The sequence below is a fragment of the Dipodomys spectabilis genome, unplaced genomic scaffold (genome assembly GCF_019054845.1).
Source record: "Dipodomys spectabilis isolate Male_0828 unplaced genomic scaffold, ASM1905484v1 ptg000181l, whole genome shotgun sequence".
Lineage (NCBI taxonomy): Eukaryota > Metazoa > Chordata > Mammalia > Rodentia > Heteromyidae > Dipodomys > Dipodomys spectabilis.
Genome location: NW_024870858.1, coordinates 735,927 through 880,105, shown reverse-complemented (window position 1 = coordinate 880,105; position 144,179 = coordinate 735,927).

Genomic DNA, 144,179 nt, shown 5'->3' with positions numbered 1-144,179 from the left:
ACTTTTGCACCTAAAAGAACCGAAGCTGTGTAGGAAAATTTGGTAGACTTTGAAAGAAAGCTTATTGTACAGAAAAAGAGAAAGTAGGAGTGTTGTTTGTAGTGTTAGTTGCAAACACAAAAAGGGGAAAATATGTGATTATTTAGGTAAATGCCAAAAGGTGGGATTGCTGAATCATAGTGGAGCTCTATGTGAAGTAGGTAAGGAACCTCCATACAGCTCTCCAAAGTGGTTGAGCAAGTTTTTATTGCCACCAACAAAGCAATAGGATTCCCTTCTGGCCCCATCCACTCTAACAACTGTTGTTATTAGATCTCTTGATTACAGCCACCCTCGCCATTTTAGCTGCAGTCTCAATGTTGTTTTCATTTGAATCTCTTTCATGGCTAGAGGGGTTGAACATCTCTTCATGTATCGATTGAGCATTCTTATTTCCTCTTCAGAGAAGTTTCTCTTTATGTCTTTAGCCCACTTATCAGACAGTTGTTCCTTTGAGGATTTGTTCTTGGAGGATTTTATCTTTTGAGTTCCATGTATGTTTGGAATATCTTCTCCCAATCCATGACCTTTCTATTGATCTTCCTTTTATGTCTTTGCCATGCAGAAGCTCTGCTGCTCATACTATCAGATTTGTCCAACCTTTCTTTGATTTGTTGTATTTCTTGATCTGTATTGAGAAACTTTCAGCCTGTCCCTAGTAAAACTAGGATTTCTCCTATCCTTACTAGAGCTACCAGCACAACTATGTTTATTGCAGAATTATTTACCACAGCTAAGATACAGATCCAATCTAGATGACAGGATCAAGAAAATATGGTATATATATATATATTATATGGATAATGGAATAATATATAATTAAATAAAAATATATATTATGTTATGTATAATTTTCTATAATATATGTAATATATATATGTGTATATATATATATGTGTGTGTATATATATATATATACATATATATATATATATATAATGGAATTCTATGCCTCCATCAGAAAGAATAGCATTGCCACATTTGTTAGAAAATGGAAAAACATGGAATAATTATATTAAGTGAATTAAGCCAGGCCCAAAGTAACATAGATCCTATTGTCTTCATTTATATATATGCAATAAAAAATATATGTCTGGGACAAGAAGAAAAGATTTAAAGCTATTTACGTATTACCATAGAAATGATGTTAAGCTAAAAGAACCAAATTATAGGGACACAAGTGAGTTTTTTGCTTTCTTGCTATTGTTCCTAAACTATTTGTAAAGTACCATGTTATTTTTTTTTGTTTTTTGTATGTTCCTCCCACATGATATAACCCCTGTTTTCATGGTATTTGATATCAATGCCCTATATTTTGTACATACACTTCTCTAATTTGGGAGAGGAAGGAAACAACAAAATGCTTAAATGGGAATACAAGTTAACCCATTGTGACAATGAGATGTGCAAGACACTGTGCTGAAAAACAAACTTTACAAATTAGGCTGAGAGGGGGGAGTTGTGGAGGTTTGTGGGAAGGGAGCATATGATAAAAACAAAGGAGGAGATAATAATGTTTGATAGGAAATATGCTTATGGCTTTGCTCACATTACTGTAACCCCTCTGTACCAGTATTTTTAGAATAAAAATGTAATTAAAAATGGGTTAAGTATGTTAAGTTTTGAAAATTTGTATGGGTGATTTAGACCTTATTAAAAGAGAAACTTAAAGAGCATAGAAATCAAGTCATACAATATCTTTATTGGTGAAGTTAACAAAAGTTGGCCATAGTGTGGATAAAAGGAACTCTTACACTTTCGGTAGGAATGTGAGTGGGTTTACAGAGCCACAGTGGAAAATAGTCTGATTATCTTAAAGAAATCAATGTAAGAACTACCCTCAGCATAACATATGCATTGGAATAAAAATGTTAATAGAGCATGCAAGTGGCTCACACCTTTAATCCTAGCTTCTCTGGATGCTGATATCTGAGGATTTGGTTTGAAATAGGCTCAGGCAAGAAAGTCCATGACACTCCCATCTGCAATAAACTATAAAGAAAAACCTAGAAGTGGATCCTTGACTCAAGTAATAGAGTCATTGTCATGAGCACAGACTCAAAGACATTACCCTGAATTCAAGCCTCAGGACAGCCAAAAAGAATATTAGAGGCATACTGGAATAAACACAAAATATCCACTTAAATTAGCATTTCAGATAAACAACTTATAATTTTTAGTAAATGTGTGTTCATCTGAAATGCAAATTCATCCTTGTATTCCATATTTCATCAGACAATTCATTCCTTGTGCATAATTCATTAACACAATCTATCACTTTCCAAAATCTCTTGTGATTTGTCTACTGAAAAATGAACAAGTTATAAGGAACCCAGTTAAAGATGATCGTTATTGGAACAACAGAGATTAGAAGAAGAGACAGATAAGACAAGCTAAGCAAACACCAAGTTAGAACCTGGGTGATCCACTGAAAGAAAATGAAGGATGGGAAGACAATTGGTAGTCTGCACATAGAATTATTATATACAGTTACTAATATGAATAATTTGGAAAATTAATAATTGAGTTCAGCAAGGATGATTTTAAAGCAATGTTAGTAAACAAGAAATTTTACAATTAAATAGATTGCCTGTAGATTTTTATCAGTAAATACTGTCCATTATATATATGGTCGGAGAACACTGGAACATGTGAAAGCAACCAGAACAACTATATTTATGACCACATTAATATTACAAATGTGGCCTGAATAAAATATGATATGGTTATGTTGTGACACAGGTGCAATATGAGGATTTACCCAAACAACCAAACAATTTAATAAGTGGTCATTTCTCCAAAGGAGTACAAATGGTTGACAAATATATAAAGAAATATTTGATCAATAATGCTGCAATAACATAGTTCTGCTGGTAGTTTTAGTGTGGTCTTGTTTGTAAACATTTGGGTAAATGCCCAAAAGTGGGATTGCTGGGTCATAAGGGAGCTCTATTTGAAGTCTTTTGAGGAACCTCCATACTGCTTTCCAAAGTGGTTGAACAAATTTACATTCCCACCATCAATGAAGTAAGGTTCCCTTCTGTCCACATCCCGTCCAGCAGCTGTTGTTGTTAGAGTTCTTGATTTTTGCCATTCTAACTGGAGTGAGGTGGTATCTCAATGTTTATTACAGCATTATTTACCATAGCTAAGATATGGAACCAACCCAGACACCCCTCGGTAGATGAATGGATCAAGAAAATGTGGTATATATACACAATGGAATTATATGCCTTTATCAGAAAGAATGACATTGCCTCATTTGTTAGGAAATAGAAAAACTTGGAAAAAATCATATTAAGTGAAGTAAGCCAGGCCCAAAGAAACATAGGTCCCATGGTTTCCCTTACTTGCAATATCTAGTATATGTATGAGTAAAGCGGAAAAGGTCAGATAATGTGATGTTAGGAAAATGAACCCTTAGATATTTATTTTAATGTTTTTTTTTCTTTCATACATTTTTGTCTAACGCATTTATAAGATTATTTCTTTATTGCTTGTATGTCCCTCCCCCACAGTATAACCCCAGCTTTCACTATATTTGATGTCAGTATAACTTGTGGAGGAGATGGGGAAAAACAAGTCTTTTAAGTATACAGGTGGACCTGTTGCAACAATGAGAAGACAAGTTGTCATGTCTAAAACGAGCTTTACAACGTTGGTGCCAGGGGGGAGGGGAGGGAGGAAGGGAGGCTTGGGTGGGGGTATGGGGGAGGGAGGCTGGGAAGGAATATGAAGGGTAAACAAAGGAGGAGGCTGCAATGCTTGATAGGAAATGTACGCATTATCCTGCCCATGTAATTGTAACCCCTCTGTACAGTATGTTCACAAAAAAATAAATAAATAAAATAAAAAAAGAACTATTTGACATCCTTTCCTATAGAGAAAAATGCAAATCAAAAGACACTGAAATTCTGTGTCTTTGTCTTCAGAATAACTATCCTCGAAGCAATTAAACAAAACAAACAAAATCTCCAAACATGTGATATTGAAGATGTTGGGAAAATAGTAAGCTCTATGCTATTTATAGCAATGTAAATTAGTAAATCCACTATGGAAATCAAAATGGAAGTTTCTTATTAAAATAAACATAGAACATATGATCTATTAAAGCGAAATTTACACAATCAATGCAACCAAAATATGTGATCCATTCAAACAATGAAATAATCAAAAAATTGACTGTGTATTTACACAGTCAATTATTATTATTCATATATCAAGAATTATGTCATTTGCAGGAAAATGGAGAACATTGAAAGTCACCGTGTCAAGTGTTCTATATTTAGCAGAAAGATTGATATAACCACATAGATTTTATATGTGCGTCTGGAACCTTAAAAATTAACATACATTAAATACAGAGTATTTTGCAGTGAAGATTACAGAGAAGGAGTGAGCAAATGGAGTATATTGAATAGGGATCATAATATTCTATACAGTTTTATGGAAACGTAATGATGTAACCCAAGATGTTTTCATCAAAAAATATTATATAAATGCAGGTAAATACTACAATGAAATTTCTTTATATTAATATTGGTTAATATAAAAGATTCACCAAAAATCAATATAACTAAGATACATTTCAGTTTTTTGTTAGATATAAGTAGAGGAATTGATTCATTCTAACTAAAACAGTATATGAATGAAAAAACACAGAATATGAATATAACAAGAAATCCAATGGAAAAATATGTTAAAATGAACTATATAACTGGGACGTGGAGAGGAGTCAGGTGGGGAAGACTGAGGAAGGGGATGATACCTATCTGTAAACACTTTGTATATCATTTTTACAATAAAATTTCAAAAAAGGAATTGCTAATAATAACCAGAAATTTTGAAAATGTATTCTGGAATGTTAAGTCATCTTAAAATATGAACCGAAACAAAGACCAAAAATGTAAAAGGTATTTCGATATGATTACTGGGAAAGAATCAAAAGAAAGAAAGTGAGAATTTTTTCCTTAATTTTGGTGGTACGACTATTATAACTCAGGACTCCCTACTCTCTCTGCTTGCTTTATTGGCTAATGCTTTGTTAAGTGAACATCTCTCCAGCCCTGGTTTTGTTGTTAAATTGGATATAGAGTCTATCAGACTCTTCCCACTGAGCTAGCTTGGAAATGAAACCCTAAGCTTTCCACACTCCGGAATAACTAGAAATATTCGTGTAATTTTTATTTAAATAACTTTTTTAATTTTGTAACTACTGTACAGAGGGGTAACAGTTACAAGAGCAAGGTAATGAGTACGTTTCTTATCAGGCATTGTTATCTCCTCCTTTGTTTTTCCCCTACCATCCCTTCCATCCCATCTCCACAACTACATTCCCCCCAAAGTCCCCAGCCTAAATTGTCAAATCCGTTTTTCAACATAGTGTCTTCTACATCTCATTGTTGTCAGAGGTCAACCTGTACGCAATTTTGTTTTTCCCTTCCCTTCCCCCAAATATATCATCATTTAATACAGTGAAAACGGATTATACCATGGGGGAGGGAAATACAAACAAATAAAAAAAAACACATGCTACATAATAAATATTTTAATGACATTAATAACCAAAAAATTGTTTCAATTCACTTGTAAGAAATGGTCTATGCTCACCTTACTCAACAGTTTGGAGTAGGCGATGATTTCACCATTGGCCCAGGAAAGAGGCTTCTAAACCATTTCCCCGAAATATTTGTAAGTATTCTACAGGACTTGGGTGATTTATTATTCTTGTATTTAGATGCAATAAAAACTAGAGAATTACGAATTGAACAGTGGCATATACAGCTTCCTAAAATATGAGTCATTTTAAAAAAACTAATAAGAATAAAAGTATATGAGAGCAACTGCCATCTGCAAGAATTAGTTCAAGAAAAAATGAGTTTATCATGATCCCCTTAAGATGAAGCTAGGTTAATCAAGTTGGAGTTATTTTTGGTACTCCGAAGACTACAGAAAGAGATGCAAACGGTAAATCACAAGAGAAACCACCACCCGACTTAAAGAAAGGATGTATAGGAAATCTAAAATATGAGTGGACGTCTTTGAAAATAATAAATCAGAGAATAATATTTAACTGTAAATATGGTAAAGGAAGAGATGAATGGTTTGTAACAGCATCACAACAGAATCAGTCCAAGAATATATTTTTTTACCTCTGTGCTCACAACCAAGGAACGGTCTGGTTGTGCATGTATAGGTAGACAGAGGAGTTAATATGTGGAGAAAAAGGACAAGCCTTCTGAGCTCTACACTTAGTCCCTAGTATTCCAAAGTTCTGTTGTGGTAAATAGGAGAGAGTTGGGTAATATTGTCAATGTCAATGAGATTTTGAGAATAGAGACAGTTGATATTTTGCAGTACACAGGCTTTCTATTTTAATTTCTAAATTTATGGTGTTTACGAAGGTCCTGGAGTTCTCCAAAGATTTCACCTACTGCAAAAGGTGCACCTAGCTATTTAGATTAAGAGCATAAACCAAAGCCTTGTTTTCAAATTCTATCTGAAGACTCACCTGAACTGATGTAACAGTTATATTAGCTCTAAGGTAAAATGAGAGGAAATGTCTGTTTATATATCATGTATGGAAGACTTCCTACACTTTTAAAATAGCAAAATATTTAATGGCAAAAAATGGAGACATTATTTACAAAGCTGTTGGGATTATAATGTAAAGCAAGAGAAAAAAATTAAATCACAATCAATCAAGAAATTTTCATTCAGTGATTAGATATATATATATGTATATACATATATATATAGAGAGAGAGAGAGATACAGAGACAGAGACAGACAGAGAGAGACAGAGACAGTGAAACAGAGAGAGATAGAGACAGACATTGTCTCTAATAAAAAAAACTGAAGCCATTTGTTACAAATGAACATGCTGTGCTGATAATGTTGAATCTTCTTTATAAAGAGGGAAATGGGAGAGATCCAAAATATATTTTTTACACTCAAAAAAAGTTAATTTCAGGTGTTTTCCATATATCAAAATAAAGTATTCTCCTTCTGTTAGTTATAGATTATTGATACAATGTTATTTAAAGTAATAATAGCAAAAGAGAATAAAATGATTAGAGGTCATGATTCAGGGAAATGAATGACAGCAATTTTGTTAGGGAAATGAGAGAATAACTGGGAATATTCTCTTATGAATTAGAGACAGCAACTTTGAATAGTATCCTGTTATTTTTAGAGGAATTTAGGTTAAGTTACTCTACTTTGAATATTAGAGCAACCAGGAAAATACCATAATTTGGAGCTCGGAAGGTGGCTTAGTGGAAGAGTGCTTTTCTTGCATGCATGAGGTACTGGGTTCAATTCCTCAGCAGCATATAAGCAGAAAAAAAAGCGGGAAAGGGCTCAAATGGGAAAACAATAACCTTGAACTGAAAAGTTGAGAGACAGCACCCAGGCCCAGAGTTCAGACCCATGACTGACATAAAAAATAATAATAAAATAGCACAAATCATATTCTAAGAAATTAGAATCAGACAAAATCTTAGACTAAAGCTAACAGAAACTACTGGAATTCAAGAACACAGTAAAGAATAGAAAATACAAAAGACACTAAAATAAAATGCTTAGAAAAAAGAGTTTCTACTGAAACTCTTTATATGAATTCTCATAGTATGAATACTTATAATAGTTAATAAGTGGAAAATATACACCAAAAGAAAAATGACAAACGATATGCTATTTTCATAAATTAGATTAGTACATAGTAAAATAATTAAACTGCTAAATGATGCATTGGCAAGGATGAAAATAAATTATTGACAGCAAATAATTACTTTTATTCTGTATCAGACATTTATATGAAATTTGAATTTAGACAAAGTAATATATAGTACAAAAATGCAAGTTTTGTCTTTGTGAATGATTGTTGAGAAAGTGCTAATTGAATAAAATAATCTTATTATTGTGGAGTATGCAGTTACTAAAATGGATGTAATAATACGAAATGTTCTAATCTATGCTTATATGAAGAGAGAAAGCAATAGGGAATACCTGTTAATTTTAGTTACAATTTTCTAATACTTCAGAGATGTGATATGGCATTGAGGGTTCCTTCTGTATGGAAATGTCTGATATAATATCAGAAATAATCTTTTCATTTTCAAAACTGGGGCAATATTATTCTTTCTAATCAAGGCATAGACTTCCATTGTGTCTATGTACAATATTTTCTTGATCCATTCATCTACTGAGGGGCATGTTGTCTGGTTACCTATCTTAGCTATGGTAATAATGCTGCTATAAATATAGTTGTGCTGCTATCTTTAGTATAGACTTGTTTGTGATCATTGGGTAAATGCCCAAATGTGGGATTGTTTGGTCATAGGGGATCTCGATGTGGATCTTTTGAGGAAGTGCCATACTACTTTCCAAAGTGATTGAACAAATTTACACTCCCATCAACAGTGCAGTAGGGTTTGCTTCTGTCCACATCTTTTCCAGTATCTGTTGTTATTAGAGTTCTTGATTATACCCATTTTAACTCTGGTGAGGTGGAATCTCAATGTTGTTTTGATTTGCATGTCTTTTATGGCATGAGAAGTTGAGCATTTCTTCCTGTGTCTATTGGCCATTCTCATTTCCTGTTCAGAGAAGTTTCTCCGTAACTCTTTAGCACACTTATTATTCGGAAGTTGTTTCTTTGAGGATTTGTTTTTGGGAATTTAATATTTTGAGTTCCAGGTATACTGTATGTATGAGACCCGTGTTCATTGTATGGCTAGTAAAGTTCTTCTCCCAATCCATGGGCTTTTTATTAATCTTGCGAACTATGTCCTTTGCCATGAAGAAGCTCTGCAATTTCATGCAGTCCCATTTTTCCAACCTTTCTTTGATTTGTTGTGTCTCTGGGTTTCTATTAATAAATGTTCTACTTGGAAAAATTTATATTAAGTGAAATAAGCCAGGCCCAAATAAACATAGTTCCCATAGTTTCGCTTATTTGCACTAACGTATATGTCAGAGACAAGCAGAAAAGATCAGATAAGATGATATTAATTAAAATAAAGCCCAAATTAAGGACACAAGTGTTTTTTTTTTCTTTCTTGCTACTTTTTTTCTATTTATAAGGTCCTCGTAATCTTTTTATTTCTTTATATATCCCTCCCCCAGTGTGTAACCTTTGTTTGCACTGTATTTGTATTAATATAATTTGGGGAGGGGAAGGGAGTAAACAAACTGTTTAAATAGGATGCTGGTGGACCTTTTGCAACAATGAGATGTACAAGACGATATGTCCAAAAACGATTTTTATAACTTTGGCAAGGGGAGAGGAAGGAGGGGAGAGATGGATTGGATGGGCGGGGATGGGGGCAGGGTAAAAGGGAAGGGACTGGATTGGGAAACAAAGGACGAGGCAATAATTCTTGAAAAGAAATATACTCATTAATTCATTCATGTAATTGTAACCCTTCTCTACAGCAGTTTTATAATAAAAATTGTTTAAACAACACAAATAGTAACAAAAAGCAAATTTTTCTCCAATACCCCGGTTGTGAATATCATTTTCATGTTTCATGATGTGGCTACTGGTAATAATAAACTATATTTTCTTTTTAAATGAAAATAAATGCCCTTCTCCCCACGGTATATCTAGTATTTTCACTGTATTTGATGTTGGTATAATTTGGGGAGGGAAAGGGAAAAAACAATTTGTTTAAATAGGGATACAGTTAGACCCATTGCAACAATAAGATGTACAAGATGTTATGTCGAAAAACGAACTTTACCACTTTACAACTTTGGAAGATACAAAGTGGGGGCAGGGTTGTAGGGGGTGGGAGGTGGAGATGGGAAGGGAAGGGAAGGGAAAACAAAGGAAGAGGAAACAGTGCTTGTTAAGAAATATACTAATTTATTTGCTCATGTAATTGTAAATCTTCTGTACGGTATTTGGACAATTTAAAACTAAAACGTAAATAAATAAATTCACCTTGCTTGAGACTTTTTTGATGTTATCATATCAGAAGAAAAACTGAACCACTTTCAGGATGAAACTTAGAAAGCATCGTCTCTATTTAAGTTCCAATGAATATTCATGCATGTATCATGAGCCCTTCTATGTTTGACTTAACCTTAGGCCAAGGACATTGGCCACACACAAAAAAAATAAGCAAAAATAAGAAAGCTTCTGAAAATCTATAGCCCAACATCAAAAGGAAGGAATGCTATTATTGAAAGCCATAAGTGAATTATTTTTAATGTTTACATCCGAATATTGGCTTTTAAATTTTAGCAAGTTTAGAATGTTAAATTGCATATGAGTTATAACTAAGATCTAATTACAAATTCACATAACATTGTGATACAACTAAATAATAAATATTAGTCTTTTTATTAAAAACTTACTAAGCTGGTAGATATCAAATATGGAACTATGATGTTTTCTTAATTGCTCAATATGTTGGCCATGGGTGAATAATATGAGGATTATCAGATCAGGTCAGATTAATTTTCCTTTTTCCAAAGGAGGTACAATAAAATCCTTAGATTAATTGGAAAGATTAAGCAAAATCAGAGATAAAATGATAAAAATGTATACTTCTGAGTCATTTTCATGGTGACATGAGACAGATGTGAAATCTTGCCACAATTATATTGTCAATTCCTTTCTGTAAATTCAGATTACATAAATATAAACCAACTTTCCTATAATAAAATCTAAGTTCAATCAATTTCATTCATCTTACTATTTGCCATAATTCTCCTTATTATTATAAATATATCTTTGCAATTTTTCATAAGGAACTGATGGGAGAGTCTTGAAATTATTTCATTTTCAACACTATGCTGGGAAAGAAGAATTTGAAATGGCAAATGCTACTGAGGACTTCTTGTGAAAGATTCTATGGCATTTTGGAGTACCATAGAACCTGTACATAAAATGATGAGACACAGTATTAGACTTAAAAAGTGGAAGTAGAAGAAAAGTGATTGTAAAGCTTATTGGCCAGCTGTACAATAATTTTACAATAAAAATACAAAAAAAGCTAATAAATGAGATTGTTTCTAACGTATTTATCAGCTTTTTTCATTGTTTTTTTATTGTAAAAATACTGTACAGAGGGGTTTCTGTTATATGAGCAACGTAATGAGTGCATTTCCTATCAAGCATTGTTACCTTCTTCTTTGTTTTTCCTTTACAATCCCTTCCCACCCAACTCCACAACTTACCCCATTCACGAAATTTGTAAAGTTCATTTTCAACATAATATCAAATGACTATAAATTATTTGAAATTTTCTGTCAACCACTATTCTAATAAAAGTTGAATATAACTCAATATTCTGAAGGAAAAGAAGTGATGTCATTTAATCACTACATTCCATTTCATAGTACCTCAGTGGGGACATAAACAAATGGCGACAATCCTTCACAAAAGAGTTTTGTGTAATTAGTAAAGTACTATTTACAGATTCTGGTATCTATAGCAACCCCTGTGATTAACCTTGTTAGTTATTTCCTCATTACAGAATATGTGTTAAGTTTTTTTTCACAGAAACTAGATACATATTGTTTGTCCTATTCCTTTGGAAAAGATGCTCCAGTCCAAAAAGTACTCTTTGTTTTGAAACATTTCTCCTATGTAAAACTAAGTTTTAATATATAAATAGATGATGAGTAAGATCAGAAAAGTTTTATATTTCTTATCCAATAAATCTGAACAATTCTCTGAAAGGGCACACTTCTTGGTTTCAGGGAGTCAGACAATTGGTCTTCATAATTTCTTTAAGGGCAAAACGAAATTACCTCTCTGAAGAGGAAATGAGATTAGTCAATAGATACTTGAAGTAATGCTCAATTTCTCTAGCCATAAAGAAATTCTAAATCAAAACAATATTAATATTCCACCTTATCCCTGTTAGAATGGCTATAATAAATAATCTAATAATGACAGATGCTTGGGCTGGAAATGTGGCTCCAAAGGAACCCTACCGTACTGTTGGTGGGATGGTAAACTTGTTCAACTATTCTGAAAAGCAGTATAAGTTTCCTCAAAATATTATGCATAGAGCTCTCCTATGATTCAGCAATTTTACTTTTGGGCACTTAACTACTTGATCACTAACAAGGCCTTTGTAAAGCTACCAGCACAACTATATTTATTTCAGTATTATTACCAATATCTAAGAAATAACACCAACCCCAATGACCTTCAATAGATGAGTTAGATGAGTGGATCAAAAAATATGGCAAATATATATATTTGTATGTACATATGTATAGAGATAGCAATTCTATGTTTCCAACAGACAGGAGGACACTGTCCCTTTGGTTAAGAAATGGATATACTTGTTAAAATCATATTAAGTTCTGTAACCCAGTCCCAAAGAAATTTAGGTCCTATCTTTTTCCTTATTTTCAATAATAACATACATATAATAAATCTTATTAGATGAGCTGAAAAGGTCAAAACTGATGAACATATGATCATATAAAATAATGCTAAGTGACATGAACTCCAAAATATGAAGACAAAAGAACTGTCTTTATAGTTATTGTTTTAAATGTGCTCAGAGATTTTATTTTATTGTTGTCTCTTTTGTTTGATCTTTTCCCTATGGCATATCTCAGGTTGACTCTGTACTAAATTTTGGTACCATACATTCTGTATATATATTTGTCCGGTCTGGGGAAGGGAAGGGGTGTAATAAATGCCTTAATTAAGGAACAGCATGACATATTGCAACTAGAATAAACACAAGACAGTATATTAGGAATGAACTTTACTTCTTCAGAAGGGGTATGCAGAGGTGTGAAGAAGTTGAGGTAGGAAGGACTAGTGGGGACATCAACAAGTGAAACTGTAAAATTACTGTACTCATTACCTTAATCATGTAACTGGAATCCCTCTGTACAGAACCTTTAGAGTAAAACTTAAAAAAAAACACATATGCTGAATATTTTAAGATTGTGCTTTCTTAAAATCCCTCTTGTTCCTAGACGTGCATAAAACTATATCATCTGGTGAAATTCTGAAATCCCAAATTTTAGAAAATATTCCACAGCCTGTTTCAGATTTTGGAAACTTTCCTCATCTAACACGCATGCCCACCCCCTCAAAGAAATGTACAAAGCAAAATTGATGAAAACTTGTACTCGTAAATATGAATCTCTCTTTCAACTATATATCTCTAAGTTACTTGCTTTCATTTTCTTGTCCCTTGAATGAATTACACCAATATTAGTGTTGATAAACTCTCCCTTCTCTTGGATGGACATTGCAATGTGATAGAAGAAAAGAATCTAATTTTGATTTTGGTTATGGTTTGGGGCTTGTGTATATACTTTTTGCCTTAGGGTGCTTTCAATTTAACATCACCTTATTTGCTTCTTATTTCCTGACGTGTGTGTTCTCATTTCAAATCAGAATGCAGTTGACAACAGTTTCAGGAGGCAATGGAGGCATTTTGGGTATCAATAAATATGAAATCAACATTAAGATTTGATTAAAGTTCAATTGCTTTTCACTTTTCTGCCTAAATTAATCGAATTCCATACTTGAGAAAAGAAAAAAATGTTGATAGTTATTAAACATGCTGTGTTTGTTTTAGCATTGAAGAATTAGACAATCTAACTTCCAGAAGAATATAGTAAATATGGACTCTTACATCATGCTCACACTTTCAATATTTTTTCAGTAAACGGTATAAAGAACTTAAAGAGATCAAATAATTCATATCGCAAAATTGTTATATGTGATAAAGCTACCTCTACCACATACAGATTAATCAGATATTTTGAAGATCCAATCCGTTTTATGGTTATCATTCGTAAAGGACAAAACAAAGAAGTCTGAACACAGAAGACATGAAGAGGATTTTGAAATTTACTAAACTAGTCAAATTAACAACAGTTAAAACTACCGTGAGAAACACTTTCAGGTGATACTTCTAAGGCATAGTTACCTCTCCTAACATTAAAAACTTCACAAATACAACCATCATGTAATTTGGTCGAAGATTGCGAGATCATTCATCTAACATATTTTCAGGTATTTTGATATCATTTTTTTCTTGTATTTTGGGATGATTAAAACTTGAAGACCCGAACTTTTGTGTAAGTCTGTTTGGATCAAAATCAATTGACTAACAGAACCCAAATATTGTTTGATTGATTCATTTTAGTTTGAGATAATGAATGCGTCAATGTAATAACAGGCATGATTTCACACATAAACATCGATATTATAAATTCAAATACTATTCCCAATGTACTTCGCTATGCTTAATTTCCAGTGATAGTCATGAGGGTCATTATGTTGTGATTTCCACAAAGTATTTCTTTGAAGAAGGAATATTGCTTCTGTAATATTAACAATATATGCCAACAAACAAAAGGCATGAACTATTAAGAAGAGAGGAGTCAAGGAAAGCAGCTCTCTACCTTTCTGTCTTTTTCAGAGAGTGATGCACAACCTAAATTTACGATATCCTTTTGCTTAAAATCAATGTAATAATTATTTTTCACAGTTGGTCTTTTTGAGAATGTTGGAATAATTGTTTTGGTTATTTTTTCTACCTTGGGTCAAAGATAAACTACAATCTTCTAATATGTATTTAGGGGAAATGCTAAGAACTCTATTACCTGCATATTTTCAAAATATTGATTTGCCATAAGCAAATGCTCCCCAAATTTTATGATAGCATACATTTCCATAAAATATTTAGGAATAAATTTTACAACTGGGTTAATTAATTACTACTTGATTTTTCCATAAAGTCTTTCATTTTTCTTGAATCTGCTGTCATGTACATCTTTCTTTCTGAAATTACTTATTTTTTTATTGTGTTGCACTGAAAACTTCCTTTTGGGAATTGGACTGGTTCTTAATTATATTTTCTTTTTCTAAATCTTATTTTCTTGTAAAGATCCTGTACACAGGAATTACAGATATATGAGTAAAGCAATACTATATTATTAGTTAATCATTGTTACCTCTTCCTTTATGGTTGTCTGACATTCCCTCTCTTCTCCAACTCCTACACTCTTCCCACCCATAATTTCCTGCATTCGAAGAGGTCAAATTCTTCTCCAATATACTCTCCTGTGGTGCATTGTTGCAATAGGTCATCCTACATCCTTTTTTCAATGCTTTATTATTCCCCTTCTCCTTCCTAGATTAGACAAATGTATATGCTAGATACAGCTTACAAAAATCCTTTCAGGTGCCAAAGGAGGATATATCATAGGGTGAAAAACAAATAAGGGAAACAATAAAAGCACATAATAAATTAAAAAACAATAACAACACAGAACTGTTGATATCTTGGATTCATTTCACTAATCAACGTCTTATAAAGAAATATGCTCATAATCTTTGATCTTTTCAGCTCATCTCAAATGATTATCCTATATGGGTACTAATTACTGCAAATAAGGGAAACCATTGAACCTAAATTTATTTGGGACTACCTTACTTAACTTAATATGAATTTTTCCCCAGTTCCTTCAATTTCCTAATAAACGGGCATGTCCTTCTTTCTGTAGGAAGCATAGAATGCATGCATACATACAAAAATATATATGTATACACACACACAAACACACACCATATTTTCTTGATCCACTTGTCTACTGAAGGTATTATGTTTGCTATCATATCTTAGGCAGGGTGAATAGTACTGCAACAAATACAGATGTGCTGGTAGCTGTAATATGGCCTTTTGTTTTCAACTGGATAAATGTGCCTAAGTGGGCTTGCTGAATCATAGGGGATCTCTATGTGTAGTCTTTTGACAAATGTGCATATTGCTTTCCAGAGTGGTTGAAATAGTTTACACTGTCACCAATGATGGACACATACTCCTCCGCAACTGTTATTAATTTTCTTGTTCAAGACATTCTAATGTGGTGAGGTGGAATTTCAATATTATTTTGATTTGCCAGGTTTTTTTTTTTTGTTTATGCCAGCAAAGTTCAGTATTTCTTCCTGTATCTATTGGACATTCTTACTTCATGTTCAGAGTAGTTCCTTTATATTGTTTCTTTGAGGATTTGTTTTTGGAGGAATTAACCTTTTGAGTTCTAAGTATAATTTAGAAATGAGGCCATTGCTTGGTTTGTAGCTACTACTAAAGTAGTTCTCCTAATTTTTGGATTATCTCTTGATCTTGCTAGCTATGTCTTTGGCCATTCAGAAGCTCTAGAGTCATTAGTACAACTTCTCTTTTATTTGTTGTGTTTCTGGGTCTATATTAAGAATATTTTAGACTGTGCCAAGGAGCTGGTGTTTCTCTTGTTCTTTCCTGTAGTGTTTTCAAGGGTTCTGCTTTACCTTGGAGGTCATTTGTAGTTGATTCAGGTGCAAGGTGATAGATATGGATCTAATTTTAGTTTTCTACAATGTTTATACAATTTTCCATCAATATTTACTGAAGAGAATGTCTATCTTCCATTTGATGGTTTTGGCTCCCTTATCGAAGATTAGGTGTCTACAGTTCTGTGGTTTCCTTTCAGATTCTTCGGTTCCATTCCATCCGTCTTTAAATCTGTTCTTGTGGCAGCATTAAGCTCTTTTGTTTCTACAGACTGGTCATAGAGTTTGGAGCCTGGTATTATAATTCTTCCAGTGCTGTTTTGTCTGGTAAAGACTTGGGATCTTTTCTTCTTCTATATGCATTTTTGGATGGCTTCTATTCTATTGAAGAATGGGGTTGGAAAGAATAGGCACTAAATTTGTAGATAGTCTTTGGCATTATTGTCATTTTCACGATGTTAATCTTCCAAATCCAGGAGCATGGGAAGTGTTTCCTTTTCCTTAATTCTCCTTTAATTTCCTTTTTCAGGTTTTGAAACTTTTTCATAAGGATCCTTCATCTCTTTAATTCCTAGATATTTTACTATTTCTGTGGCTATTACAAGTAGAGTTGTTTCCTGAATTCAGCTCTGCTGTTTTCATTATTGACATTAAAGAAAGCCATTGATTTTTGAGGGAAAATTTGCTACTTTACTAAAGATTCTACTCAGCTAGAGTAACTTTGGAGTGGAGTCACTGGGTGCTTTAAATACAAGATCATTTCATCTGCAAAGCGGGAGAATTTTACTTCATCTTCCCTTTATATTTGCATCTTGTCAAATTGCTCTAGGAAGTCCTTCTAATGCGATATAGAAAAGGAATGGAGAATGTGGACATTCCTTTCTTCTTCCAGAGTTTAGAGGAAATGGCATTAACTTTACACCATTAAGTGTAATGCTTGTTTTAGGTTTGTTATAAACAACCTTTTTTTGAATTGAGAAATGTTCCCTGGATAGTTTCTCCATTGCTGTCTTCATAAAGGGGAGTTGGACATGCCAAATGCTATTTCTGCATCTTCAGAAGTAATCATGTCGTTCTTATCTTGTTCTTCTTTATGTGATGTATTACATTGATTGAGTTCCATATTGTGATCCAATTTTGCATCCTTTCCACTGTCACATAATATTCTGCACAGGATCAATTCAGAGCAAGGAAAGGATCCTTAAAGCCATGAAGGAGAAATGATCAATCACCTTTAATGGGTCAACAATCATAATACTAACTTCAGATTTCTCAACAGAGATCATTAAAGAAAGATGAGCCTGGAATGATATATGCCACCATAAAAACAAACAACTGTCCACCAAGTATACTGTACCTAGAAAACCTCTTTTTCTTAATGATGGGTCAAATAAAAACCTTCCCCAAGAAATAAAATTTAAACAATGTATCTCCACTAAACCATCTCTATAAAAGTTAATTATGTATGCATTATACACAGAAAACTACAATGGCACAATAAAGGGCAAGAAACATCCCACAGAAAATCCAAGAAGCATAGGAAGAACCCTGATGTTACTGTCCCAAGATGATGATTTTCATGACAGGAACAATCATTCTGAAAGTGAAAGGATGTTATAAAATCTACCAAGAAAATTGCCCACATAAACAGGATGAAGTTGAGATCCTAGTATCCAATAAAATGGATTTCAAATTAAAATTATCCAAAAGAGATAAAGAAAATCACTAAATATTAATTAAGGCATTTGTCCTTATGGAAGATATTACAATTCTAAGTATCAATTCACCAATACTGAGGACACAAATTGATTGAAGAAGCAGTGCTCTCATTTGGGGAGGGAAGAGAAATACAGAAACGCTGAAATAAGGATGTAGGAGGACCCAATGTAACAATGAGATGTACAAGATGCTAACCTGAAAATGAACTTAACAACTTTGTTGGGTGGGGGAAGAGGGAGAAATTGGAGGGGGATTGTAGGGGATAAACACGGAGTGTTAAAAATGCTTGATAGAAAATGGAATCATTTCCTTGCCATGTAAGTGTAACCCCTCCCCCTCTCTCTATATATGTATGTATATATATGCATATGTAAATATACATACATACATACATATGTATATATGTACATATATATCTTTGCAATAACAAATATATTGGTTCTTCTCTCATTTGATTGCAACTTAAACCAACTTTATAAATAAACCAGGATCATTTCTGAATCATAACCATCAAAATCAATATTTCCAGATTGTTCTTTGAATATCAAATGAATCCCCTAAAGTTGCCTTTTCAGTTGAAAGGTTAAGCTACATCATTGGGACTGGATTATATGTACTCTGATCCTTCTAGGGACTGTAACATGACACAACTTTAATGTAATATCCAATTTTAAGATTAATTGTAATGGAGATAGTTTGGGGGAAAAATCGATGAACTTGAAAATCTCAAATTATTTCTACTTCCTAATATAAAAAAGATAAAAGTTCATCATTAGAATCAGGAAATCTCATGTCAGTTTGTTTTTCAAATTTTCCAAACAGTGCATCAAAAATATACCCTATTCAGGTGTTAAATAAAGATACAAATATATCTTGATGTGTTATTTTTTTCTCTTTAGAAGCCACTACTTTGTCTTGAAGTAGTAATTCAAGTGTTGATAACAAAATGATACTATTGCTCCTGGCCTTATACAATAAGACAGAATCAAGTGCTGATTAGCCCAGTAAGGTTGATCACCAAAAAAAATAATACATCCAGTGTCTGCCACATCTTGTCTTGAACCTTCTATTTTTTTGTTGTTGTTGTTTAGCACTATTGGTAACAGACTGAGCTGAATCTGTAAAGAAGCACAGAATCTCAGTTTTCTTGATTTGTGATAATAGGAATAGGATTAGCAGGACAGCAGGGAAAGCAGAAAGACCTGTATTGGATGATTTCTCTTATATTTTATTTTTCCTGGAACTTACTTATTTGCAATGCCTTTGCCTGGGAAGGGCATCTTTCCCCAGGAGTAGAGTTAAGCCTCACATATAAGTTTCCTTTGAGCTTTACAATGGCTCCTATGTTCCTCCAGAATTATGTGCTAGCTCCTCTGGCCTGGTCTTTGATAATATCTACTCTAGTGATTGAGAAGGGCTACCTTCCCACCACTGTTCTATAAGGAGTTAGGATGTCTTGTGTGGTCTTTAAATATTATTAAGATTAATCTTGTGTTTTGTGTCCTACTCCCAATGTGGTACTCACACCTTTCCCTTGGTTTCTGGGCCCTCCACATTCTGCTATGGTCTGTGATCAGCAGGAAGAAGATTACAACTCCTTGTCAGTTCATGGTGGTGGTGAATAGAATTTGCTTGTCTGTTAATTTGGCAGCTCCATCTGTAAACACCTGAGTGTTATTGAATCTGTCTCATTCACCAAGCCTTCTGAGTTTTTTTTTTTCTCTGACTAAACTGTACTATGATGACACCACTAGGTCTACCCTTGGACCTTTCACTGGTTTCAACTCAGATGTTAGAGCTAGCTTCTCTTCCCTCATCTTCCTTTGAAATGTGTTGCTGCTTTTCTAAATGTACTATATGAAGCTATTTTTTCACTTGATTTATATATTAATTTCCTATGTTTTATCCAATGTTGTCACTGTATTTGAAAACCAATCCAACAACAAGCCTCAGAAAACAACATGTTCGAAGTAAACTTTATACCATGTGGGAGAGGATACATTGAAATACAAGTAAAGTTGGAGGAAAATGAAGAGTGCGTATGAACATATGAGCAGTAAAGTACTTACTGCCTCACGTAAGAAAGTCTAATCCCTCTGTACATCACCTTGACAATAAGATTGACTTTATTGATGAATTAATACATACACTCTTTTTAATTCTCATAAATGTACATTGGATACTAATGCCGATAAGTGTGCAGTCCATATACAGACACATGGACATAGTTCTTTTCTCTTTACAGACAAACATGAATAGAAATGACACAGTTTATGCTATTTCTCCAGATTTCAAGCCATCATTTACAAATTAATGTTGATTTTTTTTCAAATATGTCTGTATCAACCCAAAGAGTAATCTTGTTGCTCAAATATTCCCATAATGAGAAACCCTCATATTTTAACATCTATCAGAAATGTGAGCAATATCCTCACATGCCAAACTTCCTTTTTTGTAGTCAAATACTTCAACTCTACTGATTATATAAGAATTCTGTTCTCTAATAAATACTCTGGGAATATCTTCCTAAAATGTGCTTCAAAGGCTATTATATTTAGCAGTAGGAATTTTGTGTCCCTGGAATGAAAGTCAAATATAAAATGGTGGGAGGAGGCACCCTCAGATGTTGAAACAATACTGTAGAAATTTTACATCATTTCCAAAGATATTTGCATTAAAGAATTCCATCCAAATTTCATGTTGCTTCCTCCTGAAGAGGAAACCCAGATATCAATGATTCAGGAAAATGGAAATTTTCAGAGATAAAGAGCTAAAACGAATAACCATATTCATAAAATTTTTGAAGATAATGTGGGAAATTCTTCTTTTGAATTGAACTGGATACATTCACGGAAGTAAGATTATTTTAGAAGGCTGTGTTTTTCATTTGTCAACAATGCATTTCAAGAACAAATTTAACTGTAAAATTGTGCTGTCATTTATCTCTTTGTTATAAGGTTAGACAAATATTCTACAGTCAATTTTTTATTTAATGAAACACATTTCCCAATAGCATTCCTTTTTTGAAGAAAATTTTTTGGTAAGGAATTACCTTTACTCCAGGCTGGACAAAATTGCTATTTTATGACATTCAATATCCCTCACTATATCTACATTTATCCTTCTAATAATCCGTAAGAGACTCTGAAGTAATTTCTCTTAGGCCAGTGGAACGAGCATGCTAAGATTTTTTAAATGGCCGAATATGGGCTTGACATTCAAAATATGTGAAAATTTTAAGAACTCTGTGAACCAAAAATAAACAAACCATGTACAATGGTTATATAGCATACTATTCAAAATAAAATACTTCCTTCCTAACTACAAGCACTTTATTGGATTCAATTTGGACTCTGAAATTTAAGAAAAACAATATATATGGGGTGAGATTCATGATTTATCACCAGAAGATTTTAAACATAAAAAGTAGATCTAATATCCTTGGCATTCTTGTTTCAACAATTTCAATTTTTGAGAGGGTATAATGATATATTCCTTCATTTTAAAATCTACAACAGTTTAAAAATGTATTCATTCAATTTATGCTGAAGATGGAATGTGCATATATAAGCACGTGTAGATATACTTTGTGCATTTCTCTGCTCAATACTTTATTTTAATAAAATTACAGACATATGGTTCATATTATTTTTGGAAAAGGCATTTTATTCCATTGCATATATATGTATATATATACATGTATATGTATATTCATATATATACTTATGAATTCTTTGCCTAAATCACAAAGAATCATAAAGAATGGAACAATTTGGAAAAAAAATATATTAAGTGAGGAGCCGCAATGTTTGATAAGAACTGTACTCATTATCTTGCCCATGTAATTGTAACCCCTCTGTACAGTATGTTCACAAAAATTAAAAATTTAAATTAAAAAAATATTAAGTGAAGTAAGCCAGGTGCAAAAAATATATGTCGCATGATGTCCCTTATTTGCAAGAACTAGTATAAGTCAAGAACAAGCAGAGTAGATGAAAATCTATGCACATATAACCAGAAAAGTTGATGTTAACTGAAATGTACCCCAACATAGGGCCAAATGCTGTTTTCTTTCTTACTATTGTTTTCAACGTATCTAAAACACATTGCGTGAATTTTTTTTTTATTTCTCTTGTATGTTCTTTCCCCACGGTATAAACTCATTTCACTGTATTTGACGTTGGTGCCCTGCACCTTGTTTGGGGAGGGAAAGTGTTACAGCAAAATGCTGAAACAAGGGTACAGTTTGGCCCATTGTAACAATGAAGTATACAAGACACTGTTTTGAAAATAAACTTTAAAACTTGGTGAGGAGAAGGAAGAATAAGGGCGGTGGGGAAGGGAGGTTTGGCAGGGGAAACACAAAGGAGGTGGTAACAATACTCCAGTAAATGAACTTATACTTCACTAATTTAACTGCAACCCCTCTGTACACTATATTTCTGTAAAAATAAAAACAAAAAAAGTTGAAAATTAATTGGTGTGTATTTCACATTACATTATTCACTGTTTTTCGATACATATGTTAAAATAATTGCATTGAATGACAAAATATGCACGTGAACATGATCACCTTAAGGAAATATCGATTTTTCCAAGCCTTTCCATTATTTCTGAAGGAGGCATAGAATTCCATTGGGTATATATACTACATTTTCTTAATTCATTCATCTAGTATGCGTCATCTGGGTTGGTTCTATATCTTAACTATGATCAATAATGCTGTAATAAACGGAGTTGTGCTGGCAGCTTTAGTATGGTCTTGTTTGTGATCATTTGGGTAAATGCCCAAAAGCAATATTGCTGTGTCATAGGGGAGCTCTATGTGGAGCCTTTTGAGGAACTCCATACTACTTTCCAAACTTGTTGAACAAGTTTCCACTCCCACCAACAATGAAGTAGGGTTCCCTTATGTCTACATTCCCTGAAGCATCTTTTGTTATTATTCTTGATTATAGCCATTCTTACTGGAGTGAGATGGGATCTCAGTGTTGTTTTGATTTGTATTTTATGGCAAGAAGAGTTTGAGCATTTCTTCATGTGTCTATTGGCCATCTTTCTTGTCTCTTCAGATAAATTTCTATGTAAGTCCTTACCCACATATTTATTGGGCAGTTTTTTCTTTGAGGATTTGTCGTTGGGGGATTTCTATTAAGTGAAGTAAGTCAGGCCCAAGGAAATAGTGGTCACATAGTTTTCCTTATTTTCAATAACTAGTATATGTCTGTGACAAGCAGAAAAGGTCACATAAATTGATGGTTGTCGAAATCAACACCAAGACAAGGACTTAAATTGTTTTTCTTTCTTTCTGTAGTTTCTAACATATTTATAAGATCGCAGCAATGAAATATACAAGATTCTGTGTTGCAAAATGAACTTTATAACTTTGGTGGGGCGGGGGTGGGTGCTGATGGGAAGGCAGGTATGGTAAGGGGCAAAAAAGGAGGAGGTAACAATGCTTGATAAGGAATGTATTCATTATTTTGCTCATGTAATTGTAACCCCTTTGTACCGTAATTTCTCAACAAAAAACATGAATAATAATATAAAAAGAAATATACTATTTTCAGTTTTGTTATTAGTATACAGATTCTAAGTAGAACTATATCATAGAAACAATGTAACCCTTATGAGCATGTATCATATAGACAACCCCCTTGCAAATTGTTGGGAAAGTTATGATTATTCTTCATTTTCTTGCTTAGAAATTAGCAACTTTTCATCAATCTATGAGGACTTCAGAGCACATCATGACTTGAGGATATCATCAGTGCCATTTTCAATTTTCAGGTATCTTTCAGTCTTCCCATGAATATTGTTGCTAAACATTTCCAAACTAGACAAATGTATTTAAGATTATTTTACACATAAATGTAACTGGATTCATGTGATAATCCATTTGGGAATGTATTCATGATTTAAAAGTGTTTCTCATTGCCTGAATTGCAGTTGAAATGAATTAGAATGTGGTGAATGCAATCAGTGTATCTTTTCTTCATTTTCTTAATTACCTCTAGCCAATTTATTACCAATGTATATGAATTACCATGTAATTGTACAGATAACGATATATAATTACTTGTTGAAGTCACCAACACTTGCAGGTATTTGTGACTTTGTCAAAACCATCCATGTTAGGAATTTTCAAATCATTGAAATGTAAGCATACTTTGCTATATGGTAATTCCACTTCAGGGTTTTCATTTTTTGTCATAGTTTTGTCAATGAAAAGGATGCTTCATTTTGTGTGTATTGTGTATAGTATGAAATAACTAATTAGTATATTCAATAACTCATTGAAATTTTGAAAGGATGTATATGTCTCATGCCGAAAGATGCAACGTAGCAGTTGTATGGTAATTTTCAAACGAAAGTATTGTGTACATTATTATTCAAGTATACCAAAGTGTGAGCAAAGGCAAATGTTTGTAATCCTAATCTGCAATAACAAATTTCACTAATACATACTTTGAGAGAAAGCCACGACCTAAAATCAAGTACTTTCAAATGGAAAGTTGTAAATTTGGCATCAAAATACACTGGTTTTGGAATAAAATATTATTCTAAGGCTTCGAGTGAATTCCAATTATATGACATCTAAATTTTCCAGCATTTCAAATGGAATTAACATGTGTGGGTTTTTGTCTTATTTGTTCAATTTTCATCCACAATAACAGTGTTTTTTTCGAGTTGAATGAGTTTTAGGTAAATAATTCAAGGCAAAAGAAAATGTGAGTGAGTGAATAAAAACTCTTCAAAATGGGATTCTGTCCTGGTTAAGAAACTTGGTTTAGTGACAAGCCAGATCATCATTCATTCTTTAATGTTTATTTTTGGGGTGTTAACTCTGTGTGTGTGTGTGTGTGTGTGTGTGTGTGTGTGTGTGTGTGTGTGTATGACTAAAAAATTCCTTTTGTATGTTGAATAGAAGAATATTTATATATATATATATATATATATATATATATACATATATATATAACTGACTACACACACACACACACACACACACACACACACACACACACTTGGATGCTGTCCCTGTATTCTTCAGCTCAAGGAGAATCAAATGATTGATCTACAGTACTATCTGGTTTTTGAGTGGATTATTGGAGATAACAATCTGGCCTTCATCTGTGATTTTCAGATCTCAACCTCCTGAGTACCTAGGTTTACAAGCTTGAGAAACCAGCTCTCAGTAGGAATAGATTTTCTAAGTAGGAAAAAGATGAAAAACTACAGTATTAACAACTTTATCTATAGAATTCCATTTAATCTCCAAGAGTTTTATTCAAAATACAAGATGTGAACATTTTTTGATGTGGTTATAGGTAGTATGCCAAAATGAATTTATCCCACAGGGTATGGTAAATAATGATAAAATGATCATAGTCCTGATGGTATGTGAATTGTATCCTTAATTATAAACTTTTGGGTAAACGAAAGTGAATAAATTCAGATAAAGGAGGAGTTCTCTTTTTAATATTTGAAGAAATTTTAAAGAGCTTTCCAAGATGTTTGAACATTGTTTACATTCATACATCAGGCTACTATTATTCCCACCTTGTGATATGATTTCTTTTCTTAATATATCCCACTGAAACTAGAGTAAGTAGCAATCTCATTGGAGTTCTAATTTACATTACTTTTTGATGGAAATGGTTTGAAATTTGCAGACTAATTTGAGGTTTGTGCAAGGAATTTCATTTTTTTCCTTATTAACAATCTTGTAGGTTAAGCATGATGCATTTGCTACATGTCCAATCCAATATCTAACTCTGATTATTAGCTGAATTGAAATTTTTTCCATAGGATGAATATTTCATAGTCACATTCAAGGATAACAAAATGTATCAACAGAGAGCCTAATAGACCTTTAAAGAAACTATATCAATATCAATTATGTAAAATTGAAAAGATACATCAAATAGGAAAATGAATTTGTACTCACTAAAAAATCCACTGTGATAGTGGAATAACTATCACACATTACATGCAAAGAACTGCATTAGAATTTTGGTTTGAACAAATATCTTACAAAATTCAAAGAGAGTTATCGTGACAATTTAGATTTATCACTATACCAATTGTCTTTTAACCTTAATACAATCCCAAATTTCCTTGCTATTTCTTTTATTAATAAAAATTCATGCAGATGCTAGTAAGAAATCATTGATGTACACTGGAGTTTTTGACATTTCTCTTTGGCTATGTATCTTCATGCATGTATTGGCAATTCAATGCAAACATAAAGGGGATCCAAAAAGGAAAAGTGGAAGTAAAACTCTCCCTCTTTGCAAATGACATGATCATATATTTAAAGAATCCCATGGACTCCACTCCCAAATTACACGAGCTAATTTGGCAAAGTAGCAGGTGATAAAATAACCTTCAAAACACAGTCTGTATACCAACAATGAAAAGAGTAGAGTTGAAACCAGGAAAGCAACAATTTTGTAATAGCCCCACAAAAATTAAAATGTATAGGTGTTACCTTAACTAAAGAAGTGAAGGACCTCTATGATGAAAATTTTAAAAACCTGAAAAAGGAAATCAAAGCAATATTTAGGAAGTGGAAAAAACTGCCATGTTCCTGGATTGGAAAGATCAATGTTAAAATGGCAATACTTCCAATGCATTGTTCAAATCCAATGATATAACTCTCAATATTTCAACCTCATTCTTTAATGGTATAGAAGAAACAATCAAAAAATTCGTATGGAACAATAAGATACCCTGAATAGCATAAACGATCCTTATCAGAAAGTACAGTGCTAAAGGAATACCAATACTAAATTTCAAACTTCACTGCAAAGCCATAAAATCAAACACCATGGTAATGGCACAACAACAGGCTTAAATACCAATTGAATAGAACTGAAAACCCAAAAATGAACCCACAGACCTATGCCATCTAATCCTCAATAAGGGATCTAAAAATAGAGTGGAAGAAAGGCAGCCTCTTCAGTAAATGGTGCTGGCAAAATTGGTTAATGATCCACAGAAAAACTAGAGCTAAATACTTATTTATCACCTTGCACCAGAATCAACTCTAAATTGATCAAAGACCTTAGAGAGAAAGCAGACACACTGAAAACCTTACCAAAATAATAGGAGAATCCTTAGGTCTCTTTGGCATAAATTAAAATTTTATTAATACACACCCAGAAACTCAAAAAACAAATAATGTGATGACATGAATCTGTGGGGCTTCTCTATGGCAAAAGACATAGCTAGAAAGGTCAATATAAAGCCCGCAGATTCAGAGAAGACCTTTACTACCCATAAAACATATAAGGGTCTCATATCCAAATTATACTTGGAATGCAAAAAATTAAATCCCCCAACCAATCTTCAAAGAAAACACTGCCCAATAGATAAATGAGCTAAACACTTGAAGAGAAAAATCTATGATGAGGAAATAAGAATGGCCAATAGACACAAGAAGAAAAGCTCAACCTTTATAGCCATACAAGAAATGAAGATCCAAACAACATTGAGATTCAATCTCACTCAATTTACAATTGTTATAATCAATATCTCTAATAATAACAGATGATGGACGTGATGTGGCCAGAAGGTAACCCTACTGTATTGTTGGTGGGAGTGAAAAGTTGTTCAACCACTTTGGAAAGTAGTATGGAGTTTCCTGAAAAGACTCCACATAGAGCTCCCAAATGATCCACAATCCCACTTTTGGTCATTTCTTCAAATGATCACAAACAAGGCCATGTACAGATTAGCAGCACAACTGTTTATTGAAGCATTATTTACCATAGCTAAGATATTGAGGCAACACAGAGGTTCCTCAGTAGATGAATGGACGAGGAAAATTTGGTATATACATAAAAAATGGAATTCTATGCCTCCATAATAAAAAATGGCATTGCCTCATTTGTTATAGAATAGAGACTTGGAAAAATTTATTGTGAATAAGCCAGTCCCAAAAGAACGTAGGTCCCATGGTTTCCATTATTTGCAATAAGTAGTAAATGTGTAGGACAAGCAGAAAAGGTCAAAATCTTTGTACACACGATCATATAAGATGATGTTAAGTGAAATGAATCCCAAGATAGGGACAAAAATATCTTTTTTCTTTCTTTCTATTTATCTTAATGTATTTATAAAGTACCATGTAATTTCATTTGTATATTCCTTGCCAATGGTAGAACCCCTGTTCTCAATGTTTTTGATGTGGGTGTTGTGAATCTTGCATATAAACTACTATAATTCGGGGAGGGAAAGGAAAAAAAAAACAAAATGCTTAAATAAGGATACAAGTTGACCAATTGAAACAATGAAATATACAAAATATAATGTTGAAAACACATTTTACCACATTGCATGGGGGAAGGATGAGTTGGAGAGGTTGGGAGGAAAGGCATGATAGGAAAAATCAAGGAGGGTAAAAATGCTCGATAAGAAATGGAGTCATTATGTTGCTCATGTAGCTGTCACCTCTCTTTAGAGTATCTCTAAAACACAGAAACCACACCCATACTCTCTCACACATAGACACTCACACACATACTTAAGAAGTGAGGGTAATCAATTCACAGTATTTGAATACTGAGAGCATTTTTCTTCCACAGAATTATAATCCAACAATGCATATAAGAGAAAATGAGATGTTGCCTCCTGGTGTCACGCTGGAAGAGGCATTTCTATTTTCATATAGGATAATAGGGTTGAATTTCCTCAGTTTGTTAAAAAGATGTGAGGATTATTGGCTACATCACAGTAAATGTGACCCACCCAGAAAAGACTCTACACAGAAGTATGGATTGCTGTAGAAATCCGAAGAATGGGATGTCTTCCATTGTACGGAGGAATGGATACTGAACTAGTTTGGTGAATCCAGTTAACTTTAGAAGACAGGTAACAGTTCCTTGCTCTCAATTCCTTCTTCCATATCAATTTGGCTATTGGACGTCAATGCGGCATTTTCCTCTGAATGGCTTGTTTTCTTTCGACAAATGACATTCAATGTGTACTTACAAAAGTTTCTCCAAGTAGGTACTTTTGTTCAATGGATAGAAGAATCAAAATAATTTTCATCACCACACTTCAGAAAATAGCACTTAAAGGATCTCTCCTTCAGGAGGATATTACAATTCTAAATATCTATTCACCAAACAATGGAGCACCAAATTTATCAAAGAAACACTACTTTCCCTCAAATCCCACATAGATCCAAAGACATTAATTGTTGGGGATTCTAACACACCACTCTCCCCACTAGATAGATCAACTCGGCAAAAACTCAAGAGAGAACCTGCAGATCTAAACAGCTGCATAGATCAACTAGACTTAACAGACATCTACCGAACATTTGACCCAGCAGCATCAGAATACACGTTTTTCTCAGCAGCACATGGAACATTTTCTAAAATGACCACATTTTAGGCCACAAAGCAAGCTTGTCTAAATTCAGAACCATTGAAGTTATACCTTGCATTCTCTCGGACCACAAGGGAATAAAATTAGAACACAACTCCAAAAGCCACCAAAGAAAGTCCGGTATCACATGGAGGCTGAACAACACACTGCTGAATCATGAGTGGGTCATGGAAGAGATTAGAAAGGAAATTCAAATGTTCATGCTATTCAACAAAAATGAACACACAAATTACCAGCTCCTCTGGGACACAGCAAACGCAGTACTCAGAGGCAAGTTTATAGCTCTGAGCTCCTACATCAACAAATTGGAGAGATCTGAAACTAACAATTTAATGACATATCTAAACGTCCTTGAAAAAGAGCGGCAAGATAAATCCCAATCCAGTAGACGGAAAGAAATAATTAAAATTAAATCAGAATTAATGAATTACAATCCAAAAAAAACAGTAGAAAGAATCAACAAAACAAAGACTTGGTTCTTCGAAAAACTTAACAAAATTCACAGACCCTTAGCAAATCTTACCAGAAAAAGAAGAGAACACACATAAATTAATAAACTCAAAGATGAGAATGGAAACATCACCACGGAAACAACCAAGATTCAGAACATTATAAGGGAATACTTCTCAAAACTTTATGCTAATAAGTTTGAGAACTTGACAGAAATGGACCTCTTCCTAGCAAATATTGACATGCCAAAACTAAACCAAGATGAGTTAAACCATCTTAACAGGCCCATATCAAGCATTGAAATAAAAACAGCAATAAGAGACCTCCCAGCTAAGAAAAGTCCAGGACCAGATGGTTCTACAGCGGAATTTTACAAGGCCTTCATAGCAGAGCTCACACCAATACTCCTCCAACTCTTCAATGAATTTGAAAGAGAAAGTTCACTACCGAACACATTCTATGAAGCCATCATAACCCTCATCTCAAAACCAGGCAGGAACTCATCAAAGAAAGAGAATTATAGACCCATTTCTTTGATGAACATTGATGCAAAACTTCTCAACAAAATTTTGGCCAATGGACTTCAACAATTAATCCAAAAAATCATACACCACGATCAAACAGGATTCATTTCAGGGATGCAAAGCTGGTTCAATATACGCAAATCAAGTAATATTATTCATCACATCAACAGGAGCAAGAATAAGAACCATATGGTTATCTCAATAGATGCAGAAAAAGCATTTGACAACATCCAACACCCCTTCATGATGAAGGCTTTGGAAAAATTAGGAATCCACGGAACATTCCTCAATACAATAAAGGCTGTATATGACAAACCTACAGCCAGCATTATACTCAATGGTGAAAAAATAAAGCTATTTCCTCTTAACTCAGGAACAAGAGAAGGATGCCCACTCTCTCCACTTCTCTTCAATCTAGTACTAGAATGCCTAGCTACAGCAATAAGACAAGATGCAGACATAAAGGGGATCCAAATAGGGAAAGAAGAAATAAAACTCTCCGTCTTTGCAGATGACATGATCTTGTATTTAAAGAATCCCATAGACTCCACTCCCAAATTACTCAAGCTGATTCAAAACTTTGGCAAAATAGCAGGTTATAAAATTAACCCCCAAAAATCAATGGCTTTTCTGTATGCCAACAATGAGAAAAGTGTGGCTGCAATTAGAAAAGCAACTCCATTTGTAATAGCCCACAAAAAATAAAATACCTAGGAATTAACTTAACCAAAGAAGTGAAGGACCTCTATGATGAAAACTTTAAAATCTTGAAAAAGGAAATCAACACAGAACTTAAAAAATGGCAAAACCTCCCATGCTCCTGGATTGGAAAGATTAGCATCGTGAAAATGGCAATACTTCCCAAGGCTATCTACAAATTAAACACAATACCTATCAAAATTCCAACCTCATTCTTCAAGGAAATAGAAGAGGCAATCCAAAAATTCATATGGAACAACAAAAGACCCCGAATAGCAAAAACATTCCTCAACGGAAAGAACACTGCTGGAGGAATATCAATACCAAATTTCAAACTCTACTTTAAAGCCATAGTATTCAAAAGAGCTTGATATTGGCATAAGAACAGACCTCAGGACCAATAGAATAGAATTGAAAACCCAGAAATGAACCCACAGACCTATAGGCATCTAATCTTCGATAAGGGAGCTAAAACAATAGAATGGAAGACAGACAGCCTCTTCAGTAAATGGTGCTGGAAAAATTGGTTAACTACATGTAGAAAACTAAAGCTAGATCCTTATATATCACCCTGCACCAGAATCAACTCCACATGGATCAAAGACCTCGAAGTCAAAGCAGACACTCTGAAAACATTACAGGATGGAATAGGAGAAACACTAGGACTCCTTGGCTCAGGCAGAAATTTTCTGAATAGAGACCCAGAAACACAACAAATCAAAGAAAGGTTGGATAAATGGGATTGCATGAAGTTGCAGAGCTTCTGCATGGCAAACGACATAGCTACCAAGATCAATAGAAAGCCCACGGATTGGGAGAAGATCTTCACTAGCCATACAACGAACAAGGGTCTCATATCTAAAATATACTTGGAACTCAAAAAATTAAATCCCCCAACAACAAATCTTTAAAGAAACAACTGTGCAATAAATAAGTGGGCTAATGACTTAAAGAGAAACTTCTTTGAAGAAGAAAGAAGGATGGCCAATAGACACATGAAGAAATGCTCAACAACCCTCGCCATAAAAGAAATGCAAATCAAAGCAACATTGAGTTACCACCTCACTCCAGTTAGAATGGCAAAAATCAAGAACTCTAAAAACAACAGATGCTGGAGGGGATGTGGACAGAAGGGAACCTTACTTCATTGTTGGTGGGAGTGTAAACTTGTTCAACCACTTTGGAAAGCAGTATGGAGGTTCCTCAAAAGACTTCACATAGAGCTCCCCTATGACTCAGCAATCCCACTTGTGGTCATTTACCCAAATGTTTACAAACAAGACCACACTAAAGCTAACAGTACAACAATGTTTATTGTAGCATTATTTACCATAGCTAAGATATGGAACCAACTCATATGCCCTTCAGTAGATGAATGGATCAAGAAAATGTGGTATATATACACAATGGAATTCTATGCCTCCATCAGAAAGAATGGCATTGCCCCATTTGTTAGGAAATGGAAAAACTTGGAAAAATTATATTAAGTGAAGTAAGCCAGGCCCAAAGATACACTGGTCCCATGGTTTTCCTTATTTGCAATATCTAGTATATGTATGAGTGAAGTGGAAAAAGTCAGATAATGTGATGTTAAGAAAATGAACCCTTAGATAGGTATTTTAATGTTATTTTTCTTTCATGCATGTGTTTCTAACGCATTTATAAGATTATCTTTTTGTTGCTTTGTATCCCTCCCCCACAGTATAACCCCCGCTTTCAATATATTTGATGTCAGTATAACTTGATGAGGAGATGGGGAAAAACAAGTCGTTTAAGGATTCAGGTGGACCTGTTGCAACAATGAGAAGTACAAATTGTCATGTCACAAACGAGCTTTACAATGTCGGTGGCGGGGAGAGGAGGGAAAGGATTAGGTGGGGGGGAAGGGGGGAGGCTGGGAAGGGAGGTGAAGGGTAAACAAAGGAGGCTGCAATATTTGGTAAGAAATGTATGCATTATCCTGCCCATGTATTTGTAATCCCTCTGTACAGTATGTTCACAAATAAAATAAAATAAAATAAATAAAAATAAAAAAAGGAAAATAGCACTTTTCATTCCTCCAATCTTCAAATTTACTTCTATTCCAATGACATTTTTGTGAGTCCTGTGTGTAAATGTCTTCTGGCTCTCCTTCATGGTCAACTAGACACTGTTCTACTGTAATTTACTAATTATTGAATAACAGTCCCAATTTCAATCTTTGACTCTCATGATTCCTTTGCTTTGTGGTACATATTTTCTCTAAGAAACAGTTATCTGAATAATTCTCCCTACCGAGTATATAATCCTAGCAGGTATCAATATAGATATAGAAGAATGGCAAATCCTCTTTCAGATGAGTGTATATTTTTATAGGAGTTTGATATTTTAAAAGGGTGTATGGTATTGATTAATTCAGACATCTATAATTTAGGAAGGCTTTTCCAAATTCGCTTAAAAGTTGTCATGACATAATTTCCTTCACTGGTTGCCTATGATGCAGAAAACAAATACCTGAAAATCATGGATTGTGTTGCACTCAAAAATTATATATTTCTATTGCTCTCTGCAAGTGATCCTAATCTGTGAAATAGAGAAATCAATGTATTTCAGTGCATGTGTGTCTAGCTACAAAAATATTTAGAGATAAATATGTTCTACCTATTTGCTTTACATTTCACTAAAGAAGTAATTTCATATATGTCATCTGATTTTGAAATATTTAGTCATGATTTTTCTCTGTGTTTTTTTCTCCCACCGGACTTGCAGACAGTTACTTACCTCTCAATAGAAGAAAATACACATATTTTTAGAAATTATTTGCCTCGTTGAGTTCATCTTATTTTCTTCTTTTTTGAATCACAGAAGTTATATTCACAGAAGCAACAGAACAGGATAGACAACATTGCTCTTTATGGACTCTGAAATTTTAGACATGATGATAAATATAACTTTGATATTATGTATGCCAGATTGAGATGCAAGAAAACAAGTAAATTTGGGGCTTTTTTTCATTGAATTATAAAAATGCAGGTAAATCATGAACCCTGCATGTTGTATACTCTCAGAAGACAACACAGGGAAACAATGCCAGTTGACTCAAACATTAATTGTTTAACTGGAATGAATATTTTAATAAAGAAAAAAAATAAGAACTACCTATAGGGAAGTGAGATACATCAGAAGGTAATTTCCATAAAACTTCATCATATTTTAAATCTTCATTCTCCTAATAGGGATTCCTAAGTTATTGTACAGATCTTAAAGGAATAACGACAAAGATTTCTATTTTCCACTGTATATTTCTTTTCTCCAGTACATTTTTTTTCATTTTCAGAGGAATCTGGGGGTCCTGAGAGTTTATTGCAGTGTCCCAATGATAAAAATCAGAGTCTTAGATTGTGCAGATTCCCATACCATCTGGGGAAATGGAGAACGTTAAAGTTTCAGTAGAATATATTGGTACTACATAACGTTATCAGTTCATGAATACACTTCGGTATATCTTTTAAGGTAAATGTTGGAAAGTGTTATAAATGACATTAGAGATATGTGGGAAGTAATGTCATGTAGAGACTTTTCTATTTCTTCTGGAAACTGCAGAATTTTGTGGAAAATATGTCAGTTGAAGTTAAACTTGTGTGTTTCTAAAGCAGAGCATGGGAAAGATGTTTTTTGTTGGACAATACACTGTTTTTGCCAGATTTCAATAATATTGGAGGTGGTTTCCTTTCATTCACCATTGCTTAGTGGCAAACATGTAAATTCCTGACATTATGGAAGGTTAAATTTTAATATGTTAAGACATCCACTCTATTACCCTACAATCTGAATTCAGCTTCAATCCTTTAGATTTCATGCCGCGGTTATAAACTTATAACATAGCGAGATTCATTGTTTCTCTTTCGGTATCTAGGGTATTGATTGCAAAATTGCTCTTACTTTGATGAAAAACCTCACAATATTTGAAGGTTGACACAATTGTAGGTAGAAAATTAGATTTTTCCTAATTTAATAGTGCTACAGTAACTTCTAGAGATATAGGAGAAACAGTTTCTGCTCTTGTGTTTTGTTAACAAGTGACCTGTGATGACCCTCCATTTGGGATGTTTTCAATATCCTTTTCTATCACTCTTTGTAAACATTCATCGTTTATATGTGAGTAAACATTATTTGCATAAACAGAGGCAGAAATTTGGAGTATATTTATTTTTCCAAAGTTTAATAAAAAATTCATGGAGCATCGCATTGTTTCCTCATGTATGAAATCATATCAATTCAGCAGTTTGATATATGAATATCTTTTTTCACATAAGCCTGGACACCAGATTCATAGAGACTGTGATATGAACTATCAAGTGAGAAAAGAAGAATTGCTCTGGCAAATTAACGAACCTACCAAGTCACCCACCAACCCAACAATCAACCAAACAACCCACTGCAAGGATCAGTCAACCAACTATTCTTTTCTGAGTGAAGTAAGATCTGCACCAGAGGTCATCACAAACAGAAACTTTCCTGTGATGGGACCCAAAGCCGTGTTCCATTCTTGTGACTGCCAGGTATCTCTTCCCTCTCTACACCCACCTCCAGCTTTCTCCATCAGCTCTCAACCAGAGTATCCTAATCCTGGCGTAGGTCTTCCTGCTCTCACTTACTGTCTTCCTATGACAGAGTTGACTTACCCATGGCCTATGCCTTTCCGAGATGGTAATCCAGTGGGAGTCCATGGCCACCTTCGGGTTGATGAAGGTAAAGGTTTAGAAGGAACAGGAGGATGCAGAGGAGGGAGGCAGCTGCCCCCTGTCTCTTACCCCCCACAGATGCCCCCAATTCCTATCTGGAGCTCTGGGGATAAAGCAGAAGAAGCCCTGAAAACATTCTGAGGAAGATAAGTGAATAATGCTGATCACCCACAGCCTCTGTTTTCCCTTCCCTCTCCTCGTCATTTGTGTGAATTTATTCCCGCCCACCTTCTGGAACAGAAAGTTTGTGGGGCTGGATCAAGCATTGGCTGGTTGTGAACTGGCAAAGCAGAACAGCCTAGAATCGAACATGTGATCCTTAAGCACTTAAATTTCACCACGTATATAGGGCTGGATTACAGGCATTTCCCAGGCAAGGTGCTCTCAACCCTCTCCCTACCCCCCGGACACACACAAACACATCGTCAGATTTCAGTCACTGGACCTCCACATGGCCACGGAAACCCAGGAAGGAAACCAAGTAAGGTCAGGCAACCCAGGTGTGAACCAAAGAGCTTCCTCCACACTATGCCAAAATCACAATTCCTCCCTCCATCCTTAATTTCATTCTTCCTTACTTCCAGCTTACTCTTCTTTTTACCTTTTTCTCCCTTTCTTTCTTTATTCTTCCTTCCTCACTCTCTTTTTTCATTCCCTCCATCCTTCCCATTTCACTCCCTCCCTTGAAACTTTCTCTTTCTTTCCCTTCCTTCCTTCCTTCCTTCTTTCCTTCCTTCCTTCCTTCCTTCCTTGTTTCCTTCCTTTTTTCCTCCTTCCTTTCATTACCTTCTTCCTTCCTGACTTCCCTTCTCCCACCCTGCCTTCTTTGCGGCTTTCCTACCTTTTTTCCTTCCTCTCTCGCTTCATTCCCTCCTTCTTCCCTGTCTTTCTTCCCTTCCTTCCCTCCTTTGTTCTTTTATCCTTCACATCTTCCTTCTTTCCCACAGTATATACCCCATGATAGACAAACAAAAAAATATAAGAAAGAGAAATGCTTAAAACATTTTTGTGTAATATTGAAAGTTCTAGTCAATGTCAGAAGTACTGCAAATTCTTCCTCCCTCAAGATGAGGTGCCATTTTTCGATGGAATTATATAGAGAGCTTTCCCAAATTACAAAATTCAGAATCAATATTCAAAAATTCTCTTCAAAAATTCTCAAACACATATTACACATGTGTTTCTTATGATAGAGAAGGTGTGAGATTGAAAAACGAACTTTACAATATTGGAACGGGAGTGAGGGTGGGACAAGTTGAATGGGCAGGGGGAAGGGGAGGTTGAGGCATGGGAGATGGGAAGGGATGGTAAGGGGAAACAAAGGAGGAGGCAGCAATGCTTGGTAAGAAATATACTCATTACCTTGCCCATGTAATTGTAAAACCTCAGTATGGTATTTTCACAATAAAAAATAATCAATAAGTAGGTAAAAAAGAAATATTTGAACAAAATTTATTTCAGTATTAATTTGTAATTTTTCAATATTGGCTTGGAACCTGGTGACTTAGGGAATCCTATGTCTTTTCTATGTGTTTAGGAATGTAAAGAGAACAGAACCATTTCCACATGTCTGCACATGTACTACAAACCCATCAATATATGTGTCTATGTGGAAATTTAGGAGAATTGAGAATGTATGTACCAATACTCTTCTTTTTAACGGAAATCTTATTTTCAAGGTGATAGAGGGATTAGAATTATATTTGTATCACCCAGTGAGTACATTTCTGGTCATATGTTATTACCCAATGATCATTTCTCCCATACTTTTCTTCTGCCTCAAATCTCCATCCACTCCCACTAGTTATAAATTTATTTCCAACGTGTTGTTTTGTCATTGTTATTTTTTCTTGGTTTGCTCTTTGGCCTTTGACTCAGATTTTGATGCTCCTCTTCCCATTTCTGACTCTCATTAACTTAAATGTAATACACAGTGTACCAAAATCAAATACCATGACTACATGATAAGAAATGAACTTACCTTGCTCATGTAACTGTAATCCTTCTGAACAGTATTTTCACAATTAAAAAATGTATAAAAATGGGAAAATAAAGAAAAACACAAGTAAAAAGGAGTAGCTTCGCATAGTATATGTTTTAAAAAAGCAACAAAGTTAAGCTTAGGGTTTCTGTAGCTTGGAGTTCATTTTGCTTAGCCTAATCTTCTATAGTCATATGTATATTGCTATTAAGTTATTGAGATACTTTTCTGAGACTAAAGTGGACTTATACCAATTTTTGCAAATAAGAGAAACCATTGAGTCTATGTTTCTTTTGTTCTAGCCCCTTAAATTCATATGATTGTTTCCAAGTCTTTCCATGACCTTAACATTGGGATTATGTCATTCATTATTTTAGAAACATAGGAATAGATTGTGAATATAAACCATATTTTCTTGATTCATTAATCTATTCTCAGGCATCTGGGGTGGATCCTTGTTTTCCCTATGGTAAATAATGCTGCAATGAACATGACTTCCATTGTAAAGGGATGCGGTGAAATCTCAATGGTGACATGATTTGCATTGATTTTATTGCCAGAGCTGTTGAGAATTTCTACATATGTCTTTTGGGCATTCTCAATTTCTCATCAATGAAATCTCACTCTAAATATTTAGCCTTCTTATCATATGGTGGCTTTATAGTTTGGAAGTTTTTGGGGGAAATCAACTTTTTGAATTTTCATTATATTTCAGATAAGAAGGTTTTCTGTTCATAGCTAGTAAAGAACTACTTCCTATCTTTTTGCTTTCTATTTTCCTACTTAACTAGGCCCTTGTCCTGAAGAAGCCCTGCAGGTTCAAGCATTGCCATTTGTATAACCTTCTTTTACTTCATGCATTTAAGCATGTATATTAAGAATGTTTCAAAGTCTACTAAGGAGGCCTAGGATTTCTCATATTCCTTCCCATCAGAATATTTTCCTTTAACTTCAGATCTTTAATTCACTTGGAATTGATGATGACAGAAGGTGATATATAAGTATGTAACATTATTTTTATAGCTATTTAACCAATTTTACCAGAATTGGTTATAGAATATAGCTTATTCATTTTTCAGCATATTCCCTGCTTAAGTTTGAACTTACCAAATGAGGTTACCTTTTTTTGTTACTTGTGACACTTACATTCTAGGTACCAGGGTATATATCCTGGTTCAGTCTAATAGAAGATTGTAATGGTTTAACAGCTATGCACATATAAACATACAAGATTAGGTTAAGCAAAAGAAACTGCAAATTATGGAAACAAGAAGTCCTTCATATTTGGTATTTGTCTTAAAATACTGTAAAGAACTATCTCTCTTTTTCTTGGATTTTTACCTTTATTTAAGATAGAGTTTCTTCCTTGCTGCAGCTCTATTTGATTTTGGTAGCCTGTGGTTGTATGCACATTAATCTAAATAGGTCATGGAAGGGTAACAACAAAATCTTGAGATAGAGGTCACAGAATTAACCAATGCTACAATATTCCTCAGAGGCCAACATGTTGGAAGACACATTTACAATTAAGGAAAGGGAGATTTGAAGCAAAATAAGTGTAGGAAAAATGAGGGATATGGCAAAATATGACAAGAAAAGGCTTCATTGCCTTACATACATAATAATCACTTTATACATTACATTTTCAATAAGATTTAACTAAAAAAGAAGGGTGTTGTTACATATACTTCTCTTGATTTGCTTAAGTTTACTCATTGATTTTATATATATATATATATATATATATATATATATATATATATATATATATATATAGTATTCCTTATACAGACATGTGTTGATAGTTTGGGTCTCTTTACTTGCCTACTGAAGTAGAAAAGGCACAGGCTTCCCTGAGTATACAGGTTCCAATCTATCCTTCAGAAATTAATGCGGAATTCATTCTTACTCTCTATTTCTACAGAAAACCAATATATATATATTTCAAATTACACAATAGGTGAACAAATGTGACCATAATCAGAAATTCACCGATTTCAACACCAATAATTATAAGCCAAATTCTCAATTTTTAACTCCCTCATCTGTCCTCAAATAATTCAACTCCACTGATTTCATAGAAATCCCTCCAACAATTTTAGTCTAGGTGGATTTTCCTGAAATATACATCAAAGAGTACTCCATTTTACATAAGGAATTATGTGGACGACAGTGCTAAATTAACTACAAATATGTGGAGGCCATACATACATGTGGCAAGGTGACAATGAAGATAAAGTCATTGAATATGGTTTCATGAAAGTGCCTTGTGTTGTACTCAACAGTCACAGCCCACTTTTCTTGGGACATTGTAAATATATATTGTGAAATTACTAAAGATGCATGTCCTCTTGCCCTATAAATATCACATTCTATGAACAAACGTATCCTATCTTCACCAAATGCATGTTGTACACTTGTTTTTTCCTTTCCACAGGCTGTGGAAAATACTCACAGTGTCCTTCAGGTGAGATATCACATGGAAATCATTGAGATCGATGAGCATCTTGTATAGTAAAACGTACACTTCAGAATTTTGACTGAAAAATCCCGTCTAAATTTTCATGCCATTATATGGAATTGATGTAAGATTAATATAAGGGATATTGTGTCATTAAACTTTTGTTAAAGATTTATTGGGCTTTACAATTAATACAATCAATGAAATGGAAGTTGATATTCACATGAAAACTTGAGGAAAATGAAAAATTAAGTACGACTTGTTTTCTTTAGGGAAGCATGCACATTTGGACTTAATAATGGATGTTTCCATACTCCTACCTTACCAAATCTATGTGGAAACTGACATGGTGAGTTGCAATAAATATAAACACCTGGGTTTAATTCTGGGTTCAAGGAAAACAATATGTACTCTAATGAAATTTGAAATTTTGAATAGGTATTAGAAATCAAAACGAATTTATTTCATTGCTTGAGCTTCATAATGTATTTATAAATTTAAAATGTAGGTAAAGTATTGAGAAATGGTTTCAACTCATGTTTTGTGCACTGACTATTCCTGCAAAGTAGTAAGAGAAAGCAATATTATTTGTCTTTCTGTCAAAAAGACCCAAAGATATATTTCTGTATTCTGCCTATAAAGAACAAGGAAATTGAGTAGTGGTTGGAGAAAAACGCAAAAACTAATAACAGCAGTTCTTGTCAAAAGTTTCATGCTTCTTTTCACTTTTAGTTCCATTAAAACTTTGTCACTGTATACACAAATTCTCTAAATTACTCTTTGACACTGTTTCTCAACACATTCAAATTTTGTTGAACATTTGAACTGTGACAGTAGTCAATCTATTTCTTTAATTATTATCGTCCAGTTCTTCAAACCTTACACTAAATTTTTCATTCAGGCTCAGTTATTTATTGGCACAAGTTCTGAAATATGTCTCTTCACAACTATTTATGAATATGTTATGCATCCACGAAAATTAGAAGGAATCCTTCAATGGTTGTACTGGAAAGAAAATCTACAGTGGATATACTGTATAACTTTATTGCAATGAACACAAATCAACATGATAGTTTGATCTCCATTTCAATATTTGTGAAGGAATGCCTAAAAACAAAGCACACAGAGTGATTATTTCATGAGATGTATCCTACCAAATCTACATGCTTAAAGTTAGGCAAGCAAAATATAAAGGGATAGCATGCAAATACTTTCAGGTACAATTACAAGCAATGTGACATAACTCAAATAAATAAAATCTTTTTACATTCTCATATGCAGACAAAACAAATACCATTGTGAAGTGACAGTCACATTGTGAAGTGTTATCACGTAAATATCTTATCCAGGCAAAAGAATATGTAAATGTCACCTGTCAGTATGAACATGGAAATATTGGACTTTATGAACATGGAAACGATTGTCATTAACTTTCATTATCATTTCATTGTTAAGAATATTTTCTCAAATGTGTATGACTTTGAGAATTCTATGCCAGAGGCACACCACCACTTGGAGCCCTTGCCTGGGACTGAGCACAAGGTAAGAGGCTTGAAAGCCATGACCCAATCATGGATTAAATCCTCATTACCAAAGAAGCAATTCAAAAAACATATGGTACAACCTGTGATTAAAGTTTATCATGATTGAGTAAAATCAATATAGAAGGTGGGAAATTCTCCTGAGTTTCAAATTCCAAAAATCATAGTAATTTGCTTTGCTTCACCTTATGGGTGCTGAATAGCGTAGTGAAAAATTGTGACATCATTTCAGTTTGTACACATACACCCACACGCACAAACAGAAACAGACACATAGCATCTACAAATGGATAGGTAATAAACATATCTGATCATGAACAGAAATCTTTTCACAGGTGTATAATTACAAAGACAGAGTTGATTAAAACCTTAATTGACATCAGCCAGTAACCTGGTATCCTACATTGTCATAGATTCTCTTATCAATTCAAAGATTGCTAGTTTCATCTACCTTTAAAAGCCAAAATAATTATGCTTTTATAACTAAGACATATTAGATTAAGGGAACAGGATTAGTATTATGATGGAGTTACATTCAGTGTTCTAACAACCAAGGAACTTAGAGAAATATCACTGCCCCTCAAACATGACTGAGTTTCAAAGAGAAAATGCAAGATGGTCCAAATAGAGAGTGAATAAAAGTTAAATGACCCTTATTTCATTTAAATTAATTCAAAGATTCTGGAAATACTCATGAGTATGGGGCATTATTTATGCACATTGCACGCCATTTCTGTCTCTGGTTTTTGTTGGAGGTTTTCATTGGGCTTCAAATCTCAGGCCTGTTCTCATCAAGGGTAATGCTCTACCAATAAAGCAACAATTCCACTTCGAGTTCCCAGGTGATGAATTAGTAATGAGAGCCTCATAGAGGTTCCTGGTGGGTTACCATGAAACCGATGCCTCATATGTCAGCCTCCTACAGGTTTCTAATTTTCCTGTATCAGGTTTCTTTTCTATGTTATCCATACTGTATTGATGGCATTTTTTGTTCTATGTGTTATCATGATTTTTCTCAAGGATCATACTCTATAATATTCCATTTTGAGGGCTTCATTCCCTAAATGAAGCTGAGAAAAATTTTGACTTTATTGATTTGTAATGACAGCCTCATGTGTAAAACACTTGAGACACTTGAATTAATGCCATTGTCAACTGGCCTGGCTCAAGTGTGGTTTTCGACCACAAAAATCATTTCCCATGTCCTGTACATTTTCCTCTGCATGAAAAAGGATACTTATCGTGATAACCACAAGAATAAACATATTCTGTTGATCAAATACTGAATTGACCTGCATATTTTGAAAACAGTATGTGATTTAGAACTCTCTATAACCTTCATGAATAAGAAAATTGTCATTCTTTGTAAGGATGAATTTTTCCAATAGTGTTAGTCTCCTCAAGAAGCAGTTTCTTCGCTCTCTAAACTGCCAAGTCATCCTTCAGACAACATTGAAATATATTTGACATACAGCTGACAATCAAATACATTTTATTTAAAACACTTATTACCTTTTCAGGTATAGAATACTTGAGGCCCCGCCATTATGACCAACTTATATATTAACAATTTGATAGTAAGTTGAATAAGCGTGATTTATTTCAGTACTTACCACAAAGGAAGTACTTGAAAACATCAACGTATCTAGCATCTATTGTCTCACTTACAAAATGATGAGGGCCAATATTAGCAAGCAATACAAATCACATGATTCCAAATGGAATATGCTTATGAAGAGTACCTGGCAGGCCCAATTACTGTTCATTTTACCTGTATTTGCTCCATGCCATGTAAGTAAGAGAGAACTCTTATTTTAATAATCCATAAATTCGAAAACACAATCTATTCTGTGACTACATAAGGAAAAGTATATCCCACCAGTTACAATTATTTATCTCATAAATACTCTCACTCAGAGATACAATAACTTTTGTAGGTATACATTTATTTTGATTTTCCTATCTTCAAAATATTGAACATTTTCATATTTCATACATGAATGTGAAATAAGAAATCCATATATGTATAGGTGGTTTAACATTCACTCTAACTTCATTTATTTAATATAGAGCTACTTAATATAGAGGTACTCAATTTCAGAATGAAGACATAGTACGCACACACATGTGAATACATTGATTAATTACAAGTTAAACATACTCCCATTCACAATTTCAGAATTGATGAGATGAATGAATCCTGAAATGATGAGGGAATAAAAATATTTGTGTGACATATCACTGTCATCTACTCCTTCCCTGCTTGAAATTGATTATAATAGAAGGAGAAAAAATAAAGAAAAGAAAAAATATAACCACGGAACAAGAATGAAGCCAACATTCAGATACATTAATTCTGTTTTGAAGTAGTTTGGGTGATGACATTTTATATTGGTCCCTTTGAAATTACACTTCAAGTTTGTCACGAATCATAGGTTCAACAGGTCATAGAGAAATTCAAATCTTACATTATAGTGAGGAAAATTTATGGGTTTGGAGACCAGAAAGTTTATTCATTTATCCTATTCTTACCTTTCGATTTTGACACAATAGGGTGTCCTAGTAAAACCACCGGTGATTATAGAGCAGGCATGTGAATCTAGAGCACCTGGTGCCCCAGAAGGTTCACTGGTATGAACAGACACAAGGATTCCAAAATACACATTAACAGTACTGGGAGTCCTCACTATCAATGCCACATGTGCAGTAGCAGGACAGTACTGACAGACACAATGACCCGAGATAAAGCATTCACAGTGCCAAGTGCCCTTAGTACAGATGACGCATATACCTGAATAGAACCGAAGGTTCCAGAGTAAAATTCCCAGTTCTGTATTTCAAGTTAAGGCCCAAAGTTCAAGGACAGGCCCTGATTTCAATCCTCAGACCCAGATTTCAAGGACGTGGATTCCAGTTAACATGAACATGAGTTCATGTCCCAGGCTTTGAGTTGTAGGCCCAGGATGTGAGTTCATGCCCAGGTTTCAGTTTCAACACCCAGGTTGTGAGTTTAGGTCCCAGGCCCAGTTTTAGGCCCAGCTATGGGTTAAAGTCCCAGGTAAACAGTTCAATGTCCAACCATCCAGTTTGAGGCCTAGGTTTTCAGTTCAAAGTCCAAGACTTTAGTTCAAATCACAGGTCCCAACTTAGAGGTCCATGTGCTCAATTCAAATGCCACACTGAGAGTTCATGGCTCATTCTCTGAGTTTATTTCCCAGGTTTTAATTTCAATGTCCAGGCCAGAAGTTCAGTCTATGAGTTCAAGTAATAAGCTTTGAGTTAAATAGCCCAGCTAAGAGTTTATGGCCAGGACAATAGTTCAAATCCCAAGCCAATAGTTCAAGTTGCAGGCCAGGAATTCAAATCCCAGGCTGAGAATTCAAGTACCAGGCCATGAGTAAAAATGCCAGGCTGAGAATTCAAGTCACAGGTGCTGAGTCCAAGTCTCTGTCCTTGAGTTGAAGGTCCATGGCCACTGTTTAAATCACAGGTCATAAGTTCTGGGTCCAGGTCCTGAGTTTACTGCCCAGGACATAAACTCAAGTGCCAAGACTGGGTCAAGGCCCAGGCTGTGAATTTAAGTTCTAGGACCCATGTTGAAGTCCCAGGTTCCCTCTTCCTCTTATAGTTCAACATTGTGGGATCAAGACCCAAGCTGTGAGTTGAAGGCCAAGTCTTTGAGTTCAAAACCCAGACCCAGAGTTTCAGGCCCAGTCTATGAGTTCAAGTTCCAGATTCCAATTCAAGTTTGAGGTACCCAGTTTAAGGCCAAGATTTCAAATTAAATGCCAAAGCATTGAATTCAAGACCTAGGCACCGACATCAAATCCTAGGCTTTAGGTTTAAGTAGCAGACCAGGAGACTAAGGCCCAGACTATGAGTTGAAGGGCCAGACCCCAAACTGTAGCACCACTATCCCCTTCTTTCTGAGTTAAAGGTCCAGGACCCCAGTTCAAAAACCAGGATATAAAATCAAATCCCAGACTGTGAGTTAAAGGCATTGAATTCATGGCCCAGGTTGGATGTTCAAGGCCCAGACCTAGGATTACAGCACAGATTGTGAGAGAAAGTCCCAGACTGTCACTTCAAGACCCAGGTTGTGAGTTCAAAGCCCAGGCAGGATTTCAAATTCCAGGGTGCAAGTTCAAGGTCCATGCAGCATTTCTAGTACCACCCCCTGAGTTCAAGCCCCTGGCTGTATGTTCAAGTCCCAGGCACTGAAGTAAAGGATAGGCCATGACGCAAAGTTCCAGATCCTGATTTTACAACCCAGGTCATGTTCATGTCCCAGGCTTTGTTAACATCCCCTGCCTCATGTTCGGATTGCACACTGTGCATTCAAGGCCTGAACACTGAGTACAAACTCCAGGTAAGGTCTAATTCAAGTCCCAGGTTGTGAGTTCAAGGCCCAGCAAGGAATTTCCAGTCCCAAGCCTGAGTTCAACTACCAAGCTCCAAGTTCAAAGTTCAGGACCAATTCATTTCCTAGGCTGAGTTAACATCTTTGGCCTCATGTTCTAATTGCATACTGCAAGTTCAAGTCCCTGACACTGAGTACACTGTCAAGGTCCAAGTCCTATTTTGTGAGTTCAAGGCCCAATATCCAATTTCCAGTCTCAATCCTGAGTTCAATTCTTAAGGTCCAAGGTCAAATTCCAGGCCCCAAGTTCAATCCCTAGGACACAAGTTAAATGCCATGGATGTGACTTTAACTCTCATACCTTGATTGCAAGTTCCAAGCTGACAATTCAAGACCCATGGCCTGAGTTCATTGCTCATGGTTCAAACTCAAGTCCCAGGAACTGAGTTCAAGACTAAGTCCCTGAATTCCAGGACTAGGTCAGAATTTCAAGGCTCAGTCTGGGATTCCAGTCCCAGTTTCTGAATTCATGTCTCAGTCCCTGAGTTTAAGGACCAGGTCAAAAGCTGAAGGCTAAGGGTCAGAGTTCAAGGCTTAAGCTGGTTATTCAAGTCCTGGATGCCAAGTTCAAGGCTCTGGCCCTGAGATTAGATTCCATGCTGAAATTTCAAGTCCTTGGCCCAAATTCAAAGCCAGGCAGAAAGCTGAATACCTAGGTCCCAAATCCAAAGCCTAGGCTGTGAATTCAATTCCCAAGTTTTGAATTCAAGTCTTAGGCCCCAAGATCAAGACTTAGGCTAAAAGTTTAAGTCACAGGTCCTGAGTTTAAAGTTCTGGCCACAGTCCATGTCCCAGTTCCTGATATCAAGGATCAGACATGTGTTCAAGTTTCAAGCTGTGAGGTTACATCCCAGGTTCCCACTTCCACCAGAAGTTCAAGGTGCAGGGCCCCATTCAAATAACACATTTTGAGACGAAGGCTCAAGCTGTGAGCTAAAGGTTCAGTGTGTGAATTCAATGTGCAGGCCTATAGTTTCAGGTCCAAAAATAAGTTCAAATACCGGGGCCGAGTTCAAGGCCCAGGATCCCAGTTCAAATGGGTGTTTTGAATGCCAGACCATGGCCTTGAATTTAGTCCCAGGCCAAGGGTTCAAGTACAAGACCATGAGTAAAAATATCTGGTCCCACATTAAAATTGTAGGCTCAGAGTTCAAGGTCCAGGGGCCCAGTTCAACTTCCAGGCCCTGTGTTCAGTTCCAAAGCTGTAAGTTCAAGGCTGAGACCAAGTTTCAAGCCCAAATATGAATTCAAGTCCTAGGACCCCAGTTCAAGTCTTAGGCACCGTTTTCAAGGTCCAGTGCTTCCAGTTCAAGGCCCAAGCCAAGATTAAGTCTGCTGCAGTAATTTCAACTTCCAGGAGTTAAATTCGAGGCCCAGGCACTACTGTCAAGGCCTGTCCTGACTTCAAGGGCAAGCCATTGTTTCAAGACCCAGGCAGCAAGTTCTACTCCCAGGCCCTGAGTACAGGTCCCAAGACATGAGTTAAAGTCCCAGGACCGCAATTCAAAGAGCTGTCCACAAGTTAAATGTCCAGACCTCATATTCAAAACCTATTTGTTAGTTCTGCCTAGACAGCAATATACTTTCTGTAGTTCATAAGCCACAATAAATCAATCTTTAACTGTTACTATTTTCTTCCCTCCTTCATTTTTTTATTTTCTTACTGATAGCTAGGAACATCTTTAAAATTCTATCTTTAGTAAACAAACAGGCAGCATCATTTGAACATTAGGAAAATTCTCATGTTCATAAATGGTGCATGCTGAAAAATGATCATAATACATCACAAAAATAAATCTTACTGCTGCTAATTTACTAAAGTAAATTGTCTTGGGTTAAGTTTGAGTGCTGTTTATAAATAAAACGTTCATGTTCATTCTCTGACTCCATCATTACACAAAGTTATCCATATTGTTGTAAGGGTAGAGTTTGTCTCAGAATGACAGTGTTTATTTTTATATACAGGAATGCCAATTAGCAATATATTATTAAAAAGTAGTTTCATAAGATATTTTTAGAATACATTTGACTTATGGCAAAAATATTCATCCTCTTTACTTCATGTACTTCATCTTTCTGTATGTCTTTTTAATTCATACCTTAGATCCATATTCAAGTAAAGTACTAGTAAAATGGGCTAAGATTTCTCAAAGCAACTACTTGCAAATATAAAATAAACAGAGCAAGAAAAAGACCAGATCCCAGAATGGATACAAATATTAACGTTAGTATATAACACAAAAAACCAAAGCATTTACTCACTAAAGAAATATTACTGAATGTGTGGGTTTATGTACACACATATAGTTTTATGTATTTGTGTTCCACATAATAGGAAGAATTTGCATATTTCAAAAGAATATAACTTCTTTGTAGAATTTTCAATTAAAGCCTTTGTTGACAGATCTATCCAGAAAACATGAAATCAAATTGTGTATTATTAAAAATAGTATATTCAAAGATCTAAAAAATGAAATCAACATATGTAATGACATATAAAATGTGGTCCATTTTATTTGTCACTATTCTAGTATTAAGTAGATTCAATACCCATAGTTTTCATAAATACCAAGTAATTTTTTAAAAAACCTCCTACCCAATATTTTGTAGTCATATTCAGGGGACTTTGCGAGTAGAGAGACTGAAGCAAATTGCTACTATGCATTAATCAGTGGCACATTCCTTCATTAAATATTTAGTGTATCTGAACAATGTACTGCAAACATAAGTAGTTGTTATTAAAATATAAGGAAGGGATAATGTGGATTTTCAAATCTCCCTGTTTGGAATTGCTCTTTGGTGAACCTGAGGAACTGAAGAATTTCAATATTGCTATGTGTCAAACAATGGAACATGATTTGAGACAATTCTAACAAAACCGCAAAGAGAGAAAACTATTAAAAACCATTATTTGTGTTTATATGGAAGTCAGACCAAATCCCTGAACAAAAACAAAAACATGAACACTTAGGATCTGATTAAATATGGTATAGGAGTGCTTGATATCTGGTGAAGCAGGGCAGGAACCCTCTCTGAAGTAGATAGAAGCGATTCCCTTCAGAAAGCTTCTCAGGAGTAAATATGAGGTTTTGTGGCTATTGAGGATGTATTCATCATTCTTGTGCTAAGACAAATCAAGCTCATGTAAGAATCAGGATCTCTGGACTGACAATTAAGTCAAAGTCAAGGACAACATCCAACATCTTATATTCTTCAATGAAGTAGAATTCATTTCAACTGTATTAAAATTCAGTAATTTGATCAGTAGATGATTTCTCACTGTTATTGACCAGCCTGCAATTTTATCCTCACTGTAATTCCTTCTACCATTCAGTCCTGTTTTCACTATCTCTGTTGTATATGCTATTGCATTGTAAGCTACTGCATACAAGATACTTTGGTTAACATCAATTTCAATGGAAGTAATAGAGAAAAAATTAGGCTACATTTGAAATCACTAAGCACATTTTACAGATGGAGTAGGCTTCAACTGGTTTTCTTCATTAAAGGAGTCTACTGATAGCTACAATTACTAATAATTCATGCACATTGTATAGGTTGGGAATATATTTCATAGGACAGTTTCTCATGAAGAACCAAAAAGAATCACTGAAGTTGTATTCTAATGAATGGCATTCAGGGATTCATGAATATTTGCAATTTGTTCTAACAGTAATTGAGCAAAAGGTGCACACAGGATAAGTAACAAAGAAAACGATTCAATGAAAGCTTTGCTCATAGCACTATTGGAGTTGAAATGTCATGGACCAAACTGAAAAACTATTCAAAAATGATTTGTCACAAATAAGTCTTCAGAGTTAAACATCTATGAATTGTTTGATGACAGAGAAATCAGTCATGTTACTTCTGAAATTGATGAGTTTATCCAAGTTTCAATGACAATACTGGCTTTAATTACTTTGTCCAGGTGTTTTGAACCTACACAACAACCAAATACAGAATAAGAAAATGTGAATATTAAAAAATGCTTTGCTCACCACAAACAGGCTTTCATTTTCCTGACATGAACACTTATAGAAACGTGTAGAAATTTATAAAAATGGATGTCTTGACTTATGTTGGTCACTGTCTGGAAGGGAAGATATAGTCAATCTATGTATATATACTCACATTTTTCCATTTTAATATGCATTGTGAAACGTTTCTGCTTATGTTGATTCCTTGGTATTTCTATAGTCTCTACACAATCCAATAGGAATAGAAATTGCTTAGGATAACCCATAAACTCTCTTTTGCAGGATTCAAGTAAGTATTAGTTTTGAATCAAGCTCAACAATTGTACTCATGTTAAATTTTTCTGCAAAGATTGCAGCCAATATTTTATATTATTCAATAGGAAAAATACTGATGACTAAATATGCACATCACCAGAAACAACCTGTTTTCAAAACCAGCATATGTGATGATCATCATCCGTATTCACATATCTAACCTATACCCTAACTTCACAGTTCCTGTTTCTATCACAAGGTAGAAATTCATAAAAAAAGCTTTGAAGAACCAGTCTAATTAGCAACAGGAATAGTTTCACAGTATAATTTATTCATGGCAAATACTATTTGAAAACAATTTGTAATTGAGAATAAAAAATAATCATAACATCGGTTTGTATGAAAAATGAAATACATTTTGTGGGAAACAATTAGTAATTAGTGTTTCAACTCATGTGCAAAATTGTTAAAATTGACATGAACTTGGGTAGCATGTGCTTCTGGCTCATCAGTACTTTCAAAATGTGCAGATAATAGTGTTTTAGCGTTTATCCTAACTGTAATTTTTCATTGAAAAGTAAGAAAAAATATGATCAATAGCATTTTTTCTAAAATTCTCATGAAGCAACATTTTGAAAAACCAAGAATGCATTGATCTCAAGCAAATGATATATAATATTTATTTTCCCATTTGCTCTATGAAAGACATAGAAAGAATGTTTTCCTTGACTAAATTCCTTCTTCATATTTCATGCATTTTGTTTGTTGGCATATTTTGTTAATATTCAAAAAGGAAATTCCATTCCTTCTTTATGTATTTATTACTAGAGTACAGGAAATCGCTAAGTATTTGCCCTCATAACTATCTCCTGAAATTAATCAAACGAAGTGTATTTGAAATGACACATTGAAAGTTTAATATAGATCATTGGATTTCAATTCCTGCCAATAAATATATAGTCCACATTTCATATCAGAATACAATCCATTAAGCAAAGACTGTGTCCCTTTAGGTCTTGAACACCAAGTCCAGGTATCCAATTTTAATAATCTAAAAAGGACAGGAAAAATGTATAGCAAAATTAATGAAAATACAGTGAAACATATGATTTTGCAATCGTCAAAAATTTTTTAGTTGTAACTGGACAGGTAATAATTTTATCTCAATATACCTGAGCAATATCTAGTGAATATTTCTCAACACCAGTTTTATCTCTTATAGATGAAATTGGTATAGAAATTTATAGAATTCCATTTGAGTTTCTTGTGTTCATATTTATTAGGATTGTCCATTCCAAATGATCAACCCAAATCGATCATTTGCAATAATTGGCATACGTGTATGGTAGCAGATGAGCAGAAAGTGAATCAGATTGATAGATTCTAGGTTGATAGGTAGATAGAGAGAAATAGATAGACAGATAGATAGGTAGATAGATAGATAAGTAGATAGATAGATAGATAGATAGATAGATAGATAGATAGATAGATAGAGGTATATAGTTATTATAATACTATATAAAACTATGTTACATGAAATCAAAAAAGATATGGACAGAAGCTGTTTTCCTTTTTTTTCCTTGATTTTAATATATTACATGAATTTTGTTGTTGTTTCTACTGTATGTTCTTTCTCCTTTGGTATATTCTTGGCACTGCATTAGATTTTGGTACCTATTTTCTATATAAGTTGGTCTAATTTGAAAGGAGAAGGAGAAAATTAAAATCCTGAAACAAGAACAAAATATGACACATTCAAATAATGATATTCTCAGGACTCCCCTTTGGAAATGAACTTTACCACATTGTGATGAAAAAAGAACATTAGAGATGGAGGAGAGAAATGTTAGTGGAAAAAAAAAAAGGATCGGTAACAATGCTCCACAAAGAATATACCCATTAGTAACATAAATGTAGCTCTGCTCTATAGCATCTTTTCAGAACACTTTAAAAAAAGAACAAAAAATACCAACACAAAACAAAAATGAGCTATTTATGGCATCCAAATTCCCTATTACTCTATTTCGTAGAGGTAGCTTTATCACATATGACAATTTTTGCATTGTGAGATTGTTGTTCTTTTTGAGTTCTCAAAGGAAAATAGCCTTTCCTGAAAGGTACAGAAAATATGACCAAGATTTAAGAGAATACCCCAGATGATGTTAGACTGCATTATTCCCTAAGTGCTACATTGAACAAACTGTATTAAGGAATGATCATCTTTTTTTTTTTCTATTCTAAAGAATGGAATTCTATTGCTTTAGCAGAAAATTGAAAAGCAATTAAACAGAAGTGAAATATAACGTTTACCTCATGTTTATTGATATTCAGAATGACTACTCCCAAAAAATTCTTGTCAAATATATTCTGCTTTGAAATAGGAAGACAAGCATCATGAAATTAGAAGCATACAAATGAAAGCGTCCTAAAGAAAAAGAAGAAAAAGGAAACTAAACAAAAATAAAAACACACATTTTTATTATAGTGCAATGTCCAGCCAAAAGAAGGTATAGTTTATCAAATTAATTATAAGAAGTAATTCATTAAGTAACAAGAAAATGATGTAACTGACGGTCAGTGTTAAAAGTGGGATTTGAACTTGGCTAAATGAAATTCTCAGCAACTTAGTTTTGTGTATCATATTTTGTTGGTTTGTGCGAGTGGAGGTGTAACTTGACAATAGTTGTAACATGATGTGCAATTTTTTCCTAAAATTTATGAATCTCACGATATCAACACCTAATATACATTTTCATGTTGCTAGTTTCAATAGTTTTTGACAAATAACATTCTGAAAATATTCAGCATTTCTTCTCCCTTTGAAGTTCCTTCAGCAATATGAGTAAATACTAAAATCTTAAACCTCACTCTACATTAACCAATTTACTCAGTGATGACCTGTGATAGAATGATTCTGTCAAAACCATGGCAGTAGTCTATTCTTATCTAAAAGTTTTCTTGAAAGTTCTAGTTCAAATGTCAGTGGGAATTCCTGTGTTTGGGGCATATATATCCATTTGAAATTTCTGTAAAATATAAAATTTTGTAAACATTTATTTGGTGCTCTGAAACAATGACATTAAGACAATCCTTAACATGCACCCATTGATAAAGTTAACATAGAACTTAATATTAGGGGTCCATGATTGGATCCCCTATCTAATTTCAAGAAAAGGGTGGTATGTAGAACCCTACCAAGACAATCACCATGTTGTGCATAAAAGGTCCAATTTGAGACATGGCCTATTTCCAGCATATGAGCTTAGGTCTCCGAAATGATCACAGATGTCCCACCTTCACCCTACCTTATAAGTTCCCCTAGCAACAGCCAATGAGTGAGAAGGTTGAAAGCCCCAGAGACAGAGACCCTGAGACCCCTAGTGTTACAATGCCAGCATATTTTTTGTGGTTTAGCTTGCTACCCTATCTAATGAGACTGTTACAAGACTGTTATAAAATGCTGACTAAATGTCTGCTAAAATTGGTAAAGAAAAACCAATTGTACTAACCAATAAGAATGTGACAAAACTTACTAACCCTTAGCTACCCAATTGTTAGCCAATGATGTAACTGCTAAGTTGGGGGCCCCCTGCCCTTGCTTTACTTGTGATAAAAACCCTGACATCCCATAAGTTGGGCCTCTCAACTCCGACCCACTGCATCCGTGAAGGTTGGGAGACTAGGTTCCAGCTTGCAATAAACGATTCTCCTGTGTTTACAAAAAAAAAAAAAAAAAGATTTATTTGGTGCTAAAAAATAATTCCTGAATTGTTAAATGCTATTCACTGGAAACAATACAATATATATTTTCGTGGAAAAGACCTTAATATACAATCTGTAATTAGGAAATAACTGGCATATATATTCATGGGGATTGCTATAGATCCAAAATTCTGAAAATAGAACTTGTCTGAGGATGGGAGGTTGGCTCAGTTTTAGAGTGCTTGCCTTGCAGGTATGAGGTCATGGATTCCAATGCGCAGCACCGAATAATAGAAAAAGTCAGAAGTGGTTCTGTGGCTGAAGTGGTAGAGCACTATTCTTGAACTATAGATTTGAAGGACGGTGCTCAGACCACGGTTCAGGCCCCATAACTCCCTCCCCCTAAATATAATAAAAAAAAATCTCTTGCACAACACAACGTGAAACTATGTATATTCTGTGATGAAAAAACTAAGAATTGATTCAAGAACTGTATCAATTAACAAAAAATTATGAAGTGATATGATTTTAAAAATCTTCAATATAATTACAAAAGCATGTCATGCGAAATTCTGCCCTATATTTAAACTGAGAATCGCTTTGTTTCCTTTAAGAATTGTGCAATGTTTGTAAAGTAATAACAGTCACAGTATGTAGTAATATTAGGGAAAGCTATAGAATTATGTGTAATTAATTATATTTTCATAAACTTATGAATGTTAAATGTCAATATTGCACAACAGCACAATGTGAGGAGTTAATAAAGACTGAATCGTATTTAAAATTAGTTTTCACATATCTGTACTTCAGACCTATACTGAAAGGGAACATCTATATTTTTTAAATCCTGTAAGTGTTAGAGAACTTATTGGTTTTCCTAAATGAGTGATAAGAGAGAATTTTAGGCAGGAAACATAAAAAATATTTTATTTCAAATATTATTTCAAGGTGCCATATTGTATAAATTTATACTTTGGTTAATCCTATTAAAAGCATGGGAAATCTCTGCTTCCCTAAATAATGTAAGAAAAATTTTGTTGTTGCAACTGAGGAGGCATAAGTTGAAACAAGATTGTGCCAGATCAAATCAAATACTTCAGAAACATGTATAAGAGAAAATTATAGGAAGAAACTCACAAGAACATAGCAAGTGATGAGTACACACACATTAACATAGTTTGACACAAAGAAATAAATCAATACTTTGTAGAAAAAAATGGAAAGTATTCATTTGGCCACTATATTTTCACATGTTCTCTTTACACAAATATCTAGACTATTGTATACTTCCCTCCCAAAAGAACTATAATTTGAGCTAACAATTATTTTCAAAATGAGGTTAAAATATTTGAATTATCATTAGGTCATATTAAACGGTTTTGTCTAAATTTATAATCGGGAAATCATATTTCCTTAGCAAACTGCCTTTGGGGATTTTCTCTCCAGGAAATTCAAAGAGAAAATGGAGAGTATTTCAGATTCAGCAGATGGAGTGCTGTCTCAAATTGACCAACTATTACAAGTTTGAAAATATTTTCATAAGTAAATTAACCTTCATCTGAAAAGAAACAGAGCTTGTGATTTTATAGCCAGACATACAGTGTTGTTCTTGTTAGGTCAGCTGTGCATCTTATATACGTTAAAGGTAGAATGTGTGAGTATAATTACTATTAACTACATAAAATGTAGATCCTATGCAATGTCATCTGAAGAGTGTGTTTGTACTCCCAGAGCACCTAAACTGGAGGATATCCACTTAATCACTGTACCCTTCCAGGCAGAAAATTAATTAAATGAATAAATAACTCAATTCAAAACATAGTACAGGTAATGTAAAATGTCACTCATTTTCCAAGTTAGTTTACACAAGATTATTTTGGGAGTTGTTTCTCAAAAGGTGTTTATTCATGAAACATGTTCCCTTTTTCAGAATTGTCAATGACTTTTGGTTATTGATGGTGAAGTTTTTTTTTTTTTCTCATAAATTATTGATTGTGAGTCCTTAGTCAGTATCAACCCTGATTGATTATTCTTCATTACTCTTTCGGTGAGGTACTTTTCTTTATTTTCCACTTTATTTCCCACATAACTTTCAGGAAATATGCTTGCCTTCTGGATTCCTCTCTCCAGAGTTGCTACAAGTTAGGTAGATCTGACTATTGCAGAATATATTCAAATACTTTCCTGCTTCCTTCAAATCAAAGGCATTGCAATGTCTCCCCTAGGTTCATGTTTAGAAACTATGTTGATGTGAAAAAATGGAAATGTTATCTCAGATATAACACAGCTGGCTAACTACTAAATTCATTTGAAGTCCTATTTTAGATAGAAAGATTTCTCAATATTTATTTAATATACATTTTGAAATTAAATGTTAGGAATGTTTCTGGAATTAATTCTGTACTCTTACTTGGTGCATAGCATTTGGAGGATAAACAGCCCAATTCTCAGGACTATTTAGAGGAATTTAATAAAAAAAATTTCCTTTATTTTTTATTTTCAAAATACAATTACATGGGCAAGATAATGAGTACATTTCTTATCAAGCATTGTAGGCTCCTGCTTTTTTTCCCCTTCCCATCCATTTGCATGCCCCCTTCCCCTCCACCCAATTCTCCTGCCCCCAACCAATATTGTAAAATTCGTTTTCTACATAATGACTTGTACATCTCATTGTTACAATGGATCCACCTGTGTCCCTATTTAAACGATTTGTTTTTCCCTAAATTTTTAATAAAATTTTATTTTAAAAATGTATATTTTGTTTAGTGAATTTTGTAGAGCATTTCTATTTTGTGGATCACAGGTTGAATTATGAGGAAAATTCCCAGGAAGCTACTGAAAATGTATAGTCATATAGTTTCTGTTCCTGGATAATGTCATTTTTTGAAAGTATAATTTGATACTTATCTGTGTGCTATTATTAACTGTTAGGAAACAATTCTAAAAGTTTCCTAGCAAAGACAAAGGTTTAAATTTGGAGAGTTAATGGAATATTGGCCAGAAATTTAGAGAACAGTTCTACAATTATGTGATAAGAACAACATTGCAATTCATTGTGTAGTATTCTGGCATTTCAATCAAAACTGGATAATATGACAAAAGAATGAACATGGAGGAAGACAACAACTGATATTCAGAAAATCTCTGAATATGAGTAATGTTTAGAACTGCGAGTAAAAGGAAAAATCCTGAGGAAGGAGTTTCAAAGCCAGCATGGGCCGGAATGTCAGTGAGAATTTTGTCTCCAAATAACCACTTGAAAACCCAAAATGGCAGTCTCTTTCAAGTGGCAGAGCATAAGCTTTGAGCTGCAGTGTTCAGGGAACAAGCCCAAGCCCAGAGTACAAACTCCACCACAAACAAAAAAAGGAAGAAACATTCACACTATTTCTGTGTAAAATTGAAGGTCTACACACTTAATGTTTGGCAGAAGTGCTTCAAAATACTCACTGTCTTATGATGAGATGGCAGTTTTTGAAAGAATTTTACAGAGCTTGGCAAAATTACAAAGTTCAGAATCATTCCATTCAAAATTTTCCTTCAAAAAGAATCTCACATATTACAATGGGGGTTTCCATATGAGGAGAATGTATGATATTAATAGCCAATTCCTACATATACCTTAATTCTTACTAGTGTGCTATGTACTATCAAGAATTTTCCATGAACGACTTACTGACAGCAGATATGAACCAATGTACAATGGAATATTTGATAATAATGAGATACCAACAAGGGATTTGGAATTATGTCTCTCCAGAGAATGAAAAAGTAATATGACTGTTTTGTCCTGCAATGACAGGGACAAGAGTTACATAAAAATTTCAAGGCAAATAGAAAAGAATCAGCTTTTTTCTGATTTTGGGGGAGTTAAATATCTTGACTACTTTACATAATAAATAATTGTGCCTAATTCCAGAACAGTCAATGAAATAAAATGTGGAACTGAAGGGCATAGAAGACCAAAAGCAATCTTTCAGGGACACATTGGACATAGGGAAGTGCTCATTACTTAGCATTCCCAGTTTGTTGGGTGAAGAAAGATAACTGAGGAAAGTACTGTATCCTAAATTCTAAATGTAAGTGGAACCATCACAATATTTATGTTTTTCTTGGAATAATATGTTCCATTTCACAAGTTATTGCTGTAGAATATAATAAAAATATAAGAAAAGTATACTTATATTTGGTCCCTTATAAAAATTTCAGATTGGAGTTCCAGTAAGATGGCGGGGGAGAAGCTGGAATCTAAACAAGCTCTCGCATAGAAAGCAGTTTTAGAGGTCCAGTGAACAGTCCTAATCCAGAGAATCACACCAAGTGTTCCATCACAGGACAGAGAGTCAGGCAAGAGAGGGAAAAATCCAGGCAAGGAGACACATCTGAGCTATTGCCATCAACCGCCACAGGGGCGGCAGCAGTGGCTGCAGCGGCCGAGGCCGCAGCCATACCTGAGCCACAGAGAGTCCTGACAAAGGAGCCAGAAGCACCAGGCGAGCGGATTCTACTCAACACCCGCAAGAACGGACAAGGAGCGGACTTCTTCATCCTGCAGTTCACAGACCAGAGACGACCCAGGAAACAAGACTTGGCGTGAGTAGAAGCCTGACATCCTCATTCCTTCTCAGGGAGCAGAGGAGAGAAGGCCACCCCTCTTCCTTCCCCCCCCCCCAGTATCAGAGATCTCCATCTTGGATACTGACAAAGCTCGGTGGAGCTGCTATCTACAACTCAAGCCTTGGAATAAAATGAGTCAATTAGCAGGTCACAAGAACTTAACGGGGGCGTGACCTGCCAGACTCAGATCCATCCAGGGAAAAGTCACCCAGCTAGGGTGCCAGCACTAGGAGTGGCTTTCTTCACTGGGTAATCACAGCCAGAGGCTGCCCCTTCCTCTTGCAGCCTTGACAATCAATTGAAATTCAGTAAACAGAAACCGTGAGAATGGCTCCAGGCTGGGCTCTGTGAGCTTTTCACAAACTAGCCTCCAGGAAAAGTTACTGTTTGTTGAAAGGCCTCAACTCTACCCAGAACCTCACCTCATCATTGCATCCCCCTCTTTGGTGATACTCAAAGCAGATCTGCCTCCCATTGAACTAGCCTGGGAGGAGGATCGCAAAATCCTGGGTAAAGCAGAGCGTTTTTCTGCCAGTTCGAACAAACTGACTTTAGAAACCAACCAAGCCACAGGACCACAAGCAGACCAGAGACTCCAAGAAGAGGCTGGTTATGGACACAAGGGAGATACAGGATTTTCCCCAACACTCCCAAAAAAATCAAAGAACTTCTTTTTTCTTCTTCTTATTTTTTTTTTTAGTACTTATATAAAATTTTTTTTTTCTTTTCTAAAACTTTTTTAAATGTTTAAGTTTTGCCATTTTTGAAAAATAATTGTTTTCCAGTAACTTTTTTGTTTCCTCTTATAATTTTTATTTTAGGGATACATGAGTGTGCGTTTTTCTTTCTTTTTCTGTTTTCTTTCTGTTTTTTTTTTCTTTTTTAATTATCTTTTTGTTTTTTGTTTAGCTCTACTGAACGTCTGAACTTTTTTTCTTCCTTTCTTATCCTTTTCACCTTTTCCTCTCTTTCGTTTTTTTTTTTGTGTATGACTTAATTGTTGTCCTGCACATCCTCCGATAAAGCTGCAGTTGACTATTAGACCCTATCCCCCATTGTGTACATACAATCCACAAATTTATTACCCAGTTCAAAACCTCTGAGACTTAAATTCCTCAATAGCATTACTACCTCTTTATACCTATATAATATTTTAAGCATTTTTATTTTTAATTTTTCTCACATCTGCTTTATATTTCTCCCCTTCTCTCAATATATTCACGTTCTTCTCCAAACTGATTGTTTTTTGTTCTATATAATATTATTAATTTTTACTTTTCTATTTTTTCTGGTCTCTTTTCTTTTCCTTTCCCTTCCTTCCTTTTTTCTCTCCCTCTACTTTCATCCTACCCAACCTATTTCCTGCTTTGAATTCAGGACTTGGTTAACTCTCCCTGTGCCTCCACACATCAAGCTATTCCTATTTTTTACCCACATCTCTCCATAGCCCTAATAATTTCTGGTTTTCCATATTCTTCTTTGTGGTTCGTAGTCCATTAACATATAGTTGTTTGATGTTGAATAGATGTATCTGTTGAACTAGATTGTATCTGTAGACTATTGATTGTGCAAATTCAGACTTTGGTTGATGCTTGCCTTAAGATAGTGATCTAGCACAAAACTGGTGCTATTTTCATCTGAAGTGGGCAGAGTAAGCCAGAAAAACACAAGAAAAATGGCAATTTCCGGGTATCTCAATTCCCAATCCCGATAATCAGGGGACAGAACAGATAATGAATAATCCAGAGGAGAATTCCCAAATAGCTCTACAAACACTTCTGGCAAACATGATAAATGAAAAGATGGAAAACATACAAAGGAATCTGTATGAGCATGATAGGGAGAGAGAGGAGGCAATCCAAAAGTTTATACAGGAATATCATAAGAGTGAGGAAGCTACTCAAAAACTGATACAGGATTTGTGTGAGCAGCTTGAGAATACTCAAAGAGAAAGGCAGGAATGGCGTGAGCAGGCTGAGAACACTCAAAGAGAACTACAGGAATCCCACGAACGGGAGGAAGCTAATCAAAGAGTAATTCAGGAATTGAGAGAGCAGGAAGAGAATACACAAAGATCACTAAAGGCATTCATGGAATCCATTAACAAAGAGCTCAAGGAAGTCAGGGAGACCACAAAGGGAATGCTAAATGGAACCCAACAGACGGAATGGGAGTCCAAGGATACCATAACCAATCAACTAAGTGATTTGAGAATAAACACTGAACACCAAATTAAAGAAGTAAAGAAGTTTATACAAGATCTAAAACAAAGCTTCAACAAAGAATTTGAAGCCATCAAAGCTGACCAATTAGAAGGAAAAGAGATAAAAAAAAGTAGAAAGTCTTGACACCAATTTAGACCATGCAGAAGATCGAATCTCAGGGATTGAAGACAGCCTAGATATTTTAGACAAAGAACATACAACCATCCAAGACAAGTCCAAGAAATATGATAGATCTATCCAACACTTGGAAGACACCATCAGAAGGCCTAATCTAAGGATAATGGGTGTAGAGGAGCACCTAGAAACAGAAGCTAATGGTCTAGGAAATTTGTTCAACAGGATCCTAGCAGAGAACTTCCCAAACATGCAAGAAGATAGGCCTATTCAGATACAAGAAGCCTTTAGAACCCCAAACAGACCAGACCAGAATAGGACATCCCAAGGTCACATTATAATCCACACTGGATCAACTCAGACCAAGGAAAACATCCTTAAAGCTGTCAAGGAGAAAGATTAATCGCGTATAAAGGGAAACCAATTAGAATCACCTACGTTTCTTTGGGCCTGGCTTACTTCACTTAATATAAATTTTTCCAAGTCTTTCCATTTCCTAACAAGTGGGGCAATGTCATTCTTCCTGATGAAGACATAGAAATCCATTGTGTATATATACTACATTTTCTTGATCCATTCATCTACTGAGGGGCATCTGATTGATTCCATATCTTAGCTATGATAAATAATGCTGCAATAAACATAGTTGTGCAGGTAGATTTAGTATTGTCTTGTTTGTGATCATTTGGGTAAATGCCCAAAAGTGGAATTGCTGGGTCATAGAGAAACTCCATCTGAAATCTTTTGAGGAATCTACATACTACTTTCCAAAGTGGTTGAACAAGTTTACATTCCCACCAACAATGTATAAGGTTCCTTTTTGTTCACATCCCCTCAAGCATCTGTTGTTATTAGAGTTCTTTATTATAGCCATTCTAAATGGACTGAGGTGGTATCTCAATATATTTTTTGTGTTGATTTGCATTTTCTTTTATGGCTAGGGAGGCTCAACATTCTTCCTATGCCTATTGTCCAACCTTCTTTCCTCTTCCGAGAAGTTTCTCTCTAGTATGTTATTAATTGGCAGTAGTTTCTTTGAAGATTTGTTGTTGTAGGCTTTAGCATTTTGAGTTCCAGGTATAATTTAGATATGAGACCCTTGTCCATTTTATGGTTAGTGAAGATCTTCTCCCAATCTGTGGGCATTCAATGGATCTTGCTAGCTATGTCCTTTGCCATGCAGAAGCTCGGCAAGTTTTTATTTTACCTTTTGTTATGAAGGAGAGTTTACTTGGGTTCAGTATTCTTGGTTCATAATTGTTTATGTTTAAGGCATAGCATATATCATTCCAGGCTCTTCTTGCTTTAATTGTCTCTGCTGAAAAGTCTGAGATGATTCTAATTGGTTTTCCTTTATAGTTGATTGATCTTTTCTCCTAGACACATTAAAATGATCTTTTCCTTGGTCTGAATTGATCTTGTGCATATTATATTTGGATGGTGGGAGGTCCAGTTCTGTTCTGCTCTATTTGGGGTTCTACCAACTTCTTGTATCTGATGGGCCTATCCTTTTGCATTTTGGGGAAGATCTCTGCTAGGATGCTTTTAAATAAATTTCCTAGACCACTAACTTCTCTCTAGGTGCTCCTCTACAACCATTATCCACAGACTAGGCCTTCTGATAGTGGCTTTCAAATATTGAATGGATCTATCATATTTCTTGGATTTGTCTTGGATAATTGTATATTCTTTCTCTACAATAGCTATGCGGTCATCAATCCCCAAGGTTGGATTTTCTGCATGGTCTAACGTACTGTCAAGGCTATGTTTTTTTCTGTTTTTATATTTCATTTCCTTCTAATTGGTGAGCTTTGATGGGTTCAAATTCTTTATTGGAACTTTGATTTAGATCTTGTGTGAAATTCTTTACTTCCTTAATTTGGTGTTCAGTGTTTATTCTGAAATCACTTAGTTGATTCCTTCTGTTGCCCTCCATTCTGCATTCCCTTTTGGTCTTCCAGAATTCTTTCATGGTCTGTTTACCTGTCCATGATTGCCTCTATTAATCTCATCCCACTCTCCCAATTCCTGTATTACTCTTGTATTACATTTCTCATGTTCACATCATTCCTGTTTTTCTCTTTAACTGTCCTCAGCCTGCTAACTCATTTTCTGTGTTTCTCTTTGACTGTTCTTAACCTGATCATGCCATTCCTGAATTAATCTTTGAGTAGCTTCCTCACAAGCATGAGATTCCTGTATTAATTTTGGGTTGTCTCCTCTCGTTCCCTATTACACTCACACTGAGTCCTTTTCAGGTTTTCAATCTTTTCATACAACATATTTATTAATCGTGTTTGTAGAACTTTTTGGAAACTTTCCTCTGGATTATTTATTAACTGTTCTGTCCCCTGATTATCAAGAATAGGAGTTGATATGCCCAACTTGCAATTTTTCTTGTGTTTCTCCAGCTTTTTCTGCCGATTTGGTATGAAAATAACACCAATTTTGTGTTAGAGCATTATTTTAAAGCAAGCTTCAACCGGAATCCTGTAGGTGCACAGTAAAAATGGCTGCAGATAAAATCTAGTTCAATAGACACAATCTATTCAATGTCAAACAACTACAGATTAATGGGCTAAGAAGAGGAAAGGAGGATTTAGCTATCTAGAAATTATTAGGTTAAGGGAGAAGGGTGGAGAAAAATAGAATTAGAGGCATATGGAAATGTAAAAGGAGACTGAATTTGACCAAATCCTAATGCCAGAGAGGGAAATGGATTGGACAGTATTATAAAAGAAATATTTTTTTTTAATTTTAATTTTAATTTTTTGTGAACATACTGTACAGAGGGGTTACAATTACATGGGCAAGTTAATGAGTACATTTCTTATTGACAATTGCAGCCTCCTCCTTTGTTTACCCTTCACATCCCTTCCCAGTCTCCCCCCCTCACCCCTCCCAATCCTTCCCCCGCCACCTCCTGCACCAAAGGTGTAAAGTTCGTTTTTGTCATGACAACTTGTAATTCTCGTTGTTAAAACAGGTCCACCTGTATCCTTAAACGACTTGTTTATCCACATCTCCTCCACAAATTATACTGACATCAAATACAGTGAAAGCAGGGGTTATACTGTGGGGGAGGGACATACAAAGCAATAAGAAATAATCTTATAAATGCGTTAGAAACAAATGCATGAAAGAAAAATTAATAAAATACATACCTAAGGGTTCATTTCCCTAAAATCACACTATCTGACCTTTCCTGCTTGACTCATACTTAAATTAGATATTACAAATAAGGGAAATCATGGGACCTATGTTTCTTTAGGCTTGGCTTACTTCACTTAATATAATTTTTTCCAAGTCTTTCCATTTCCTAACAAATGGGGCAATGTCATTCTTTCTGATGGAGGCATAAAATTCCATTGTGTATATATACCACATTTTCTTGATCCATTCCTCTACTGAGGGGCATCTGGGTTGGTTCCATATCTTAGTTATGGTAAATAATGCTGCAATAAACATAGTTGTGCTGGTAGCTTTAGTGTGGTCTTGTTTGTAAACATTTGGATAAATGCCCAAAAGTGGGATTGTGGGTTCATAGGGGATCTCTATGTGAAGTCATTTGAGGAACCTCCATACTGTTTTCCAAATTGGTTGGACAAGTTTATACTCCCACTAACAATGAAATAAGTTCCCTTCTGTCCACATCCCCTCCAGCATCTGTTGTTGTTAGAGTTCTTGATTTTGCCATTCTAACTGGAGTGAGGTGATATCTCACTGTTGTTTTGGCTTGCATTTCTTTTATGGCTAGGGATGTTGAGCATTTCTTCATGTGTCTATTGGCCATCCTTCTTTCTTCTTCAGAGAAGTTTCTCTTTAAGTTATTAGCCCCCTTATTTATTGGGCAGTTGTTCCTTTGAGGATTTGTTGTTCGGGGATTTAGTTTTTTGAGTTCCAATTATATTTTAGATATGAGACCCTTGTCTGTTGTATGGCTAGTGAAGAACTTCTCCCAATCTGTGGGCTTTCTATTGATCTTGCTATCTATGTCTTTTGCTATGCAGAAGCTCTGCAACTTCATGCAATATCATTTGTCCAACCCTTCTTTGATTCGTTGTGTTTGGGCGTCTCTATTTAGAAAATGTCAGCCTGCACCAAGGAGACCTAGGGTGATAGGAGAAAGATTTTTAAAAAAGAAAAAAAAATGGAAAAACAAAAATTTAAATTTAAAAAGTGAAACACGTAAAATAATGTAAGTCTAAAGTAATTATATTGAGGGAAGAAAAGGATATAATGAGAGGGAAGGAGAGGGACACTAAGGAGACATGAAAAACTAAAAAATGTAATTTCTTAAAAGTAGTTATTAATTATATAGGTGTAAAAATACTCTATTAAAGTAGTGAAGCCTAAGAGCTTCTGAATCAAGTAATAAATTTCTGCATTAAATATGAAAACAATGGAGGATAAGCTCTAATGTTCAAAGATGGGTGTATATCTCGAGATCAGCAAAACAGTAATTAAGTCATCCAAAAAAAGAAAGATAAAAACATGAAAAGAATGAAAAGAAGGACCCAAATGTCAAAAAATAAAAATAAATAAAAGAAGTACACACACACACATACATAACCTGAAATAAAACTTTGGAAGGAAAAAAAAAGATTAATAGAAAACACTTCTTAATTTAATTTTAAAAAGGTACAAAATTAGTTCTTTGATATATTTTTTGTGGGGAGGGTATGGGAACATCGTGTATCTCCCCCAGGTCCATAAGCAGTCTCTTGGTAGGGTCTTGGTCTGCTTGTGGTGTTTGGTTTTCCTGTGGCTTGATGGATTTCTTAAGTCAGTTTGTTTGAGCAGGCAGAAAAATGCTCTGCTTCAACCAAGATTTTGTGATCCTCTTCCCATGCTACTTCAGTGGTAGGGATATCTGCATTGAATTTCACAAAAGAGGAAGATGGCTGTTTTCCCTAGTTTGGAAATGTTGTGAGGCTAGGTTCTGAGTAGTCTTGGGGGCCTTTCAGCAAACAGCTTTTTCCTGAGGGGCTATTTCCTGAGACACTCACAGAGCCCAGCCTGGAGTAAATCTCAGGGTTTATGTTTACTGAGTTTCAATTGTTAGTCTATGCTTCTGTAGAGAGGGGCAGTCTCTGGCTTTGTATACCCAGTGAATAAAGTCACTCCTCCAGGGGCAAAGCTACATGTTCCTGGGAAGAGTGACTTTCCCCTGTGTGGTGCTGAGACTGGCAGGTCAGGTTAGGTTCTTGTGACCTGACTCTTGTTTTCTTCTAAGGCCTGAGTTGGAGCTAGATGCCCAGCTAGGCTTTTGTCAATATTAATGATGGTCTTCTCCGTGGTGGGGGATGGGCAGCCTTCCCTCCTCTGCTTCCTGAGGAGTGAGCATGCCACGGTTCTATCACTCCATATTTGTGGTTCTTGGGACATCTCTGGTCTGTGAACTGCAGGATGAAAATATCTGCTACTCCTCAGTTCTTGCTGGTGTTGAGTAGAGTCCACAACCCTGCTGTGTCTGGCACCTTTGTCCTGAACTCTCTCTGTTGTAGGTATGGAGGCTACAGCTGCCGCCACTGCCACCACTGCCTCCACAGCTTGCCCTAACGGCAAGTGGTCCTATCTGTCTCCTTGCGTGGATTTTCCCTCTCTGGCCAAACTCTGTACTGTAATGGCACAACTTGGTGTGATTCTTTAGCCTAGGACTGCTCACTGGAACACTAAATCTGCTTTCTATGCAAGAGCTTCTTTAGCGTCCTGCTTCTCCTCTGCCATCTTCCTCTCCCTCCTAGGCAGTTGTTTCTTTGAGGATTCGTTCTTATAGAATTGACATTTTCAAGTTTCAAATATATTTTATATATGAGGCTGTTGTCCATTGTACAGCTAGAGAAGATCTTCTCCCAATCTGTGGGCTTTATTTGATCTTGCTAGCTATGTATACTTTGCCATGCAAAAGCTCCGCAGCTTCATGCAATTCCATTTGTCCATCATTTCATTGATTTGTAGTGTTTCTGTGTCAAGGAGACCTAGGGTTTCTCCAATTGCTTGCTGTGATGTTTTCAGGGTGTCTGCTTTGACTTTGAGGTCTTTGATCCACTTGGAGGTGATTCTGATGATAAACCAATTTTGCCAACACCATTTACTGAAGAGGCTGTCTTTGATTCTACTCTTTTTGCTCCCTTATCAAAGATTAGCTGCTATTGGTCTTTGGGTTCATTTCTTGGATTTCTTATTCCATTGGTCCTTAGGTCTGTTCTTGTGCAACTACCAAGATATTTTGATTACTATAGATTTGTAGTAGAGTTTAAAATTTGGTATTGATGTTCCTCCAGCACAGTTCTTTCTCTTAAGGATTGTTTTTGCTATTCAGGGTCATTTAGTGTTCCATATAAATTTTTGGATTGCTTCTTCTATTTCATTGAAGAATGAAGTTAAATATTGATGATTTGCAATGAATTTATAGATAGCCATGAGAAGTATTGTCATTTTCACTGTTGATCCCTCAAATCCAATAGCATGGGAGGTTTTCCACTTCCTAAGTTCATCTTTGATATGCTTTTCAAATAATTTAAGTTTTCATCATAGAGATACTTCACTTCTTTGGTTAAAGTAACTCCTAAGTATATTATTTTTTGTAACGGTATTACAAAAGCAGTAGCTTTACTGATTCCAGCAGCTCTCTTCTCATTGTTGGCATACAGAAAAGCCATTGCTTTCTGAGGGTTAATTTTATGCACTGCTACTTTGCCAAAATTTCAGACCACTTTAAGGAACTTGTGAGTAGATTCCGTGAGATTCTTAAATATGACATCATGTCATCCACAAAGAGGGAGAGTTTTACTTCATCTGTCAATGTTTGGTTCCCCTTTATATGTGCATCATCTTATTGATGTAGCAAGGCATTCTAATACTAAATTGATGAGAAGTGAAGAGAGTTGACATCCTTGACTCAATCCTGGTTTTAGAGGAAATGTCTTTAGTTTACACCATCTAGGTAAATAATTGCTGTAGGTTTGTCTTATATAGCCTTTATTATAGTGACGAATGTTGCATGGATTCGAAATTTTTCCAAAGCCTTCATCATAAAGTGGTGTTGGCTCTTGTCAAATATTAATTCTGCATCTATTGAGAAAATCATTTGGTACTTATCCTTGATCTTCAGAAGTGATAATTTGTAATAATTGATTTGCATATATTGAACCAGCTTTGCATCCCTGAAGAGAATCCTGTTGCTGATTGTTTCTGTGATTTTTTTGGATTCTAATTCACTCAATTTTGATGTAATTTTAATTGTTTCCATCTACTGCATTGGAGTTTAGTTTGCTGTTCTTTTTCAAGGAGGTTCAGATGTCTCATTAAATTGTTGGTTTCACATCTCTCCAAAGTGTTGATGAAGGATCTCAGAGCTATAAACTTGCCTCTGAGTAATGCCTTTCCTGTGTCCCAGGGGAATTGGTAATTTGTGTGTTCATTTTTGTTGAATAACATGAACATTTAAATTTCCTCTCTAATCTTTTACATGGGCCACTGGTGATTCAGCCATGTGTTGTTCAGCCTCCATGTGTTAAAAGAGACTTTCTTTGCTGGGTTTTGGTATTGAATTCTAATTTTATTCCCCTAGGTATGAGAGAATGCAGGGCATAATTTCAATGTTTGTGAATATGGACAAGTTTGCTATGTGACCTAAAACATGCTCTATTTTGGAAAAAGTTTCATTTCCTGCTGAGAAGACTGTGTATTCTGATGTTGCTGAATGAAATTTTCTGTTAAATCTAGTCTGTTAAATGTAGTTGGTCTATGCAGTTGTTTAGATCTGTGGTTTCTCTGTTTAATTTTTGCCAAGTTGATCTATCTAGAGGGGATAATGGTGTGCTAAAGTCCCCAACAATTAATGTCTTTTGATCTAAGTGAGATTTGAGGAAAAGTAGGGTTTCTTGAATAAATTTGGGATCTCCGTTGTTTGGCGAATAGATGTTTAGAATTTTAATATCCTCCTGTAGGAGAGATTCCATAACTTGTATGTAGGGACCTTTTTTATCTTTTCTCATTAATTTAATTTTGAAGTCTTTTTTATCTGATATTGGTATTGGAACTCCTACTGGTATATGGGTACTGTTTACTCGCTAAATTTCATTACACCTTTCAATTTCAGAATATCTTTGTTTTTATGGCAACTTGTGATTTTGAAAGCAGCAGATAGAAGGATCTTGCTTTTTAATGCATCTGGAAAGGCTATGTCGGTTAATTGTTGAGTTTAGTCCATTAATATTGAGCGTTAGAACTGATAGATCTTTGGTAGTTCCTGCCATTTAGCTCACATTCTTGGGGGATATGACAGCTGTGTTCTTCCTATGGTTCTTTGATTCTCAGTTTGGGTGTGGTTTCTTGGCCTTTATAATGCTCTTGTTGGTTTTCTATCTGTAGGACATCTTAAGTATATTTTGGAGGGCTAGTTTTGTTCCATATATTGTTTGAGTTTTTCTTTGCTATGGAAGGTTGCTTTATTTTTATTCCATTATAAAGGAGAGTACAGTATTCTTGCTTGATAGTTTGTCTTTAGAGCATGCCATATATCATTCCAGGCTCTTCTTGCTCTGCTTGACTCTGCTGAGAAATCTTCGGTTATTCTAATTGTTTTTCCTTTTTGAATGATTGATATTTCTCCCTGACAGATTTAAGGATTCTTTGCTTTCTCTGAATCGATCCTGTATATATTATAATGTGTTGGTGGTAAATCCTGTTCTCATCTGCTCTATTTAGGGTTCTAAAAGGCATAGGTTTTTGCATCTTAGGTTAGTTTTTTGCCAGGATTCTGTTAAATAAATTTCGTAGAACATTAACTACTGTCTCTATGTGCTCTTCTACAAGCATTTTCCTCAGATTAGGCTTTCTGAAGGTATTTTCAAAATATGCAATAGACCTATCATATGTCTTGGATATGTCGTGTATAGTTGTATGTTCTTTCTCTGTGTTACCTAGGCTGTCTTCACTGCTAAAGATTCAGTCTTCTGCGTGGTGAACCTACTGTCAAGACTATCTATATTGTGTTTTATTTCCTTTCCTTCTAATTAATCTGCTTTTATGACTTCAAATTCTTTGTTGGAGCTTTGTTTTCGATTTTGAATGGACTTCATTGATTCTTTAATTTGGATTTCATGAATGAGTCCATTGAACTTTGTCTATTCTCATCCAGCTTGCACCATTGCTGTATTCCTCTTTGATTAGCTTCCTCATGCTCAGGCATTTCCTATCTTTCTCTTTGGCTATTCTCTACCTGCTCAGGCAATTCCTGTATTACTCTTTGATTAGCTCCCTCAAGTTCAAGAGGTTCCTGTATTAATATTTGTCAGCTTGAATATGCATTCGAAGTTACTGTGTCAATCTTTGGTTAGCCTCTTCTTGCTCCCTATCATGCTCACACTGAGTCCTTTGCAGGCATTCTATCTTATTATTCACTAATCTTATTATTCACCACGTTTCCCAATGTTTCTAGAACTTCTGGGCAATTCTCTGGATTATTCATTAACTGTTCTGTCACCAGATATCATGAGTAGAAGCTGAGACATCTGAACATGCCATTTTTCTTGTGTTTGTATAGCTTTTTCTGCCCCCTTGTTATGAACCAATTTAGTGCTAGGACTATTTTAAGGCAAGCATAAAGCAAAGCCCTTTAGTTGTACAGATTGATTGATGCAGTCAAAATGGCTGCAGATACAATCTATTTCAACACATACAATCTAATTCAACATCAAACTAATATGGATTATTGGGCTAAGAACATCAAAAAGGTATTCAGCGGACCAGAAATTAATAGTTTTAGGGAGAATCATTGGGAAAAATAGAATTAGAGCAATAAAAATAAAAGTATATATTTAAAATTAAAAAAGAAATATTGTTACTTTTCAGAAAGAGCTAATATACACACATGCTCTGATTGTGAATGCCTAGGAAACAGAAGAACAATGGACAGCAAAATATTACAGCTAAACACACAGTTGAAAGATCTGTCACAAAAAAAAACTGAAGTGAAAAACAAGAAAGAAAACTAGTAAAGACTTAACAAACAATTGGGATCCTCATGGGAAAGGTAATGCCCAAGTAGAATTTCCCAGTGCAAAATGTGAAAGTTGATATAGGAGCTCAGAGCTATAAACTTGCCTCTTAGTACTGCCTTTGCTGTGTCCCAGAGGAGCTGGTATTTTGTGTGTTCATTTTTGTTGAATAGCATGAACATTTGAATTTCCTTTCTAATCTCTTCCATGACCCACTCATGATTCAGCAGTGTGTTGTTCAGCCTCCATGTGATACCGGACTTTCTTTGGTGGCTTTTGGTGTTGAGTTCTAATTTTATTCCCTTGTGGTCAGAGAGAATGCAAGGTCTAACTTCAATGTTTCGGAATTTAGACAAGTTTGCTTTGTGGCCTAAAATGTGGTCTAATTTAGAAAACGTTCCATGTGCTGCTCTGTACAGTATGTTCTCAAATAAAATAAAATTAAATTAAAAAAAAAGAAAAAGAAATGTGAAGGTTGAGAATTTCAAGGTGAAGCTTAAAAGCAAAGGTTCTGTGAAAAGGAGCAGCAGTTGGACAGCCAAAAGAACTGTCCTGTGTCTGTGGAAGCACACTTGCAACTTGAGGAGTTTGAAAAGGAGATTAGGATCATGAAAGGGAGCTTTCATGAGAGAAATGGAGGAGGATAAAAAGGGAGTAGTCTCCAAGTTCCAGACTGAGCTTACGGATACTAAGCAGGTGTTAAAGGAACTAGAGTCCTCGGATGTTCAGGGAAACCACTGAGCTAATTTCGTAGGTGGGTAGACCACACTAAAACTAGTAGATAACATTGAAAGAAGCAAAATCAGTGGTAACAGGGTATACATGTGGCGAAACATGTGTTGTAGCAGAATTTCATTGTAATAACGTGATATAATGGTCACAATGTCTGGCAGTGTGATATCACAATGGTCATGATGTCACAGTGGATTTCTGATGTCACTTGTCACACTTGAAATATGAGGTCCAGAACAGATTATGAGCTCAGAAAGATCCTAAGATATAAAAATAACAGCATATCAGAGATGATTTGAAGACAGGAACGGTTTATGATGACTCAGTGGGTTAGTGATGTCCAAGTGGAAATGTGATGTCAGAAGGGATTGTGATGTCACAATGTTTATGAGATCACAATGAGTTTCACAGATCAACAAATATGCCACATTTGAAATAGAATGGAATTGCAGAATAGGCATTCTCAATGAGTCTATGACCTCACAATGACATTGTGATATCCTAATTCTGATGTCATTGTGTTTTTGTGATATCACATTGAACTGATGGTGTCATAATGTCAATGTGATTTTACACTGGTGATGATTTCACAAGGGATTTGTGACATTACAATAGCATGTCATCTCAATTTTCTTTTGTTAATGAGGACATGGGTACACGTGGTTTTTCAAAGTTGCTAAGAGGTTATAGTAGGATTAGGATGTCACAATATGATAATGATATCAGAACAGCAATGCAATTTCACAATAGTTTTGTCACAGTGATGATGCGGTTACAATGGGTTTGTAATGTAGCTAAAAGTTTGTGATATCACAATGACATGTCCAGTTCATTTTCATGAGTGTCCAGTGCAGCTAATGGGCCCCTCTGTTGTATGATCTTCCCAGTTTTCATCTGATTTGGTGTATTCCTCCTAGTTTCTCTCAGAATTGCAAATATATGCCATATATTTGGTCACCAGAATTAGGTCATTATGTAACGATATAACAAGACGAGTGGAGGTCATTGGTTCTAGGGACCTGTCATAACTCCATACATTTTGTATTTTTCATTCACATATCCTGGACATCATATCATCTGTGTCTTTACTCTTGCTTACCTCCATCAAAATAACTTTTTCTAAATTCCATGCATTTTCCAGCAAATTCCATTATTTTCTCCTTTCTAATGACTGTATAATATTCTATTGTATACAAGTGAAATAATTTTTGGGTCCATTCACCTACAATGGGGCTTCTGGGGTTCTTTTTATACCTTGGTTATTGTGAACCATGCGCCAATGAATGTGGAGATGCATGTGTCCCAGTATACTGCTTCCTATTGCTCAGGGAAGATTCTGAGACATGGTGTGGCTGGGTCATACGGGAAGTTTATATTTAGCTTTCAGAGGAAACTCCATACTGTTTCAAAGTGTTTGTATTAGTGTACATTCCCAACATCAGTGCAGTAGGGTTCCTCTTTCTCTGCTTTCATTCCAGCATTTGTCATTGGCTGAATTTAGGCTGTGGACCATTCTGATTGGGTAAGGTGATATCTCAGGGTTGTTCTTATTTGCATTTCCTTTACAGACAAGGAGGATGAACATTTCCTCATGTATTTCTTTGCTATTATTATCTCTTCTAGAAGTCTGTCTTGAGTTCCCTTGGTCATTTATAAATTGATTTGTTAGTTTTTGGAAGGATCATGTTCTTGAATTCCCTGTATATACTGGATATATCTTGGGTAAATTGTTTTTCCAATTAGTTGTCTTTCTTTCCATTTTAACTTCCATGTCTTTAGCAGTGTAGAAACTTTTTAAGGTAGAACTATTTGTGGAATCTCTCTTCAATTTATTTTGACCCTGTGACTCTCTTCAGGAAATTCCTACCTGTGCCTATAACTTCGTGTCTGTCCTTCTCTGTTCTGAAGTAATCTCAGATATTCACATTTGTTGTTAAGGTCTTCGATTCATTTTGAGTTGATGTAGGGTCCATTTTTAGCTTTGTGCATGTGGCTGCCAAGTTTCCCCAGCACCAGTAGTTGAAGAAGCTATGGTTCTTCACTGCATGTCTTTGGCTTCTTTGTGTAATATCAGCAGACTGTAAGAATGTGGTTTTATTTTTGGATCACATAATCCATTCCAATGGACTTGGGGACTGTTTTTGCCAGTACCAACTTGCTCTCTTTATTATCATGGCTCTATAGTATATTTTGAGAACCGTATTATCATTTCTCAGTGTTGGGGTTTCTGCATAGAATGGTTTTGGCTATGAATTTTTGGACTGCTTTCTCGAGTTTAATATAATAAGTCATTGGGATTTTAATGGGAATTGCATTGAATTTGTGTATTAATTTAGGCAGTATGGTCATTTTCCTCATATTATATCTGCCTATCTAAGAACATGGAAGATCTTTCCATTTTTTGGATTCCTCTATGATTTCTTTCTTTAAGTTTTTATCGTTTTCATTAAATAGTTTCTTTACACCTCTGGTTAGGTTAATTCCTAAATATTTTATGGTTTTTTTTTGAGGTTATTGTGAATGGGGATCTTTCCTTGATTTCCCTTCCTGCTTGTATGTTCTTAGAGTACAGAAATACAAATGATCTTGTGGATTAATTTTGTATCCTGCTACATTACCAAAGTGGTTTACAAGTTCTAAAAGTTTGAGGTTGGAATTTTTGGGACCCATGAGGAATATTATCATGTCATCTCCAAAAAGGGATAGTTTCAATTTCTTCTTTTCTATGCAGATACCTTTAGTGTCTTTTGCTTCCTTTACTACTCTAAGGATCCCAGAACTGTAATAATGAGAAGTGGGGAGAGTGAGCATCCTCACCTTCTTCCTTATTTTAGGAGAATTGTTTGTTTTTTTTCCCCATTAAATATAATATTGGCTATTGGTCTGTCATATATAGATTTTACTGTTTCAAAGAATGTTTTGAATATTGTATTTTATCCAAGGCCTTTTCTGTGTCAATGGAAATAATTATGTCATTCTTGAGCTTGGATCTGTTGGTGTGATGGAATACATTTATTGATTTACGTATGTTCAACCATAACATCATTTCTGGAATGAAGTCTATTTGATCATGATATATGATTTTTTATATGTTTCTGGATTCTGTTGGCTAAGATTTTTGAGGAGATTTACATCTACGTTCAACAAGCAGATTTTTCTGTAGTTCTCTATTTCGTTGCGTCTTCGCCTGGTTTGGGAATGCATGTGATATTGACTACATAGAATTCCTTCTTTTTTTTTTTTGTTTGTTTGTTTTCTGAAGAGTTTGAGGTGCGTGGGTATTAGTTCCTGTTTATAGGTTTTTATCATATTCATTTGGTCCTTGGCGTTTCCTTTTTTGAAGACTTCTGATTGTTTCCTCTATCTCATTGTAAGTTATTGGATTATTTGAATTGATGTATTTCTTCTATGTTCAGTATTGGCTATTTATATTTCTGTAAAATTTTATCCATTTCTGCTAAGTTTTTCTCCCTTACTGAGTTTAGATTCTGGAAATAATTCTTCAGAATTGAATGTCAGTTATTTTTTATACTTTTTCTCGTGGAATTTGATTTCCTCGATTCTTCTTTTAATCATGCCAGCGTTTTTTCAGGTGAACTGCTTTTTGTTTTTGCTAAATTTGTTTATACTTTTCTTAGTCTCTATTTCGGTAATTTCAGCTCTTCTTTTGATTTTTCTCACTCCATTTATTAATTTTAGGTTCAAGTTGTTCATGCTTTGATAAAAGTTTTATTTGCAACATGACATTATTTACTTCCTCTGTCTCTACTTTTTTGATGTATGCACTGAGAGGAAGATTTTGCCCCTCAACTGTTCTTTTGCCATGCCCCACAGATTTCTTTGTGATTTGTATTCATTTTCATTGAATTTTAGAAACTTTTACTTTTTTCTTTAATTTCTCCTGTTCCACAGGTGTTGCTCAGAAGTATTTGTTCAATTTCCATGTATTTCATTAATTCTATAGTGTGCTTTGATATTGAGAACTAGCTTGATTCCACTGTAGCCAAACAGATTACAGAGGAATATATCTATCCACATTTACTTACATAAAGCCTTTCTATGAATTATGATAGTCTATTTTGGAGAAACTTCCATGGGCTACTGAGAAGAATGTGTACTGGATTGTTGTAGGGTGGAAAACATCATTGATGCCAATTAATTCTGCTTGAGATATGGCATCATTGAATTCAGATGCTTCTTTGTCAATCCTGTCATTGGTAGATCTGTCCTTTGGTGAGAGTGGAATATTAACATGTCCCAGTATTATTGTATTTGGATTATTTTAATCTGTAAGTCTGAGAGTATTTAACAAACATACTTGGGAGCATCAAGGTTTGAAGAGTATAAGTTGATGAGGTTACTATCTTCTTCTTGAATTGTTCTCTGAATTAATATGTAGTGTTCTTCTTTGTCTTTATTATGTTGGTCCTCAGAGTACTGCAGCTAATTTTGCATGCATCTCCTGTTTGAAAATCCTGTATATCGTTTGATAATTCATTTTTTTATTCTTCAAATTTCTGATCTATGTCTTGCTTTAATAATTGACCATTATCTCTAAAATCTCTTGGATGTACCTTTTGTCTTCCATTTCTGTTTTGCTTTCACTGGGGCTCTTTCCTGGGTGTCTGTTGGTATCTGGGCTTGGCTTTCTATCTTGGCTCTTGATGAATTTTGTAATTTTTTGCTGTGAGTTTTGCATGAGGTTTCAGGGATTATTAGAGCACAATTGGAAACTCTGACTGCTTTGGTCAATAGTTGGCTGACTTTCTTGGTTGATTCCTGGACCAATTGAGGAAGATCACTCTCAGCCTTGAGTTGGCTGAGTCTTTACCTGGTCTCAGTTCTGTTAGGAGAGAGGCCAACCTACAGATTATAATCTGATACACATAGGACTCTCAGTTGTCTTCTGGAGATCACAGGCAATTCCCATCTTCAACCAAGGACTAAGCAGCCTACACTGACTGCTCCTGCTCTGTCCTATGGGTGCTCTTGGCTCCAGTTGCTGGAGTCCTCCAGGAATTCCTTATTGTAATATTGTACTAGTACCCTAAGCTGTCCAATCCCCCGCCCTTGATATATAGGCCAGATACTGGTGAGATTTGTGCTTCTGGTTCAATCTCCTGCATACTCAGGTTTTTTGCCATCACAGGAAAGTTCCTAGGGGTGGATTTTCCCTTCTTTCCACCCTCTTCTGAGGCATGTATTCAGCTTTTTACTTCAATCATGACAGGTGGGTTGTGTGGCTCAAGAACCCTTTCCCAATTCCTGGCCCTGGCTCAAGGTCCCCGGACTGTGACACACTATTTGGGCTCAGGTGGGACCTGTTATGCTGGATTTCCTGCTTTGACTATGCAGTTCGGATTTCTTCGGCTGACTGTTGTTGCCCATAGGTGCTGTTTCTGGCTTGAGCCTTTATGCTTCCTCCCCAGGGCATACTTGGTCAAGTTTGGTGGGCTGGTTGTACTACACAAGCTAATGGGAAGATTGCACATTTTCCATTTTTATTAGGGCCTGTAGTCTAGGTGTTAGGCAGTGGGATCTGGATCAAGTTTGGGGGTTACCACCAGCACTGGTCTCCCTTGGGGAAAAGGCTGTCCCTATGGTGTGCTCATTTATCCAGGAGCAGATTGGGAGCTCTTCAGTAGTGCTGTGGTCTATCTGTTTCTGTGTGCGGTAGGACACTGTTTGCTACCGTATTGTGAGATCCATTGAGATAATTGTGAACTGGGCGGGATGGTGGTGGTGGCTCAGGGTCTGTATTTTACACCATCTCTGCCTCTGTTTATGCTGTCCAGCTCAGTGCCATAGGCTTGTTTTGTGATAGCATGGAACACTCTAGTTCTGGGGGTTGTTGAGCTTTGGTGGGAAGATGAGAATCTGATCTGCTGGCAACGAGGGGGAAGGATCTTCATGGAGGTTCTGAACTCCAATTTTTATTTCTCTGCACTGTCTGAGTTCGCACTGGCATCTTGGGAGTCTTCTGCACTGACACTCTGTGGATAGACCTCTGTATTTCTGGGGTTTCACTACACAGCTGTGGGGCTCAATGGCTTTGGTGGAATTGCGCAGGGCTGCTTCACTGATGACGAGTGAACGTCTGTGTACAGGTTCTAAGCTGCATGATTGCTCTGATTGAAATCATCAGGTCTGTGACAGGCACCTTGAAAATCTGCTGCAGTGGCACTCTGCACACTACCCACTGTTGCTCTGCGGTCCCTCGTCACTCTAGACTGGACCTGCTAAAGCATGGCATGTAGTTGTGCCATCAGCAGGGAATGGGGGAAGGGTCTTGGTGCACATGCTCTGGACCAATAATTCTGTGTTTGCACTCTCTGGGTTAGCACTGGCACCGTAGGAGTCCTCTGCACTGGTGTTCTGTGGTCAGATCCCTGTTTATCGGGCTTCTCTCCATGGCTGTCATGCCAATTGACTTAGTGGGATGGTGGGGAGCTGCTCTGCTAATGAGAGTGTGCGAAGGGTCTTTGTTCTGGTTCCAAAGTACTAGGATTCTGTTTATAATCACCAGGGTCACCACTTTGGGAGTCTGCTGCACTGGCATTCTGCAGTTATCCACGGTTGTTTTGGGGACTCTGGCAGCTCCAGAATGGTCCAGGCCACAGTTTATCAAGGTGAAGGAAGGTCTTCATGCATTTCTGTTCTGAAATATTATCCTTTTGATTTTTACACCTCCTGTTTTTCTCTGAGTATTCATCATTTTGCTATGTAAACAGTTCGAACTTGAACTCTATTTGATTGGAGAAAACTGTGGTGATTCGCAACTGTTCTGATGCCATCTGGGTCCTCCTCCATAATAATATTTTGATGTCACAATTAGTTGGTGACGCAAAATTCGTGATGAGGTCACAGTAGGTTTGTGATGTTGTAATGTTTTTATGATGTCACAGAGATACGCCAAAACTCAATTATCACTAAATCAAAATGATTATATGAGTTCACAAAGGGAATAGGATGTCTCAAAACACAAAATATGATGATGTCCTAACAATTTTCTGAGGTCCTAATGTGACACAATGGTCATGATGTCAGGAAGTGTGATGGCACTGTGGTCATGATGTCACAGTGGATTTCTCTTATCACATGCCATACCTGAAGTATTATGAGCTTGAAAAGAGCTTATGACCTCACAAAAGGCCTAAGATATCATGATTATAGCATGCCACAAATTATGACAACAGGACCGGTTTATGATATTACACTGTGGTAGTGCTATCACCATGGCTATATGAAGTCACAAATGGATTGTGATGTCACAATGGTTATGAGGTCACAATGGGTTTCTAATATCAAAACATATGCCACATTTGAAATAGAATGAAATCATACAATAGACATTGTCAATTAATCTATGATATCAAAATGACTATGTGATGCAGTTTTATGAAGTCACAATGAGCTGAGGGTGTCATCATAAAAATAAGATGTCACAGTATACATGATGTCACAAAGTACTTGGGAGTTTACAATGGCATGTGTGGGTTCAATTGTCATTATTTCACAATGAGGATATGAATAGGGATTGTGATGTCACAAAGCCACAAAGGACATATATTTTTTAAAAGATGCTAAGAGATCATATATTTGAGATAACATGTGATCATGATGTCACAACTGCAATCTGATGTCAGTTTGTGATCTTACAGTGGTGAGGTTACAAAACTTTTGGGATATCACTATGAGTTATTATATCACAGTGACATCTTCAATTTCAAATGTTACTATTTTACAGTGAGGATATGAGTTCACAGAGGGAGCGTGAAGTCCCGAAGGCCAGGATTTTCTTAAAATGTTATGAAGTCATACTATGTTTGTGAAAATATGAGACAATGATATCATAATGGCAATCTTAAGTAACAATATCATGTGATAATAATGTTTTAATGTCAAAACTATTTCATGATGCCATAATGGTGAAGAGGTCATAATAGTTTTGTGATGTCACAATAAATTGGTGGTGTCACAATGGAATGCTGAAACATAACAATCATTAACTCACAATGAGTATATGAGTTCACAGAAACTGTGATGTCTACACAGATGTAACAAATTTAATGAAGTCCTGTTTTTTGATGTTACAAACCTGTGATACAATATCATACTGTGACACAATGGTCATGAAATCTGGCAATGGGATGTCAGAGAGGTCATAATATCACAGTTCATTTATGTATCATATGTCATATATGAAATATTAAGAGTTCCAGAACAGATTATGAGCTCACAAAAGTCCTAAGATATCACAATGGCCACTAAAGTTATGAGGACCAGAGTGTAGTCATGTCACAGTGGGTTTGTGATATCACAATGGCAATGTGATATCACAAGGGGTTTATGATGTCACAATGGTTGTGTGATGAGAATAGGTTTCTGATATCAACCCATATATCCTATGGGAAATCGATTGAAAATACATAATATGCATTCATAATGTTTCTTTGACTTCATAATGACCATGTGATGTTATAATGTTATGATATTATTGTATTTTGAGATGTTACAATGAGCTGATGCTGTCGTAATGACAATAACATGCCATCATAAGTGTTTACAATGTTACAGAAATGTCTGATCTCAATTGCCATTAGTTCACAATGTCTAGATGGGTACACAAAGGGATTGTGATGTCACAAAGACCATGCACTCTTTTTAAAGTTGCTTAAAGGTCCTAATAAATGTTGAATATCCCAATGTAATCATGAAGTCATAAGGGCAATGTGATATCAAATGGGTTTGTGATGTCACAATGGTAATAAGACCACAAAGGGTTAGTGATGTCACAAAAAGTTTGTAATATAACAACTACATGTTCACTTTCAATTGTACTAGTTCACAGTGAGGTTGTGAGTTCTCAGAAGAAGCTCTAGTACTCAAAGTACATGAGCATTCTAAATTATTGTGGGGTCATAATAGGTTGTGAAAACAATGGAATTGAGATATCACAATGTCATTATGATTTCAAAATACCCCATCATACTAAGGTATTTTTGTTGCAATTAGGTGGTGATAACATATTGATGATAAGGTCAAAATAAATTTCTGATGTCACATGCACGGGTTTGTCAGAATGGCATTACTGATATCAAAGGTCATTCATTCACAATAAGTATATGAATTCACACAGACTGAGGTATTTCCTTGGACACGTGTTGTCACAAATCCAAAAATTCCTAACAATGTGCTCATGTCACAATGTGACACAGGTTCATGCTGACTGACAATGGTCATGATATTACAGTGGATTTCTGATACCACATGTTATATCTGATATATTATAAAGTCAAAAACAAATTATGAGCTCAGAAATAGACTTAGATATAACTATGGCAGCACATGAGAACAGGACAGATTTGTGATGTCACAGTGAGTTTGTGATATTGCAATGTCCATGTGATTTCACAGAGTGATTGTAAGGTCACAATAATTATGATGTCACATGGGTTTCTGATGTGAACCCACATGCCAAATTTGATATAAAATGAAACTAATGCGTAGGCATTTATAACGTGTGTATGATATCACAATGACAATGTGAAAACATAATGCTTTCATGTCATTGTATTTTGCTGGTGTCTCATGAATTCATGGTCTCACAAAGACAATTTGATGTCACAAGTGATGATGCCACAAAGTGTTTGTGATATTACAATGGCATGTCTGATCACAATTGTCATTAGCTCACAATGAACATATAGGTCACATCACACAAAGAGTGTGATGACACAAAGGACATGTGTTTTTTCAAATTGCTAAAAGGTCATAATAGGTCTGGGAAGTGACAATGTGATAGTGTTATAACAGCAATGCATGGCACAGAATCACATCATAATCTTGTTTAGATGCCGTAATCTTAGTGATGCCATAATGGAGATAAGGTCACAATAGTTTTGTGATGTCAAAATGGGGTTTAACGTAACAATGGCATTCTGGATCTCAATTTTCATTTACTCATAATGGCTATATGAATTCACAAAAGAACTGTGATATCTCCAAAGGCATGTGTTGTCACAATATTGTGATGTCCTAACATGTTTATGAACTCAAAATATGCCACAAAGGTCATGACATCTGGCAGTTTGATGAATCAGTTGTCATGATGTCAGTGTATTTCTATGACATATCTTACCTGAAGTATTATAAGGTCAAAAACTGATTATGAGTTCACAAAGGGCCTAAGATGGCATAATGGCCGCATGTCACAAAAGTTATGAGGACAGGTTTCTGAAGTCTCAGGTTAGTGATATCAACATGGCAATATGATGTACCAAAGGATTGTGACTTCACAATATTAATGAGATCAAATTGGGCTTCTGGCATCAACCCAAATGCCACAAGGGCATTTGACATCAACTCCCATGACATATTTGATAGAATGAAATCACAGAATAAGCATGCACAATGCGTCTATGTAGTCACAATGTCAATGAGATGTCACAATCCTATGATGCAAATGTAGTTTGGTTATGTCACTTATGAGTGGATGTTGTCCTAATGAAAATGTGGTATCATACTGGTGATGATGTCAAAAAGTGTTTGTGATGTTATAAGACGTTTCTGATCTTAATTGTCACGAGGTCACAATGAGGATGTGGGTAATCAGAGGTATTGTTATGTCAGAAAGACAATTTGTTTTTTGAAAGAACCTGAAAGTTCATAAGAGTTTGGTGATGTCTCAATATGATCATGATATCACAACAGCAATGTGATATCACAATGGGTTTGTGATAACACAGTGGTAATGATGTCCCTTGGGGTTTGTGAAATCACAACAAGTTTGTAATATCACAATCACGTGTACAATTGCAATGCTTCTAGTTCAAAATGAGGATAGGAGTTCAGAGAAGGAGTGTAAATCCCAAATGCCATGACTTTTCTAAAATGTTGTAACCTATAATAGGTTTAAAAACCAATGTGACATGATATAACAATGTCAATATGATGTCACTATATCTCCTCATGATAATATTTTGAATACATCGTTGGCTATGACATAGCGATAATAAAGACATTAGATTTCTGGGATATAACAATGGGCTGATGATGTCATAATGGAATTGCAGATCTAAATTCTCATTGACTCACAATGAGTATTCAGGCTCAAAAGAGACTGTGATGTCTCCAAATGCATGTGTTGTCACAAATATGATGAAGTCCTAACAGGTTTTGACATCACAATGTGACACAATAGTCATGAAGTCTAGCAGTGTGATGCCATGGGGATCTTGAAGTCAATGTGTATTTCTGATATCATATGTCATACCTGAAAAATTTGTGGTCAAAAACATAATCATTTCACATGGTGCATATCACAATGGCAGCATATCATACAATTTATGAGGAGAGGACAGGTTGGTGATGTCACAGTGGGTTAGTGGTATCACAATGTCAATGTGTTGTCACAAAGGGATGGTTATGTCACAATGGTTATGCAGTCACCCAGGGTTTTCGCTAGAGACCTACAAGCCACATTTTAAATGGAATGAAATCATAGAATAGTCATTTATAATGTGTCCATATCCCAAAGACAAGACAATGACAATGCTATGATGATATTGAATTTTGGTTATGTCATAATGAACTGATGGTGTTATATGTGAAAATGAGATGACAGAGTGGAGATGATGTCACAAGTCTTGATGATTTATTCATTTATTTTTATTGTGAAAATAATGTACAGATGGGGTTACAATTACACAAGCAAGGTAATGAATATATTCCTTATGCAGCACTGTTGCCTCCTCCATTTTTTCCCAACAGCGAGAAAAGTGTGGCTGAAATTAGGAAAGCAACTCCATTTGTAATAGCCCCTCAAAAAATAAAATACCTAGGAGTTAACTTAACCAAAGAAGTGAAGGACCTTTATGATGAAAACTTTAAAATCTTGAAAAAGGAAATCAAAACAGAACTTAGAAAATAGCAAAATAACCCATGTTCCTGGATTGGAAAGATTAACATCGTGAAAATGGCAATACTTCCCAAGGTTATCTACAAATTCAACGCGATACCAATCAAAATTCCAACCTCATTCTTCAAGGAAATAGAAGAGTCAATCCAAAAATAGATATGGAACAATAAAAGACCCTGAATAGCAAAAACGCTCCTCAACGGAAAGAACACTGCTGGAGGAATATCAATACCAAATTTCAAACTCTACTATAAAACCATAGTAATCAAAACAGCTTGGTATTGGCATAAAAACAGACCTCAGGACCAATGGGATAGAATTGAAAATCCAGAAAGGAACCCACAGACCTATAGCCATCTAATATTGGATAAGGGAGCTAAAACAATAGAATGGAAGAAAGACAGCCTCTTCAGTAAATGGTGCTGGCAAAATTGGTTAACTACTTGTAGAAAACTAAAGCTAGATCCTAATATATCACCCTGCAACAGAATCAACTCCAAATGGATCAAAGACCTCGAAGTCAAAGAAGACACTCTGAAAACATTACAGGATGGAATAGGAGAAACCCTAGGTCTCCTTGGCTCAGGCCGAAATTTTCTGAATAAAGACTCAGAAACAACAAATCAAAGAAAGGTTAGATAAATGGGATTGCATGAATTTGCAGAGCTTGTGCATGGCAAAGGACATAGCTAGCAAGATCAATATAAAGCCCACAGATTGGGAGTAGATCTTCATTACTCATACAACGGACAAGGGTCTCATATCTAAAATATACTTGGAACTCAAAAAATTAAATCCCCCAACAACAAATCCTCAAAGAAACAACTGCCCAATAAATAAATGGGCTAAAGACTTAAAGAGAATGTTCTCTGAAGAAGAAAGGATGGCCAATAGACACACGAATAAATGCTCAACATCCCTCGCCATAAAAGAAATGCAAATCAAAGCAACATTTGAGTTACCACCTCACCCCAGTTAGAATGGCTATAATCAAGAACTCTCAGAACAACAGATGCTGGAGGGGATGTGGACAGAAGGGAACCTTACTTCATTGTTGGTGGGAGTGTAAACTTGTTCAACCACTTTTGAAAGCAGTATGGAGATTCCCCAAAGACTTCACATAGAGCTCCCCTTTGACCCAGCAATCCCACTTGTGGGCATTTACCCAAATGTTTACAAACAAGACCACACTAAAGCGACCAGCACAACTATATTTATTGCAGCATTAGTTACCATAGCTAAGATATGGAACCAACCCAGATGCCCCTCAGTAGTTGAATGGACCAAGAAAATGTGGTATATATACAAAATGGAATTCTATGCCTCCATCAGAAAGAATGACACTGCTCCATTTGTTAGGAAATGGAAAGGCTTGGAAAAAATTATATTAAGTGAAGTAAGCCAGGCCCAAAGAAACATAGGTCCCATTCCCATGGTTTCCCTTATTTGCAATATCTAGTATATGTATGAATCAAGAGGAAAAGGTCAGATAATATGATGTTAGGAAAATGAACCCTTAGATATGTATTTTAATGCTTTTTTATTTCATGCATTTGTTTGTAATGCATTTATAAGATTATCTCTTTGTTGCTTTGTATGTCCCTCCCCCACAGTATAACCACTGCTTTCACTATATTTGATGTCAGTATAACTTGTGGAGGAGATGGGGAAAAACAAGTCGTTTAAGGATACAGGTGGGCCTGTTGCAACAATGGAAGTACAAGGTCATGTGGAAAACGAACTTTACAAGGTTGGTGCGGGGGAGGGGGGTGGGGAGGAGGCAGGAGGATTGGGTGGTGGGAATGTAGGGAGTAGGTAGGGAAGGAATGTGAAGGGTAAACAAAGGAAGAGTCTGCAATGCTTGGTAAGAAATGTATACATTATCCTGCCCATATAATTGTAACCCCTCTGTACAGTATGTTCAAAAAAATAAAATTAAATTAAAAAAAATTAAAAAATAATAAAAATTTCAGATCAACTTCTGTGTTCCAAACACAAGAAAGGGTAAGTAAAGTTTATGGGTTTGTTAAACCATCTAATTTTGCAATGTTTTTCACAAGTCACAATATTCTAAATCTTCTCAATATTTTTCATGTGTTATGTAAATTGCAGAAATCTGTGACTTCTTCCCATTGCTTAAAGTAGGGAAAAAAGATTCTTGCAAGGGTACATACAATATCAACCAAATTTTTTTTTGGTTTTGGCGGGCAATGTGTACTTTTTGAAGATACCATATTTTGTACAGAGTATCTGTGATGTATCAGATAAGAATATGTGCATAATTTGAGAATTTTCTGGTACATTTCTAATCTTTTGAAGAAAGATTAATCTGTAACTTTGGATTATAATTCAAGACCACTTCAAAAAACCATATCCAATGAATGTTTGTTTTCAACTTGTGGGTAATTTGTCCCTCATATTTATGGGCCCACCACAACCACGCTATGGTTCATTTGGCATTCTTGGTCCACAGCATTTCTACTGATGAATGGAATAGCCTTTGAAATATATTTTACAAAGATCTCACTGGCCAAAAAATATTTATTAGTGGTTAAGACTCCTATGTAATCAAAAAAGTTGAAATATTTGACTGCAGATGAGCAAATTTCCCATGTGAGAATCTTGTTCACATTTATGATAGATGTTAAATTGTAAGGGTTTCTGATCTGAGCATATTTGAGCCTCAGGATTTCTCCGGGTTTGCAATTTCAAATGAATATTGGGATTCATACAGAAATATTTGAACAAAAATGATTTCAACATTCATTTGTCAACTTTGCCTTGCAACCTGGTGACAGGGAAATCTGTATCTTTTCTATGTTTTAGGAAAGTCAAGAGAACAAAACTATTTCCACAAGTGTGTGTATGTACTACAAACCCATCGACTTAAGTTTCTATGTGTAAATTTATGAAAATTGTGATGTATATATCAATACTGTTTTTTAAATTGAATCTTGTCAAGGTGATGTACAGAGAGACTAGTTTGCATATGTAAGATAGTGAATAAGTACTTTTCTCATTATATGTTCTTACTTTATTTTTCCTACACTGTTCTTCAGCATAAAATCTCCATTTTTTCCCACTAGATGTAATGTGTATTTCCAAGGTATTATTTTGTTGGGATTGTTCTTAATTTGTTTCTCTCTCCTTTGTCTCATATTTTACATTCCCTTTCCCATGCCTAATTCTGATTAACGTAAATGTAATACACAGTGTACCAAAACCAAATACAATGACAGCATTTTACAAAGCATAGGAATGTAAAGGAAAAAAAAATTCAACTAAAAAGAAACGGCTCCACAGATTCCTTTTTAAAAAATCAAGAAAGAAAAACCAATTTATTTTGTATCTAGAATTCATTTTGCTTAGCCTAATCTTCTATAGTCTTGTGTACATTATTTTAAGGTATTGTGATCCTCCTTTAGGAACAAAATACAATATTTTACAAATAAGAGAAACCATGGTCGATAGGTAGGTTTGTTTGGCTCTGCATTCCTTCAATTCACAGTTCTTGTTTTGTTTCGTTTTGTTTGTTTAACTCTTTCCATTTCGTTACAAATGGGACTGTGCCATTCTTTCTAGTGGAAAATAGAATTCCATTGTGTATATATGCCACATTTTCTTGCTCCATTTATCGACAATCACGCATCTTGAGTGATTCCTTATTTTCCCTATGGTAAATAATGTTGCAATTAAAGTGACTTTTACATTCTAATGGAATGCGTTGCAATCTCGATGTTGATTTGATTTGCATTGTTGAGCACTTCTTCGTAGTTCCTTTAGTCATTCTCAATTCCCATCACTGAAATCTCTCTTTAAATATTTAGACTTCTTGCTATAGAGGGTCATTATCGATTGGAAATTTTAAGGGGGTAGGGAGCTTTGGCTGGTTGAATTTTCATTATATTTCACCTTTAAGACTATTTTCAATTTCTTGTCTTCTGAAGATCTTCTCCCAGTTCTGGCTTTATATACTTTCTAGATGTTTCCTTGATCATGAAGCAGCTCTGCAGGTTCAATCAATTTTGTCTGGCTTTTCTTTGACTTAATGTATTTACGCCTCTGTAATCAGAAAGTTGCAATGTCTTCTAATGAGCCCTAGCATTTCTGTATTCCTTTCATTCACAATACTTTCCATTATCTCGACATCTTTGATTCATTTGGAACTTGATCTGATGGAGGGTGATATAACTTTTAAGTTTTTATAGGCCTTTAAACAGTATTACAAAAACATTATTGATTATTTCTTTTTAATTTTTCTGCATTTATCCTGCTTCCTAGTGAAGGGCCATAATTTTTTCTTTAGAAGTGACATTTGAAATATAGGTGCCCTGGTTTCTCCTCTTGTATTCATTGTTATATGTCCTGTTTCATCCTAGAAGAGTACTGAAAGAGCTTAATTGCTATGACATATGAACAAGAAGATTAGGGTAAGCAAAATGAACACCAACATACTGAAACAAGAGGTTTATCATTGTTATTTTTTTAATATATGATGAAAAATTATTTCTTTTTTCTTACTTTGTATTCTTTTTTTTTAATAGGGATACTCCCTTGTCATTATATTTGATTTTAGTAGCCTGTGTATTGCATAAACTTTAATCTGAATAGAACAAAGAAGGGGCACGACAACATATTGAGATGGAAGAAAGTGCCACAACATGCCTCACAAGATAATATCTTGGAAATGTCATTTACTGCTGTGTCCAAGGATATTTGAAGCAGAATAAAATTTAAGAAAAATGAGAGATAAGAAAACATAAGACAAGAATGTGATTCACTGGCTTGCGTACATAATTATAACTTGTACATCAACTTGACAAGTTGACTTGAAGAGTAGAGTATTGATACACTTATTTTAAATTTCCTAAGTTTACACATGAATATGTATGCAGATTGGTTTGCAGTCTATATACAGACATGTGTTGATAGATCTGTTCTCTTCTCATTCTGAACAGTCTAGAAAAGGCACAAGTTACTCTGAGTCTACAGGTTCCAAGCCATCCCTCAAAAATTAATATTGAATTCATTCCTCCTCACTATTTCTTCAGGAAAACCAAGAAACATTTGAAATTACACACTAGGTCCACATATGACCATAAAGAGAAACTCTTGCAGTTCACCACCAATAATAAAAATATTAATTTTCATCATCAGTGCCCATGTAATACAACTGTATTGATACTATATTGCATAAGAAGCAAACCAACAAGTGTTCATAAGGTGGATTTTCCTAAACTCTGCTTCAGACTATTGCATTTTCAAGAAGAATGTCGTATTAGGGAAATGAACCCTAAGATATGTATTCAAAAGTTTTTTTTTTCTTTCATATGATTATTTCTATCACATTTATAAGATGATTCCTTTGTTGCTTTGTAGGTCCATCCCCCATGATATAACGCTTGCTTACACTGTATTTAATATTGGTATAATTTGTGGATGGGAAGGGAAAAAATTTGTTTAAATAGGGATACTGGTGGACCCATTGCAACAATGAGATGTCCAAGTCGTTATGTCAAAAACGAAAGTGCATTTGTTAACCTCGACAGTTACAGTCCACTCTTCCTCAAACATTTTAGAAATATATTGACACATTTCCAGAAGATAAATATCCTCTTGCCTGAAAAATATATTTTCTTCACAAAATCATACCATCTTCACAAATTGCATTTCCCTCCTCAAAAGAATACATTTTGAATGAAATTTTGTGTACACACAAGAACCTGGTTTTTCCTTGCCACAGGTTTTGGAAAGAAATACTAGAATCCTTGCTCAGATAAAATTACACATGGAAATTATTTAGATGGATGATATACTTGTATAGTAAGAAATTTTCAGTCTTTCAGTACAGAATAGAATATTGTAAGTTTGTATAAGAAGTCTAATATCATTAAGGTTTTATTATGTATTTATTATGCTCTACAATTGTAACAATATATGTAATGGAAGATGATACCCATAAGGAAATTTAAGGACTGAAAAATGAAGTATGATTTGTTCTCTGTTGAGAAACAAATGCAGATTTGATGATTGATGTTTCCATACTCCAACCTTACTATGTCTATGTGGAAAGTGACATGGTGAATTCCAATGAAAACATAAACACCTGAGTTTACTTATGAATTCAATGTACTGGTGAGTGGGTAGAAGAAATCAAAATGAATTCATTTGCTTGAGTGAATGTCACTATATACCTGCATACATAAATGTTTATGTATATAAGTAAGATGTAGCTAAAACTATGAGAAACGATTTGAATTCAGGGTGTGATAACAATGATTTCTGCGAAAAATATTATTTACTTTCTTTGGAAAAGACCCGAGTGTATATTTCTGTATTCTGCATATGAACATGAACTTCATTAGTAGTTCAAGAGATATTCAAAAATTAATAAGAGCACATCATCAGTTATTTTCAAAAAGTTTCATGCTTGCTGTTTCACTTCCATTTCCATTCAAACTTATTCTTTTTATACAAACCATTTCACAAATTATGCTTGGACACTCTCTGTCTCAACACATTCAAAGTTAGTTGAACATTTGAAGTGTTACCCTAGTCAATCCATTACTACAATTATTACGGTCCAGTTCTTCAAATCTTTCCCAATATTCCCCATTCAGCCTCAGATATGCCTTGGCCACGGTTCTGAAATATGTCTCTTTTAAAATATTCATGAATGTATCATGATCCAGGAAAATAAGAAGAAAGTGTTCACATGGTTGAATAGAATAGAAAAGCCACAGTGGATTTTCTAGATAATGTTATTGCGATGAATTTAAATAAACATGATATTTTTATCTCCATTTCAATATTTGTGAAGGCATGCATAAAAACAAAGCACAAAGAGTGATTATTTCATGAGATGTATACTTTAAAATGATATATGCTGTATGGTAGGCAAGTGAAATATGAAGGGATACCATGAAAATACCTTGAGTTACAATTGCAAGAAATGTAATAAAAATCAAATACTTTCCCATTATTATGTGTGGAGAAAAAAACTCCCTTAAAAGTGACATTCACATTGTGAATTGGTATGAAGTAAATATATTCATCAGTCCAGAAAAATAACTAACCTTTAAGAAACATACACATGTCATTTGTCAGTGTGAAGAGTGAAATATTGGACTTTGAAATGAATATAGAAAATTTCCCTTAACCAGGTTAATATATTTCATTAAAAATACTTTCTCAAATATATATGGTTATGAGAATTCCATGCCAGAAGCACACCAAGTTTTGGATTGCATGGCTGGGTTTGAGCCCAGGGTCAGATGTTTAACTATCAATAGCCCAATTATGGATTCACTTCTCATTACCAAACAAGACATATAAGGAAAATATTCCTGGACAACCTGTGATTAATATTTATCATGATTGAGTAAAATCTAGAATTGAAGATAGAAAAAAATATCCTCAGGTTTCAAGCGAAATATTGTAACACAATTTTGTTTGCATACACACACACATACACACACAAATACACACACACACAAATATATGCATCTCCAAATGGACAGGACAGGAAACAGAAGTATGAGATCACACACGCAAACCTACTCACATATATATAATGACAAAATAGGGTTGGATAAACTTTAAAAGACAAATGAGGAAGTAACATTGTCTACATATTCACACATTCTCCCATCAATTCACAGGTTCTCAAGTATCATCCAATTTTAGAAGCCAGAAAAATTATGATTCATAAATAGAACATATTATTATAAGGGAACAGATTAGTAATACTTGTAATCATATTAAATGGTAATAACAAAAGAAGTTGAGGAAATATCACTGCAGGAAGCACTACTCTGAATTGCAAAGAGAAAATGCAAGTTAGTACAACTAGGAAGTGAATAAAATCTAACTGGCTCCTATCTAGATGAATGTATTTCCGAGATTTTGGAAATACCAGCGAGTAAACCAAAACACCAGTGAGAATATTGCATTACAGACATTTATTTGGTTCTTGCTGGTCGTTGGGCTTGAATTCTGGTCCTCCTACATGTCCCTAAATGACTTGTACCAGGCTTCTTTTCTCTGTTATCCAGAGTGTTGATGATTTTTCTGTTTCATTCTTCCCGACATTCATGCACACTGCAGGTCCAAACGTGATTTTCCTTAGGGATAATGCTCTATAGTATTCCATTCTGAGAGGATGAATTCCAGAAATGAATCTGAAAATACTCCTTGACTTCATTAATCCATAATATGAGCCTCATGGTTCAAACACATGAAATGCTAGAATTAATAACATTATCACCAAGCCCTCAAATGTGGTTTTTGACCCCAAAAATCATTTCCCATGGCATATTCTTAATTCTATTGATCACATGTTGAATTGATCCATTCAGTGTGAAAGCAGTCTCAGTTTTCGTCTTCTCTATAGTATCCATGAGTTAGAAAATTGTCATCTGATGCAAGCGTGAACATGTCTATTCCCATTAGTCTGCCGCAGTTAACACTTTCTTCACTATAAAACCTGCCAAATGATCCTGCACATAACATTGTAATGTCTGACATACAGCAGGCAATTGAATACAAATTCCTAGTATGCTTATTACCTTTTCACAGGAAGCATATATGAGGCCCGACCGTGATGAGAGGCACATATAAATACAATTTGGTCTTAATATAAACACGCATTTTTTTTTAAACGGAACTGATCAGAGAAGATTTTTTTTATACTATCAGTACATCTAGAATACATTGTCTCACTTACAAAAAGGAAAATATCTCTTATTGGCAAGCAACACAAATTATATCATTCTACATGTAATAAATGCGTGGGAACAATTCCATGCAAGTCCAATTACTGTTCATTTGTTCCTTTATTTGCCACGTTACCATTTCAGGAAGAGATAGTTGTTCTGATAATCTATAAAATCAACAGTACAATATATTTTGTGACCATGGAAGGACAAGTTTATTCTAAAAATTACAGTTCTTTAAAAAATCTCATAAATAGTCAATAAGCTACAATACCTTTTGTAGTTACACATCTAATTTTGATTATCCTGTCTATACCATATCCAATGTGTTTTTATACTTTATACGGGAATGGTGAATGTGATATCCATGTATGTATTGATGATGAAAAATAGCTCTAAATACATTTTATTAATATATATGTTTGCAAAGTACAAATTGTAAGTCATCTCAAGAATCTCCTCAAATAATGCAGGAAGACAATTCAAATCAGGTAGTTATTTTTACAATAATGATCAATTTCAAAATGTAGACGATACCCCCACGCAATTGTATACATTGATCAATTACCAGTTGAAGGTATTCCCACTTACAATTTCATAATTGATGAGATGAGTTAATCCTGAAACCATGAAAAGGGGGAGAAAGTAATTGTTAAAAAAACTGCTATGGATGCATTCCCTGATTAAATTGATTGTAAGTGAATGAGAAGATATTTTAGATAAGGTAATTCTGATCTTCAGTAATTTGGTTGATTGAATTTCTTTTTTTGTTGTTTGTTTGTTTGTTTTATTGTGAAAATACTGTACAAAGGAGTTACAATTACATGGGCAAGATAATGAGTACATTTCTTATCAAGCATTGTAGCCTCCTCCTTTCTTTCCCCTTTCCATCCCTTCTCTTCCTCCCCCCATCACCTTACCCAATCTTCCCTGCTCCCCACCCCCCGCACGAAAGTTGTAAAGTTCGTTTTCGACATAAGGACTTGTACATCTCATTGTTGCAATGGGTCCACATGTATCCTTATTTAGATGATTTGTTTATCCCCTTCCGCTCCACAAATTATACCGACATCAAATACAGTGAAAGCAGGGGTTATACTTTGGGGTAGGACATACAAAGCAACAAAGAAATAATCTTATAAATGTGTTAGAAACAATCGCATGAAAGAAATAAAACCATTTGAATATATATCTTAGGGTTGGTCTTAGTGAACCTATACTTCGGTTTTACCATCAAGTCACCAGGTCAAAGAGTAATCCAAAATTTCGTTTGTAGTGAGCAAAATATATGTTTATGCAGAATAGAAATTGTGTTATTCATTCATCATATTTCTTTAACTTCAATTATTACAGAAGGTTATATATCATAAGAAAACCACATTTTCTTTACCTGTTGTTGCCAGAGGTTTTGATTGTGCCCCAAACAAAACTTGGGATACAATCTTCTAATGATACTGCCAACCAGAGGAATACATACTTGGTTGAGGAGTTAGACTAAATTGCTTTTAACTTATCAATATAAAGAACAATAACAACATTGACAGCATTATGAACCTTACAAGAAACATTTAGATGGATTATAAACATTGAAAAGAACAAATTATTTTAGAAGTATGTTAGAAGCAATAGCAAGAAAGAAAAAAAAACATATTTGTTTGACATGGCTTTTGATCATGTAGGACTGCATATCTCCATATATCTATTGATATTAGCATAGGAGACAAACCAAGTTGAACAAAGAATTTTAATTTCACACTTAAAGAAACAAATCATACATAAGCACCACATAAGTTGAGATTCAATCACGGAAAATTCAGAAAAATACAACAAACTCTTTACCTTTATCCCAGACTTCTTCTGAGATAACATACTGCTATGTATTTTCAGAACTCTTTTTTTTTGGGGGGTGGGGAGGGGATTCTGGTCGTGGGCCTGAACTCTGAGCCTGGGCGCTGTCCCTCAGCTCTTCAGTTCAAGGCCAGCGCTCTAACACTTGAGCCATAGCGCCACTTTCAGATTATTTTTCTGCTTATGTGGTGCTGAGGAATAGAACCCATGCAAGGCCAGCACTCTATCACTGAACCTCCTTCCCAGCCCAGTACTCTTGCCTTGTTTCTGGTTCTTAGTTATGTTGACTACAAGCAAAGAGAAATCTACGATCAGAATAGATTCTGAAGCAACTGGCCTACATTGATTTGGATTGTGTTTTAGATATCAGGTTTGCCTACATCATCTTCAAGAGTTTTGTCTATACAAGTTGTAATATATTAACTGAGTTAATCTCACAGAACCAGGTAGCAAGCATTGAAGGGACAAGTAGCAAATTTGGAACCAATATGAGAATGATTCTGTGTAACAAAAGTTCAAATGGGAAAAAAAGTATTCAAATTTTCTCCTTTTAGATTTCTTTGGGCACTATGCCTTCCGTGGGGCTTGACACCACGATATGGGAGCTATGCTAGTGCATCCATTGGCAGAGGGCTAGATTTCTGCAATTTTAGCCATGGCACCTCTTCTCTCTGTTGTCATTTGATAGTCGAGATAAGATTCTCAATGACTTCCCTTCCTGGGCTGGCATCAAAAAATAATAAAGAGATCTCAATCTCTGTATTGATTGATATGATTGCAATAGAAGGAATCAGTGCCAGGCTTCATAAAATTTTATTACGAACTTTAGAAACGTAATTTACTCAATTTTGGCCTTTATTTACTCAAATATGGGTTACTTATGCACAATTTATAAACCCATAGAAAGGGTGATTGAAAAAATATTTGAAAATATCTAAAATGGAGGCTCATCAAATGTCTTCTTTACAAACTCAACACAGAAGCTGTGTTTCCCTTGCAGCTCTGGAAATTACTGTAGTAGTGTTACATTAAGAAAAAAAAAAACCCTATTCTGTCAAACTTCAAATATTATGAAATTTTTCATCAAAATAAAAGAACAATTTTGTACTCAATAACCTAAATATAGATAAGAGACATAATACATCTCCCATGTTAAAAGTTGTTGCGCACGGTCTGAAAACTAAAGTATCCAAAATGAATTATAGGCCATATGATAATACAGTGCGTGTCTTGACAAAATGTTTTAGTGTTGAAGAATGACATTACTTTACATTTTTGCAATTAGGAAATGGGAAAGAAAAGGAAACCACCTCTAAAATTTGTGAAACATGGTATACAGAATTTGACATAATTGCCCACACAAAACATTTTGCTTATGTTCTGCTTTGAATGGAGATCTAGAAATACAACTGGAGAAGTACAGAATATGGACTTCCATTGTCTTACTTTCCATTGCATGCTGAGGAGATTTCAGAAGGAATACAAACATCTCTCCATGACATTTCTGCCACACACATTCTCTCACATGTTTCACCAATATTTCCAACAATTTATCTTAAAAATAATCAAATTTATCCATGAACTAAAATATTATGGAATATCTACATGTTCCAATGAAACATTACCTTTCTACATTCCACCAGATGGTATGGGAAACTGCATGATCTGATTTTGTGGTTTTTATCATAGGGACACTGCAATAAACTCTCTGGATCCACAAATTCCTGTGGAAATAAAAAATACCTCAGGAAAAATCAATATGTTGGGGGAAATACAAATCTTCCTTGTTATTTCTTTTATGAATTATACCATAATTTAGAAATCCCTATTTGGAGAGTGTAGATTCAAAATATGAGGAAGAGTAATACTCTGGAATTTAATTTTTCATGTACTCTACTCTCGGTTCCTATTTGGTAGTACATATTTTCACTATTATGAATAATATTCACTTTAGTTAAATAAATGTTGCTTTGAGTCAGATGTAACTGTTAGCTTGTGTTATCTTCTGAGAGCACACATCCATTTAGGGGCACTGATTTATTTGTATTCTTACATTTCAATGTAGAAAATTCCCATAATTTACACACTGTTTTATCTTTCAATCTACCATATGAAAAGTTCAAGTTGTAATTACCAGTAGGTCTAAAACTTGAGATAATATCAAGACAAATCCCACTATCATTTTCTCTCTATTCCTGGGAATAAACATTCTGTGATTCCCTAAAAAACGTGAACTAGACCATTTAAAATAATTTCCCAAAATTAATGAGTACACATGTCTCCCTTCCTCTACTGTGACAGGTAGGTAAATATCAGCAAGTTCTCAAGATAGAAAAATTCTCTGAGGGAAAACATAACTAAATACTTCAAAATCACATGTTTTATGTATGGTGATTTCCTCAGTTATATGACAAACAACTTGATGGAATGGATTCATCTCTAATACTTTTTGAGGCTAGACACACGTGAAATGAAAAACATTGATATCTCTGTCTACTTCACAAATTAGGGTCACTTATAAAAGTAGAAATGTATAGCTTTTGAACTCAACAAATTACATATTTTCCAGGCATTAATTTCTAAATCATACCAAACAATTACAGGATGATTCATCGTGATAATTTTTGAGCGAATTTGGAAGTTTTTTTAAATTATGGGAGTCTGAATTAACAAATTTCAAATCCTTTTTACAAATGTGCAATACAGGTTGAAAATATATAATTATCTTAAGGAGAATTTCCCACTCTTACATATATGTCTTGCTGTGTCTTCATATTATAAGATGAGTAGGGATTATTATTCAGGAAACTGCTTCCTAGAGAAGTTGTGCATTGCAGAGGAAAGGAATCATTGAGATTTTTGAGAATCAAAGTTCAAGATTGGGGCTGTGGTTCTATAGTTAGTAAATTTCAGTAGTCCAGTGTCTAATGGCCATCAAGAAGAACCAGAAGACATTAAGCATATGATTGCTTTGACCAAATTAAAAGTGTCTTGTACATGTCATTGTTGCAGTTGGTCCACCTGCATCCCTATTTAAACAATTCGTTTTTTCCCTTCACTTCCACTAATTATACCAACATCAAATACAGTGAAAACAGGGGATATGCCACGGGGGAGTGACATACAAAGCAAAAAGAACTCATCTTATTAATATATTAGAAACAAAAAACAAGAAAAAAAAACACTTGAGTCCTTATATTGGTGTCATTTCAACTAACAGCAACTTACATGAACGTTTCTGCTTCTATCAAACATATACCAGTTATTGCAAATAAGGTAAACCATGGGACCTACTTTTCTTTGGGCCTGGCTTACTTCACTTAATATAAGTTTTTCCAAGTCTTTCCATCTCCTAACAAGTGGGGCAATGTCATTCTTTCTGATGGAGACATAGAATTCCATTGTGTATATATACCACATTTTCTTGATCCGTTCATCTACTGAGGGACATCTAAATTGGTTCCATATCTTAGCTATGATAAATAATGCTGCAAGAAACATAGTTGTGCAGATAGATTTAGTATGGTCTTGTTTGTGATCATTTAGGTAAATACCCAAAAGTGGGATTGCTGGGTCATAGGGAAACTCTATGTGGAGTCTTTTGAGGAACTTACATACTACTTTCTAAAGTTGTTGAACAAGTTTATATTTCCACCAACAATGCATAAGTTTCCTTTTTGTTCACATCCTCTCAAGCATCTGTTGTTATTAGAGTTATTTATTATAGCCATTCTAACTGGACTGAGGTGGTATCTCAATTTTTTTGTTGTTGTTCATTTACATTTCTTTTATGGCTAGGGAGGCTCAACAGTTCTTCCTATGCCTATTGTCCAACCTCCTTTCCTCTTCAGAGAAGTTTCTCTTTAATACTTTATTAATTGGCAGTTGTTTCTTTGAAGATTTGTTGTTGTAGGCTTTAGCATTTTGAGTTCCAGATATAATTTAGATATGAGACTCTTATCCATTTTATGGCTAGTGAAGATCTTCTCCCAATCTGTGGGCATTCTATGGATCTTGCTAGTTATGTCCTTTGCCATGCAGAAGCTCTGGAAGTTTTTTATTTGACCTTTTGTTATGGAGGAGAATTTACTTGGGTACAGTATTCTTGGTTGATAGTTGTTTATGTTTAAGGCATGGCATATGTCATTTCATGCTCTTCATGCTTTAATTATCTATGCTGAAAAATCTGAGGTGATTCTACTTGGTTTCCCTTTATAGTTGATTGATCTTTTCTCCTAGACACCTTAAAAAGAATCTTTTCCTTGGTCTGAATTGATCTTGTGCATATTATAATGTGATGGTGGGAGATCCAGTTCTGGCCTGCTCCATTTGGGGTTCTAAAAGCTTCTTGTATCTGATGGGCCTATCCTTTTGCATTTTGGGGAAGTTGTCTGCTAGGATCCTTTTAAATATATTTCTTGACCACTAACCTCTCTCGAGGTGCTCCTCTACAACCATTATCCACAGACTAAGCCTTCTGATAGTGGCTTCCAAATATTGAATGGATTTATTATATTTCTTGGATTTGTCTTGGATAGTTGTATATTCTTTCTGTACAATAGCTATGCTGTCTTCAATCCACGAGGTTTGAGGTTTTGCATGGTCTAACCTACTGTCATGGCTATATTTTCTTTTTTTTTTTTTCCAAAGTCTTCATCATAAAGTGGTGTTGGATCTTGTCAAATATTAATTCTGCATCTATTGAGAAAATCACTTGGTTCTTATCCTTGCTCTTCAGAAGTGACAATTTGTAATAACTGATTTGCATATATTGAACCAGCTTTGCATCCCTGAAGAGAATCCTGTTGTTGATTGTATCTGTGATATTTTTGGATTCTAATTCACTCAATTTTGATGTAATTTTAATTGTTTCCATCTACTACATTGGAATTTAGTTTGCTGTTGTTTTTCAAGGAGGTTCAGATGTCTCATTAAATTGTTGGTTTCACATCTCTCCAATTTGTTGGTGAAGGAACTCAGCGCTATAAACTTGCCTCTGAGTAATGCCTTTCCTGTGTCCCAGAGGAACTGGTAATTTTTGTGTTCATTTTTGTTGAATATCATGAACATTTGAATTTCCTCTCTAATCTTTTACATGGGCCACTGGTGATTCAGCCATGTGTTGTTCAGCCTCCATGTGTTAAAAGAGACTTTCTTTGCTGGGTTTTGGTATTGAATTCTAATTTTATTCCCCTAGGTATGAGAGAATGCAGGGCATAATTTCAATGTTTGTGAATATGGACAAGTTTGCTTTGTGACCTATAGTGTGCTCTATTTTGGAAAATGTTTCATGTTCTCTGAGAAGACTGTGTATTCTGATGTTGCTGGGTGAAATATTCTGTTAAATCTAGTTTGTTAAATGTAGTTAGTCTATGCAGTTGTTTAGATCTGTGGTTTCTCTCTTCAAATTTTGCCACGCTGATCTATCTAGAGGGGATAATGGTATGTTAAAGTCCCCAACAATTAATGTCTTTGGATCTAAGTGAGATTTGAGGAAAAGTAGGGTTTCTTGAATAAATTTGGGTTCTCCGTTGTTTGGCGAATAGATGTTTAGAATTTTAATATCCTCCTGAAGTAGAGATCCCATAACTTGCATGTAGGGCCCTTTTTTATCTCTTCTCATTAATTTAATTTGAAGTCTTTTTTTATCTGATATTTAGATTGCAACTCCTACTGGTATATGGATACCGTTTACTCTCTAGATTTTATTACAGCCTTTCAATTTCAGAATATCGTCGCTTTCATGGGCAAGTTGTGATTTTGAAAGCAGCAGATAGAAGGATCTTGAAAGACTATGTAGGTTAATTGGCGAGTTTAGTCCATTAATATTGAGAGTTAGAACTGATGATCTTTGGTTGTTCCTGCAATGTAGCTCACATTCTTGGGAGATGTGACAGCTGGTTTCTTCCTAAGGTTCTTTGATTCTCAGTTTGGGTGTGGTTTCTTGGCCTTTATAATGCTTGTTGGTTTTCTATGTGTAGGACATCTTAAGTATCTTTTGTAGGGCTAGTTTTGTTCCATATATTGATTAAGTTTTTGTTTGCTATGGAAGGTTGCTTTTTTTTATTCCATTATAAAGGAGAGATTAGGTGCATACAGTATTCTTGCTTGATAGTTTGTCTTTAGAGTATGCCATATATCATTCCAGGCTCTTCTTTCTTTGCTTGACTCTGCTGAGAAATATTCAGTTATTCTAATTGTTTTTCCTTTTTGAATGATTGATATTTATCCCTGACAGCTTTAAGGATTCTTTGCTTTCTCTGAATTGATTCTACGTGTATTATACTGTGTTGATGGTAGGTCCTATTCTTGTCTGATCTATTTGGGTTCTAAAAAGCCTAGGTTTTTGCATGTTAGGATAGTTCTCTGCCAGAATCCTGTTAAATGTATTTTGTAGAACATTAACTACTGTCTCTATGTGCTCTTCTACATACATTTTCCTCACATTAGGCTTTCTGAAGGTGTTTCCAAAATATGCAATAGATCTATAATATGTCTTGTATAGTTGTATGTTCTTTCTCTGTGTTACCTCGCTGTCTTCAATCCTAAAGATTCAGTCTTCTGCATGGTTAACCTACTGTCAAGAATTTGTATTTTGCGTTTTATTTCCATTCCTTCTAATTAGTCTGCTTTTATGACTTCAAATTCTTTGTTGGAGCTTAGTTTTCGATTTTGAATGGACTTTATTAATTCCTTAATTTGGATTTCATGAATGACTCCATTGAACTTTGTCTATTCTCATCCAGCTTGCACAATTCCTGTATTCCTCTTTGATTAGCTTCTTCATGCTCAGGCAATTCCTGTCTTTCTCTTTGAGTATTCCCTACCTGCTCAGGCAATTCCTGTATTACTCTTTGATTAGCTCCCTCAAGATCAAGAGGTTCCTGTATTAATTTTTGTCAGGTTGATTATGCTCACGAAGTTACTGTGTCAATCTTTGGTTAGCCTCTTCTTGCTCCCCAGCATGATCACACTGAGTCCTTTGCAGGCATTCTGTCTTGTTATTCACCATGTTTCCCAATGTTTCTAGAGCTTCTGGGCAATTCTCTGGATTGCTCATTAACTGTTCTGTCACCAGATATCAGGAGTGGGAGTTGAGACACCTGGACTTGCCATTTTTCTTATGTTTGTATGGCTTTTTCTACCCACTTGATATGAACCAATTTAGTGCTAGCACTATTGTAAGGCAAGCATCAAGCACAGATCTTTAGTTGTACAGATTGATTGATGCAGTCAAAATGACTACAGATGCAATCTATTTCAACACATACAATCTAATTTAACATCAAACTTCTATGGATTATTGGGCTAAGAACATCAAGGGAAAGGAAGCTTTCATGAGAGAAAAGGAGGAGGATAAAAACAGAGAAGTCTCCAATGTTCTAGACTGAGCTTAAGGATACTAAGCAGGTGTTAAAAGAACTAGAGTCCCCTGATGTTCAGGGAAACCTACAAGCTAATTACGTAGGTGGGTAAACCACACTAAAACTAGTAGATAACATTGAAAGAAGCAAAAACAGTGGTAACAGGGTATAAATGTGGAGACACATGTGTTGTAGCAGAATTTCAATATAATAACGTGATTTAATGGTCACAATATCTGGCAGTGTGATATCACAATGGTCATGATGTCACAGCGGGGTTTTTGATGTCATGTCATACCTGAAATATGAGGTCCAGAACAGATTATGAGCTCAGAAAGATCCTAAGATATAAAAATAATAGCATATCAGAGATGATTTGAAGACAGGACATGTTTGTGATGTCTCAGTGGGTTAGTGATGTCCCAGTGGAAATGTGATGTCAGAAGGGATTGTGATGTCACAATGTTTATGAGATCACAATGAGTTTCACAGATCAACATATATGCCACATTTGAAATAGAATGCAATTGCAGAATAGGCATTCACAATGGGTCTATGACCTCACAATGACATTGTGATATCCTAATTCTGATGTCATTGTGTTTTTGTGATATCACATTGGACTGATGGTGTCATAATTACAATGTAATTTTACACTGGTGATGATGTCACAAGGGATTTGTGACATTACAATAGCATGTCATCTCAATTGTCTTTTGTTAATGAGGACATGGGTACACGTGGTTTTTCAAAGTTGCTAAGAGGTTATAGTAGGATTGGGATGTCACAATATGACTGTAATGTAGCTAAAAGTTTGTGATATCACAATGACATGTCCAGTTCATTTTCATCACTGTCCAGTGCAGCTGATGGGCCCCTCTGTTGTATGATCTTCCCAGTTTACCTCTGATTTGGTGTATTCCTTGTTGTTTCCCTCAGAATTGCACATATATGCCAGATATTTGGTTAGCAGAATTAAGTCATTATGTAACGATATAACAAGACCAGTGGAGGTCATTGGTTCTAGGGACCTGTTTATTTGTCATATCTACATACATTTTGTATTTTTCATTCACATATCCTGGACATCATACCACCTGTGTTTTTACTCTTGGCCTACCTCCATCAAAATAACTTTTTCTAAATTCCATGCATTTTCCAGCAAATTCCATTATTTTCTCCTTTCTAATGACTGTATAATATTCTATTCTATACAAGTAAAATAAATTTTGGGTTCATTCACCTCCATTGGGGCTTCTGGGGTTCTTTTTATACCTTGGTTATTGTGAACCATGCGCCAATGAATGTGGAGATGTATGTGTCCCTGTGTACTGCTTCCTATTGCTCAGAGTAGATTCTGAGACATGGTGTGGCTGGGTCATACGGGAAGTTTATATTTAGCTTTCAGAGGAATCTCCATACTGTTTCAAAGTGTTTGTATTAGTGTACATTCCCAACAGCAGTGCAGTAGGGTTCCTCTTTCTCTGCTTTCATTCCAGCATTTGTCATTGGCTGAATTTAGGCTGTGGACCATTCTGATTGGGTAAGGTGATATCTCAGGGTTGTTCTTATTTGCATTTCCTTTACAGACAAGGAGGATGAACATTTCCTCATGTATTTCTTTGCTATTTTTATCACTTCTAGAAGTCTGTCTTGAGTTCCCTTGGTCATTTAGAAATTGGTTTGTTAGTTTTTGGAAGGATCATGTTGTTGAGTTCCCTGTATCTACTGGATATATCATGGGTAAATTGTTTTCACAATTAGCTGTCTGTCTTTCCAGTTTGAGTTCTATGTCTTTAGCCATGCAGAAACTTTTTTAAGTAGTCCCATTTGTGGAATCTCTCTTCAAAATATTTGACCCTGTGACTCTGTTCAGGAAATTCCTGCCTGTGCCTATAACTTCGTGTCTGTCCTTCTCTGTTCTGATGTAATTTCAGAAATTCACACTTGTTGTTAAGGTTTTCAATTCATTTTGAGTTGATGTAGGGTCCATTTTTAGCTTTCTGCATGTGGATGCCAAGTTTCTCCAGCACCCATGCTTCACTGAATGTCTTTGGCTTCTTTGTCTAATATCAGCTGACTGTAAGAATGTGGTTTTATTTCTGGAGCTTCTAATCCATTCCAATGGACTTGGGACCTGTTTTTTGCCAGTACCAAGTTGCTCTCTTTATTATCATGGCTCTATAGTATAGTTTGAGAACTGTATCATCATTTCTTCGGTGTTGTTGGGGTTTCTGTATAGAATGGTTTTGGCTATGAATTTTTGGACTGCTTTCTCGAGTTTAATATAATACGTCATTGGGATTTTAATGGGAATTGCATTGAATTTGTATATTAATTTAGGTAGTATAGTCATTTTCCTCATGTTAAATCTACCTATCTAAAAACATGGAAGATCTTTCCATTTCCTTGAGTCCTCTATGATTTCTTTCTTTAAATTTTTATAGTTTTCATTAAATAGTTTCTTTACAGTTCCGGTTAGGTTAATTCCTAAATATTTTATTTTTTTGAGGTTATTGTGAATGGGGATCTTTCCTTGTTTTCCCTTCCTGCTTATATGTTATTAGAGTATAGAAAGGCAAATGATCTTGTGGATTAATTTTGTATTTAGCCACATTGCCAAAGTGATTTTGAAGTTCTAAAAGTTTGAGATTGGATTTTTGGGACCAATGAGGAATATTATCATGCCATCTGCAAAAAGGGATAGTTTCAATTCCTCCATTTCTATTCAGATCCCTTTAGTGACTTTGGCTTGCTTTACTACGCTAAGGATTCCAGAACTGTAATAAAGAGAAGTGGGAAGAGTGAGCATCCTCGCCTTCTTCCTGATTTTAGGAGAATTGTTTGTTGTTTTTCCCCATTAAATATAATATTGGCTATTGGTCTGTCATATATAGATTTTACTGTTTCAAAGAATTTTTCAACTATACCGATGCTCTCAAGATCTTTTAACATGAATGAATATTGTGTTTTATCCAAGGCCTTTTCTGTGTCAATGGAAATAATTATGTCGTTCTTGAGCTTGGATCCGTTGGTGTGATGGAATACATTTATTGATTTACGTTTGTTCAACCATATCATTATTTCTGGAATGAAGTCTACTCGATAATGATATATGATTTTTTATATGTTTCTGAATTCTCTTGGCTAATGTTTTTGAGGAGATTTAAATCTATGCTTATCGAGGAGATTTTTCTCTAGTCCTCTATTTTGTTGGGTCTTTGCCTGGTTTGGGGATGAATGTGATATTTGCGTCATAGATTTCCTTCTGTTTTGTTTTGTTTTGTTTGGTTTTCTGAAGAGTTGAGGTGTGTGGGTATTAGTTCCTGTTTAAAGGGTTTATCATATTCCTTTGGTCCTTGGTTTTTCCTTACTAGAAGACATCTGATTGTTTCCTCTATTTCATTGTAAGTTATTGGATTATTTTAATTGATGTATTTCTTCTATGTTGAGTATGGGCAATTTTTATTTCTGTAAAATTGCATCTATTTCTGCTAAGTTTTTGCTCCCTTACTGAGTTAGATTCTGGAAATAATTCTTCAGAATTGAATGTCAGTTATTTGTTATACTTTTTCTCGTGGAATCTGTGATCTTATTGATTTTGATTTCCTCGTTTCTTCTTTTAATCTTGCCAGAGATTTTTCAGGTGAAATGCTTTTTGTTTTTGCTAAATTTATTTATACTTTTCTTAGTCTCTATTTCGGTAATTTCAGCTCTTCTTTTGATTTTTCTCACTCCATTTAGTAACTTTAGAGTCAATTTGTTCATGCTTTGATAAAAGTTTTATTTGCAACATGACATTATTTACTTCCTCTGTCTCTACTTTTTCGATGTATGCACTGAGAGGAAGATTTTGCCCCTCAACTCTTCTTTTGCCATGCCCCACAGGTTTCTTAGTGATTTGTATTCATTTGCATTGAATTTTAGAAACTTTTACTTTTTTCTTTAATTTCTCCTGTTATACAGGTGTTGGAAGTATGTGTTCAATTTCCATGTATTACATTAATTCTATGGTGTGCTTTAATATTGAGAACTAGCTTGATTCCACTGTAGCCAAACAGATTACAGGGGAATATATCCATCCACATTTACTTGCTTAAAGCCTTTCTATAAACTATGATATAGTCTATTTTGGAGAAAGTTCCATGAGTACTGGATTGTTGTAGGGTGGAAAACATCATTGATGCCAATTAATTCTGCTTGAGATATGGCATCATTGAATTCAGAGGCTTCTTTGTCAATCCTGTCATTGGTAGAGCTTTGCTTTGGTGAGAGTGGAGAATTAACATGTCCTAGTATTATTGTATTTGGATCTATTTTATTCTGTAATTCTGAGAGTCTTTAACAAACATACTTGGGTGCATCAAGGTTTGAGGAGTATAAGTTGATGAGGTTACTATCTTCTTCTTGAATTGTTCTCTGAATTAATATGTAGTGTTCTTCTTTGTCTTTATTATGTTTGTTCTCAGAGTACTGCAGCTAATTTTGTATCCATTTCCTGTTTGAAAATCCTGCATATTGTTTGATAATTCATATCTTTGTTCTTCAAATTTCTGATCTATGTCTTGTTTTAATAATTGAACATTATCTCTAAAGTCTCTTGGATGTACATTTTGTCTTCCATTTCTGTTTTGCTTTCACTTGGGCTCTATTCTAGGTGTCTGTTGGTATCTGGGTTTGACTTTCTATCTTGGCTCTTGACGAATTTTGTAATTTTTTGCTGTGGATTTTGAATGAGGTTTCAGATTATTGGAGCACAATTGCAAACTCTGACTGCTTTGGTCAATCGTTGGCTGACTTTGCTTGTTTCTTGGTGAATTCCTGGACCAATTGAGGAAGATCACTCTCAGCCTTGAGTTGGCTGAGTCTTTACCTGGTCTCAGTTCTGTTAGGATAGAGGCCAACCTACAGATTATAATCTGATGCACATAGGACTCTCAGTTGTCTTCTGGAGATCACAGGCAGTTCCCATCTTCAATCAAGGACTAAGCAGCCTACAGTGCTCCTGCTCCGTCCTATGGGTGCTCTTGGCTCCAGTTGCTGGAGTCCTCTACGAATTCCTGATTGTAATAATGTGCTAGTACCGTAAGCTGTCCAATCCCCCACCCATGATATATAGGCCAGATACTGGTGAGATTTGTGCTTCTGCTGCTATCACCCTGGATACACAGGTTTTGCCATCACAGGAATGGTTCCTAGGGGTAGATTTTCCCTTCTTTCCACCCTCTTCTGAGGCATGTATTTAGCATTTCACTTCAATCATGACTGGTGGGTTGTGTGGCTCAAGAACCTTTTCCAAGTCCTGGCCCTGGCTCCTGTTTCCCAGACTGCGACAAACTATTTGGGCTCAGGTGGGACCTTTTATGCTGGATTTCCCACTTTGACTATGCAATTCAGATTTCTTCTGCTGACTGTTGTCGCCCATAGGTACTGTTCTTGGCTGGAGGTTTTACGCTTCCTCCCCAGGGCACACTTGGTCAAGCTTGGTGGGCTGGTTGTACTACACAAGCTAATGGGAAGATTGCACATTTCCCAGTTTTAATAGGGCCTGTAGTCTAGGTGGTAGGCAGTGAGATCTGGATCAAGTTTGGGAGTTACCACCAGTACTGGTTTCCCTTGGGGAAAAGGCTCTCCCTGAGGTGTGCTCACTTATCGAGGAGCAGGTTGGGAGCTCTTCAGTAGTGCTGTGGTCTATCTGTTTCTGTGTGCTGTACGGCACTGTTTGCTACCGTATTCTGAGATCCATTGAAATAATTGTGAACTGGGCCAGATGGTGGTGGTGGCTCAGGGTCTGTTTTTTACACTATCTCTGCCTCTGTTTATGCTGTCCAGGTCAGTGCCATAGGCTTGTTTTGTGATAGCATGGAACACTCTAGTTCTCGGTGTTGGTGGGCTTTGGTAGGAAGGTGAGAAGCTGATCTGCTGTCAAGGAGTGGGTAGGGTCTACATGAAGGTACTGAACTCCAAGGTGTTTTTCTCTGCACTGTCTGAGTTCACACTGTCATCTTGGGAGTCTTCTGTACTGGCATTCTGTGGATAGACCTCTGTATTTCGGGGATTTCACTACACAGCTGTGAGGCCCGATGGCTTTGGTGGAATTGTACAGGGCTGCTTCACTGATGAAGTATGTGGGAAAGGTCTTTGTATAGTTTCTAAGCTGCATGATTGCTCTGATTGAAATCATCAGGTCTGACACAGGCACCTTGGAAATCAGCTGAACTGGCATTCTGCAGACTACACAATGTTGCTCTTGGGTCGCTGGTCACTCTAGACTGGACCATGCTAAAGCATGGCATGTAATTTTGCCTTCAGCAGTTTATGGGGGAAGGTCTTGGTGCACGTGCTCTGGACCAATAATTCTATCTCTGTTTGCACTCCCCTACAAGGATTCTCTGTTTATAATCTCCGGGGTCACCAACACCTAATATTTCTCATTTCAAAAGAGAAGTCTATACAGTTGATATCACAAGCTTTCTTACTATCTTAGTAAGAAATGCATGCAACTTTCCTCAATATAATACAAAGTATGTGTATGACAAACATGTACATAGCAGTGGACACATGAAGACATTAAAATCTGGAATGAAGTCTAGACTAAAAATCTTTTACACAGCTCTTTATAAACCACTTGATCCACACCTATTTTCTAATAAAACAATTGCTGATACCAGAAAAGCCTTATTTATTTTGCCTGCATCTGTTGCTTAAAGTTTTGTGATAAGCTGGGCTTCTCAATGAACTCTAAGGCAGAAATATTTGTCTTGGAGTCTGTGGATGCTTTAAACCTGTGTTTTAATTCACAATCTTACATTAAATGACTTAAGGGTTTTGTATCATGTCAAACATCTGTGGTGTAATGAATGATCTTTGTTAAACATGTATTCATTCTGTAAAGTACCATAGTCTTTTTATGTGTAGTGTATTTAAGTATATATATATATATATATATATATATATATATATATAATACATACACAGACAGATTTGTGTGAAAGATGTGCAATAACAAAGGTGTATGTACATATTGGTTTTGTTTTTTTTTTTGGAAACTGGACAGGAGTTGAAATGGCGTGTTTGTGTTTTGGCAGAGGAGAATTACACATTTTTGCCTGCATGGCCTCATCATTAGCATAAAACAATTTTAATGCTACACAAATCTTACCTGAAGAAATGACTGGTATGATCTCATTTTCTCTTGGGTTTAAAATAAAACAATCACTCAATGTGAGTGAAGTCAGACCCAGTTAATGCTAGTCTTTCATGTGCACTGGCATTCTGTAGATTATCCACAGTTGCTTTGGGGATTCTGGCAGCTGGAGACTGGGACAGGCCACAGTTTATCAAGGGTGAAGGAAGGTCTTCATGCTTTTCTGTTCTGAAATATTATTCTTTTGTTTTTTAAACCTCCTGTTTTTCTCTGGGTATTCATCATTTTGGTATGTAAACGGTTGGAACTTGAGCTCTCTTTGGTTGGAGAGAGCTGTTGTGATTCACAACTGTTCTGTTGCCATCTGGGTCCTCCTTCCATAATAATAATTTGATGTCACAATTAGTTGGTGATGCAAACTTTGTGATGTGGTCATAATAGTTTTGTGATGTTCTAATGGTTTTTTGATGTCACAGAGACACGCCAAATCTCAATGATCATTAAATCAAAATGATTATATGAGTTCACAAAGGGAATAGGATGTCTTGAAACACAAAATGTGATGATGTCCTAACAGTTTTTTGAGGTCCCATTGTGACACAAAGGTCATGATGTCAGGAAGTGTGATGGCATTGTAGTCATGATGTCACAGTTGATTTCTGATATGACATGCCATACCTGAAATATTATTAGCTTTAAAAGAGGCTGTGAGCTCACAAAAGGTCTAAGATACCATGATTATAGCATGCTACAATGTGATGAGACCAAGACTGGTTTATGATGTTACATTGTGATAGTGATATCACCATGGCTATGTGAAGTCACAAATGCAATGTGATGTCACAATGGTTATAAGGTCAAAATGGGTTACTTCGATTGTTGTTATAGCCCCAGCTTGGATTAGTCAAAGAAAAGACTAATGCCAAGTGACCTAAGTCATAAGTGGGGAATAATCAGATCCAACGTCTGCCTTCAAGGCAATGTGCCAGGTTATTTCCCTTTCCCTTTTACATGTAAAAAGCACCTGTAAAATTTGCTGACAATCATCCCAGGTGGGCTGGCATGTGAAAAACACTATCTCTAATAAGAAGATGATCACTGGGATTTTTTAGAAAAAGACACATTTTGTTTCCAGTTACACAGCTTACTATTTGTTAAGTGAACATTCTTAGAAAAGGAGCCTGGCCACCATCTCCACCATGAACCCGTCTCAAAGGTAATAAGGGGATTGTAACACATTGTAGCACCTCAGGATAGTTCAAGGAACCACTGTTGGTTTGGGAGGTTCTTAACATTGGAGGTGCTGATGGATTGATCAAAACTAGAAGGAGAGTAAACCTGTTGGTCTTACTCTGGGAGATCCTGTAATACAGGGGGAGAAGATTTTTCAGTAAGAAAATTGAGGATATTGTTCTCCAATCCTGGAAAAAAGGAATAAACAAGGGTGTATATATAGAATATAGAACTATCAGCAAACACACAGAAAAAAAAATCTGTGTGTCTCAAATCTCTCAAAGATGACCTCTGGAGGAAGAATGAGATGGCCTCGCGATGAGGCCTCTGGTGACCTCTCAATGAGGTCCCAGATGGCTTTTCAAAGAAGCCCCAAATGACCACCTGAGGAGGCAACATAGCCTCTTGAGGAAGGCCCAGAACACCTCTGGAGATGGTCCCAGATGTCAATTCAAGGACACCCTGATGAGCTCAGGAGTATGTCCCAGATAGCTTCTCAAGAAACACCAGATAATCTCCGGAGTAGCTATCAGATGGCTGATTGAGGAACCCCAGATGACCGCTGTAGGAGGACCCAGATGACCCAGAGGTCCCTGGTGACCTCTTAAGGGATGACCTTCAGTATAGGTCTCACACAGCTTCCAAAGAAAGCCCAAGATGACCTCCAGAGAAGGTCTCAGATGGCCTCCTGAGGAGCCCACAGATGAGCCCTGAAAGAGGCCCCAGATAACTTCCACAGTAAATCGAAAAGACTTTTGAGGAGGTCCCAAATGGCCTCTTTTGGAAGCTCCACACTACCTCCAGAAGTCCAAGATGGCTTCTCCAAAAATGCCCACATGATCTCAGAAAGAGATCCCACATGGCTTCCAAAGGAGTTCCCAAATACAGGCTGTCAAGCTCGTGTAGGCTCACCGCAATGGAGTTCCTCTATTACACTTTTCCAAATGAGTCCTCAGGAAACTCTCACCCCTGAAGGCTGAAACACTCAACTATGAAGGGGTTTTCCAGGGCTCCAATTATCAATGCTATGCAGAGGGATTACTTCACTGGGACATCCAAAAATTATGACCTCTAAAGCATAAGACAATCTATCAAGGCATATTTAAGATAAAAATATTTATAATAGAATGGTGCCTGTGACCACCTTGTCTTGGGCTGGATACCCAGAGCCAAGTGCAGCCTGGACCAGTATGGTATCACCAACTAATTGTGACATCAAAACATTGTTATGACATGATATTGTGACATCATATAACCATTGTGATAGCACTGTCTCATTGTGTTTTCACAAACCTATTATGACCTTATAACATTTTTAAAAATTCATGGGCTTAGGAAGTTCAATCTCCTTGGTGAACTTGTAACCTCATTCTGAAGTGGTAACACGTTATTGTGATATTACAAACTCTTTGTGACATATCAAACCTATCATGGCACCATCACCACTATAACATACCAATCCATTTGTAAAATTACATTGCCATTGTGACAACATGACCACATTGTGACATCCCAATCCTTCTATGACACCTTAGCAACTTTGAAAATACACATGGTCTTTGTAACATCACCGTACTTTGAAGCACCCATATCCTTATTGTGAATGAAGGAAAATTTGGATTAGATATGCCATTATATCATAAACCCTTTGTGATATCATCTCCTCTGTGACATCTCATTATCCTTATGAAATCATCAGAGCATGTGATATCACAAAAAGACAATGACATCATAGCATTATGACATCACATTGGCATTGTGCTATTATAGACACATTGTGAATACCTATTCTGTGATTTTCTTCTATTTCAAATGTGGCATGCCAGTTGACACCAGAAACCCATTATCACCTCATAACCATTGTGACACCAAAATCCCTTTGTGACATAACATTGTTATTGTGATATCATAATTGTTAAATAATAATCCTGTCCTGTCTTCATAACTTTTGTGGTATGTTGCATTGTGATATCTTAGGCATTATGTGAGTTCATAATCTGTTTACGAACAAATAATATTTCAGGTATGAGATATGATGTCAGAAATCCACTGTGACATCATGACTATTATGACACTACACTGCCATCTGTCATGATCATCATTTCATATTGCTACATTACAAACCTGTTAGGACATCATAACATTTGTGACAATATATTCCTTTGGAAATGTCACCATCTCTTTATGAACTCATATACTCATTGTGAATTAATGACAATAGAGATTGAGATTGCTATTTTTACATCGTGAACCCATTGTGACATCACAAATGTATTGTGATGTCATTAATACTAAGGCCTCACAATATAACTGAAACATAAAACATTATGATATGATTCTGTAACATCACTTTGCTATTGTGATATTACAGTCCCTCCCTGTTTTCTTAAACAGCATGACTTCATAACTTTTTAGAAAATTCCTGGTGTTTGCGACTTCAAGCTCCTTCTTTGAACTTGTACTCTCTTTATGAACTATTAGAAATTGAAATGGGACATGCTATGATATTACAAACATGTTGTGACAGCACAAACTCAACGTGACCACATCACTACTGTGCCATCACATTCCCATTGTGACTACATGATTATATTGTGACCTCCCAAACCTATTATGACCTTTGCAGTACTTTAAAAAAAACATGGCCTTTCTGACATCACATTCCCTTTGTGTACCCATATCCACATTAAATACTGAGATCAGACCTGCCATTCATTGTAAAATCACAAACTTTTGTGCTCTCATCAACACTGTGACATCACATCATTGTTATGACACAATCAGCTCAGTATCACACCACAAAAAATGACATTACATTATTATGACATTACATAATTCATGTGACGGCATAGACATTGGAAATATCTATTCTGTTATTTCATGTTTTTTGAATATGGCATGTGTTCAGATACCAGAAATCAATTGTGAACTCATGAATTTTATGCTGACATAGTCCCTTTTGATACCAATATCCACATTGTGAACAATTGACCATTGATATCACAGATGATATTACAACATCACCAAGCTTTTGTGACATCATCCCACAGTGTGACATCACATTGGAATTGCGACCCCATCAGCTCTTTGTGACATCACAAAATAGCAATGATATCATAGCATTATGATGTCACATTGAGATTGTGATGTCTTATGCTCCTTATGAATGGATATTCTATGATTTCATTCTATTTCAAATGTGGCATGTGGGTTAATATCAGACCCTGTTTGTAACCTCATAATATTTTGACATCATAATTCCTTTGGAATATCACAATGCTATTGTAATGTCACTAACTCACACTGACATCATAAGCCTTTCCTGTCCTCATAACTTTTGGACATACTGTAATCAACATATGATAGTCCCATTGTGAACTCATAACCTGTTCCAACATGTCAGGTATGATATCAGAAGTCCACTGTGACATCATGATAACGACACAATGGTCAGTGATATAACAATGCCAAAGTATCACAAAATTATATCCTAATAATGTTTGTTGTCAAAAATTAGTTGGTAATGCCATACTGTTGAGGAGATCACAAAAGTTTGTGTGGCCACAATGGGTTTGTGATGTCACAATGGCATGTAGTATTGTCATACCTCAATTGACAAAGAGACAATGACAGGTTAAGTAGTAAGCATGTTAGCCTATTGGAAAAACATGAGGAGCTTCGGTTCTGAAATCCACCTGTATTCAACTAAAAGTTTAGCTCTGAACTTCACAACAAATGAGGAAAAGAAAAAAATTACACATTTCTGTCGGAAACAGGATTTAAAAAGACTGGATCTCCAATACCTACCACTCAAAATGCAAAAGGTTAAAAACACATTGAATAGCATGCTAGAGAAAAGCAGGAATTATGGAATGTGAATAAATGTTTTTTAAGGCATAAATCAGGAAGTTGTGATCGTCAAAAGTGAGAACAAAATCCTCAAAATGAACCTGGAAAACATTCAAATTAATTCCAAGTACATCAACCTCGGTGAGCATTATGCAAAGATGGGGACCAAAGTTCAGAAGCTGAAGGAGGAACAGGATGCTACTACTACTGTCACCATGATTTTGTGATATCAAAATACATATCACATATGAAATAGAATGAAATCACAGAATAGGAATTCATAATGTGTATATGAGGTCACATTGACATTGTGATGTCCTAATGAAATTTCATTTTTGTGATTTCACAATGAGCTGATGGTGTCATAAGTCCATTGTGATGTCACACTGGTGATGTCACAAAGGATTTGTGATATTACAATGGCATGTCTGAACTCAATTGTCATTAAAACAAGGATATGGTACACAAATAACTGTGATCTCACAAAGACCATGTGTTTATTCAGAGCAATTCAGAGGTCCTAATAGTTTTGGGAAGTCTCAACATGATCATGATGTCACAGTGGCAATGTGATGTTAAAATTAGTTGGTGATGGGGCTGGGAAGGTGGCTCAGTGATAGAGTGCTTGCCTTGCATGCATGAGGCCCTGGGTTCGATTCCCCAGCACCCAATAAACAAAAAGATAAAAGCTGGAAGTGGTGCTGTGGCTCAAGTGGTAGAGTGCTAGACTTGAGCTGAAGAGCTAAAGGACAGCACCCAGGCCCAGAGTTCAGGCCCCATGACCGGACCCCCACCCAAAAAAAAATTAGCTGCAAATGCCATACTGGCGATGTGGTTACAATATGTTTGTGATGTCATAGTGTGTTAGCAATGTCAGAGCAAGTTTGTAATATCACAACGACATGTCCAATTTCAATTGCTACTAATTCTAAATGAGGATATGAGTTCACAGAAGAAGATGGAAGTGCCAAAGTGCATCAATTGTTGAACATGTCAGATCTTACTAGGTTTGTGAAAACATGATGGGACAGTGATATATAATGTTAGTATGATCATGAAGTCACATTGGCCATGTTATGTCACAATGTATTTTTGATGTCACAATGGTGATGAGTTTACATGGGATGATACAGTCACAATGGGTTCGTGATGTCACAATGAGTTTGTAATATCACAATGACCTGTCCAGTTTGGAATCCTACTAATTTACAATGAGGTTACAAGTTCAAAGAAGGAGTTGAAATTTCCAAATCCCACGAATTTTCTAAAATGTTAGATGTTTATAATTTTTTGTGAAAACACAATGGAACCGAGATATCAAAATGACAATGAATTGTTAGAATATCAGGTCATAAAAAGGTTTAGTTATCACAATTAGTTGGTAATGCCATAAGGATGAAGAGGTCACAATAAGTTAATAATGTCACAATGGGTTGGTGATCTCACAATGACATGCCAGATCTCTATTGTCATTAATTTATAAGGAGTATATGAGTTCACAAAGGGACTTTGATGTCTCTTAAGCCATGTGTTGATTCATCACGAACGTGATATAGTCCTAACAGGTTTGTGATGTCACAATGTGACAGAAAAGAGTGACTAAGATGTCAGAAAAGCCATGTGTTTTTTCAAAGGTGCTAAGACAGCAGAATAGGTTGGGTTGTCACCATGTGATCGTGCTGTCAAAATGGCACTATGCTGTCACAGTGGTTTTGTGGTGTCACTGTTGTGATGAGGTAACAATGGGTTTGTGATGTTACAAATTTATAATATCTTATTCATATTTCCTATCTCAGTTGTTACTTGTTCATGAGGATGCAAGTTCACAGAAGTAGCTTCAAGTGCATGTACATGAATTTCCTAAACTGTTATGACATAATTCTAGTTTTATGAAAACATAATGTGACAGTGATATTACAATAGGATTGTGATGTCATGATATTATGTATTAATCATTTTATGTCAAAATTAGGTGATGATACCATACTGGTAATGAAGTAATAATAAGTTTATGATTTCACAATGGGTGTGTGATGTTACAATTGCATTCCAGGTTTAAATTGTCACTAATTCACAATAAGTATATGAGTTCACACAAGGACTGTGATGTCTCCAAAGGAATGTCTTGTCAGAAATGTGATGAAATCCTAACAGGTTTATGAGGTCACAATGTGAAACAATTGTCATGACATCTAGAAGTAATATCACAATGATCCTGAAATCATAGTAGATTTCTGATATCACATGTAGTACTTGAAATGTTCTGAGGTGGAAAACTGTCTCCCAAAAGGCCTAAGATATCACAATGGCAGCATGTTACATAATTTGTGAGTAGAAGGCAGGTTTGTGATATAGAATCAACCCAGATGTCCTTCAGTAGATGAATGCATCAAGAAAATATGGTATATATTTACAATAGAATTCTATGCCCCATCAGACATAATGAAATCACCCCCTTTGTTAGAAAATGGAAAGATGTCACATATTGTTGGTAATGCCATATTAGTGTTGAGATTCCAATAGGTGTGTCATGTCACAATGATTTGGTGTTGTCACAATGACATGCTACATCTCAATAGTCATTTACTCACAATGAATATATGAGTTCACAAAGGACTGTGAAGCCTAGAAAGGCATGTGCTGTCACAAATGTTTGAAGACCTAAGATATCAGGCCTGTGATGTCACCTTTGGTTAGTTATATCACAATGGCAAAGTGATGTCATGAAGAAAGTGTGTTGTCACAATCAGTTTATAATATCAAACTACCTGCCATTTTGAAATAACATGAAATCACAGAATAGGAATTATCAATGTGATTATGATGTCTCAAAGATAATGTGATGTCATAATGTTATGATGTCATTGTATTTTTGTGATGTCACAATGAGCTGTTTCATGCTGAAACAAGTATATTGTTACATGACATTCCATTATACCATCACTAACCTATTATGTCCTTTTAGCACCTTTAAAAAAGCATGTGCTTTTTTGACATCACAGTATAATTGTGTGCCAACATTTTGAATAACATTTTTATGCATGCCTCTGTAATGTCACAACCACTTTGTGACATCATCACCACCGTGACATCCCACTGTCATTATGACACCATCAGCTCATTGTGATTTCACAAACCACAAAGAAAGCATAGCATTATAACTTCCCATTGTCATTGGGATGTCATAGACACATTGTGAATTCCTATTATGTAATTCATTCTATTTCAAATGTGGCATATGTGTTATCATAAACCTATTGTGACCTCATAACTATTCATCACCAGTGAGACATCACTTTGTGGCATCAAAATATTATTATGGTATGATATTGGAAATCCCATTTGTGTTTTGATATCACTGTCCCATTTTCTCAATTCTATTATGACCTCATAACATATTAGAAAATTCATGGCCTTTGGGACTTCAAGGTCCTTCTGGGAACTCATGGCCTCAGTGTGAACTATTAGCCATTGTTTTTAGACATGTGATTGTGATATTACAAATTCCTTCTCACATTATTGGCACATTGTGATAGCATATTCCATTGTGATATCACAATCATTTTGGACATCCCAAAGCTCTTATGATCTCTTAGGTTCTTTAGAAAAACACATGATCTTTATTACATCACAGTCCCTTTCTGTATACATATCCTCATTGTAATCTAATAACAATGGAAATCAGAGATGCCATTGTAACACCACCAGCCCTTTGTCACATCATCACCAGTGTGATGTCATATTGACCTTCTGACAAGATCAGCTAATTGTGACATTATAAAAAGAGAATAACATTATAACATCACATGGCCATTCTGACATCATAGTCACATTGTGAATAGCTATTCAATGATTTATTTCTATTTAAATTGTGGCATGTGAGTTGATATCATAACCACATTGGGATCTCCTAACCACTGTGACTTCACAATCCAATTGTGACATCATATTGCAATTATGCTATCATTAACTCACTGTAACATCACAAACCTGCCTGTTCTCTTAACTTTTTTGTGTCTCAATTATGGTGCTGGAATTCTGGGCCTCAGTGCTGTCCCTCAGATCTTCAGCTCAAGGCTAACTACCTCTTGACCAGAAGCACTACTTCCATTTTTTGGTGGTTTATTGGAAATGACAATCTCAAAGACTTTCCTGCCCATGCTGGCTTTGAAGCACAATCCTAAGAACTCAGCATCCTGACTAGTTAGGATTAGAGGCAGGAGCCACTGGCTGCTCTTAAGCTTTGAGACAAATCTATTGCTACATCACAAACTATTGTGACCTCATCACCAATATGGAATCACCAATTAATTATGACATCAAAACATTAATATTACATGATATTTTGTTATCACATTGCCACTGTGATATCACAGTTCCATTGTGTTTTAACAACTGACCTTAGAAAATTGATTACTTTGGGAATTCAAGCTCCTTCTCTGAACTCATATCGTTTTTGTGTACTAGTAGCAATTGAAATAGAATATGTGATTGTCCTATGTAGAACTTGTGAAATCACTATACAATAGTGACTTAGTCATTGCAAGACATAAAAAACCCTTTGTGACATCACATTGCTTTTTTGACATCGTGTTCACATTATGACATCCAACTCTAGTTATGTCCTCAGTACCTGTGAAAGAACACCAGTCTTTTGTGACATCACAGTCCATTTGGGTAATCACATTATCATTATGAACTAAAGAAAGTTGAGAGAAGATTTGCCATTTAACATCACAAAATCTTAATGACATGACTAGTGTGACATCACATTGTCATTATGACACCAATAACTTATTATGACATCACCAAAGTACAATTATATCATAGGATTATGACATTACATTGTCATTGTGCTATTGTGGACATATCTTGAATGCCTATTCTCTGATTTCATTGCTTTTCAAATGTGCCATGTGGATGGCAGAAAACCACTGGGACCTCATAAACACTGTGAAATCATATTGCCATGGTAGTAACACTAACCCACTTGACATCATAAGTCTGTGCTATCTGCTTAACTTTTGTGACATGTTGCTTTTGTGATAACTTAGCCTTTTTTGAAGTCATAATCTGTTTTCAACCTCATAATATTTCAGGTTTAACATGAGATATGGAAATCCACTGTGATACAATGAGCATTGTGACATCAAACTGCCAGATATCATGACCATTGTGTCACTTTGTGGCATCACAAACCTGTTGGGACTTTATCACATTTGTGACAACACATGCCTGTGGGTTCATCACAGTTCCTTTGTGAACTTACATATTCACTGTGAGTTAATGAAAATTGATATCCCCATGCCATTGTAACAACCCAAACCATTTTGAAATCAGAAAATTATTGTGAACTCAACACCAATCGTGATGATAAAACATTAGGACAAGATGGCATTCTGATATTACATTACCATTGTGATATTATATTGCCATTGCGTTTTCAGAAACCTATTATTATATCATAATGTTTTACAAAATCCATGAACATTGGGACTGGAAGCTCCTTTTGTGAATTTGTATCCACATTGTGATCTAGTAACAATTGAAATTGTACATGTTATTGTGTTATTACAAACTCATTTTGACTTTGCAAATACATTGTGGCATCATCAATTGTGACTTCACAAATCTATTAAGCTAACATATTGCCATTGTGACATCAACATCAAAATGTGACATACCAAACCTATTATGAAAATAACATTGAAAATAACATTGCCTTTGTGCCATTAGAGGCCCTTCATGTACTTGGTTAAACTTGTTATGAACTAATGGCAATTGAGATCCAGCATGCCATTATGACATAACAAACATATTGTGATTTCATCACCAGCATGGCATCACCAACTAATAGTGACATCATAAAATTATTATGTCACAATATTTTGGCATCACATTGCCTTTGCTTTTCACAAACGTATTATGATATTATACATTTTAGACAATTCTTGATATTTAGGACTTCAAGCTCCTTCGGTGAACTTGTATCCTAATTCTGAACTAATAGAAATTGAAATTGGAGAGGTCATTGGGCTATTTCATACTCTTGTGATCTCACTCACCCATTTTGATCTCATCACCACTCTGACATCACAAACCCATTATGATATCATAATACTGATGTGACAACATGATCACATTCTGACATTCCAAAACCATCATGGCTTCATTGAAACTTAGGAAAAAATGTCTTTTGTGACATCACAGTGCCTTGTATATGCCTATCCTCATTGTGACGAAAGGACAATTGAGATCGGACAGCCTATTTTGATGTCAAACCCTTTATGACACAATCGCCAGTGAAACATCATATTGTATTTATGAAATGCATATTGTGACACACATAACTACAATTACATCATAATACTATGGCATCACTCTGTCATTATGATGTAATAGACACATTATGAATACCTAATCTGTGATTTTATTTTATTTCAAATCTGGCATGGGCTTGATATCAGAAACCCATTGTGACCACATAACCATTGAGACATCAAACTCTATGTGTTACATTACATTGCCATTGTGATATTACTAAGACATTGTGACATCACAAGCCTATTCTGTCCTCAGAACTTTTGTGACATTCTGCCATTCTGCCATCTTAGGACTTTTGTGAGCTTATAATCTGTTTTTTATCTCATCATATTTTAGGTGTGATATTTGATATCAGAAATCCTCTGTGACCTCATGACCATGGTGACATTACAGTGCCAAACATCATGAATATTGTGTCACATTGTGAATTCACAAAACTTTTATGACTCCATCTCTTTTCTGACAACACATTACAGTAGACAACACAGTCCCTTTGTCAACATATATACTGATGGTAATTTAATGACTAATGAGAACTGGCATAATATTATGAATGACCAACAAAATTCATTGGATGTTATCACCAATATGGTCTCACCAAATAATTGTAACATAAAAACCAGACTATGACATGATGTAGTGAAATCACATACACATTGTGAAATCACTGATATATTGTGTTTTCACAAACCTGGAAAGACCTCATAACATTTCAGAAAACTTATGGACTTTGTGGCTTCAAGCTCCTGTGAACTCATAAATAATGTGAATTAGTAGCAATTGAGTTTGAGCATGTGTTTGTGATATTAACAACTTGTTATGTCCTGACAAACTGATTTTGACTTCATTATGTTTTCTATGACATCACAGTCTTGTTATGTGTCCATGTCCTCATTGTAAACTAATGACAATTGAGATCAGAGCTGCCATTATAACATTCCAAAAACTTTGTGACATCATCACCACTGTGACTTTGCATTGTAGTTATGATACCATCAGCTCCTTGTGACAACACAAATGACAATGACATCATAGAATTATGACATTACAATGACAGTGATGTCTTAAAAACATTGTGAATGCCTGCTCTAAGATTTCATTCTGTTTCAAATGTTGCATGTGAGTTGGTACCAGAAACCAACTGTGACCTCATAAATATCATCATCAACTAATTTTGACATCAAAACTTTATTATGACATGATATTGTGACTCACATTGCAAGTGTGATATCACTGTCCTATTGGGCTTTGCAAAACCTATAATGACCACAAAATATTTTAGAAATTTCATGTCCTTTTGGGCTTCAAGTTCCTTCTGTGTACTCATATCCTCATTGTTAACTAATAATAATTGAAATACATGTCTGATGTGAGATCAGAAATCCATTGTGACATCATCACCATTGTTACATCACAATGACAGATGTCATGATCACTGTGTCCCATTGTGACATCAAATACCTGTGAGGACTTTATCACATTTGTGCAACACATGCGTTTTGAGACATCATAGTCCCTGTGGGAACTCATATACTCATTATGAGTTAATGACAACTGGGATCTGACATGCCATTTTGACATCAACAACTGATAGTGACATTACAAAATTATTGTGACCTCATGGCCAGGATGATATTAACAAATAATTTAATCAATACATGGTATTGTGACATCACATTGCCCTCAAGATATCAGAACCACATTGTGTTTCCAGAAGCCTATTGTGACCTCATAATGTTTTAGAAAATTCAAAGTAACTGGGCACTGGTGGCTCAGGAGGTTGTAATCTTGGCTACTCAGGAGGCTGAGATCTGAGGATCATGGTTCAAAGCCAGCATGGGCAGAAATTCCAATGTAACGCTTATTTCTAATAAACCACCAGAAAACAAGAAGTGGCACTGTAGCATAAGCAGTAGAGCGCTATCCTTCAGCTGAAGATCTGATAGACAGTGCTGAGCCCCAAAGTTCAAGCCCAATGACTAACAAAAACTAGAAAAAAAATGCATATCCTTTGGGACTGTAAGCTTCTTTTGTGAACTTGTATCATCATTTTAAACTAGTAGCAATTGAAAATAAATATGTGCTTGTGATATTTCAAACTCATTGTGATATCCCTAACCATTTTGACCTAATCACCAAAGTGACACGAGAAACTCCTCCTGACCTCACATTGCTGTTTGTGACATCATGATCACATTGTTACATCCCAAACCTATTATGACCTCTTAAAACCTTTGAAAACCAACTCACATTTTTGGCATCACAGTCCCACTTCTGTCTGAAAACAGGCATAAAAAAGGCTCTGAGTCTCCAATGGGTGGAGTCAACATACACCAAGAGGTTAAAAGCTCATTGAAGAGCACACTGAAGAAATCTGAGAGAGAATTATCAGACATGAAAATTAGATTTCAAAAAATAAAAAAGGAACATGTAAAAGTAAAAAAAATGAGAAAAATGCTCAAAATGAACCTAGAAATCATTCAGTTTGAAATGAAATCCAAGACCCACTAGCCTGGGTGAGAATGAGGCAAAGTTGGAGACCACATGTCTGAGCCTGAAAGATGCACTGGATGCCAATGCTGCCATCCTTGCTGAATACAAGCCAGCCCAGGAGGAGAACCTGATGCTCTATGTGGAAATCAAGGCCCATTAAAAGGATATGGACATGATACAAGAATGTATTAGGCTGAAGTAGAGACGGATTATAAGCTTTGAAGTGTGTGAGCTGAAATTCAAAGCAACAGAAAAATGAACTGATAGTTCATAGTTAGTGAAGCAGACACAGAACTGTCATGTCCTAGAATAGGAGGCCAAAAAAGTAAATAGAAAAATAGCAGGCTCAAGAAAGAGAATGTTCTCTTCCAAAAGAGATAAACGACACACATACTCGGATAGGGAATGACTGTGAAAGAGAAAGAGTATTAGGCAGAAAAATAGAAGAGTTAAAGAGTTGAATCATCTGTCACAAAAATACACTGAAGTGTAAAACAAGGAAAAGAAGCTACTAGAGGAAAATGACAAAGAGAGCAAGATCCTCACCAAAAATATAAGGAGAAGCATTGTGGAGCAATGGAACAAGTGGAGCAAGGAAACAAATCCACTGAATAACACCACTGAGAAATTTAAGGAGGAGCTGCAGAGCAAGCAAAGGTGCTGTGAGAAGGAGAAGCAGTTGGATGGTAAAGGAATTCTGCTGTGACCCTTGCAGAACACTTTTAGGTTAAGGAAGACTTTGAGAAGGAGATTGGGATCATGAAAGCAAGGAGGAGGATAAAATGGAAGAAGTCTCCAAGCTGCAGACTGAGGTTCAGAGTACTAACCAGGATAATGGCAACAACTGAGCTGGTCAGGTAGCTCAGGAGACCACTCTAAAATCAGTGGGGTCTCTAGAGATATTAGTCATTAAAATTAAAGAAGAAGTTAAAACAGTGGTAACAAGCTTGCAAATGCAGTGACTCAACTTGTGAAAAATGGTTACAAGCCATTTATCTGTTTATATCTAGTTATTGGGCACCCTGATAAATTGTCCCGTGTCACTTCCTAAAACTGTCTTGAAAACCAATGGGTCCTCACCCTGACATGCTTACGTGATGTATATAGAAAGTTGTCGACTGGTAAATACTAGATAGCTTGAAGATATAGTGAGAGCTTATGTGAAGAACTTCACCTGATGAATTTTGGGAAGTGGACTTCACAGAGAGAAAGTCTGGAATGTATGGTTTTAGGTACCTGTTAGTGGTAGTGGACACTTTTAAGCTGGGCTGAGGCATTCCTGACAAAAACTGAAACCAGTCAGGTAACAGCCAAAAATTTATTCCATGAACCTATATCCTCAATTTGATTTACTGACAGCAGTGGGGTCCTAAAATGGGCAAGATTTCAAAGCCCAGGTTGCTCAATTAGCTAAGGCCCTAGGGATAAATTGGAAATTACATTATATTATTGATCTCAGAGTTCATGACTGGTAGCAATTTAAGGAAACTTTAAATTAATTACAGAGACTAGCCAGGACTGGGTAAACAGGCTACCGTTGGCTCTCTTTGAGCAGGAATCACCCCATATTTAAAGAATTCACTCCCTTTCAAATAATTTATAGTAGATGAAAGCCTTTGGCTCCTAAATTTGGGAAAGCAATAGTAACATACATGTCTAACCACAATCTTGTATAGTCCCTGCAGGTTTTGCAAGAAGTTCGTTTATGTCCCTCTACTTTGGTAGCTAAGGCATATCCTGACTAAAACATCACCAACCCTTTCTTGCCTGGACAGATGGTGTGGGTTAAAAGCATTTGTGCTCCTGAATTGGCACCCATGTCTCAAGGACCTTACTCGATTGTGGTAACTAAACCACTGCCTATTAAATATGCATGTAAACATCATTGGATCCATCACTATCAAGTGAAACAGGCAGCAGACCAATATCCAGAGAAGACTGCAAGATAGACAGTTCAAGACATTCAGGATCTGTTAAGGATAACACTTACCAAGTGTTAGTTATTCTTAGCTAGTGTGTTTCTATGGTTTCCTCCATGTTATCTGTGAAATTTGCTTTTCAAGTCAGTTCAATGCAGGAGGAGAATGGACGCTTAGGTTTTGGCCTAGAATGATTCAAGGATTTGATTGGACATGAAAACCAGTGGAGATTGTCATAACCAGTGGTGACCCAATAATTGATGGGACCTGAGAATCAGCATGGCCCCTTTGCAAACACATCTAAACGACATGATATCATAATGGTATGATGCTATTGTAATTTGGTGAGGTTACAATTATCATATGGTGTCATAAAAAAAACTATGATGACACATTAGAGATGATGGAATAAAGGGTTTGTGATGTTAAAACTGCATGTGTGATCTCATTTGACATTAGCTCAAAATAATGATATGGGTACACAGCGACTGTAATGCTGGAAAGGCCATGTCTTTTTAAAAGGTGGTAAGAGTTCATGAGTTTTGGAATGTCACAATGTGACCTTGACGTCAGAACAGCAATATAATATCACAATTGGTTTGTCATGTTACAATGGTGATGAGGTGGCAATGGGTATGTGATGTCACAATGAGTTTGTAATATGGCAATCGCATTGCAATTGCTACTAGTTTAAAATGAAGATATGAGGTCACAGGAATTTAAAGTTCCAAAGACCATGAATTTGGTAAAATGTTATCAGGTCAAAATGTTTGTGAAAAAAATGGTATAGTGAAATCACAGTTTAAATATGATGTTACATCATGTCATAAAAATATTTTGATTTCACAATGAGTTGGTGATGACACACTGGTGATCAGGACACAATAGGTACGTGATGACACAATGGATTGGTGGTGTCACAATCACATGACGAATCTCAATTTTCCTTACCTCACAAGGAGTATGAGTTCTCAATGTGACGTTGATGTCTCAAAAGACATGTTTTGTCATAAATAGGATTCAGTTTTAACAGATTTGTGTTGTCAAAATATGACACAAAGGTCAGGTGTCTGTAAGAGTATGTCACAGTGATCCTTATGTAACAGTGGATTTCTGATATCACATATCATTCCTGACATATTATGAGGTGGAAACAGACTGTGAGCTCACAAAGAGCCTAAGATATCACATTGGCAGTATTCAGTCTTTGGGACTTCAAGCTCCTTCTTTGAATTCATATCATCATTGTGAAGTAGTAGCTATAGAAAATGGATACGAGATTGTGATACTACAAACTCGTTGTAAAGTCACAAACCCATTGTGACCTCACTAAACTTTGACATCACAAACCCATTGCACATCACATTGCCTTTGAGACATCAGAACCACATTATGACATCCTAATCCTATGATGGCTTCTTATTACCTTTATAAAAACATGTAGCCATTGTGGCATCACATTTACACATTGAAGCAATATCCTCATTGTGAACTAATGACTGTTGAGATCAGACATGCCATTGTAACAACACAAAACATTTTTGACATCATTACCAGTGGGACATCACATTGTCCTTTTCACACCATCTGGCTAGCTATATTCTTTTCCCTGCAGAAACACTGCAATTTCATGCAATCCCATTTGTCCATTCTTAGATTTGTTTGTTTATGGGACTTCATTAAGAAAATTTCAGACTGAGCTAAGGAGCCCAAGAGTTTCTTCTATTCCTTCCTGTAATGTCATGCAATCCCATTTGTCCAAACTATCTTTGATTTGTTGCATTTATAGGTCTTTATTAAGAAAATTTTGGCCTGTGCCTACGAGCCCTAGATTATTTTCTCCTATTCCTTCCTTTAATGTTTCCAAGTTCTCTGCTTTGAATTTGACATCTTTGATCCATTTACAGTTGAGTCTGGTGCAAGGTGATATATATGGATCAATCTTCATTTTTCTGCATAGTTTACCAATATTGCAAGCACTGTTTACTGAAGAGGATGACTTTCTTCCATTCTATATTTTTTTGCTCTGTTATTGAGAATGGGTTCATTTGTGGAACTTCCGTTTGATTACGTTGATACTCAGGCCTATTTTTGTGCCAGTACCAAGTTGTATTAATTACTATGACTTTGTAGTACAGTGTGAAGGTTTGTTTTGATATTATTCCAGTAATTTTCTCTCTGCTAAGAATTATTTTTTGCTATTTGGTGTCTTTTGTTCCATATAAGGTTTAGGGTTGCTTCTTCTATTTCATTTTAGAATCAGGTTGGAATATTGATGGGTATTGCATTGAAATTGTAGATAGACTTTGCCATAATTGCCATTTTCATGATGTTAATCCTACCAAGACAGGATCATGGTAGATACTTCCACTTTCTCAGTTCTGCTTTAATTTCCTTTTTCAGGTTTCAAAAGTTTTTATCATAGAAGTCTTTCACTTCTTTAAGTTATTTTAGTTTTTTAGTTTTGTGTGGCTATTATAAAAGCAGTTGCTTTCCTTATTTCAGCCTTGTCTTTCTTTTTTATTGGCATACAGAAAAACCATTCATTTTTGAGGTTTAATTTTATATCCTCCTGCTTTGCTAAAGTTATGGATCAGCTACAGTAACTTGAGTGTGGAGTCCATAGAGTTCTCTCTATACCCAATAATGTCATCTGCAAAGATAGGTGAGCTTTACTTTATCTTTCCTTTGGGATTTCCTTTTCTTTTCATCTTGTCTTATTGCTCTAGTGAGGCACTCTAATTCTAAATTGAAGAGAAGTGGAGAGAGTGGACATTCTTGTCTCATTCCTCAATTTAGAAGAAATGGCTTTAGCCATTTAAGCATAATGCTGGCTCTAGGTTTGTCATACACATCCTTTATTATATTGAGGAATGTTTCATGCATTTCTTGATTTTTGAGAGCTTACATAATAAAGGGAGATTGTATGTGGGTAAATGCTTTTCTATATCTATTGAGATAATCATGTGGTTCTTATTCTGGCTATTGTTGACATGGTTCATTGTATGGATTGACTTGCAAATATTGAATCAGCTTAGCATACCTGAAATGAATCCTGTTTGATCATGATGTATGTGTTTTTGTTTTTGTTTTGTTTTGTTTTTGCTGTCTTTGAAGCCGATTGTGCCAACTTTTTTTGAGAAATTTTGCATCTTTGATGAGTTCCTCCTTCATTTTAGAATAAGGGTTATTACAGCTTAAAGGAAATTCTTAGGTAGTGAACTTTCACTATCAATTTCACTGAAGAGTTGGAAAAGTATTGGGGTGAATTCTGCTTTGAATACCTTGTGTAGTCCACATGTTAATCCATCTGGTTCTCGACCTTTCTTGGTTTGGAGTTCTCTTATTGCTCTTTCTATTTTGATGCTTGATATGATCCCATTAGTTGCTTTAAATCATCTTGGTTTAGTTTGGGCATTACGAAATTTGCTAAAAAAATCAACCATTTCCTTCTGATTCTCGAACTTATTAGCATAAAAGTTTGAAAAGTATTTCCTTAGAATATTCTGAATCTTGTTCTTTGTTGTTGTTGTTGTAGTTGTTTTCCTGTGGTGATGGTTCCATTGACATCTGAGTTTATTTGGGTGTGTTCTCTTTTTCTGTTGTAAGATTTGCAAAGACTGTAAATTTGTTATTTTTTTCCCTAGAACCATCTGTTTTTTGATGATTCTTTCTATGTTTATTTTGTAACCTCATTCATTTAATTCTGATTTAATTTTGATTATTTTTTCTGTATAATGGATTGGGATTTAGGTTATTGCACTTTTTCAAGAAGGTTAGGTATCTCATTAAATTTTGGTTTCAGATATCTCCAATTTGTTGTAATTGGAACTCAGAGCTATAGCCTGCCTTTGCTGTGTCCCAGAGGAGCTAGTAATTTGTGTGTTCATTTTTGTTAAATATCATGAATATCTGAGGTTCCTTCCTAATGAATTTCAAGACACACTGGTGGTTCAATTGTGTGTTGTTCTGCCTCCATGTGATACAGGAATTCTTTTTTATTTTTATTATTTTTTGGGGTCCTGTTGTATGGTCTGAATTCTGGTCCTGGGTGCTGTCCCTCAGCTCTTCAGCTCAAGGCTAGCACTCTACCATTTGAGCCACAGTATCACTTCTGGATTTTTTTTTCTGCTTACGTGGTGCTGAGGAATCAAACCCAGGGCCTCATGCATGCAAAGCAAGCGCTCTACCACTGAGCCACCTTCTGAGACCTGTGATAGAGGACTTCTTTGGTGGCTTTTGGCGTTGAATTCCACTTTTATTATGCAGTGGATAATTTCAATGTTTCTGAACTTGCACATGTGGTTTATTTTGGAGAATGTTCCATGTGCTGCGGTGAAGAGTGTATTCTGATCCTTGTGGGTGAAATATTCAGTAGATGTCAAGCCTACATGATCTATTTAGTTTTTTTAGGTGTGAGATTTCTTGAGTTTTTCCTGGGTTGATCAATCTAGCAAGGATAATGTTGTGTTAAATTCTACAACATTTAATATCTTTGGATTTATGTTATATTTTATGGAAAGTAATGTTTCCAGAATAAATATGTGTGTTCCGTTTTTGGTGAATAGATATTTAAACTTGTAATATTCTCCTGAATTAGAGATCTCTTAATTAGCATGTAATGATATTCTTTATCTCTTCTCATTAACTTTAATTTAAAGTCTACTTTATCTGATATTACAATTGCAACTCACACCGGTTTATAGGACTGTTTGCTTGGTAGAAATTACTCCAAACTTTCAGGGTGTATTTGGTTTTGGGGGGCAAGGTCTGTGTCTTGAATGCAGCAGATAGAAGGATCTTCCTTTTAGAGCCAAGTAGAAAATCTATGTCCCTTTATTGAAAATTAAAATTCAGGAATTTTGCGAGTAAAGACAGAAGTATTTTGGCAGTTTCTGCCATGTTAACCATTTTCCTGGGGATTTTACCAACTGGCAACTATCTATAATTCTTGTGTTGTTTGTGTAGGGGCTATTGTTAGGCCTTAATTTTTGTCTTGTTGGTTTTTAATGTGTAGGACATATTTTCACAATCTTTTGTAGGGCTGGTTTGGTAGAGATATATTGGTTCAATTTTTCTTTGCTGTGGAAGGGTTTTATTTGGTCTGTTATGAAGAAAAATTTAGCTGGGTACAGTGCTCCTGGTTGATCATTATCTTTAGGGCATGACAAACATAATTCCAGACTCTTTTTGCTTTCATTGTTTCTGCTGAGCATGCGGAAGTTTTTCTGATAGGTTTCCTTTTATAAGAGATTGACTTTTTCTTATGACAGCTTTAAGGATCCTTTTCTTTCTTTCCATTGATCTTTTTGGGATTACAATGTGATGGTGGCATGTCCTGTTCTGCTCTGATCTCTGTGGAGTGATAATGGCTTCTTGTATCTCAATCGGTCTATCTTTTTGAATGTTTAGGAAGTTCTCTGCTAGGATACTGTTAAATTGCCCAAAACTTTCACTTCTGTCTCTAGTCCCTCTTCTATAACCCTCACCTTTAAATTAGGCTTTCTGGTAGTGTCTTATAAATGTTGAATAGCTCTATCTTATTTCTTCGATTTGTCTTGAATACTGGTCTGTTCTTTCTCTCATGTCTAGACTGTGTTTAACCACAGAGATTGGATCTTCTTCATGGGCTAACCTACTGTCAATGCTTTCAACTTTTTTTTTCCTTCCTTTCATTCTAATTGGTCAGATTAGATGGTGTCAAATTCCTCGTTGAAGCTTTGTTTTAGGTATTCTATAGATTTCTTTAACTCCTCAATTTCTTTTCAGAGTTAATGCTCAAATCCCTTAGTTGATTGGTTATAGATTTTAGGACTGCCTTTCCTTCAGTTGGCTTCAATCAGCATTATATTTGTGGCCTCTATACATTCCTGCAGCTTCCTATTTGTTTTTTTGTTTTTTTTTTTAACCTCTCACTCACCAATTCCTTTATTTATCTATCATTGGCCTTCTAATGCTCATGAAATTCTTGAATTAATTTTTGGTTAGTCTCATCATGCTGATGCATATCCCTATCATGCTTATACTGAGTCCTTTGCAGATATTCAATCTTCACTCAGCTAGCTTACCAGTAATATTTCTAGAGAATTTGGGAACTCTCCTCTGGATTATTCATTAACTGCTCTTTTGCCTGATTAAGATGTTTGGGAGTTGCCATTTTACTTTTGGTTCTCTGGCTTGTTCTGCCCATTCAGTTCTAGAGCGCTATTTTGAGTCAGGCATAATAAAGAGCCCTCTAGTTGCACAGATTGATGCAATCAAAATGAAAAGAGACATAATCTAATTCCACTGAACAACCTAGTTCAACAAAAAACAACTAGGGTTCCATGGACTAAGAAAATAAAAGCTAAGTCATCAGACAAGAAATTAATAGGTTTATGGAGAATTGTGTGGAGAAAATATTAGAGGAATGTGGGGAGGGAAATGAGAGAAGGAATATCTATATTATTGATGCTCTCCTCTACCTAGTTGCCAGAGGTCAGAAGTAGACAGCAACATTTCTTCCAACTTCAGTACAGATTAGAACGCAGGAGATATAAATTAGCCATTTTAGCCAATATTTAATTTCCTGCCCCAAACTCTTCCACTTGCCTTTTGCTCTCTAGTAGTTTTTTTTTTTTTTTTTGCTTCAGTCCTTTACTGCCGCATGAAACTTGACTTCACCCAGACTTCATTGAAGGACTACCACCAAGGGACAGCTGCTGCCTTCTTCTGGAGGGGACCACATTTCAGCATTTTACCCCTGATGTCAATGCCTCTAGCCAGCAGGTACTAGCCAGAGAGAATCTTCACCCTTTCTCATAATTATCAAAAGGCTGGAATGTAAGGTCTGCCCAAGGCCATGCAGTCCCCTGTGCAGACATTTCCTTAACTCTTGGATAAATTTCTGTCCATTTTCTGTTACATAGGTAGCTGGAACACCTCGAACGAGTCCACCTTGCCCTCTTTTTATGTCACATCTGGATCGCCCCAGCTCATGCCTCCCATCTGACCATATGTGGCCACAACTTTTTGTTGCCTGGCACTCCTTCTTCCTTTACCTGGCCAAGATAATCCCATGTCCAATAGTAGGACTCCTTTTATTGCCATGGCTCTCCACCATGCAGAGTGAGGGAAAGAGTTTGGTATTTTCCCTGACTAGCACATTTTCTTCATCAGGTGCCTAAAGAAACCTACCTACATAGTATACCTTAAAATCACAAATCCATTATGTTCTCATCACCCCTGTGACATCAAACACCCATTGTGACACCACATTCCCATTATTACATCATCATCATATTGGACATGCCTTTGTGATACCTTTGTGTACTCATATCATTGTGAACTAAGGAAAATTGAGATTAGACATACAATTGTAACATCACAAACCCTTTCTGATGTAATCATCAGTATGACAGTACATTGTCATTAAGATACCCTCAGCTCATAAAGACATCTCAAAATACAAAGACATAATATAGTTACATCACATTATCATTGTGATGTTATAGACACATTGTGAATGCCTATTCTGTGATATAATTCTACTTCACATATGTCATGTGAGTTGATACCAGAATCACATTGTGGCCTCATAACCATTATGACATCACAATCACTTTTTGACACCACATTGCCATTGTGAAATCACTGTCCTATTGTTTTTCACAAACCTATTGTAATTTCATAACATTTTAGAAAATTCATGGCCTTTGGGACATAAAGCTCCTTCTGTCAACTCCTAGCCAAATTGTGTAATAGTAACACTTGAAATTGGATATGTGATTCCTATATTTCAAACTTGCCATGACATAACGGACCTATTTTGACCTCATAACCACTGTGACATCTCAAACACGTGAAATAATATTGCCGTTGTGACATCACATTCACATTCTTATACTCCAAATATAGCATGATCTCTTAGCACCTTTGAAAATGGATATGGCTTTTGTGACATCACTATACCTTTGTGAACTAATGTCAATTGTGATCAGACATACAATTTTAACATCACAAGGCCTTTGCAACATTATTACCAGTGTGACATCACACTCATTTTGACAAAATCAGCTCATTGTTATATCACAAAATTATAATGACATCATAGAATTATGACAGCACATTGTCATCATGCTATCATAGAAACATTATGAAGGCCTATTGTGTGAGTTCATTCTATTTCAAATGTGGCATGTTGTTTGATATATGAAAACTATGATATTCCCATAATGATAATGATAGCATATTTCAAAAGTGACATCACTCAAACGCAGTGACATCACAAACCTGTCCTGTCCTCTTAAATTTTGTGATGCTGCAATTTTTATACCTTAGTTCTCTGTTAGATCATAATCTGTTTTGGAACTCATAATGTTTCTGGTATGATATGTGACACTGAAATCAACTGTGATTGTCAAGGAGGAAAGGTCAATCACCTCTAAAGGGAAACGAATTAGAATCACGTCAGATTTTTCAGGAGAGACAAAGCAAGAAGAGTCTGGAATGATGTATGCCATGCCCTAATGACAAACAACTATCAACCAAGAATACTGTACCCAGCTATATTCTTCTTTATAAGTAAAGGTGAAATAAAAACCTTCCATAGCAAAGAAAAACTGGAACACTACTATCTCCATCAAACCAGCCCTATAAAAGATAGTTAAAGATGTCCTATACAGAGAAAAGCAACAAGACCAGAATAAAGGCCAAGAACACAGCACACAAATGAAGAATCCAAGAACCATCAGAAGAAGCCAGTTGTCACAGCCCCCAAGAAGGTTCATATGGCAGGAACGACCAAAAGTCGTTCATCAACATTAAGGAACTTAATTCTCCAATTAAGTGACATAGACTGTCTAGTTGGATTAAAAACCAAGGTCCTTCTATCGCCTGCCTTCAAGAGACACATATTTCCCATAGAAACAAACACATTTTAAAAGTGACACGCTGGAATAAAATCTACCAAGTAAAGGACCCCCCCCCCACACACACACAAAAAAAAGTGGTGTGAGTTGCAATCCTAATATCAGATAAATAGACTTCAAATTAAAATTAGTGAGAAGAGATAAAGAAGGTCACTACATACTAATTAAGGGTTCTCTCCTTCAGGAAGATATTAAAATTCTAAATGCCTATTCGCCAAACAATGGGGCATCCAAATTTATCCACGAAACTCTGCTTTCCCTCAAATCTCAGTAAGATCCAAACACATTAATTGTTGGGCACTTTAATAAACCACTATCGCCACTAGATAGATAGATGAACTCAGCAAAAACTCATCAGAGAAACCCTACATCTACTACATAGATCAAATAGATTTAACATACATCTATGGAAATTTCACCCACAAGCATCAGAATACACGTTTTTCTCAGCAGCACATGGAACATTTTCCAAAATAGACCACAATTTAGGTCACAATGCAAACATCCAAATTCAGAAACATTGAATATATACCTTGCATTCTCTCAGACCACAACGGAATAAAATTAGAACTCAACACCAAAAGCCAGCAAAGAAAGTCCTGTAACACATGGTAGGTGAACAACACACTTTTGAGTCACCAGTGGGTCATGGCAGAGATTAGAAATGATATTCAAATGTTCATGATTATCACCAAAAAGAACACACAATTTACTAGCTCCTCTGGGATCCAGAAATGGCAGTACCCAGAGGCAAGTTTATAGCTCTGAGTTCCTACATCAACAACTTGGAGAGATCTGAACACAATTTAATGAGATATCTGAACCTCTTTGCAAAAGAGCAACAAGATAAACCCCAATCCAGTAGACAGTAAGAAATAATGAAAATTAAGACAGAATTAAATGAATTAGAATCCAAAAAATAAACACAGAAAGAATTAACAAAACAAGACTTGGTTCTCCATTCGCATTGTGATTTCCGAATCCTTTTGTGACATCACATTGTCATTGTGATATAACTAACCCTCTGTGACATCACAATCACTCTTTCCTCATAAATATTATGCCATGCTGCTTTGTGGTATCTTGGGTCATTTGTGAACTCATAATCTCCTTTAAACCTCATATTGTTTAAGGTATGACGTGATATCAGAAATCCACTGGAATTTCATAAGCATTGTGACATAAAACTGCCAGAGGTCATGATCAACATGTCTCATTGTGACATTACAATGCTATAGGGACTTCATTACATTTTTGACAACACATGCTTTGGAGACATCACAGTCCAATTTTGAAATCATATTCTCATTGTGAACTACAGAAAATTGAGACCAGATGTGCCATTGTAACATCACAAAACCCTTGTGATATCATCACCAGTGTAATATCTCATTGTGTTTATGACACCATGAGCTCATTGTGACGTCAGCAAACTACATTGGCATTATAGCACTCTGACATTACATCATTATTGTGACATCGTAGGCACTTTTTGAGTGCCTACACTGTGATTTCATCTTAATTCAAATGTGGCATTTTAGTTGATATCAGAAACCAATTGTCACTTCATAACCATTGTGATATTATATTTCCATTGTGATAAAATAACTCATTATTACATCACAAGCCTGACATTTACTAATAAGTGTAACAGGTTGATATTTTTGTGAGCTCATAATCTTTCATCCCCTTAATATTGCAGATATGACATGTGATATTAGAAATCCACTGTGACTTCTTTATTATAGTGACATCACATTGCCAGACATCTTGACCAATTTGTCACAATCTGATATCAAAAACCAGTTAGGACTTCATGACATTTGTGACAACACATTCATTGGGATATAGAGTGTCAACGTCTGAGGCATTGGGATCCCTGGGTAAGGTTCATGAAATCACCAGGACACAGAGTATGCTGAGTGCAAACAGCAATTGCCACTGCATGCTGTGCTTCATTCCTTGTGGGTATTTAAAGACAAGCAAGCATTATCTTTGCCAAGATTTAGTCAGGAGACATTCACAAAGAAAATTTCAACAGATACAATTTTGCTTAAACTATGAGACAATATCTTTGTATATTTTTATCTAAACTATTTTAGAGCAAGGTCAAACCACTTCCTTGTACTCAGGAAAATGCTTGACTAGCTGTTCATCTATGTGACTAACTGTTCATCTATGCTTAAGTAAGCAGAAGAGCTACTTCCTCAGCTCCCAGGAGTCTGTGACAAGTCCTTTGAAATAGGGAGAGGGAACATATTCCCTCTGTAGTCTGGCATGAGAAGAACTTCCCACATACACAAACACAATCCTCAGATAATACTGAGGCTGGAGTCTGCATCATTTTGCCCCTCCAACACAAACACTGACTCTTCACAATTTCCTTCTTTTTTCTTTTGTTTTAAAAGTAAAACTTTCCACAGGGTTATCATAGAAGCTTGCATTGGTTTCCTAAAAATCAAACATAACAGTCCTAGTATAAACAAAATAATAATCATAATTCCCATACCACTAGCAGTATGTGAAATGCTTTGTAGTATTTCTTTCGCTTCCAACCCTTCCAACTGTTTAATAAATGCATCAGCAATATTAGAAGCATCATCTTTTACAAATTGTTTACCAAAAATATCATGTACATTACATTGTAACTGAGCAATCAATTGAGCAGCAATAGAATTTCCAAATATATACTGCTGTATTACATTCCAATCACATATAGATTCATTATAATTTACTTTAGTAATGCAAAAGGTAGTAGAATTCCAATCACATTTCAATAATAACGGTTTTTCCACAACCTATAACTTTTTTCCTAACCATCTCACCAATATTTTAAGAACATTAATCTGTGTTTGTAACCGAGCATCAATTTCTACCAGTGAAATCCACAATTCATGTGAATCCCGGTGCCAATCTTCCACAGTGTATAGTTTGTAAGGAAGTATGTAGGGCAATTCCAGACACTGCAACAACAGTGGTAATAGCAATTAAGCTTAAAATCACAGCTACAATGGCTCCAATCATACGCAATTTGTTAAATAAAATTGATTAACACCAATATCCAGGGGATTTGGGGAGCATTCTCTTCCTAATTTAACAGGCAGCCAAATATGAGTTTTTTGTTAAAAAATCATAATACTATTACTGTCTTTAAGATCGAGAGGAATTAACGCAAGAATACAGGCGACAATTAAAACAAGAAAGAGTAGGAAAAATGTAAAATTTCCTACTAAAAATACATAAGGCAGAGGTACACAAGCAGTTACATCATAAGATTTGTACAAAGTAAAATTATAAGTGTTCGCCGGTCCCGAAAACGATCCATTTGATAGCATCACGGGTTTCAGCGCTGCTGCGACCTTCCAAAAATGAGTCTAAACAGAAGTGGGTGCAGCCATGAAAGCCCATTGAGCATCTGCAATGCCTCCATCTCCCCAGGCCATCAATCGAGCTCTGGTAAGTGATCGATTAATGGCATCAGGCATTCTAGTAACATTAGATAAATCACATCGAGTAATATTCCATTCTGAACATCCAAAAGGTCCCCAATTAATACAATTATTGTACATTGCTCCAAATGTTCATCTACACTCTTGTCACACAAAAGCCTGATATTTTAAATCAATATAAGTAAAATCAGGGCACATAGATAGGGATAACTTGCCATCCAAGGTGATGCTTTCCCAGCTACTATTAGTGGGCCAACTAGGTAATCACTGCAGCTGTGTTCTAAAATTGGAAGTGCCTTTCCCAGACCCAATGTTGCCAATTCATAACTAAACACAGAGGAAGCCCCAGACAAACAGACAAGGAATGAGTATAGTAAGTAAAGTTTCAAAAGCTACCATCATCCTTATAGTTAAATGTCAAATTATTCCAAGGAGGAGATGAAACAGCGGGAAAGGTATTGACAGTTATATCAATGTCTCCCCAAACAACGGGTTCCAATAAAGGAGTGTTAGGAACAAAGGCCCAATAACTTACATTGGATTGGGCAGAGTTTACAGAAAGAAAGGTGCACATTGCCAGGAACAAGTTCTCGGGCGTGACAGGTATACTATTGCGTTGTAACATCTTTTGTCCTTCTCCAGTCAACTTTTTAACCTGTCCCCATTTGGGCAGTGGGGCAGCCCACTGACACTGATGGCGACCTCGTCCCAAAGCTTACTGAGCCATGGCCTGCACGGGGCACTTCGTCTTCCTCAACTGGTGGCGGATTCCTTGTAGGATACGAGGCTGTCCTCATTGGGCCGTGTCTGTATTCATCGGGCATCAAACCAGTATTGCCTGCCATCCTGTGTAACACAAAACCATATCTTCGCCCCTTATGCAGTAATGTTCCTGGTTGTCATTCAGCATCAAATGTAATCTTAATCCATACGGGACCTTTTAAATAAGGTTTTCCTAATATTTGTTCAAAATGGCCCTCAGCTCTAGTTAAAATATCTCCTTGTGGTAAGTTTAAAAAGTTAAGAACATAATGAGCCTGATGTAAAATTATTTCAGGATTTTGCATGGAAAACCACAAAATATCCATACCTTTGTCCAACCTTTTCCACTTCTTAATTTTTTTTTTAAATTTGTAGTTTTAGTGTGCATGAACTCGTTCATTAACGGTTTGTCCTTGGGGTTTATATTCTGTTCCTGTAATATGTATCACTTCATAAAGTTCACAAAATCTTTCAAATTTGATACGTTTATAGGCTGGTCCATTATCAGTCTTTATTTTGGCATGTACTCCCTTGATGGCAAAAGCTTCCAATAAGTATTATATTATATGGCTAACAGTTTCTCCCATAAGGGCAGAAGCCCAAAAAAATTTGGAATAAGTATCTATTGTAACATATACAAAGGAAAAATGGCCAAAGGCTTGTACATAGGCAATATTTATTCGCCAAAGTTTGATTGGTTGTAATGCTCGAGGATTTACTCCAGCAAATAAAACTCTCAGATGCATTGGTCTGTGAATAGGACATTTTTAAATAATTTGTTTAGCTTGAAAATAAGGTATTTTATAATGCATATGTAAAAGGCCAGCATTTGTATATAAATGAGTGCGATTCTGTTCAGCAGAAGAAAAACTAATTTATCAACCTGATTATTGCCATACACAAGGTACCCAGGAAACGAAGAGTGAGCCCTAATATGAGTTACAAACATTTTGGCATTACATTGTTGTAGTAATGCTTGAAATTGTTCATTTAATTTGTTTAGCTGGGGTTTAGATGAATATGTAACAGTAGTGATTCTATTAGTCACAACTCCTACAGCATAGGCAGAATCAGTAACAATATTAATATCTCCCACAAAATCTTGCAGCACCTTAATAATAACAAAAAGTTCATTTTGTTGAACTGATGTTAAAGTAGTTCTTTGCACCCAATATGTATTTGTCGTCCAATAAGCACTCTTCATTTTAAAGACATCTGTAAAAACGGTAAGAGCGGTGGGAATAGAGTCCTTGGTAATTATATCATTAATGACAAATTGTTTACGCAATCGATCCCACAATTTACCTTTGGGAGAATGATAGGAAAATTGCACAGTAAAATTTACTAATGCTATTTGTAGCATTTCAGACATGTTTAACAAATAGTCTACTTCGTCTTTTGGTAAAGGAAAAATGATTTCAAATAAATCATACCCCAATAGAGTATATACCCTTGCCTGGCCTGTTGAATAATAATTGCCAACTGTTGTTCATAAGGCATAATAATTTTTGTAAATCTAAGCAACGTATAAGTCCACTCTAATGGTAGCTCATTTTGTCCTATAATTCCTGTTGTTTATTTCCAAAATGTATGAAATTTATGGATTGATCCAGCGTTACTCGTTGTAAAAAATTTCTTTCATTCTCTGTTTTACAAATTGTAATTCTCTTTCAGCCTCCTTGAAGTTCTTTTGCTATGTAAATCAGGCTCCCCTTGTAACAATGAAAACAAATTATGTAATTGATAAGTAGGGATTCCTAGGGCCAGTTGCATCCAATTAATATCTCCTCCTAAATTTTGAAAATAATTTAATGTATGTAATTGATCACATCATAAAGATATTTTTTGAGGTGCCACTGTTTGTCTAGAAACAACATATCCTACATATTTAACTACTGTATCTTTTTGTCTTTTTTCAGGTGCTATTATTAATTCAAAATCTTTAAACATACAAGGTATGCACTGTAACATCATTTCTAATTCTGCCATATTTGCTCCTGCAAATAAAATGTCATCCATATACTGAGAAATAGAAATGTGAGGCCATTTTTGTCTAACAGGTTTTAAGACGTTATCAACATATATCTGAAACTTGGTTGGAGTGTTCACCATTCCTTGGGGCAACACCTTCCATTGGAAGCACTGACGAAGGGCTTGATAATTTATTTGTGGTAAAGAAAAGGCAAATATTTTACAATCTTTTACATGTACAGGAATGTAAAAAAAAAAGCAATCTTGTAACGCTATTACTATTTTTGGCCAATTTTTAGGAAGCATGACAGGCAATGGTATACCATGTTGTAAAGCCCCCATAGGATACATGGATGCATTAATTCCTTGTAAATCAGACAGCAATCCCCATTTCCCTAACTTCTTTTTAATAACAAATTTTGGAGAATTCCATGGTGACAGACGGCTCAATATGTCCTTTGGTTAACAGTTCTTCACTAATTGGTGAGCTGCATCTAATTTCTCTTTTGATAAAGCCCATTGTTAAATCCAAAGAGGTTCCTCAGTTTTCCATAATATCTTTATGGGCTCCATCTAAAAATGTTAAAATTGAATATGAGCTCCTCATTGTTCCTGTACATCTCTACCAATTATGTTTTTTTTTTAATTTTATTTTATTTTATTTGAGAACATACTGTACAGAGGGGTTACAATTACATGGGCAGGATAATGCATACATTTCTTACCAAGCATTGCAGCCTCCTTCTTTGTTTACCCTTCACCTCCCTTCCCAGCCTCCCCCCTCTCCCTCACCCAATAATACCCCCCCAACCCCCCCACACCGACATTGAAATAGCTGGTTTTGACATGACATTTTGTACTTCTCATTGTTACAACAGGTCCACCTGAATCCTTAAACGACTTGTTTGTCCCCGTCTCCTCCACATGTTATACTGACATCAAATATAGTGAAAGCGGGAGTTACACTGTGGGGGAGGGACATACAAAGCAACAAAGAAATAATCTTATAAATGCGCTAGAAACACATGCATGAAAGAAACAAAAACATTAAAATATATATTTGAGGGCTCGTTTTCCTAACATCACATTCTCTGACTTTTTCCGCTTGACTCATACCTATACTAGATATTGCAAATAAGGGAAACCATGGGACCTATGTTAATTTGGGCCTGGCTTACTTCACTTAATATAATTTTTTCCAAGTTTTTCCATTTCCTAACAAATGGGGAAATGTCATTCTTTCTGATGGAGGCATAGGATTCCATTGTGTATATATATACCACATTTTCTTGATCCATTGATCTACTGAGGGGCATCTGGGTTGGTTCCATATCTTAGCTATGGTAAATAATGCTGCAGTAAACATAGTTGTGCTGGTAGCTTTCGTGTGGTCTTTTTTGTAAATATTAGGGTAAATGCCCAAAAGTGGGGTTGCTGGGTCATAGGGGACTTCTATGTGAAGTCTTTTGAGGAACCTCCATACTGCTTTCCAAAGTGGTTGAACAAGTTTACATTTCCACCAACAATGAAGTAAGGTTCCTTTCTGTCCACATCCTCTCCAGCATCTGTTGTTGTTAGAGTTCTTGATTTTTGCTGTTCTAACTGGAGTGAGGTGATATCTCAATGTTGTTTTGATTTGCATTTCTTTTATGGCTAAGGATGTTGAACATTTCTTCATGTGTCTATTGGCCATCCTTCTTTCTTCTTCAGAGAAGCTTCTCTTTAAGTCTTTCGCCCACTTACTTATTGGGCAATTGTTTCTTTGAGGATTTGTTGTTGGCTGGTTTAATTTTTTGAGCTCCAAGTATATTTTAGATATGAGACCCTTGTCCATTGTATGGCTAGTAAAGATCTTCTCCCAATCCGTGGGCTTTCTATTGATCTTGCTAGCTTTGTCATTTGCCCTGCAGAAGCTCTGCAACCTTATGCAATCCCATTTGTCCAACCTTTCTTTGATTTTTTGTGTTTCTGGGTCTCTATTCAGAAAATTTCCGCCTGAGCCAAGGAGACCCAGGGTTTCTCCTATTCCATCCTGTAATGTTTTCAGAGTGTCTGCTTTGAGTTCAAGGTCTTTGATCCATTTGGAGTTGATTCTGTTGCAGTGTGATATATAAGGATCTAGCTTTATTTTTCTACATGTAGTTAACCAGTTTTGCCAGCACCATTTACTGAAGAGGCTGTCTGTCTTCCATTCTATTGTTTTAGCTCCCTTATCGAAGATTAGATGGCTATAGGTCTGTGGGGATGCAAAGCTGGTTTAATATATGCAAATCAATTAATATTATTCATCACATCAACAGGAGCAAGAATAAGAACCACATGGTTATCTCAATAGATGCAGAAAAAGCATTCGACAAGATCCAACACCCCTTTATGATGAAGGTTTTGGAAAAATTAGGAATCCATGGAACATTCCTCAATACAATAAAGGCTGTATATGACAAAACTACAGCCAGCACTATACTCAATGGTGAAAAACTAAAGCCATTTCCTCTTAACTCAGGAACAAGTCAAGGATGCCCACTCTCTCCACTTCTCTTCAATCTAGTATTAGAATGCCTAGCTACAGCAATAAGACAAGATGCAGACATAAACGGGATCCAAATAGGGAAAGAAGAAATAAAACTCTCCCTCTTTGCAGATGACATGATCTTGTATTTAAAGAATCCCATAGACTCCACTCCCAAATTACTCAAGCTGAATCAAAACTTTGGCAAAGTAGCAGGTTATAAAATTAACCCCCCAAAATCAATGGCTTTTCTGTATGCCAACAATGAGAAAAGTGTGGCTGAAATTAGGAAAGCAACTCCATTTGTAATAGCCCCACAAAAAATAAAATACCTAGGAATTAACTTAACTAAAGAAGTGAAGGACCTCTATGATGAAAACTTTAAAATCTTGAAAAAGGAAATCAACACAGAACTTAAAAAATGGCAAAACCTCCCATGCTCCTGGATTGGAAAGATTAACATCGTGAAAATGGCAATACTTCCCAAGGCTATCTACAAATTCAACGCAATACCTATCAAATTCCACCCTTATTCTTCAAGGAAATAGAAGAGGCAATCCAAAAATTCATATGGAACAATAAAAGACCCCGAATAGCAAAAACGCTCCTCAATGGAAAGAACACTGCTGGAGGAATATCAATACCAAATTTCAAACTCTACTATAAAGCCGTAGTAATCAAAACAGCTTGGTATTGGCATAAGAACAGACCTCAGGACCAATTATGTTAACTATAATTTCCATAATATAAGGTTTAAGGACATCTGTCTGTTCATCTTCTGAGATTATAGTCACATACAACACTCCTTGTCCTATTGAATTTATGGGAGTATTGCTAACTCCTTTAATATTACACGGGATTATTTCCTATAATAAATGATTAGGACATTCATGAGTGTTGATAATTGTAACATCTGAGCCGGTATCTATTAGTCCTGTCAATATCTTTTCCTGAATATTTATTTTAATCTTAGGCTGCATTTTAGTAATAGGAGTAGTCCAAAACACATTTTGTTTGGTTAGTTTTTCCAAATCCCCCAAAGCAGGCTGTAAATGACTTTCCAATAGATATATATGGTAATAAAAAAATTTGAGCAATTCGTTCACCATTTTTAAAGGAAATACCTGCAGCAGCTGACATTAAAATTTTTATTTCTCCAATATAGTCAGCATCGATAATTCCTAACTGTACTAAAACTCCTGCATTAAGACTGGATCTACCGGTCAATAGGCCAAATGTTCCATCAGGTAAAGACCCATAAATTCTGGTAGGAATTTTTTGTGGCCTATCACCAACTTTCAAAGTAAAATCTTATAAGGCTGGCATGTCCACTGCAGCGCTGTGGGCTGTGGCAGGGACAAGGGAGAAAATGATTGGCTGTCCTCGCTTATTAATCGTGGGTCCCGGGGCCGGCCCGATGGAGAGTTTCCCTACGTAGGGTAAGCATTTTTTATAAGAATTCCATTATTGTCTATTTTTGATCTACACTCTCTTGCCCAGTGCTGGTCTTTTTTAGTGAAATTACTGGTTTTTCTTGTTAACATCAGTAGCCTTTTCACAATTGTTCTTTGTATGTCCCATATGACCACATCCAAAACATTTTAGAGGCTTTGGTTTGTAAAGCATGCTAGGTAGTGGCCATAGTTTCAGCAAAAAATTGCATATGCCGGGATTTGGATGTAATGTTTTTACACACCCTTAAACATGTATTTACATCCCCAGATTCTTAAATAAGCAATAAGGGTTGTCTACAGTCCTCATTAGCCTTCTCATAAGCCAGCATGCACAACAGGTTTTGCCGTGCAGCCTCTCCCACAACGGTACATTCCAAGGTAATTTCAATCATGATAAAAATTCAAAATAGGGTTCATTAGGTTTTTGAATTACTTTAGTACAGGAGCC